The following is a 144,179-nucleotide window of genomic DNA, read 5'->3' on the forward strand; positions in this document are numbered from 1 at the left end:
CCATCTCCTCTCTCTCCACCTGTCCTAACCCACCTCCTCCTCCTTTGTCCTCTCCAATCAACTCTCACTACTGGGTGTGGGTCATCTAGAGATGATATCCATTGAATCAGGTGTCTCTAAAGATACCTCTCATACTCCCCTATCCTACCAAGATCCACCACATCCCTCCTCATCATCCAAATTGTGAATGATATGTATAAGAACTCACGTCTCGCCACCTCATAGGACATCATTGATCCCCAATCCCTCCTATCTTGATGTGTCTGAGAAAACTTAGTCATGCCCTAGGGCATCCCCTATAGTGATCTAAACTATCTCTGGACACAACCCACTAACTATCTCTCCAGGATATGTGGTGTCTGACCAATCAACCAGTGTGTCTGAAAGCAAAATCCTAACTCCATCTCATCATCCCATGCCTCACAATCCAAGTAAGGTCTCCATATAACCCCATCCAATGTGTTCAATATATATCTCCAATGCTCTAAATGTCCCAACCTAGGTTGAGACTGTATTGATGCATACAAGTGAACATACAGATTCCCCACACCTCTAAATCTTATATGAATGGGATGTATCACAACTATATGTTGCCAAGCCCATACATGTATCAAAATAACCCCTGCTGATAATGATGCAGTTCCTTGATACACCACTTGATGAAAACCATGATATAAGTGTGCTAATACACACACTCCCCAAGAAAATTGGGTCCCCTCCTCCAAAATCTACTACAATGTCTATCCCAATCACACAAGGAATCCTCGGGATGTCTTATCAGTGGTAATATACCCTTCCATTGTTCCTACTAGTACTATAGGTAATGGCTCATAAACCTCTACCATGAACTCCCAACTGATCTCATAGTCCTCTAGCTCCTCATCTCCAAAAATAGCTTGACACTACTCTAATGCCCCATGCTAATCATACTATACTAACTCTCTGCTAATCAGGAGTCTAAGGATCATGTATACATCCTCAAGTGACACACTCATCTCCCCTTTTTGAAAGATGAAAGGTATTGTCTCTTAATGCCATCTCTCTGCAAGCATCATCAATAAGCTAAGATTGGCTCTAATCACAAGCCAAAACATAGCATGATATAGTCTATATGCGGTAATCAATCCCAATCACTCTCAGTCAATTAAGGCCTCAAAAATTGTGTGTCTGGAAATCTCTATCTTGACATCAAAATATTTGCTAGGTCCTCCTACACAAATCAACAAAACATGACATTAGCTATCTTGGAAATCTTTGTTCTACATGTTCTAGCAAACAATTGATCCTATCACAAGTCTATCACATGATTATTAACAAATTTATCATTTGTCTGCACCTAATGGGGTTTCTAGCTAACATTGCTACACTGATACCTACATTGGTCACATCAAGTTTTTTTATCAGAATAATTGAACATGCTTCTATCCTATTGATTTGATCATTCTATATCTTATTCTTATCACTTTCAAGCCATTTCTACAACTAATAACAGATGTGCAACACTAATCAACGAATGCATAGTTCTGCTTAACATTTACACACATAAGATATTTGTGTCGCTACCCATAACCCTACCCATAACCAATGCACACAATCCATCAACAAATTCACATTCGTAACCAAGGTGCATAATCCCTAAACAATCATGCAACAACACCCTAAGCTTGCGCATACTTTGGTAAATGTGCAACATCCCTAAACCTATGCACAAAATCGATCAACATATGTGCACATTTCACATATGCAAGTATTTACACAATACATGCACATTTTAAGCTTACAAATATGCCCAAAAATCTACAAAGTGCAAACACGTAATATAGCTACACCTTTGTGTGCCACAATCGTGCCTCTGTCTTGCTAAAATCAGAAAAAATTATTTTTTTCCTAACTATCCTATAATCCTATCAAAACCTATCAATCTATCACAAATTATTGCTAGATCTATCAATTGCCTAAGAGGGATTGACTACCTACTAGCTCTCCATAGTTAATTGGTCACGGATATCTCTGGACTTGCTCAAATCAGTGCTCTACAATCAGGAATGATATCTTTTCTCTACTCACTCACCACCAATCTCCTATTGTCGAGTATGCAAATGATGACTCATCCACCTTGTATTTTTCCTATATATACCCATGGAACCTTTTGCTTGGGAGTGCTACCATACAACATTACTTTTCATTTTTTTCTATCACCTAGTCCATTGCTTTTCATTGCTTATCGAAACATTGCTCAAATTAACACCCTGATCAATCTTTTGAGGGAGCAGGGGCAATAAGGTCAAGCGCTAGCTATCGTTGAAACAATGTGTTATCCACACATTATTCCAAAGAGGGGGAAAATGTATACATTCAAAAAGTATCAAGTCAATTAGTCAAATATTTTAATATTTAATTAATAAAATTTCCTCTATTAACTTTAATAAATTATTTAATTTATTACATTAATTCACCTCTTTCTCAATTAGTTAAATATTTTAATATTTAGTTAATAAGTTGTCCTCTATTAACTTTAATAAATTATATAATTTATTAAGTTAATTCATCTTCTATAAATTAATTAAATATTGTTATATTTAATTAATATTATTCCTCTATTAGTATTATTAAATTATTTAATTTATTAAACTAATTCAATTACACTATTCTAAGTCTTCTAAATAATCTTATTAACTAATGTATTTAAATTTCTTAATTATCCACTCACCCAAATGACTGAGTCTTACACTCCACCTAATCAGTCCATGTCATGTGCCACCTCATAGTTGTACCAATAGTTAATTTTAATTAATTATTAAAAATCCTATTTATCCTCACCCATGTGTCCTATTTTATGGGGCAAAGAGGGGAGATGTGGCCTTGATTAACTCAACCTCTGAGGCACATGTCTTTGGGTGACTAAGTCTTCTCCCTTTTCTTCTACTAACTTGAAGTCAATCAATCCACCTCATGCATTCAATAGGGGCTTATGAGACGTGTCCATGGAGTCCTCTCTAAAGTTGGAGTCCTCTCAAGAGGTCTTGACAAGATGTCTACCAAGTGTCTTTGCTCTCCTTAACTTTTCTCTCACAACTCAACTAAAACCTTGATTTCCTCCATCTCTCCAACCAAGTCAATCTTATCCATCCATGTGTCCTTAATTATCTCTCCAACGTTAGCTATTGCCACCTAGGATAGGGTATGCCTAAGTCTATAAAAGGAACCTCTCTCTTGTCATTCTAGCATCTAGAATCATACTCAAATTTAGAATTTCAAATTAGCATCAGAAGAATTCTCAAGAAATTAGTTAGCAATTCCATAGATCCATTTACATCTCAATTCTCTCATCATCCATCTCCATCTTCATTTAGTCATTTTAGGATCATTCCATTTGATCTTACATTAAATTTTACAATCTCCAACACCTTGAAGCATCTTGAAGAAGAGAGATGATCACAATCAGAGGGCTCATGAAATTAAGAAACTCAAGACTAGGAGGACAATGGAGGCATGTTACAGCTAGTAAGGAAAGGTAAAAAGTCCATTTTGATTTTCAATCCTTCAATGTGTATGAATTCATTTTCTTAGATTTTTTGTTTACGCACGGTCACATAATTCTACATACAAGATGACATACTAGATGTTAACCCTCACATGGAAAAATTAATATATGGTAATGTACAAGGTAGCTCAAGGTTGATCGTTCAAAGATTATGGTATAAAAAAGAATCTTTTTATTTAGTGATGATGCCAATAATGTTGTAATGATATGATTGATATATGTTAGCTTTCTATATATTGTATAGATGCAAACTTACATGCTAGAGCAAAGCATAATAGTATATCAACATTTTTGTGAAGAGAAACTACAAGGATTGATCATATATTAGAGATATTAACACAATCAAGGTTTTGAATTAGTTTCAAAACTTGTAAATTTATGTATACATATTTGGGTGTGGGCTCAATTTGTATTTTGTATTGTAATAGCAACTCCTAATAGGGTTGAGGCTTCTAACAAGGACATATACACTATACAGATGTAATAGACTCCTAACAGGGTCAATATCTTTCACAAGATACTTTTGATTATTGAATCAACTTATGCATACCATCCCCACTAGGGTTTTCCCTTGGCTAGGGTTGCAGAAGGCCCCTATGATCATTCAGGCCCCTCGTCCTATATCTTTTTAGCTGTTTGCCAAATGAGGTCGCTATCTCATTAGTCGCTTGCTCACGTCGCTAGGGGCATCACCTACTGGCTTGAACGATCTTGAATGATGGTGAACCTTTACTATCATATGAACTATCTGGCCCCACCAGGCCTTGCTCTTCAGAACTATGCTCACTGATCAAACTATTGATGCCGGCCCATAGCCCATAGAATTTCTGGGCTAGGCAGACACCAATGAATGGGATGGGCTGGCCTAAAATTCTATGGGCCACCCTAGTTAATAAAATATGGTGTTATCAATTTATTTATGTTATGCATGGTTTTACTTTGTAGTTTATTGATTTATGTAAGTTTAACATTTGTGAATGATATCCATAGTTGGGCAGAAATTTGCTTAAAGTATAAAATTGATTCACCCCAAGTTATATTGAAAGTCTTTACTTTATAACAAAATAATCACCAAGAGTGTCTTTCATATCAAGATTAATAGAATCTAAAGTACAAACAAAATCATGATGCTGATCCATTTGTATATTATTAGTATGATTAAATTCCTCCAAAGGCTGGAGAATAAGTTGATCAAAGGAAGGAAATGATTGAGATGAAGAAGAAGTTTGAGAAGAAAGAGTGCAGGTATTGGCCTTATCTTGACTGTTTTGCGATGCTTACAATAATGCTTATTATGAATGGTTTTATGACACAATCTTGAAGGATTAGGATCAACTATCATCAGTTCTAAAGAGGGAATCTATGGGTTAAGGAATAGTAGGTAGGGGAATAGGTGTGGTAGGAAACAGGGTTATAGGATGATCAACCTTAGGAAGGCTAAGGTAAATAATATTTTCTACCTTATATTATTGATAAGATCAATAAAGATGATCAGGATGATTAGGTGGCTTATAAGAGAGAGATTTTGATGCAATTATGGTTAGGAGAGGTTATCTCTTGCATGGAAAAGAGCCATTAAATACCAAGATTAACCTTGAAATTGATCTAAGGAAGGAATCAAAACAAAGGTAGTATGTACAGCCTTATCAGAAAGGGTCATAGAAATATTGATAGAACCTTGAAGGTGGTAAAGAAAACCATGACAAGTTTGGATCCAAACATTAGATGTGTCATAGTTATCGTTATGAAACCCTTTATTAAAAAGATGCACTTCAATGATAACATTGGAGGATAGAGAGGGATGAATAAAAACACCATAGAAAGGGATATAAGAAACCTTAGAAGTAATATAAAGAGGGCCATTGTGTTCTTTATACATACTAGGATGATTAAAGGTGATAGGAAGTGAATTTCTAGGTTTGGGCAAAGGTAAAATCAAAGGTTGAGATTGAGACTCAACATGATTAGCTTCTTCTACCTTATCATTGTAACTGATTTAATAGTAATAAAAGAATAAGGTTTATTAATGATATTTGTTGAATATGAAGGCAAATGATCCATGTTTCTAATTAGGAGTTGCTATGGATTTATTTGTACTATTAACATCAAAATCAAGAAATATAACATTGGAATCAATAAGATCTTGAATAGCATTTTTCAAAGCATGAAACTTTTAATTATCACAAGGTTGGCGATGGGATTGATAAAAAGTACTTTGATCAAATGACTTAGGCATTGGTTTTCTAGTAGCAATAGGATGAATAGAAGAAAGTTTGAGAATGTTAGTATTAATCAACTTCGTCATTGCTACATGCAAGTGTTCAAATAAAGTAGTGTATTTATGATTAGCATGATACACAGAGGAAAAGTAGTCATAGCTTTAGATGTAGTAGCTAGTTGATCATCAATTGTGTTTATTAATTTTAATGTAGTTGACAGGCCTAGAGAACTTGATTTGATGAATGACAACATCACTCTTATAAAAAACAACAAGAATCATTGGAGTAGTGCTCTCAAGCTAGATTACTTCTAACTGATAATGGTGAAGCACTTCACAAAGATGTGAAAAGGAATAATATTCAATAAGGAGAATCTTATCACTAATGTCTTTTTGTAAATTACAAATAAAAATGCATTGAATACCATGATTAGACACATGATAAGCTATTTGATTGTACAAGTGTTTGAATCTACTAATAAAGTCACTAAGTTTTTTTATAATATTTTGATTACAATGCATCAAACCAATCAAAGAAATTTGAAGGCCAATATTGTTTTGAAATTCTTGTATAATAGTGTTGGCAAGTGTTTGAAAGGAATCAATAGAACAAGGTGGTAAATAGCAATATCATTGAAAATACTTGTCCCTATGAGTATGTGTGAAAAAATTGGCCACAAGCCTATAGTTGTGAGAAAAAAATACTCAATATAGTTTGGAAAGTCCTAACATGAATCATAGAATCCCCCTTACCATTATAAGTCTCAAAACGGGTTATCTCAACATGTTGTGAGATAACAACACAAAGGATGTCTACGGAAATGAGATTAACAATGTCACATGTAGGGATGTTGTATTTAGATTGAGTGAATTGAGAAATTTGTTGTTGCAAAGTGGTGATAGTCTTAACCAAGATATTAATGGTAGGATTAGAAGACACAATAGTAGGAATAGACATATTAGATGTGTTTTTAAAGTTGTAGGAAGCTGAACGAATATATAAAGATGTTGGTAGAGGATTAGAAGGAATAGGAAGAGGATTGGAATATGTGAAAGGAACAACATTGTATGAAGGTAATGAATAAGGTATGGCGGTAGCAGGGATACTTGGAATAGGTGAAGAGTTAGAAAGATCAACATTGGGAGGTTTAGAGATTTGTATAGAATCATCATGAGAGGTGATACACAAGTTGGAATGCTAGGAATAGAGGTGGGAATAGGAATGGAATGGTCAAAGGTTATGAAAGGAAGAGTGTATCCTAACTCTTGAGCACATTTTGTCAAAGGCCTAGCATAAGTGTTATTAAGGTGAGACATGCTATGCAAAATAGAAATGTTATTATCATCAAGAGTAATAAGCTTCTTAATAGCTTCAACAACATAAATAGTATTGAGATTTTGGTTCTCTTGCACAAGCCAAATTTCCAACTTATCAAACTCATGAGAGAGCTTATCAACTTGGGAAGGAGGAACTCTTGAGGCTTCACCTTCATCATGGGAAGAGTCATAAAACTTATTCTCCATGGGATCTTAAAGAAAGGTGTTGGTATCATCATGGGTCCTAGGGAGAAAAGATAAATCATGACCAAAAGAGCTCATGAGTCTATGACTTCCCCTAGTGGGAATGTCATAGGTTAGAATTAATGTAATAAAGAACATAAAATAGGAGACTACATAAAAAAACTTAAATAAGACCTAACCAAAATAAAAAGAGAGATCTAACCACAATATAGATAAATCTAACTAAAAAAACATGCAAAGAGTTATAATGCACCAAAATGAGATCAAGGGAGATAACTCCATTGTCAACAAGAAGAGATGTGTTGGGTTCACAACAAGAAGATTGAAATCTAACACAATCTACTCAAAAAATAAAGGGGACGAGGCACAATTTCACCCAATAAAAGGTAGGCACTTAATGCAAAAAGGGAGATCATGGGATCTAACTCCAATTTCAAAAAGGAAGAGATGCATCAGGTTCACCAAAATGTTTAGGTTAAAAATAGAGGCTAATGAATTCAAAAGTATAAACTATGTGAAATATATTCATTTACTAACCACTTCTACACTAACATTCAAAATACAAAAGAAAGAGGAGCTTCCAAACATAACTCCCAACTAAACCTGAACTACATCAAGGATAGATTTTTTGGAAATCTAATAGGGAAAGTATGATACTGAGAAAGGGGTTGAAACTTCTTCAAAATCAACTATGAAACATATTTGATATCACCACATAAAATCTCAATTAAACATTCATCTCATAGCAATGTAACCATTCACATCAACATAATATCAGATCTACCTTCTAACTACATAAATGAAAACTCATAAACACATAACACATTGACATATAGATTTGGTAATGCAGAAACCCTCCAAGGTGAAGGTAAAACTATGGTGGCTATGACATCCATAGAATTTTCACTATTGCAGCAATAAAGTTGTGCATGTTAAGGCTACAATGATTTGATCACTTATGATGATCCGCCTTGTGAAGGGTCTGCCCAGTTAAAGGTTAAAATACCTATTAGGTTCTACCTAGGTTAAAGGATTTTACATCACAATGAAGTGAGTACAATGCTAGGAGATTTATATAAGCTTGTTAAAGATACTTTATTAGGAGATTTAAACCCTAAAACACCTCTTCAAATATTCAGTACCTAATCCTTTAGTTAGAAATTTAATGCTTGATAACGTATCTCCTTAATGTAATATAATATCACCTTGCTATGATATATCTCCTCTATCTCTACTCAAAACTCTTCACTACACTGCTCGGTCTCTGCACTCTAATTCAGCTCCAAAAATTTGCATGCATTCAAAAATTTTAGACACACACATGCATCGAAATAGGTCATAGACCCTCCTTAAATATATGTTTATGTGAACCTTCTAGATCAAACCAATGATCTAGAATCAATTTTTTTTGTCATTTGGTCCTTGAATTTTTCTAATTGATGAATTCCCTTACCTGGGGATTAATAATATTCCTTTGAATGCGTAATCACTTCCTTGATTACCTCATCGATCTTCAAAATATGCTTCCAACTTGATAAATGGTTAACATAAAATTTAGTGTTCATCCCAAACAAATATGTTACTCAACACTTACATCACACTGATGCTTGACATAAGCTATTTCTTCATGTTGTCCCTTGACCTTAACTGTGCCCAACATAAACTGAATAACTCGACTTTTGTATTACTCAATGTCAACCAATATCCCTAACAAGCTCAATATTCATTAGAGTACTTGATGACCATTAGTTCACTCAATACTAACTATTTCTCAACACATGACTTAGAATATTTACAAGTCTTCACTCCTTAGCTTAGCCCATATAGAATGACTCTGTCACATTGAAAACCAAATAATCTTGCCTTATTAATGAATAAGTCTTTGACACTAATAGATAACATTAGCTTAGGGACTAACAATCTCCCACTTTGACATTAGTGGCAAAAACACTTCATCATGAACTTTCAAAATTGTTCAATACAAAATTGAAAACAAGTACTCCCCCTTAGAATATATTCCATACCTTTGCTCGATATACACCATATATGTTTTGACTTTGCACTCGACATACACATGTTCAAGACTACAAAACTTCAAAATTTAAAAACTTGCAAATTCCCTTACCTTCATACATCCCTTGCTTTCTTTTCCTTTCCTCTTTGTTTTTTTTCACTTATGTATTTTGAGGTGGAGATGTCAAACCAAACTTATCCAAAAAAGGGTTTGTGAATTTCCACAATGTTTTGCAAAGTATTATCCCAATTTGTCATTATAGATTCAATTTTCTAAATCTCTAGCTCTAGTTTTACTACAAGATCGACCAGACTGTCAACAAATGACAAATTTGGATCAACATGGACTAAATCATTTGCATTCTTTAAATGCAACTACATAACCTCAAGGTGAGGTATTATCATGGCTTGTATAGAGATCATTTTTGCTCTAATTCTAGTATACTCATTAGTTAATTATGTAAGCCTTATTTGTTGAACATTTATCTTGGATAATTGGGAAGGACTAGAACTTACACTTGATGATAGTGTATTTGCACTATATTGCAAGTCATTTTATAGTTGATCCATCCTCACTCTAATATCTTTTGTGTAATTTAAGCTATCACACAACTTTATAAAAATTATATTTATATTATTTGAAACTTGTTCCAAATTTTTCACACATTTAAACAACTTAACCTGTCTTACAACAATCTTTGTTGCTACTTTTTCCATAACTTTTTTTTCAAACTTCTTCTCTGACCATTGCATCAATTTCTCATTTGTATCAACACTAGGGTACTTATTTTCTCTACAATTTAAATCAATTGCTTAACAATAGGAGCATACTCATTCAAATTATCAATAACAAAATAATTAAGAAATATATCTCTTATATCATATAGCACCTATTTTTGTGCTTGTTTCTATTGGTGCTATCTTCTTAACTCGTCTCATTTTTCCTTCCGTGCAAATAGTTCACTCAAAAGTTTCATTTTCTCTTTAGTCAGTGTTGACTTATCCCAATCTAGTATAATAATATCCTCTTCAAGCATAATAGGCTTAACTTGAAATGAAATAGGGAACTATACTTTCTTCCTCATAGTCCTTTTACTTGGAGTGTTGGAGCTCAGTATCGATATTGGCAAGCTTTATGTTGGAAGCTCCAAACTTGGGGTTTGAACTATCGCATGTGTGCCCTTGGCACCTTGTTTCTTATCCTTGATAAATGTGAGTTCACCAGTTGAAATTGGATGCACCATCTCCTTTTCACCCTTAATTTTAGGTCTTGAGACATTTGGCCTCTCACTACCAGTAGTAGATTACTCTACTTGTTCTTTTTTTCTCTCTCACTCCTTCTTCTCCTCTTGATTTCCCTTGCTAGAAACATCTATCTGATCTCTTGCTTTATTTCCCAACCTAATCTACTTTTTAACAACAATAACAACCACATATTTTACCTCCCATGGCATTTGCAAATTTTTATCAACATCAAATATAGATGTTGTTGGAATGTCTAAATGGGAAGAGTGCTTCTGAGAGAGGGGGGTGAATCAGAAGTACTAGCCTATTATCATCTTTTACATCCTTAATAACATATAACTAAAATTAACATGCATGCATATAAACATTAAACAATCATGAGAAGAAAACATGCATCACCACATAACACTTGAGATTTTGGTGACCCAAAAACCCTCCAGGAATAAGAAGGTAAAAGTGGGGTGGGGATGATACCCACAAAATTACTGCAGCAATTGATTTCAACCACTTCTAATGGTTTTCCCTATTAAAGGCTACAAAACACTATTAAATGTGACCCTGTTAAAGGATTTCTACACCCTGTTAGGAGTGTGCCTTGTTAGAGGACTTAAGAACATTCAACTTAGAATGCCACCCTGTTAAAGGATTTACATAAGGCTGTTAAGCCCACCTAACTCAATAGGATTTCCAAATTCCTAATACAATTGTGAGAGAGTATTAGAATAATACACTTGATCTAATGTAATCTCTGATGCTGATCTCAGGTACTTGATATGCTCTTCTATCACTGATCTCTGCTAGATCTGATATGTTGATTGTGTTCCTTGTCTGTTCTGATCAACTAGATGTGTAAATGTTGTCCTTTCCACTAAATCTTTGACACCAATGTTCTACAACAACCTTAATAGGCTTTGCTTTTCCTCCTTCTTTCGACTCTCCTCACTTTTTTTCAATGGCGTCAAGACTCCCTTATAAAGATTAGTGGTTCGTTATGCATCCTTGATTCAAATGTTCTCGCTCAAACCCTTGAAATTCACCTATTGGTTGCATGCAGTCTCCAATTTTCTGATTGGCTGCATGAGGATTGCATAAGTGGTTGTGAGGATTTGATCTTATCCTTTTATCCTATCATGAGTCATGCATAACCATTTTACATCTTGGCTTGCAATTGCACAAACTTTCATGCATTGCTCGGCACATGAAGTAATATTGATGCTTGGCACCATCTATTCCAGATTGCTCGGCATCCACTGTGTTTCCTGCATTACTTGGCTCCTATAGAATCACTGTGTCACTCGGCACCTATAGTATTCCTATGTTACTCAGCACCTATTAACTTTGCAATGCAAGGCTCCTATTGGATCCTGAGTCACCAGCACATGTTGAATTCTATATAGCTAGGCATATACTATAACGTCTTCTGCTTGGCAGCAACTGTAATTTTCTCGGCACTATCTGTGACTCGACACATAAAGAAATTCTAGCTTGACTTCCATTGTGTACTCGACATGTATAGTGAAGATGGTTAAGTGTGTTAAAACTCATTTTTTAATCTTACTTATTTGATCAACAATCTCCCCCTTTGACATGAGTGTCAAAAACACTTAACTGATCATTCATGATCCAATCCTTATGTGTACATTCTTCACTTACAAAATTTAAAAAAGATATTGTGAACAACAATATACCTTATGACCCCCCCTAAGTTGATCATGCTTTGTCATGTCATGAAAATTGTGCCAATGTGCCTAATCTACTTTATTCTTTGACCTATTTCATGTTTCTAACCTATTCTTGACTTTTGAACCTGTTATCTCCTTATCTTCTGCTATATGCATTTCTCTTCCTTTAATATATCTCCCCCTTAGAATATTATCTCCTTCATTATCTCCCCCTTTTCTACACTTATGTCAAAGTGTTCTAAATAGTAATGCCATGCTTGGCCAAAAAAAAATTATTTACCTCAAGCAGTATTTTGAGAGTTGCATCCCAGTTATTCAATGCAATATCCAATGACTTGCGTTGGATTGCAAGCTTTGCTACTAGATCAACAAGTCCTTCATGTGTAGAAACATTTGGATCCTTCTTGAGGATTGTTTCAGCATACATTTGCTCATTATGTAATATCTCCAAGTGAGGAGTAATTGAGGCTTGAATTTGCATCAACTTTTCTTTAATAGTGGCCTCTTCTGTTGATAATGCAACTAATTCCCTCTGAGCGTGAAGTGTTTGAGAAAAATGCTTTTCACTCTGTGTAGGATTTGAGGGTAGTTGCATATTGGAGAGCTTAAGTTTGCTCTCAAGGTTCAAAATTTTATGATTTATTTCTTGTGTGAACCTGAAAAAATCATACAATTTGCTATAAAGGGAAAAGATATTCCCTAGTACAATCTTTACCTTATCCAATTTCTTGGCTAGGTCAACCTGTCCCAAAATAATATTATTAGCTATCTTTTGGTTGACCTTGCCACTATTCCATGAGTTTTACATTAGTATCATGGTCTTCATTATTCACTTGGTCAACTATATTAGATAGTTGCTCAAGGATTGTCCTACTTGAATCTGGAGGTTGTAGGCTGAATGCATCGATGAATATGTCTTTGATCTCATTCATTGCCTACTTGTATTTTAAGCCTCTCCTCATTGCCTCTTGCCTCCTTCTTTTGTCTAATGCACTCTTTATTTCATTGATATTTTCTTCAGTTAGAGTGCTTCAATCATAATAAGGTATTTGAATTTCTTCATCAAGCTCAGGAATACCATAATGAATGGTCCTGGATACCCTAGTAGAACTTGAGCTTGGTGTACTAACTTGTACGGTAAACATGTCAATACTCGGCTGTTGAAAAAATTTGGTAGGAGTACCTATTTTTGGCAATTCAACCAAAGTTTGTATTGCAGACTCCTCCTTATCCTATGTTTCTTCCTTATCCTATGTTTCTTCCTTATCCTCTTCTTGTACCATTGTTGCTGGGGGTGTAGTTGTTATTTGTACTATTGTACCTATGACTTCCCCTACTATTGCACTCGGCTCTTGATGAGCTTGCATGGCTATTATTGGTGGTGATGGAGGTGGTAGAAAGGTTTGAGTGATTTGAGGTGGTTCTTGTGGTGGCACCTCACCTTTCTTGATTTTATCTACTGACTTTTGGAGCTCATCAACACTGACCATTATGGGACTTGTACACAATTGTGCTTGAAGAGTTGTTTGGTCAAGGATCTTAGTGAGATCCTTTGTAGTTAATGGGTTGATGTTTTGACTTGTGGTGTCAATAACATCCTTAATCTTTATGATTTTTGCAGGTGTGATGGAAGAGTGAGGAGGGCTAGGAGGTTGTAGTTATGTGTCTTGCACACTTTGATCTTGCTACCCATTAGTACCCCTGTCTTCATCTTTTCCTTCCTCCTCTTCAACCTTTTTCTCTACTTATGTCTTCTCTTCTCTCCTCTTTCTTCTCTCTTCTGGCTTTGTAGTAGCTTCTTCTTTATACTCTTCTTCAAAGACATCTTCAGTTTTCTTATACAAATTCTTCCACAATCTTGTGGTTCTTTGTACAATTTCTTCAATTTTGTTTTGGAGAATGGAAAATGCCCTATACTTTGGTGTAAACCTAGTGTTATGCCTTTTGACTGCTTTAGTTACCTATTCCCTTGTCAAATCAAGCAGTAAGCTTGCTAGGGTTGATTCTCTCATCTCCTTGTCCATTTTTAGACAAAAATGCCATCTGTCTTCTACAATTTTAGACAATTCCTTTGGCAATTGCCCATCAAGTTCAAGAGGTGTATACTTGAACTGTGCCATTAATGCATAGACTGATTCTTCTATTCTATTTTGTTCCTCTTTGGTGAACTTATTGAAATCAATCTTTTTCATTTCACTTAAGTCTCCATTCCTAATCTTTTCACATAATATATCAACTAAAGACTTAGGAGGATGACTTACCTTTTCAGATTGATCTTCTTCATCAGTATCAGGTTGTGCTACATACCTTTTTCTCTTCCTTGGCTCTTCATGTGCCTTCTTGGCTATCTTCTTCTTCTTTGTAGCTTCCTCTTTGGCCTTTTGTGTAGAGGCCCTTGTTGTAGCTATGGTTGTTGGCTTCTTGGGTGTTGGCATAGAAGCTTTCTTTGGTGTAGGTTGAGAAGCAGGAGGCATCTTTGCCTTCCTTTTGATGGCCTTGCCTTTGATAGGTGCTTCCTTGGCTTCTTCTTCCTCAACACTCTCATCTTTGTCTTCACCTTGGCCTTGTGATGATTCAGGTGGCCCTTGTTTTGGCTCATCTTCTTCTTTCTCATCATCACCTTCTTCTTCTCCTTCACTAATCTTCTCTGCTTCACCTACTGCACTTGTTTCTTCAACACCAAATTTCTTCTTTATTTTCTTCACTATCTTGTCCTTCTTCTTGATTGTTCTGGTTGTTTTGAGTTTTGTAACAACTCTTGATCTGACAATGTCATATGTTCCAAATGCCTTTGCAATTTTATTCATCTCCTCTGCAAGTAGTGCTGTGATGGCTGCTGAAGCTTGGTCAACATCAAGCTCATATCCCAATAGTCTAAGCCATCTTACTCTTGGAAGGATTGCTTGGATATAAGTATAGTCAATATCAACAAGAAAGCATATGTCATTTACATGTTGATTTACCAATGAAACTGGTATCCTCATTCTCCTTTTCATTGAGCTTTTAAAATCATCAAATTATACAGTCATTTGATCATCAAAGCTATCTCCCATTTGTGCAATAAAATCATTTATTTGATCAACAATTGTTTTATTCTAACTCCAGTTGACTTTTCCAAATGAGGGGAATTCCTTTATCACATAAAAGAAATACAAACTAATACTGACCCAAATTTGCATTGTGCCCCCTTGCATTTTCGAATAGCTCCAAGATTTTCATTAATCTGTTGCAACATGAACTCTGCAAGGTCGTATGTATGATCCTTCTTTATCAATTTGTATGCAAGATCAATAGCTATACAAGGCACGCTATTTAATCTACTGGATTGATAAAATTTGTGTGATATGATCCTCACAACAAAATCTAATAGGGGGTCTTTTACTGTGTCAATTATCATTCCCCTGTTATTCCACTTTGCACCTGTATTCTTCTCTATTGTTTCCTTCTTATCACTTCTCAGTGTCTTGGGCCAATCTAGGGTTGGAAAACTTGTGACCCTATGAACCATTTTCTTAGTAATTTTAACTAGTCCTTGCTCTAACCAGAATGATCCATCATGGATTCTGCTAAGTATTATGCATATCCACTCAGTTTTGAATATGATTGGAAAAACTAGGACTTTAGTTAAACCCTTCTTCTCTATGATTGAAAATTCATCCTTTAATATACCGTTGTCACAAAGTTTTTTGAAGGCATTAAAGATTTCCAAGTCTCTTATGGCTCCTATTTTGTAGTTATAACACTTTCGCACATCCTAAATCATAACAACTTTTCCAGGGATGGCAGATAGGGCACCAACGGGATTGTTTTTATATGCAACTTTTGGGATTGGCCTAAATTCAAGTTGCTTAACCTCATTACTAACAAGCTGAATCTCATGGCTTTCCTTCCCTTTGGTGGACTTTGAACTAGATGTCATTATAAACCAAACTAGGGTTTAATGTTTAAAATAAATTTCTCAAACTGTACAACTTGGCACCTGAAGGAAATACCTAGTTAAATGCTTAAATTGCTTGGGTAGATGCTGAATCACTACAAATCGCTGGTTGAATGCTCAAAAATTGCTCAGTCATGCTTCTGGTAATCGCTCTTCGTTCGAATAGCTCAAAATGAATCGATTTTCACCTTTAAGCGATTCAAAAACCTTACATTTAATGCATTCTTGTACTTTCACCTATCACTCAGCTTCCAAAGGTTTTCAACTCGACATCCACTCCATTTTACTCAGCAGCTATTCTCACTCAGCATCTACTAACTTTGTTAATAACTTGGCAACCACTATAGTTTTTACTCGGCTTCCACTAAACTTCTTGACACGACATCCAAAGCAATTTTACTCGGCAACCAAAGACAGCTCGGCATTATCATTCAAGTTTTGTCTTAGCATCTTATCTCATGCAAATTTATACTTTGCAGTGCTTCATCATGGTTTAGGGTTGATGTATGATACTTCCTTATATGTATTAGCCCCATAGGCTCATCTTATGATTAGTTGGATGAGATATGATCACTTGACCCCTTGGGTGAAGTGACCCTTTCATTGGATGTACTTGGTTCATCTTTTTTTCGCCATGTCTTCTTCATGTATGTTCTGATGTGTTCCACATCAACCTTTTCTTTGCCCTTATTTACTTCAATCTTGGGTGCCTTGGCCTTTGTTGGACAATTCTTGCTAACATGTCCAGTTTTCAAGCAATTGAAGCAAGTAGTTTGGTTCAACCATCTTTTATAGTTACCCTTGAAGTGTGTTCTTATGTAGTTCTAGGGTATATGTCCATACTCTTGAAAATAGTGATAGCTTTACCTTGTATTGTAGTCCCAATTGTAATGGTGTCCATAGTTGTCCCTTCTTACATGTTGATTCAGTGTCCACATAGGCTTTGATATGTATTCAAAGGCTCTATGTCCATACTTCTTGCAATTATGGCAGTGTCCATCAAATCTTTGTGTCCTTGTGACTTTAGACCTGCAGTCTTGTGTCATGTGACCTTGCATGTTGCACTTGTGACAATAACCCTTGCTTTTGGGTCTATTTGGCTGATTGATCCTTCTACTCCTGCAAGCATTAGCAGTATGCCCCTTTTTATTACAGTAACGACAAGTGGGTTTACAATCCTTACCTTTGTCACTTCTTTGCTCAACACTCTTTGATGATTCACCAACTTCAGTGCTGGTGTATCCAAGTCTTGATGTGTCATGGGCTAATCTTGGGGATTTCAACAACTGTTCAAAGTACTTGATAGCTTCACTTAACTTGTTGAGATTCTCTGTTGTTTCTTTTTCTTTGTCCAATTCATTCTGTAGTTGTTCATTCTACATCCTCAAGGTAGAGATCTCAATATCTTTCATATTGAGTTCATGATGAAGGTTCATCAGTTGGGCAAGTGTATCCGTCTGCATGTTTGAGATCCTTGTTAGTTCAGTAGACTTTTCTTCAAGTCTATTTGCAAGATTTCTTTTGTCATCTTCAAGCATGACTCTGTCCTCAACTGCTCTTTTCTTTTGCTCAGTGATTTCACATAACATTATGGCCTGTGATTCATGTTCCATCTTGAGAGATCTTATCTCTTCTGCTTGAACTCTATTTTTCTCCATCAGTTCTGCTATTGCTGCATCAAACTCTTTGGAATCTCCTTTGGAAAATACTTGTGTGGTGTCAATCTCCTTGTAGTGAATATCATTTTCAGCCATAGTTATTTCCTTCCTTCTTTTCAAGGATTTTCTTAATTCCTCTCTAGCTTCCTCTACCTTGTGTAGAGCGAGATGCACATCAATCACCTGGTCCTCAATGATCTTCCCAAGTTTGAAAACTTCCATCTTCAGATCTTTTCCTCCAAGCTGTTATTCTTCTTCTTGAGAGAGCTTGGCTCTGATACCAATTGTTGGAATTTCTAAATGGGAAGAGTGCTTCTGAGAGGGGGGGGGGGGGGGGGGGATGAATCAAAAGTACTGGCCTGTTATCATCTTTTACATCCTTAATAACATATAACTCAAATTAACATGCATGCATATAAACATTAAACAATCATGAGAAGCAAACATGCATAACCACATAACACTTGAGATTTTGGTGACCCAAAAACCCTCCAGGAATAAGAAGGTAAAAGTGGGGTAGGGATGATACCCACAAAATTACTGCAGCAATTGATTTCAACCACTTCTGATGGTTTTCCCTATTAAAGGCTACAACACATTGTTAAATGTGACCCTGTTAAAGGATTTCTACACCCTGTTAGGATTGTGCCTTGTTAGAGGACTTAAGAACATTCAACTTAGAATGCCACCCTGTTAAAGGATTTACATAAGGCTATTAAGCCCATCTAACTCAATAGGATTTCCAAATTCCTAATACAATTGTGAGAGATTATTAGAATAATACACCTGATCTAATGCAATCTCTGATGTTGATCTCAGGTACTTGATATGCTCTTCTATCACTGATCTCTGCTAGATCTGATCTATTGATTGTGTTCCTTGTTTTGTTCTGATCAACTAGATGTGTAAATGTCGTCCTTTCCACTAAATCCTTAACACCAATGTTCTACAACAACCTTAACAGGCTCCGCTTTTCCTTCTTCTTTCAACTCTCCTCACTCTTGTTCAATGGTGTCAAGACTCCCTTATAAAGATTAGTGGTTCTTTATGCAGCCTTGATTCAAATGTTCCAGCTCAAACCCTTGAAATTCACCTATTGGTTGCATGCAGTCTCCAATTTTCTAGTTGGTTGCATGAGGATTGCATAGGTGGTTGTGAGGATTTGATCTTATCCTTTTATCCTATCATGAGTCATGCATAACCGTTTTACATCTTGGCTTGCGATTGCACAAACTTTCATGTTGATCCTGCATTGCTTGGCACATGAAGTAATACTGATGCTCGGCACCATCTATTCTGGATTGCTTGGCATCCACTGTGTTTCTTGCGTTACTCGACTTCTATAGAATTATTGTGTCACTCGACACCTATAGTATTCATGTGTTACTCAACACCTATTAACTTCGTAATGCTTGGTTCCTGTTGGATCCTGAGTAACTCGACACATGTTGAATTCTGTATAGCTAGGCATATACTGTAACGTGTTCTGCTTGACAACAATTGTAGTTTGCTCGGCACTATCTATGACTTGGCACATAAAGAAATTCTAGCTTGGCTTCCATTGTGTACTCAACATGTATAGCGAAGATGGTTAAGTGTGTTGACACTCATTTGTCAATCTTACTTATTTGATCAACAGATGTATCAATTAGACTGATTGTTAGCTGTTGAGTTTACTGTTGATCACCAATCTTCATATATTCTTTGATCTGCACAAACACTAGATTGGTTTCCATCAATTCATCTTTGATTGATTTAGGAGCTTGCTCCTTTTCTGGCTCGACAAACACAGTCCTCTCCAACTCTTGATAAGTAGTAGTCACATTTGGCAATGTATTGTCTTGAATTTCATCTTCAATGGTAACTACTTTTGTCTTCTTTTCACTCTTATGTGCCATCTTATGAATTGTCTCAACTAATTGCTTGATATCATCATAGATATCTTCCTTGTTGTTTGATTCAACTTCCCCTGCATCATTCTCTTCCTTATCTTCTTTCTCCTCATCTACAAGCAGGAGACCAAAAAAATTCTTCCATACTATTGTACTTTCCCATACAACCTCTTCAATTTTATATGCCCTTCTCTTTGGCACAAACTTCTTAGCATAGTCTTTCATGGCTATTGATATGTGATATTTTCCTATATGAGGCACAACTTGGGCTAATGTAGCCTCTCTCATTCATCTTTCACTAGTTAAGGCCCATTTATACTTTGTATCTATCTTATTATACAATTCTTTTGGTAATTCCTTGCCTAGCTCAATTGGTGTATACTTAAAATTCACCATCATGTCTATAACTACTTGTTCCACTTTTTCTCTATCAATCTTTTCTAAGGTATCATACTTAATATATTTAAAACCTGCTAATTCTACTGAACTTCTCAAAATTTCATATACCTTTTAAATATCTTGAGGCTCTTTCCTTGGTACAATTTGGAATTGACTCATTGACTCTTGTCCTTTCAACTTCATCTTCCTCGTCATTATTAGGTTTAACAACCAATTTTCTCCTTGGTTTCTTCTTTTGTTGGCCTTTCTCAGCCTCAGCCCCTGTTTCATTTTCTGTCCTCTTCTTAGGAGTTTTCCCCTTTAATTGGCCTTGTGATTTTCACAATTCCTTTGTACTGACTGGGCAATTGTAGGGCCCATTGCCTTGGATCTCTACCTAGTGATCCTTTGTGGTGTGGTAGTGGGCTTGATTGACACTTTATTCAAACTTCGCTTTACCTTAGCTTCAACCACAACAATTTATTTTCCCTTGGTTTCCTTAGACTTAGAAAAAACTAATTCTTTTCCTTTACCTTCTTCTTCATCGTCACCTTCATCATTGCTAAGATCTTCACCTTTTCTTTCAATAATCTATGGTGGCACCTCTCCAAGTTTACCTTCCAAATCTTGGATCATATTTTTTCTTTTTATGTCCATCTTAGGGACCTTTTATTGCATCATCATTTTTATTTTTTCTATTTTATATGTGCCAAAGGGTTCAATATTTTTCTCAATTTCTTCAACTAACAATGTTGTGATGGCAGTTGATACTTCATCAACATTTACCTTATGGTGTAGAGGTCTTAGCCATGCCACTCTAGGTATAATAGCCTGAACGTATGTATAATCCATATCAACAAGAAAACATATGTGATCATAGTATTTTTCCATAACCAACTTAGGGATTCTAAATTTGTTCTTCATTCTCTATTTGAAATCCTCAAAATAGCCATCCATTATGGTCTCAAAATTCTCACCTATATGATTAATGAACTTGTTTATTTACTTAATGATTGGTCTCATTTTGTCCCAAACTACATCTCCAATAGTAGGAAATAAATTTTATACATAGAAAGACATGCATATAATGAGAAAACCAAATTACAAGATGTATTATTTTCCTTCCTTATAACTCCTAGGTTCTCTACCAGTTGGATCAATTGCAACTCGGCTAGATCATAATTGTGGTCCTTCTTGACAAGTTTTTAGCCCATGTCAATAGCTACACATGGTACACTATTCAGTCGGCTCGACTGATAAAACTTGTGAGCAATTACCCAAACTGCAAACTCGATCACAAGGTCCTCAATAGTGTTGCTTGACATACCTTAGCCATTCTATTTTTCCTTCATGTTGCTTTCAATCACTTCCCTTGCTTGACATTGCACTGTCTTCACTGTATCCAAAATAGGGTATCCGGTAACATGATGAATAATGAACTTTGTGATTCTAACTAGTCCATTCTCTAACCATAATTTCATGTCATGTATTTAGCTCAACACAATGTTTATCCATTCAACTTTAAATACTTTTGGAATTGCTACGGAAAGAGTCAACCCATTCTTGCTATCATTTCTTAGTCTCCCATTGTCACATTACTTCTCATAAGCATTCCTTATCTCAAAGTCACATATCTCTCTGATCTTGCACATATAACATGATCTGACATCGTGTACCATGATCAGTCTAGGTGGAATTGTAGATAATTTCCCTAAAGAATCTCTTGTCAATGTGATATTTGAATATGCCTTGAACTTTAGTGGAGGGCATGCATTATTTCAAATAATCTATGCATTTCTATCCCTCAATACCTCCTTCTCACTAATAGATGTAGATGGCACCATTTTCATAATCTAGGGTTTCAAATTCAAACAACTTTACAACTCATCTCAAATAACAACCTTGCACAACTTACTCATTAAGCCAATGACACACACTTGAATCTCTTTACAACTTCACACAAATCTCTCTGCAAATTACCTAAATTCTTCACTTTGTAAACTCGAAAACCTAGTGAGTCAAAATGAACTTCAAAATCTACTAAATATGTTCAAATAGTCAAATTTAGTTTCTATTAAATACTTGGTATGATTATTAGGTGTACACTAGTTGCATAACATCTATCTCAACTTATGGTTGTTTATCATAGAAGAACAAGGGAAGATGGTAGGTGCTCTAAGTGTTTGAATTGGCTAGTTCTCTATTATGTGGGAAACTAGAAGGGGAGAATCTTGTGGGAGGTACTAACCCTGGTGGGATAAGAGATCGAAATGTGGAAAATTTGGCAAAATATGAAGGATTTACAAATGCTGGTACCACTAGATGTGGGGTTTGGGAACTCTCTTTGGATTCTTTTCCTGCAAATCACGTGCCTAGTTAGGAACTCGAGAATGAGAAGATTCCTTCAAAGAATGTGGAGGAGACTAAAGAGAGGAAAGTAGAAAGTTCATGTAAAGGGTTAGGAGATCAAAAGGCATGGTCTTCCTTATTTGGTAGGAAACCTGGTGAAAAATCATCTTTCCCTCCGGTTACATCAAAATCTTGTTGGGAGAAACGTGAGTTTCAAATCTTTATTTTGGATCCGAATGTTGATCTCTCTATCTCTTCTATGGAATTTACTCTTGTTGGAAAATTTATGGGGGCTAGACTAGATATAGACATGTTGAAAAATATGATAAAACAGAAATGGGTTATCCATGGTGAAGTTGATATAGCTCCTATGTTGAATGGATTCCTTTCATTTGTTTTTAACTACAAGGAAGATATGAATATGGTCCTTTGTGGAGGACCATGATTGTTTGGAAAAATTACTCTCACTATTAAAAAAATGGGAGCCAAACATGGATTTATCTGATGCCTTCTTCTTAACTACCCCAATTTGGGTTAGACTTCCTAGCCTCCCTTTGGAATTTTGGCATGAGGATACCTTTAAGGGAATAGCTGGTTCTTTTGGGGAACTAATTGCAGTGGATCATGCTATGGCTTTGAAGTCTAAACTTCAGAGTGCAAGATTATATGTGAAAGTGGAAAACTTGAATCACCTCCTTGAAAAGGTGGAACTAATTTCAAAACTTGGAAAAAGAATAGAAGAAATTATATATGAAGATCTTCCAAATACTTATTTTGCCTATAAAAAATAGGGTCATAGGGTGAAAATTTGTCCTAACAAAAGCAAGAACTATCCCAAGATTGATAAGGAGGATAAAAAGAAAGAAGAAAAAACCCAAAAGAAAGTTTGGAAACCTAAAGTTACTCTTGAAAAGGGTTTGAAGGATAATCTAAATCTAAAAAATCAAGAAACTGGTATGATGCCAAATTCTGCTTTGAAGGAAAACTTAAGTAGTGAAAATTAGGAGGTTAGGGTGTTGTTAGATTCTACCTCACCTGAGCAAAATAAAGAGAATATGGTTGACGTGACGAAACAAATAGTCATCTATAAGAAGAATGATACTAACTAGGAAGATCTAGTTGAGATGGAGGAAATAGAGGAGGGTGAAATTCTAGTGGATAGAAGTAGATCGATGGTGTTGGAGGAATCCAGAATATCCAGTCTATTGAAATCCATAATGTTGTTTCTAAGCCTCTTAAGACACCTTTGCACAAAGAAATTGTTCCCTTTCGGAATGATTTTGAAATTGAGGAGAGAAACTTGGAAGGGAAGGATTTGAAACAGAAATAGAGTCAAAGGAAAAAATATGGAAAGGAAAAGTAATATAGCTCCTAAAGGAGTAGAGACTCGCAGTAGTAAATTTGAGCAGCAATCTAAGGTGAAACCGAATGTTGGAACTCTGGAGAAATCTGGAAGGAAATCTTCTAGGAAAACTAGAGAAATAGAAAGTTTGTAGAATATTGTTGATGGAAGATAGGCAACTATTTTGGATTTTACCCACAAAAAAAAAACATGAAAATTATTACTTGGAATATAAGGGGATTGAACAACAACCATAAACTTGATGTTGTTAGGAATTTTGTTAGGGAGCACAAGCCAAATTTTCTTTTGCTGCAAGAAACAAAAATGGAGAAGGAGAGAGCTAAAAAAATTAAGTCTTTTAATGATTATTGTTTAAAGGCAAGTAGTTCAGAAGGAGCTTTAGGAGGTACTTTGATGTTATGGAAGAAATCCTACTACTCAGGAACTGTTTTGAATGATAGTAAACATTTCATGGTGGTTAAAATTACTAGCATTGACTAGAATAATGAATGGTATATTGTCAATATGTATGCACCAAATATTAAGAACTCTAGAAAAAACGTATGGGAAACTCTATCTAATATAAAGAGTGAAGACTACTTTGGTAGATGGATGTTCATGAGGGATTTTAATGTTCCTCTTTATGACCATGAAAAAAAGGCGGGTAATGTGACCCGGCTGGATGGGAGAATGGATCTAATGGATTTGATTAATAAGGAGGGTTTAATGGATCTAGATCTTCATGGTATAGAGTTTACTTGGAGTAATAAGAGGCCAGGTGATGATTGTATTTAGGCTCGATTAGATAGAGCTCTTATTTCTCTAGATTAGACCAAAGATTTTGGACAGTTTGAGAGTAAATTGGTTGAATGGTGGAATATAGATGTTGATGGAACTGCTCTTTTTAGAGTGGCTTCAAAATTAAGAAATGTCAAAAAGGAGGTTAAAATCTGGAATAAAAGATGTTTTGGTAATATTTTTGAGAGTAAATCAAGTATTAAGGAAGAGCTACAAAATATCCAGGGTAAGATACAGAAGGAAGTATACACTCTTGACCTTATTAGAGAAGAAAATGAGAAATTAGTGTAGTACCATGATATTGTTACTAAAGAGGAAATTTATTGGAGGCAAAGATCTAGAACGGTTTGGCTGAATGAAGGAGATAAGAATACCAAGTTTTTTCATCTTTCTACTTTGAAGCAAAGAGCTAAAACTCGTATCTCATATCTTAAGAAGGATAATTTGAAGATTACAGAGGAAAAAGACATTTCAGAAGAGATGGTCTCCTTTTTTTCCACTCTGATGACATCTGACTCTAATATTGATTCCAATCATCAAGAAGAACTTTTAAAGGTTATTCTATCTCTAATTACTAAGGAGAAAAATAAATTGTTAGGCACTATTCCCAAGGAAGAGGAAATTTTAAAGGCAGTATGTTCCTTAGGAGGGGATAAGTCTTCAAAAATGGATGGTTTTCCTATGTTCTTTTTTTAGAAGGCATGGAAACTGGTTGGAAAAGATGTATGTGATGTTGTTAAAGAATTATTTGGGGCTAAAAGAATGCTAAAGGAGATCAATTCCACCTTCCTTTGCCTTATTCCTAAAAATATTGGGGCTGATTCTCCAGACCAATTCAGGCCTATTAGTTTGTGTAATTCTTTCTATAAGATTGTCTCAAAAGTCCTCACTTCCAGGTTGCTTTTGGCACTTCTGTCTCTTATTACTGTTCAACAAAATGGTTTTGTCCCCGGTAGGCAAATTCTTAACTCTGTTATTGTTGCTCATGAGAATATACATTCTTTATCTTGTTCCAATAATCAGGGTTTTATCATGAAAATTGATATTGCAAAAGCCTATGATAGAGTGGAATGGGCTTTTCTCATAAAGATTTTATTGGCCTTTGGCTTTAGTTATAGGATAGTGAGGGCAATTTTCTAGTTGATTTCTACTACTTCAATTGTTGTTTCGATGAATGGGTGTTCCTTTGAATTCTTTAGCCCTTCTAGGGGTTTGAGACAGGAAGACCCTTTATCCGCTATTCTATTCACTATTATGACTGATTGTTTGGGGAGGTATATTGGAAAATTGGTTTCGCAAGGGGATATTAAAGGTTTGCAGCCTTCTTCTCAACCTCTTACTTGTTCTCATGGTCAATTTGTTGATGACACCATTTTCATGGGGAAAGCTGAAGTCAGGGAAGCCAGAAATATCAAAAAAGCCATTTGTGTATACTCTTTGCTTCAAATTAGTTGATTAATTGGAATAAGAGCTCTTTGTTTTTTATTAATACCCCAGTTTTAAGACAGAACAAAATTGCTAAAATTTTAGGGTGCTCAATAGGATCTTTTCCTTGTATTTACTTGGGTCTCCCTTTGGGACCTAGAGCTCTAGATTCTTTTTGGGAAGATCTCATTAAGAAGCTTAATAAGAAGCTTGTTGGATGGAAGGGTAACCTTTTGAGTTAAGCTAGCAAAATCACCCTCCTTAAAGCATGTCTCCAAAGCATCCCTACTTATGCTTTAAGTCTCTTTAGAATTCCAACAAAATTTGTAGATACTATTGATAAAATTCAAAGGAATTTTCTCTTGTCTAGCACTGAGGAAAGGAAGAGAATGGATCTGATAGCTTGGGATCAAATTTTTAAGCCTATTAGGGAAGGTGGTTTGGGAATCAGGTGAATGCAAAGTATGAATAGAGCTTTTCTAGCCAAACAGGGATTGAGAGTGTATCATGATGATAAGGAATGCAACACTATATGGAAACATAAGTATCTTTTTAATGCTCCTTCTTTATTTGATTTTTTTTCATCTCCTAATGTTCTTTTCCCTTCTGCTATTTGGGGGGCTGTACAGGGAACTAAGAACATCTCAAGTAAAGGATGTTCATGGGAAGTTGGGAATGGGCAAAAGGTCAAATTCTAGGAAGATGTTTGGATACTGGATTATCCTTTGATTGAGGAATTTGAGGATAGGACCCATATTGATAGATGTAAGCAATTGTATGGGACTCTTGTGGGACATTACTAGTATAATAACAGGTGGGTTAGCCTTGTTGATGTTAACTAGGATTTTCATAATATCCAGATTATGTTGAATGCCTTTTCTTTGTATCCCCTTAAGGAAGATAAGATGATATGGAGTGCTGATGTAAGTGAACATTTTAAAGTTTCCTTTGTATTCAAATTTGAGGAGAAAGGAAATTACCCTTTATAGACTAGAGCTTGGATAAAAGGTCTTATACCAAAAATAAATATCTTTTATTGGATCTTGCTTTAGAATAAAATTCTTACCTGAGTCAATTTGCAAAATAGAGGCATTAATGTGGTCAACAGGTGTAGTCTATGTAAAGAATGTTACGAAGATAGAGATCACTTGTTTTTAAACTGTACTTATAGTCAACAAGTATGGAGTTCTATTCTCAACTTATGGAACATCACTTGGGTCCACCAAAATAATATAGAACATTGTTTTAAGAGCTGGATTTACCCATATAAGGATAATGATGTTGGTTTCTTGTGGAAAATTGCTCTTCCCCTTCTCTGGTGGGGTATTTGGAAAGAAAGAAATAACAGAATCTTTAGAAACAAAGAAATGCCAGAGTGGGTGCTTGGCCAAAACATTGTCAGAGCAATAAAGGAAAACTTCAAGTCCCAAAGAAAGTATAAGGAAGATTTCCAAATTGAGAATCCAATGAATTCTAAAGGTTCTAATATGAAGAAAGATGATCCAAGATTGAATACTAAGTGGAAGGCTCCTCCTACGGGATGGATTAAGGGAATTTCGATGGTGTTGCTAAAGGAAACCCTTGCACAGGTAATATTATAGATGTTATTGCTATACCTATTTGTATTTCTAATAGCCATAAAGGTGAGGCTACTGTAGTTTTGTATACGATGAGGATAGCAGTGAAAACTGGTTTCCAGTACCTCTGGATGGAAGGAGAATCCTTGAACATTGTAAATATGCTTAATGGAAAAAGTTTGATCACATGGTCTATTGAAGCCAGTGTAATGGAAATTAAATCCTTAATGGATAAATTTGATAAAGTCTTTATATCTCATTCATTTCGTGAAGGAAATGTTGTGGTTGACTGGATTGCTAACTAGGCTATCCAATGAGAATGTAAGATGACATGGCATGATGAGCTAAGCAGGAGCATGGATTTAAAGGGTCTAATTAATTATGATAGAACTCACGTGATGGAGGGAAAGATTTGCTAAGATTAACAATTTAATGATAAATGGAAGTGGGGTTATGGAGGCCAGTGTTATTTTCTTGAGAAAGTACATAAATGTGATTATTATCCTGGCTTGGCACGTAAGTGTTTCAATGAGCGCCTTGGTTGTTTTAATGAATACCTTGGCTTTTCTTAATTCTTTACGTCTACCTATCTGCTCGACTTTGGGCTTTTGTAGAGAAACAAAGTTTTCAAAAATGGGTGAGGAACTGAGAAAATGGGAACCAAAGAACTGTAAAGCATGGAAGGCCAATGCCTTTGTTTGGAAGATTCTAGAGACGGGTAATGTCACTACTTACCTAGAGCACCTTCATGGCTATAAACCACATGTCATAGAGGCATTCTTCAAAAATTGGATTGAGGATAGGGTTTCCATGCATGGTGTAATAGTTCATTTGTTTGAAGATTTCATCACCAAGGTTATAGGGCTACCTAAGGAGGGCATAAAATTTAGTAAGGAAACCAGTATCTCCAATGCTACATTTAAGAAATTTCCAAAGACCAAAGAGGAGGAAAAGAATTTGGAGAAGAATGGTGACTTTTATGAGCTAGGTCAAATAAAAGTTATCTGGCAGGATGTTCTCTCTTGCATCCGCGAGTACTTCATTTTAGATGGTAGGGAAAAGTGTGTTCATAAATTTCATTTTGTGTTCTTGAATCATTTTTGGTATAAGGAGAGGATCTCATTTCCTTTTTATCTGAGATTTTCTTTGCTTCAAAGTCTTCAAGCCCATAGGAAAAAAGAGTCCTGTCTAATTTTACATGAAGGGCTAATCCTTTAATTGAGAGTTACTATAAGAACAAGGCTATTATATCTTCCCTTCCCTCTAAGAAAAAGAGGGTCTCTATTAGTGAAACCAACTCTAGGAAGAGTAAGGGAGAGGAAGGGGTTAGTGTGAGAAAGAGGAGTTTGAAGCAAGAAACACCTCAAAAAAATGCAAAGGAAATTACTGAGTCTGAGAATTTAGACAATAATGAGGATAAGAATATGGAGAATGAGGAGAATATGGATGTGGGAGACTTTAGTTCAAATTTGGAGGGTTACCTTAGTAGCAAGGGTGAGACTGGTAAGGATGAGGCTGAGGAAAGTAATGATAAAATATAGGGTCAGATAATGTTGGAGAAGAGGATAAAAACTAGAGTGAGCAAACCTCTGAGAGAGGGAGGAAAATTTGGAGGAAGAAATGGCAAAGGAAAAGGAGGACCTCACTGGTAAGGGTGTTATGAATGTAGAGGAAGATACAAGGAAGGAGAAGGATGAATCTACTCGTAAGGAAGAAAAGCAGAAGGAGAAGGATGAATCTATTGGTAAGGAAACAATGCTTTCTTTCCTTCATACTGCTAAGCTTAAGGCTGACTCCTCTCTCCAAGGCGACTCTTGGATGTACAATGAGTTAATGAATTTGAAAAGAAGAATGGGAAAGATGCAGCAGGACCAAGAAGCTGACCGAGCTAAGATCATTTAGCTGGAAGTTCAAGTTGGTAATATCCCAGATAAGCTAAAGGAATATGAACATAAACTTCATCTTTTGATAAAAGAGAGTGGAAACAAGATGGAGTAGGTCACTTCAAGCATTTGTGCAACTGCTACTAGCTTAGGGAAGAGAAATAATGAGGAAATCATGTATCCTGGCAAACCAAGCAAAAGAACAAGATAGAGTTCAAGAAAGAAGGTGGCTGAGGTAAACTAGGGGATCTGCTGCTGATACCATCCAAAGCACTGTAGAGGTGAGCAAAGAGGTGGTTAAAATGATCAAAGAGCTACAATAGTTACTAGTGGTGATTCTAGTAACCAGTCTCTATTCTGGTGGTGGTTCCAATAACTAGTCTCTAGTCTAGGTTTTTTAACTAGTTTTTTATCCTTTTGTTCAAACACTAGGTTCCAGGTCCTTGTAAAACCTGGTCTCATTATTTGGTCTTATTTTGTGGTTTCAGGTCCCTATAAAACCTAATTTTGTAACTATTATACTATAGGTTTCAGGTCCTTGTAAAACCTGGTTGTGCTTACTGAATTATCTTTTGCTTTTCTATTAAGGGTTTCGAGTCCCTTCAAAACTTGTTTTTACCTTAATCTAAAACAACTATCTTGACTTGCTCAATGAAACTCATCACACACATCCTTCAACTTCCCTCGATTAGTATCATGACTTAGTTCATACTACCATACAAATCTGACACTCAGTCTCTACCAAATCTTCAACTCAGTACAATAATTCATCTTAGCTCAAACATTAACATCAATCCTTATGCATCTTAAATCATGTTGATTTAGACTTTCATGCATGCAATATTAAGAACTAATGTATGATATAGTATTTTGAAACATAGTTATATACATACCTTATCATTTATTTTGAAGTAGGGGAATCACCTAATCTATTGGATTCAGTGATCACAACTTGTTCATTTGCACTATTGCCTTCATTTGACTTCTTTTCCATGTTTGATTCATTTAATTCCTTGCTTTTTCAATATTGACCTTTGCCTTTCCATTTTTTACCTCAAAATATGGTGCTGGTGGTTGATTTATACAGTCCTTGCTTAGATGACCGACCTTTTGACAATTGAAACATACTGGTCCAAAATTTATCCACTTACTAGATCTTCCTCTGAGATGTATCCTAACACAATTCATTGCAATGTGTTCATACTTTCCACAATATTGACAATTTACCCAAGTATTGTAATCCTAATTTATGGTATTACCTTGCTTAGGTGCTTTTCCTTGACCTTTAGGTGTCCAATGTTGGAAATGATTGAAATGATCATAAGATAAGTTGTTGGAATAATATATGGAACTGTAAAGAATGTCCTCAATCATTGTTTTGTCATTGATGTCAAACTTGCTACTTGCAAGAATGACAATTGCTTTAGTGATCCAAATACTATCAATTAGTTGATTGTCAAGGAGGAGGCAATTAATAAGATGTAACTAGAACACCTAGAGAAAGGTTGAAGTTATGATATTGTAATGAAGTACAAGGATTAGCTAAGCCATTGATGAAAAAGTGTATTTGATGACATACTATAAGATACAAAGAATGGGCACACTGAAACATATCAAAGATTTAAGGTTTTAGCTAAGTCTTTTGTAAAGCTCAAACTAAGTTCATTAGAGAGAAGGAGCCGAGCAAGCTAGTAAGAGCCAAGCAAATTCTTAGTTAATGCCGAGTAAACTTCAGATGCCGAGTAAACTTCAGATGCCGAGCAAGTTCAGATGTTGAGTGACACAGAGTTTATCAAGTGCCGAGTAGAACCAAGTGCCGAGCAGGTATAGGTTCCAAGTAACACAGAGGTGCCAAGCACTAGTAACTCAATAATGCCGAGTTGCTACATTATTTTGGAAATCGAAGATTCGCCAGATATAAGCCAACAAGGTTGTTATCTAGAAATTTGTGAATTAAAAGGAAGATAAGAATGATGAGTTGGTGGCACAGAACACCATGTAGAACATTTTTTTTAAAGAGGATACAACTGGCGAAGTTTCTAGAAGAGAACAAGATATGGGGTAGATACATTGTATCCTACCTAATCCATTTTGAAACCCTAAAATTGGAGAGGGACAATTGAGCGGAAAAGGCAAATCAGACTTCTATTTAAGAAGACATAAGTTAATAAAAAAAGAGAGAAATAGAGAGAGAGGTGGTCAAACATAAAAGCATGAAGTGCTGAAGAATGTGCTAAGGAGAAGAAAGCACAGGAACTCTATTTGAATAGACGACCGCAAGGATGATTACATTGGCAGAATGAGTAAGAAGACTCAAGGAGACGAAGCTTGAGAGAAAGACAAGCAGTCAGAGTTGAAGTAATTGAAGCCAAGCATAAGGATTGAACTGAATGTGTGATCTGAAATCTACAAAGTATGTTGTAAGTTATATCAGATCAAAAGACCATTATCGTTACTTTCTAGCAATTGTAATAGTAAGTTTAAATCCTATGGACTTAGGTTGGTTTAATAGCCATTAGATAAATCCTTTAACACGGTGACATTCCAAGTGAATGTTCTAAAGACCTTTAACCAGGCCCATTCCTAACAGTTTGGTGAAATCCTCTAACAAGGTCACATCTAACAGTGTGTTGTAAGCCTTTAACAGGGCAGAGTTTTAACAGGGCATCACTTCAGAAGAGTGAGAATCAAGTAGCGTGTTACTGGTGGTTTTTCCCAAATTGGGTTTCCACATAAATCATTATGTCATGTGTTGATCTTGGATGTTTGCATATTGATTTATTGTAATTTGCTTAAGTTTGGATGGATGAAAAATGTATGGATTCATTAAAAGTAGTAAAAAGGTATTAATAGGGCATTTGGACCTTGAATAACTGATTCACCCCCCCGCCCTTCTCAGTTATTCTAAAGAATTCTAACAATTGGTATCAGAGCCTGACTGTTGATTCAATTTAAAGAGACTACAAGCAGAAAAGATCAAAATGCCAAAGAGAGAAGTTTCCAAGCTCAACAAAGACAACTTTGTTGCATGGCAAAGTTTAATGAAGCTACATCTTGGATCCATAGGAGATTATGCCCAAAATTCAATTGTCACTGAACATGTAGATCCAACAGGTGCTCCTACTGCAAAAGACATGAAAAACAAGCAAGAACACAACCAGACAATGTTGGAAATTGCCTCTGCACTTAGCTATGCTGAATTTGATGATATCGAAGGATGTGACACTGCATTCAAAATGTGGAAAGCCTTATCAAACATCTATGGAGGAGATCAGAATGTACAAAGAGCAAAAAGAGAAAGTCTCAGAGGAAAGTTTGATGACATGAAAATGGAAGAAAATGAGAATGCTACTCAGTATGGTGCAAGAATAAAGGAAGTGGTAAGTGCAATAAGATGCTTGAGTGGTCAACTGGATGAAGATATTGTTAATAGTAAGTTCTTAAGAACCTTGCTTCCTATCTATGCTATTAGAGTATCAGCAATACAAGAGCTAAGATGTATACCAGGAAACAATCTAAGTTTTGAAGGTATAATAGGTAGACTCACTGCATTTGAGTTATCTAACTTTGACAACTACAAACTTGAAAATGTTGAATCTTCTTTTAAGGCCAAGTTATCACTGAAACATGCCGAACAGGTGAAATCAAAGAAAGGAAGATAAATGAAGTATGTATCCAGTGACAATAGCACTGATGAGGAAGATGTGGAACAATTGGAAGCATTGCTTGCTAGAAGATTTCACAGGGGCAAAGGAAAATTCAAAGGTAAGATGCCTATCATTTGTTTCAATTGCAATGAAGTAGGTCATATTGCTGCAAGGTGTCCATAGAAAAAGGATTCCAAGGAAGGCAACAAATACAAGAACAGAAGAGATGATGACAAGAAAGATTACAAAGAAAAAGGTAAGAAGTGTTATATTGTTGAAGAAAATTCTAATGATAATGATGATGAAGTTGTTTATGTAGCCATGAAGGACCAATCCGATGAAGAAGAGTCCACAACACTGGTAACATGTATAAACAAGAATGACAGATGGATCATAGACAGTGGATGCTCACATCACATGACATGAGACAAAAGTAAGTTTGTTAACTTTACTCAGTATGATGGAAATAGTGTTAGATTTGGTAATGATGCTCCATGTCAAATCAAAAGAAAAGGTTCCATTAAGCTCACAGAACAAATTTCATGTGAAAATGCATACTATGTTGAAGGATTAAATTACAATTTATTGAGTGTCTCATAGTTAGGCAATATAGGTTGCAAAGTGAAATTTGGAAACAAAACTGCAAAAATCTATGATACTGATGGTAAACTGATAGGAAAAGGAGATCAAACAAAGAGTAATTTGTTTTACCTTGATATGGATGATGTTTCTTGTTTATTTACAAAATTTGATGATGAATGGTTATGGCATAGAAGATTATGTCATGTCAACTTTAACAATCTAGTCCACATCAGTAAAATGAAGAAAGTCAGAGATCTACCAAAATTAAAGAAGCCTGATAATATCATGTGCAAACAATGTCAGCTAGGAAAGATGACAAAGTCAAGTTTCAAAAGCAAAAACTATACATCTAAGGAGATACTTGAGTTAGTTCACACTGACCTATGTGGTCCAATGGAAATACAAAGCTATAGAGGAGATAAATACATAATGCTATTTGTTGATGACTATTCCAGGATGATGACTGTTATGTTCTTAAAACAAAAATCTGATGCTTTTCAAATGTTTAAGTGGTATGTGGCTAGAGTTGAAAAAGAAACTGGAAAAAGCTTGAAATGCCTAAGATCATATAGAGGTGGTGAATTTACATCAAATGAATTCAAGATATTCTGTAATGACAAAGGAATCAAAAGACAAACGTCAGCTCCTAGAACTCCCCCACAGAATAGAATTGTTGAAAGAAGAAACAGATCTGTGATTGATTGTTCCAGAACATTAATGATGGAAAAGAATGTTGCTTTAAAATACTGGAGAGAAGCTGTAAGTGTAGCTGTCCATACACTAAACCGAGTACAAGTCAAGAAAGGTACAAATACAAAACCTTTTGAATTATGGTATGGTTACTCACCCAATGTAAAACATTTCAAAGTGTTTGGTTGCAAATGTTTTATCCTTAAAGATGCTAGAAATGGAAAATTTGATGCAAAAAGTGATGAAGGTATATTTCTTGGTTACTCCACTAGAAGTAAGGCATATAAGTGTTTGAATATTAACACTAACAAAATTGTGGAAAGTGCAAATATAAATTTTGATGAGCACACAGAAGTCCAAGCTGAAATACCAAAGAAAATGGAAGAGTACAAAACCTTTGTGTATTCTTATGAAGGAATGAATGTTGATGAGGATGATGTCAATCAAATTGAAAATCAACAACAAGTATCAGTTTCAGCCGAGTCACAATCGGTGAATGCCAAGTTGCATTCAGAAGCCGAGTTGCAGAATGAAGAAAATGCACAATCTAATTCTAAAGACAGTACACATGATGAAGAACAACCTGACAACGAAGTGCATAGTGATCCTGAATCTGAAAGATCAAATATGGAAACAAGGACAGAGCCAAGATTATCCAAATATGTAAAAAGACATCACCCTGTTGAATAGATAATCGGTGACAAAGATGCAAGACCAATGACAAGGAACAAACTAAGACATGAATCATGTCTGATCAACAAATCTGAACCGAAGACAGTATATGGTGCATTACAAGATGATGACTAGTATAAAGCTATGGAAGAAGAAATTGATCAAATAAGAAAAAACAAAACTTGGAGTTTGGTTCCCAGACCAACTGACAAGAATGTGATTGGCACCAAATGGGTATTCAGAAACAAACTAGATGAGAATGGTGAGATTACCAGAAACAAAGCTAGACTAGTATGTAAGGGTTATGCTCAAGAAGAAGGAATAGACTATGGAGAAACATTCACTCCTGTTGCTAGAATGGAAGGAGTAAGAACTTTACTTGCATATGCAGCCTACAAAGATTTTAAAGTCTATCAGATGGATGTAAAATCCACCTTCTTAAATGGTATACTAGAAGAAGAAGTCTACATTGAACAACCAAAAGGATTTGTTGATGAAAGCAATAGGGATATGGTGTGTAAGCTACATAAAGCACTCTATGGTTTGAAACAAGCACCTAGAGCATGGTATGAGAGACTTCACAAGTATCTAGTGCAAATTGGATTTGAAAGAACTGATGATAACAACAACATGTACATCAAAGTAGAAGAAGGTAAAGACATTATTGTATCTAAAATTTTTGTGGATGACATAGTGTTTGGTGGTAAGGAAGTACTTTGCAAAGGCTTTGCTGACAAAATGAAACATGAATTTGAGATGTCTATGTTTGGAGAAATCAAATTTTTTGTTGGATTGCAAGTACATCAACTCAAACATGGAATATTTGTTACACAATCAAAATACATCAAAGAAATTCTTAAAATGTTTGGATTGGAGGAATCCAAACCAATTAGCACACCAATGGCAACAGGAAATAAGCTGTCCAAAAATGATGAGTTAGCTGAAGTTAATCAAACAATGTACAGATCCATGATTGGAAAACTACAATATGTTGTACATAGTAGACCAGACATAGCATTAGCAGTTGGAATAGTGGCTAGGTTCTCTGCTAATCTTAAAGAAAATCATCTCATAGCAGTAAAAAGAATAATGAGATATCTCAAAGGAACTGATGACTTTGGTCTATACTACTAAAAGAATGGAAAATTTGAGCTCAATGCATATACAGATGCTGACTGGGGAGGAAACATTGATGATAGAAAAAGCACAAGTGGAGGTGCATTATTTCTAGGCAAAAGGCTGGTCACCTGGACTAGCAAGAAACAAACATGTACATCCCAGTCCACTGTAGAGTCAGAATATGTGACAGCTGCAGTCAATTGCACAAACATTGTATGGCTCACACATCTATTGAAAGGAATGAAAGAAGAAGTAACAAAACCTGTGATATTGTATTGTGATAATACAAGTGCTATAAACATATCCAAAAATTCAGTGATGCATGCAAAAACCAAGCATATTGCAATCAAGTATCATTATGTCAGAGAATTGGTAGAAGACAAACAAGTAAAGCTGGAATACATTCACACAAAGGAACAAACTGCAGATATCTTCACAAAACCATTGCCCAAGGATGCCTATGAATATCTTAGAGGCAAGTTGGGGGTCATACCCCTAACTCAATCAATTTAAGGCAATAAGGAAGCTGTCCTGCATCAACAGGAATAAATCATTGAAATATTAACAGGTTGATGCAAAGGATGACAGCAGGAGCAGAAACTCCAAATTAGTCACGAGCATGGTGACAGAAGGAGGAAAATCAACAAGAAGCCAAAGCTTATATTTTGCATGAAAAATATGCTACATCTTTGGCATTTATGTCAAAGAGGGAGAAATATGCAGAAAACTGATCAATACAAAGAAAGAGGGAGATATATATGAAAGAGGGAGATATATGAGATCAGTAGTAAAAATGCAGCAAGACAACGTATACAATCTTGGTGGTAACTAAGTTGATTAATTGATCAGTTTGGTTTGCCATCAATGCCAAAGAGGGAGATTGTTGGAAATGATTGAAATGATCATAAGATAAGTTGTTGGAATAATGTATGGAACTGGTAAAGAATGTCCTCAATCATTGTTTTTTCATTGATGTCAAACTTGCTACTTGCAGGAATGACAATTGCTTTAGTGATCCAAATACTATCAATTAGTTGATTGTCAAGGAGGAGGCGATTAATAAGATGTAACTAGAACACCTAGAGAAAGGTTGAAGTTATGATACTGTAATGAAGTACAAGGATCAGCTAAGCCATTGATGAAAAAGTGTATTTGATGACATACTATAAGATACAAAGAATGGGCACACTGAAACATACCAAAGATTTAAGGTTTTAGCTAAGTCTTTTGTAAAGCTCAAACTAAGTTCATTAGAGAGAAGGAGTCGAGCAAGCTAGTAAGAGTCGAGCAAATTCCTAGTTAATGCCGAGTAAACTTCAGATGCCAAGTATGTTGGAAATATTTAAGATATAATAGGTTACTGAGAGGGGGGGGGGGGGGGGGGGGTGAATCAGTAACAATAAACTTTTAAGTCAAATCAGAATAACCATATACAACATTCACTCATCTAGCCTGCTGCATAAAGAATTATTAAACATTTAAACCATATATGCACAGAGATTTGGTGACCCAGAAACCTTCCAAAATAGAAAGTAAAACTGGGGTGGGGATGATACCCACAAAGCTTCGTTACTGCAGTATGAAGTTGGTCGGTTAAGGCTTACAATGATCACTTATGGTGATCTACCCTGTTAGGAGCACAGAGGATTGCTAGATCCACCTTGTTAGAGGATTTACAAACATTCTTTACAAGTATGTACTCTATTAGGAGATTTGAATAAAGACGGTTAAGTCTACCTTGTTAAAGGATTTACAAGAATGATTCACCTGTTAGGATGAACCAACAGATCAACTTAAACTTGACTGGATTCTTTATTGTAGATCACCTTCTGTGATTGATGAAATCATTTATGCTCCTTGTAGACCTTGCTGAGTGTTCTTTATTGCTAATGAATTCACATATCATATCTTATGTCCCTCTTTGTGCAATATTCTATATCTTCCTTGTAGCTATGTTTTGAATGATATAATACATTACATATATATACCATTCCAATAATTATTCATGCAAGGTCGGCCAAACACAAGTAAACAAAATATAACTGAGTCGGCCAAATGGTAAAATAAACTTGGGTTCTTCAAACAGACTTGATGACCTTCTGATACGCGGTATCCACTACGTTACTCGGAATCGTCATGCACTCAGTAGAGGTAGGGGCTCAGTTCATACTAGTCATACAACGTTGCCTGGAACTCAGTAACTATTGGTGACTCGGTAGATATAGTGTCACTCGGTAGAAACTAACTTCTTCGTTAACCTCCTGAGGTCGGTTATCACTGAGTCCTTCCTCACTCGGTTAATACTAAGTGCATCTTCACTCCGTTAACACTAAGTGCATCTTCACTCTGTTAACACTAAGTGCATCTTCACTCGGTTAACACTAAGTCCTTCTTCACTCGGTTAGAACTGTGTCTTCAGTGCTCGATTTGAACTGTGTTGCCATCACTCAGTTTGAACTATATTACTCGGTGCTCAGTTAGAACTATGAGTGTTGTTACTAATGGAAAATAACTTTATGCCAACAGAGTAAACTTCAGATGCCGAGTGACACAGAGTTTATCAAGTGTCGAGCAGGCATAGGTGCCAAGTAACATAGAGGTGCCGAGCACCAGTAACTCAATAATGCTGAGCTGCTGCATTATTTTGGAAATCAAAGATTCGCCAGATCTAAGCCGACAAGGTTGTTATCTAGAAATTTGTGAATTAAAAGGAAGATAAGAATGATGAGTTGGTGGCACAGAACACCATGTAGAACATTTTTTTTAAAGAGGATACAACTGGCGAAGTTTCTAGAAGAGAACAAGATATGGGGTAGATACATTATATCCTACCTAATCCATTTTGAAACCCTAAAATTGGAGAGGGAGAATTGAGCGGCAAAGGCAAATCAGACTTCTATTTAAGAAGACATAAGTTAATAAAAAAAGAGAGAAACAGAGAGAGAGGTGGTCAAACATAAAAGAATGAAGTGCTGAAGAATGTGCTAAGGAGAAGAAAGCACGGGAACTCTATTTGAATAGATGACCACAAGGATGATTGCATTGGCAGAATGAGTAAGAAGACTCAAGGAGACGAAGCTTGAGAGAAAGACAAGCAGTCAGAGCTGAAGTGATTGAAGCCAAGCATAAGGATTGAACTGAATGTGTGATCTAAAATCTGCAAAGTATGTTGTAAGTTATATCAGATCAAAAGACCATTATCGTTACTTTCTAGCAATTGTAATAGTAAGTTTAAATCCTATGGACTTAGGTTGGTTTAATAGCCATTAGATAAATCCTTTAACACGGTGACATTCCAAGTGAATGTTCTAAAGACCTTTAACCAGGCCCATTCCTAACAGTTTGGTGAAATCCTCTAACAAGGTCACATTTAACAGTGTGTTGTAAGCCTTTAACAGGGCAGGCTTTTAACAGGGCATCACTTCAGAAGAGTGAGAATCAAGTAGCATGTTATTGGTGGTTTTTCCCAAATTGGGTTTCCACGTAAATCATTGTGTCATGTGTTGAACTTGGATGTTTGCATATTGATTTACTGTAATTTTCTTAAGTTTGGATGGATGAAAAATGTATGGATTCATTAAAAGTAGTAAAAAGGTATTAATAGGGCATTTGGACCTTGAATAACTAATTCACCCCCCCCCCCTCTCAGTTATTCTAAAGAATTCTAACATCCAATTGTTTTTTGCCTTGGATATGCAATTTTGTGACTTATGACCATACTTTTGACATGAATAACAATAACCTTTAAATCTAGAAGTAGTTAGTACTTTGTTAACCTTTGATCTACACTCATGTTCTTGATGGCCATGTTTGTTGCAAGTGACACAATAACCATTTAATTTAAGTTTAGGGTTTGACTTACCAATCTTGATCTTGTAAATATCTATTGTATGGCTTGGTTTTCCACGGTGATAACATGCAGACTTCTTGTTCTTTGGCTTTGTATTTGTATTCCTTTGTTCTCCTTGGTTTGATGATTCTCTTAGCTTGACACTTGATAAGAACTCGACATAGCCTAGTCCAGAGGTGTCATGAGGTCTCCTCGGTGCATTCATTTGTTCATTAAGAAACCTAACAACATCTTTAGGTTTGTTCAACCTCTCAACAAATTCCTTTTAGTTTTCAACTCATTCATCAATATGTCATTCTCATATTTCAGATTTGTAATCTCCAACTCTTTTCTTGCAATCTCATGATTTGCACTTAGTGATTGATTGAACATATCAAATTGATTGTGTGTTAGCTTCTATATTTCTTTAGTCCTTTCATCAAGTCTTGTAACCAACTGTCTCTTGTCTTCATCAACCAATGCCTTGTCATTTTCAACCTTTGCTTTATCTTCCTCAACCTTTTTCTTATGTTCAGTCACTTCACATAGCCTCACAACTTGAATTTCATGTTCTATTTTCAATGCTCTAACTTCCTCATTCAATTTAATTTTCCTCTCCAATAGATATGTTATTGTTGCATCAGATTAACTGAATCTTTCTTCATCAAATAGTTCTTCAACAACCTCTTCTTTGTATTGGATGTCATTTTGTTGAATTGTCATCTCCTTTCTTCTCTTCAAGGATTACCTTAATGTCTTTTTTGTAGCCTTGACTTGTTCATATGCAAGTTGAACATCAATCTTCTAGTTCTCGATGATCTTTCTCAGTTTGTAGGCTTCCATCTTCAAGATCTTTAATTCCCAAGTGGTTGGACTTTTGTCAAGAGAACACTATTCTCTTACCAATTGTTAGAAATCTAATAGGGAAAGTGTGATACTGAGAGGGGAGGGGGTGAATCAAGATCTATAAAATTTATTCAACATCAAACATGAAACATATTTGATATCACCACATAAACTCTCAATTAAACATTCATCTCATATCAATGTAACTATTTACATCAACATAATATCAAATCTACCTTCTAACTACATAAATATAAACTCATAAACACATAACGCATTAACACACAAATTTGGCAATGCATAAACCCTCCAAGTTGAAGATAAAAATGTGTTGGGGATGATACCCATTAAATCTTCACTATTGCAATAATAAAGTTGTGCTTGTTAAGGCTACAATGATTTGATCATTTATGATGATCTACCATGTGAAGGGTTTGTCCTGTTAAAGGCTAAAAGAACTACTAGGTTCTACCTTGGTAAAAGGATTTTACATCACAACGAAATGAGTGCTATGTTAGGAGATTTACATAAGCCTTTTAAAGCTACTTTAAAAAGATATTCAAACCCTCAAACACTTGTTGAAATGTTCAGTACTTGATCCTTCAGTTAGCACTTTAATGCTTAATAACATATCTCCTTTATGCAATATAATATCACCTTGCTATGATAGATACTCTCTGTCTTTGCTCAAAACTCTTCACTACACTACTCAGTATCTACACTTTGATTCACCTCCAAAACTTTGCATGCATTCAAAATCTTCACACACACGGCCATACATTCGTGCATCTAACTAGGTCATATACACTACTTAAATAGTTGTTTAGACGAACCTTCTAGATCTAAATCAATGATCTAGAATCAATCTTTTTTTCCATTTGGTCCTTGCATTTTTCTAATTGGTGGATTCCCTTACCTAGGGATTAATGATCTTCCTTTGAACGGGTAATTACTTCCTCGATCTTCAAAACATGCTTCCAACTTGATAAAAATGGTTAACATATGATTTAGTGCCATTCCAAATAAATATATTAAACTTTGTTACTGGACATTTACATCACATTGATGCTCAAAATAAACTATTTCTTCATGATGTCCCTCGACCTTAACTATGCTCGACATGAATTGAACAATTCGGCCTTTGTATCACTCAATTTTAATTGATATACTTGATAAACTCAGAATTCATTGGAGTTCTCGATGACCATTAGCTCACTCGACAATAACTACTGCTCGACACATGACTTAGAATATTTACAAGTCTTCCCTCCTTGGCTTGGTATAGGATAACTCAATCGTAGTGATGACCAAATAATCCAGCCTCGTCAATGACTAAGTGTTTGACACTAATAGACAATCGAATAATCCTGCCTTGTGAATGACTAAGTATTTGACACTAATAGACAACATGGCTTAGGGATTAACAAGATTGAGGTGCTAAATATGTCACCCCAATTAAGATATGGAAATAGGTTTAGACTAAAAAAGTGAAATTATTGATAAAGTACTCACCTCAAAATGTGCACGAGAATATGCCTTCTTGCTCCAAAAATGATGGATTTGAACATGTGACAAAACTTTTGATTGTAAATTCATGAACACCACAGAAAACCCCAAAAAATGTTATTTTTCTTTGGCCTCCAGAAAGATGTCGACCTAGTGGGATGGGCATGTTTCTAGGACATAGTGGCAAAGTCGACCCAACTTATTCAGAAATGTTTTGATGAGCAGTTTCCAAAATTGTGGTCACAATTCAACTATCCAACTCTTGTACATAATAAAAAGATGGTTTTTATTTTGGTTTGATGAGGACTTTCCTTGCTCAAGCCCTAAATCGAGGAATCCACCTTGAAATTAAAATGTAAAATATGTAAGGAAAGCAATGTAAATGTAAGTATTCACCTTGCTTATAGAAACCCTTGTTAATAAGGATATGCAATGTATGTGTGTTGTAGATGTTGAATTGGTAATGAAGGATTTAGAAAATCTCCACAAATGGAATGAATCTACTGAAACCACATCATGGAGCCATGTATGTAAATGTGCATAAATAAAGAAAATGATGAATCTCTTAGTATAGATCTCCTCCCTTGATGGCTAATAAAACACTAGATCTTGAAGAAGAAATGCTCACAAATGATCCTTGAACCTTTGAATGATTTGAATGCTAGTACTTTCGTGTGCAATTTCTATAATGGTTATGAATGTGAAAATGAGGTACTTAAGATGGCTTTATTTTATACTAGTTTTTAGGCACAAAAATAAAGCAAGATGATGGGGCCACGTAATTTTCTATTTTGTAACCCCAAGACATAATCGGCCCCAAGATTCAATATTTTAGGGGAACATGTCGACTCAAGTCAATCTATTCCAAGGTTGGCCCACAAGGAGCTAACCTTAAGGTCTCAGATACTGCATTGATGAAGATGGAAAATGTGTGACATAATAAAAGAAAGAGATGATTGACCACAAATGCATCCATGGTCTAGATAAGGTCAATAAAGGGTGGGAGCTAAAATGTCTTAAATTATGGGTGCTTCAATTTAAGGTGATACACCATAGTCAAATTGAGAAATGTTATTAGACAATGTAATAAGAATAAAGGTATATTTTGGATATAAATTTAAGCTAAATATTTTTTTGTTCATAATTTTTTGTTTTGATAATGAATCATACAAAGTGATTCAAAATGTTGACTCAGAAAAACTTACACATTTATTTTCCAGAAGAATTTCATGTACACTATTTAAAAAATAAAATAAAATAATTCAAAGTAAATGTCTCGGTAGGCAATGCTAGTTGCCCATGAAGCCTAATATAAATGGGAAACAAACTATTTTTTCCTAGTTGAGTTAATGTAAAGTCAATTCTAAACTCACCACACAAAAAAATTGCATCATCTCTTGCTACTCTCAAATTCACCTATGGTTATGGTAAAATTCATCATATCGATCAAACACTAGAAATTTGACAAGATGCGCTTGCTTTACGATTCCAAAAAGGACATATTTATTTACATGAACTCATAATCAACTTATATTCTCCAAGTGATGGTAATGGAAGATTCACAATCCTCAAATTTATTGTCAATCAAACAATTGAACTTATGCAAGTGAAGCTTTATGTAGAAAACAACACAAAATTTAAAGGCCATGATAGATAATGGCCCCAAAATAGTTTGATAAAGTTATTTCTTTTCTAGCATTGTATTTAATATTGCATTGTAGGTAAGTGGACAAAGAAATTTTCAAGATCGATGGAATCAGGGCATCATTTGTGTTCTAGCAAGTTTGTTCCCCTATGTAATTATTATAATTTAAGTCCAACTTCACAAGTTTTCTAGAATCATTATGTCATGTTCTTCTTCTCCTTATGTTCTATTGAGTTTTAATTATGGATCACAAAGTGTGATCCAAAACTTTGATAATGAAAAACTCTTACACAATCAAATCCAAAATCTATTATACAATAGTTTATATTATTAAAAAGTTGTGGTTCAATTGATTGAATACAAACAATTTAAATGCTATCATGCCCTTTAATTGCACCATCTACCAAGATCAAGACCCTTAAAAATAAAACAAGAGCTCTGTGGGAGCAAGAGTCCCTGCCTATTGAGATAAAGAAGAAGAAATAAATTATTTGATTGATTGATTTAAGCAATAATAAAGTCAAACCACAACAATGAAATGGGAAGAAAATCACTTCACACTAGCAACTTTTTTTGGTAATTCTAGTTTTTTTAGTACAATTTAAAAATAATTGTATAATATTAAACTAAATTCTATAATTATAAGCATTTGCTCATGTTTCTTTAACTATAGAACAGATCTATTTTTAAAAAAAGGCAAGGACTCTAGTTTAGTTTTCTTGTTTTCTTTTTGTTCTTTTATAATATATATATATATATATATATATATATATATATATATATATATATATATATATATATATATATATATATATATATATATATATATATATATATATGTCTTAAAATCGACTTCTCATTATTAGTACTTGTTGGTAGGTTAAGTACTATTGTGATATATTTTAAATGTTACGCTTTAATTAGTGATTAAATTTTTGAGTTTCTACACTCAAAATTAATCGATTTTAACTTTTGTTATCAAACTAATATGTTGCATGATCATAGATGCAAGATTTTTAACTTAAATTTTTTTAGAAAATATATTTCTAAGATTTGATAGGGTAAATTCATTTAGCTCTTATATGGGTCGGGCTTGATGGATTGTAGATTTTTATTAAGATGACTATGATTCATCTTTAATATTTTTTTGAATGTAAGTGGATTGGTTTATATTTTAATATTTTAATATTGTATTTTTCATAATATAATTTTTAATATTTAATTAAAAATACTAAAACAATGATATTTCTTATATTATATAATCATTTAAAAAATATTATTATATTATAAAAATATTATGATTTATTTATAATATAATAGTATCAAATGATATACATGCAATTATATATATATATATATATATATATATATATATATATATATATATATATATATATATATATATATATATATATATATATATATATATATATCATTAGAGAAACTATAAATATATAATATTTTTATTAATTAAAATATTTTGTAAATTATAACAAATTTATTAAATTAAAACTATATCTATATAAAAACTAAAGGCAAGTACCAAGCCACTATGTGGCACTTGTTTCTTTTGTTTGTTATGTTGTCTATTTTGAACATAATTTTTTAGTTCATTCTTTTGATTTTCTCTTATATTTCTTTCTTTTAGTACATTTTAATTGTTTTGTTTTTTGTTTTTCTAAATAAATATGTTTTTGTGAAAATTTCATTATTTATTTCTTTGTAGAGCTATAGCCCCTTCTTATTGTTTAAGGAAAAAACACTTAGATAATGTATTTCGCCACGGATTGTAATAGAAATGTTGTATCAAAATTTTTGCTATGGTCAAAACTATGCCCTTTGTTATGGTCATCCATGTTGTGTTATTCATCATCAACGCTATTTGTGGGGATATTTTGAATTGTTAATAGTATAAATTATTTTAGTGAAAAGTAAGGACTATATTTTTCATTTAATTTAAATAAATTTATAATGTCCTCTCTCCTACAACAAATAGAGTTATGGAGTTAAAACTCTAAAGTTAATGGAACAATACATGTACCTCTTTAGTTTAATAAAAGGACTTAGGGACATCAAGAACGAATTTTAAAAATTAATCTTTCCAAATCTTAGAATCTTAAATTATTATTTTTATTGCACAAATTAATAGAAATGGATTAGAATAAATTTAATTTTAAATATTGATAATGAAATTTGTTTTTAAAAAAGTAATGACATGTTATATTAGTATATATTAACCAAATATGATTTTAAATACATAATTATTAGCTTATTTAATGATTTTAAATACATGATTATTGGCTTATTTTAAAGGATCTTTTTGAGACTTCAATTTTATTTAGTATTGACATGGAATGATATTTGATTATATAGATTGAAATCTTATATTTAAGTAGGCGACCACAACTTATTTCTATAAGCAAGATTTTCTTACTAATATTTATAGATTTCTTATCGTCTATACATATGCTCTCTATCATTTATCCTCCCTGTGAGAATAAGTTTTATATATTTCATCTAATTAATGGGGAATTAAAGGTAAAATACTAAATTTCTACCTACAGAAACAAAAATTATAAATTTTGGTCTATTCAAAGCTTTCGTCTATGGAGTCAGTGCATCGATTAGGGGTTTCCAGGTTTCCTGGCATCTGGTATGAAGGCGTTTCACAATCAAAAAGCCATCCAGATCGATTCTCGCTCTTCCGAGTGCCAAGTGTAGTGCATGTGGCAGCTGATCCTTAATAAGAAGTAAGAATTTGGAGGGAGCCACCCCCACCCACAACTTTACTTCAAATCATTTATTGATAGCGCATCTATGAACCCTGTCAAATCCCCTGTTCTGCCAAGATTGCGATTGGAGGCTGTACATCATGTTACAACTGGCGATTATGAAGGCAGATTGGGGAGTAATGAAGTGTGGGAGCTCAGTTGATGGAGAACACCATTTTCGAAGGGAAAGCAATTTTAATCAGTAGTATCTATTTGGCTTTGGGGAGAAGACCAAATGGCCGCATGGACATGAGATGAGTTGAGTTTAATTTGTCTGAAAATTTGCAATTGCTTATGTGAGCTCTTACAAGAGTTTTTAGTTGAATTGGGCAAAGGGAATCCAACTATGCGCGATGCAAAATAGAACAAACTTTTAAGCTAGCAATAATTCCAGGAATACATTAGAGACACGTGTTTGTCCTATCGCTTTTATTGGGAAGAACTTACGGAGAAGTGGAGAGGTGGAGAGTTGACAATCAAGAAGTTTCTCAAGGAAAAACATTCTTATTTTATTGTTTTAATTTTTGTATTTTTTCATAGGAAAAAATGATTAAACCCCAGCTAAGTGGGAAGTGGTCAATAGGGAAAAGAGAAAAAATAGTTAGAAATATATCTAAAAAAAAGAGAGAATATAAACAGGAACTAATAAATAAAAAACAAGTCTTCATAATAAACTACTAAAACAACCTCAAATCATTATAAAACCTTTAAAACAAAATCTACGTTTAATTTGTAAGGGACCTTAAGGATACATAAATCATAAATTATACGCCAAAAATATGTTCTCTATCGTACACACTTTTATGAAGGCCATATTTAAATCTTAGGCAAGCCACTTTATCAATATCCAACATTACTTAATTTCGGAGTGATTTCCCTTCGCTAGTTAGGATCCTTTATAAAGAAGAAATATGTTTTAAATCCCCAAATGAGACAAGTACAAACGAATATTCTACGAATACAAACTACCAAAAAGCAAAAGTCTAAGAATAATTTATGGGTTAAGTTCTTGAGATTCCAAATGGATAAGCTTATCATACGCTTATAGAAAATTTAATATCAAACACCTCTATCATAAAATTTCTTGGAATGAAATTTAGTAAATTTTCTTATAATGTATATTTTATTTAGATTTTTATTACGTAATCTTAATTATTAAGTTCTTTTTAAAAATTTATATTTGATTTGGAGATAAGATGGTTAGGTTATCTTTTAAAATTATTTATTTCTTAATTATATAAATATATTTCTTAGAACTAGTTGAAATGATTTGAGGCTATAGATACTTTATTATAATTTAAAAAAAAATATTATATATATATATAAAACAATATAATCATAATAGACAATAAATTTTTCTTTTCATGATATACATCTATCTCTATTATATTTACAAATAAAAATATTTTCATTCTTATCATTAATTCTATAATTACCAAACATACATTCCAAATATAATTTCTTATATGATAATTTAAAAATTTCTTACTATTTTATTCTTCTACACCATTTATGTAATAACATTAAAATTTAGTATTGTTTTTTATTTTTATATAGTGTACCCAAGACAACCCACAACAAAAGCCACCACTGAAATGATTTAAGAAACCACCTCTTCGACTTAAAGAATGACTGAAAGACCACCATTTTAATTTTTTATATACAATTATCCAAATTTTTTTACCACTATTTTAAATTTATCAAATTAAATATATCCAAAATAAATATCTTGCCAGTCAATGTCAGTTGTCCCTGAAGGGAAGCCTGACACACGTGGGAAGCGAACTAGTTCACTCTAGTTGAGTTAACAAGTGGTTAATTATAAAATCACCGCGTAAAAACACGCTGGAGAGAGTCAAATGTATTACTCTCAAATTCGCCTGTGGTTATGGTAAAATCCATCATATCGACCAAACGACAGTACGCGTTTGCTTTGCGATTCCAACAAGGACAGATTTGTTTAGATGAAGTAGTCATCTGCTTCAATCGATGGTATTGGCGGAGCCACATTCCTCCGACTTATTGCTGATCGAACGATTGAAGTTAAGGAAGAGAAGGTTTAGGCAGAAAAAACACACAAATTTTAATGGCCACGACGGATATGTGGAAAAAAAGAACCCGGAACACATCGACGAAGTATTTTCTTTTCCAGTGTTAGATTTGCTGATGCGTTGCAGGTGATTGGACAAAAAAAGTTGCAAGATCGATGAAATGAGGGCATTTTTTGTGTTCTGGTATGTTTTCTGGCTCTGGAATCATTTTAGATGAAGTCTTGTGCGTATTTCATAATCTTGTTTGTATTACCAGTGCTTAATGTGCCATTCGTTATTTCTGGTTTAAAACTGACGAGACTGTAGTTTCATTTTTAGTAACACACCTTCTCACCATTTATTCTTTTTGGGTGGATACCTCGTATACCCTAGAATTAAAGATAGATCGACCATTGAGTTTTGTGGGCTTGGGTTACTATAATCAAATGCATCCTCTTACCATTTGTTTTCTGGATACCTCATTTTCCCTAAATTTAGACATAGATCGTTGTGTGAGTTTTGTGGAGATGAAGTTATATGTTTCGGCTTTTTATTTACTCCTTTAGAGTTGTTTTGATCGTATTCCTATTGCGCTAGTGATTCTTCCCACATGGTTTTAAAACATACAGTTTTTTTTTTTGGCTTATTCTTTGCCTATACCAATCAGTTTTTCCAATGGTGGTTGAGTCATGTAACTAAATTATCAATCAGCTTTTTCAATAGTGGTTGAATCACAAAATGAAATTGTCAATCAGCTTTTCCAATGGTGGTTGAAGCACAAAATGAAATTATCAACCAGTTTTCCAATACTTGTTGATGCAAAATAACTTTCAGTTCATTGATACCTCGTAACAGAAAAAGAAAAACTGGCGAAGGCTGCAAGGTTTGATTATATCTGTGCATAAAGGTTAAATCGAGTAAAACTGGCTATTGTCCACTGTTGAATGCGAAATGTTTTATAGAATACCGCCTACTAATTAGCATCCTAAGAAAACTGTAAGATCAATTGTTCCCGCGATAATTAGCTTTTCGATTATAATGATATGATAGGATTTAATTTTATGGTTTCTTGTAATGTAGATTAAGTTTCTATTCATTTTTTCATACTATTTAGTATTTAGTACTTATAGTTTATTTCCTAAGGCTGTTTACTCGTTTTTAGTTATTTTTACCCTAATGCCTTTCTTTCTTTAATAGAGAGAAAATCACACGAAGAATGTGTCAGAGGAAACCAATATCCATTTCAAATTGTACTGTGTCAAATTGCTTTGTCTATGCTTTCCACTGGGTGCAAGAGGTTACTAGAGGACTTCAAACTGGATTCTCTATAATCTTTCTCTATTTATTTGACTGAAGAAGAATGAAGTTATTGTTTATGTTCTTGTAATTTGTGCAATCATTTTTCCAGTATCCTGTGGCAAGGGGCTATAACTTGAATTTCACGGGCTGTGGAATAAATTCCTGTGATTATTGTTTCTAAGAAGGAAGATGTAAACTGGATCTGGGCAAAGTTTAAGTTAAAATTCATACTGAAAATCCTGAATTAAAATTGATTGCTTTGAGCAGATCATGTGAAGAAACATTAAAGAGTGGGAGATGGAAGAAATGTAATAAGCCTACTAGCTTATATGCCTTAGAGTGAGTTTTTTTCCAGTAATCATTAGAAACTATAACTTATAAGCATTAGGTTTTTATTTTCCCAGTATCCCCTTATGTGCAATAGGTTTTGTCGTGTACTCAGAGATTGATGTTAAGAAATTTAAACCACAGGGATTGCTACAATGAAGTAACCGTTAAGGCTATTATTACTAATTAAGAACCCGCAATCTTTATTAATTATGTGATGAAGTTTTCATTTTCTCTTTTTTTATACTCACTTTCTCACGACAGGTTATTACAGACAAGAAGTTAATGAGAAGTTTTTGTGCTTTATTTTCCAATATTGATTGTTATGTCTGAGCAGTTGAATGTGAAGAAATTTTCAAAGATTTAGAAACCACTGTGATGAAAAATTCCATAAATTGTTTTGTATTGAGTTTTGTTCTCTGTAATGATAGCAAATCTACTAATAGGTTTTTGTTTTTGTCTCTGTATTGATGTCCCCAAGATCAAAATCTTAAAGTTGAACTTAAGATGGAGTGGCCTGTAACCTTCTGATACCCATTGTTGAGTCAGAGCAGTTGAAAATATCTCAAGACAATGAGATTATGATGATGAAATTTCAAATAAGCTATCGTTTATGTCCTCATGAATTTTGGAGTTGGAAATTGTGATAGTTAGGTTTTCATTTTTGTGCTGTGTACTTTTTGCTTTATTCATTTTCCTTATATGTAAGATCATCTAGTTAACAGGTTTTCTTTACATTTTTTTTTCCAATTCCGATTCTTAAAGTTGAGCTGATAATGCTACGTTACTGGATTTGCGTGTCCGGGCTGCAGACTGGATCTGAGTCTGAATTCGTGAACCGGTACGTACTTATTACGATAATAGATAGTTTCTATTATCTCTGTTTTGTATCTAATGGTTATCCATTGCAATCTTCTGTAAATATTAGAATGTTTCTAATATTTATTTTTCTGTTTCTAGAATAGAATGTTTCTATTCTTTACGATTGTTTCTTAATGAAACATCGTTTAGTCTCTTGTATAAATTGATCTCTTGATCACTGTTAATAACAAGCAAATATTTTTCAATTACTTCATAATAACGTGCCTAGGGTTTGGATTTGACCTTGTGCGTTCGTCCAAACAAACCCACACGATCAACTCCAAACCTTGCACGCATCCGGATGAACCCACATGATAGGACCTTGTGCAATTCCGGTACATACCATGCGGACCCAGGAGAATCCGACAAATCTACATGGACCCAAAAGAATCCAACTCCCGAGGAGAGTTTGGCGTGAATTTGTATGGAGCCCCAGGGACCCACATGCCAAACTTGGAACAAGTATACACGAATCCATTATATAATGCATATATATATAAACATACATGAATCCATACAAATCATGATGGGGAAAAAATCACGAATCCACAAATTGGATTCTCAAACACAAACCTGTCCTCGAATAGATCACTTAGAGAGATAGGCTATTATTCATGTTACAAAAAGTTTTGTGGCTCATAAGCTTTACATATAATAAGGTTTCATTTTGTCTTTATCACAAATATTCTCCCGTCATAGATATTTAAAATTGGCCAATATGAAGAATTTCTAAAATAAAGTACTCCTATATGTAATATTAAGATAGTTTTATTGGGTTTTGCGCACCTGTTCAAGAGTAGAAAATTGGGAATAATATTGAAAAGTGGAAAGAGGATAGGTGCCACTTGGATTTTTGGTCCCCTCGTGTTGTAGGGACTTTTAAATTTAATTTTGGAGCTCTGAGGGGGTATACGGGTATAGCTGTAGACAGATCATAATGCACAAAGAAAGATAATCATAATGCACAAAGAAAGATATACTAGGGGGGTCATTATTTTTGGGTATTTGCACTAACAGTGGGGTGCAATGGGAAGCTCTTTAGCAATAGTACGAGAGGTAAGGAGCAAAACATAAAGAATATGATAGTGGAGAGTATTCTATCAATGTGATAAGTGCTTTGCACAAGGAAATGAGTTTGAGCTAGAGATTGAATAAAACATAGAAGAGGTGCAACTTATGAATTAAAAATTTCATTTCAAACCAATTTGAACTTTGCAAAAGAAAACTTAAGTGTATAGCTGACTTTTTGGCCAATGAAGGTTGAGTAAGTGTTGCTTATGCCAATTTATAATTATAATTTAAATAATTAGAGCAACCTGGCTTCCTTTACATTTCAAACTCCCCTGCAATCAACAGATAATAAATAGGGGCTTGCTGGGGTTGTTAAGTCAGCATTGAGTTGTATGTGATAATGAGTTATGCCCTTCACCCAGCACATATTGGATGGTGGCATATTGAGAAGATGATAATATGATTGGGAGGCTTATTGTGCATTAAAGAGCCCTACATGTTGGTAGCATACGGAGGTCAGGTGTTTTTTTGACATTCAGCAACACGTGCTCGGTTCCTTAGACAGTGGTGGTGCTTTGGAGGCCTCATATTGTATGCAAGTCTGTGTGTTTAATTTCAAATGGCAGAGCAACAATGTTAAGGTCATGGGCAGTCATATTCATAGCTATTTGTGAAGCTATTACTGGAAGGCATGAGCAGCGGATGTTCTCTGGCAAGGATACTGTGGAGTTCATGGTAAGTTCTTGGAGTTGAGAAATGAAATCTATCTTCTGCAAATGTTGTGTTGAAATGTAGACTAGATATTTGGGGGATCACATGTGCATCAGCATAGAGGAAGGTTTGAAATTGGAAGCGATTATATATGCCACACTTATGTTGTCTCTATCTACATTATTTGAGCTTTTGATGCAAAATGTACAACGTGAGTTAGCTTCTTTCTTTGGCAGGCCTTTGACTATAATGGGTGTATATTAGGATGCTTCCAGGGTGGAAGTGATGTTGAAAACAAGAAATATGTTGAATGTGTCATTTGCATTATGGGGACTTTATATTTGCCATTTGTTTTTCTATTGCAGTTCTTGCTTTCGTTGTATGGGTTCGGTGTAGGATCTTTTGGTGTATGTAACTGTCATCTAGCTGGCTATGGTGATTGGTTTTTTGAGGGTGCAGGCTTATTGGTGCCTTTACAGCATTCTGATGTTTGGCCTAGCTAAATTTTTATACTTTTATATTCTTAACAGTGGGCCCTTATAGATGCCTGGGCTTTGTGGTAGTTATGAATCTAAATTATAGGCTTAGGTTTTAATTACTGCTGTTTTTGGCTATGCGGAATAAATTTTTGTATAGCATGAAGTCTGAAATGTGAACAAACATCCAAAACATTGTGGAATGCAGTGATGGAATAAGTCCTTTTCCATGTTTTAGTGAATTCTGTGCTTGTATTTACAATTCCAACAAGGACAGATTTGTTTAGACGAAGTAGTCATCTGCTTCAATCGATGGTATTGGCAAAGCCACATTCCTCCAACTTATTGCTGATCGAACGATTGAAGTTAAGGAAGTGGAGGTTTAGGCAGAAAAAACACACAAACTTTAATGGCCATGATGGATATGTGGAAAAAAAGAACCCGGAACACATTGACGGAGTATTTCCTTTTCCAGTGTTAAATTTGCTGATGCGTTGCAGGTGATTGGATAAAGAAAGTTGCAAGATCGATGAAATTAGGGCATCTTTTGTGTTCTGGTATGTTTTCTGGCTATGGAAGCATTGTAAATGAAGTCTTCTTGTGCGTATTTCATGAGTCTTGTTTGTAGTTCCAGTGCTTAATGTGTCATTTGTAATTTCTGGTTTAAAACAGACGAGACTGTAGTTTTATTTTTAGTAACACACGGTCTCACCATTTCTTCTTTCTGGTTGGATCCCTTGTATACGCTAAAATTAAAGATAGATTGATCATTGAGTTTTGTGGGCTTAGCTTACTATAATCTAATGCATCCTCTCACCATTTGTTTTCTGGATACCTCATTTCCCCTAAATTTAAATATAGATCGTTGTGTGCGTTTTGTGAAGATGAAATTATATTTTGGCTTTTTATTTACTCCTATAGATATGTTTTGATCGTATTCCTATTGCGCTAGTGATTCTTCCCACATGGTTTTAAAATATACGGTGTTTTTTTCTGCTTATTCTTTCCCTATACCAACCAGTTTTTCCAATGGTGGTTGAGTCATAAAACTAAATTATCAATCAGATTTTTCAATAGTGGTTGAATCACAAAATGAAATTGTCAATCAGCTTTTCCAATAGTGGTTGAAGCACAAAATGAAATTATCAACCAGTTTTCCAATACTTGTTGAGGCAAAATAACTTTCAGTTCTTTAATACCTTGTAACAGAAAAAGATAACCTGGCAAAGGCTTGCAAGGTTTGATTATATCTCTGCATAAAGGTTAAATCGAGTAAAACTGGCTATTGTCTACTGTTGAATGCAATTTTTTTAAAGATTACCGATCACTAATTAGCATCCTAAGAAAACTTTAAGATCAATTGTTCCCACTATAATTAGTTTTTTGATTATAATGATATGATAGGATTTAATTTTATGGTTTCTTGTAATGTAGATTAAGTTTCTATTCATTTTTCCATACTATTTAGTATTTAGTACTTATAGTTTATTTCCTAAGGCTGTTTACTCATTTTTTAGTTATTCTGACCGTAATGCCTTTCTTTCTTTAATAGAGAGAAAAATCACACGAAGAATGTGTCAGAGGCAACCAATATCCATTGCAAATTGTACTGTGTCAAATTGCTTTATCTGTGTTTTCCACTGGGTGCAAGAGGTTACTAGAGGACTTCAAACTGGATTCTCTATAATTTTTCTCTATTTATTTGACTGAAGAAGAATGAAGTTATTGTTTATGATCTTGTAATTTGTGCAATTATTTTTCCAGTATCCTGTGGCAAGGGGCTATAACTTGAATTTTACTGGCTGTGGAATACATTCCCGTGTTGATTGTTTCTAAGAAGAAAGATGTAAACTAGATCTGGGCAAAGTTTAAGTTAAACTTCATACTGAAAATCCTGAATTAAAATTGATAGCTTTGAGCAGATCATGTGAAGAAACATTAAATAGTGGGAGGTAGAAGAAATGTAATAAGCCATTACTAGCTTATTTGTCTTCTAGTGAGTTTTTTCCCAGTAATCATTAGAAACTATAAGCATTAGGTTTTCATTTTCCTAGTATCCCCTTATGTGCAATAAGTTTTGTCATGTATTCAGAGATTGATGTATTCAAACCACAGGGATTGCTACAGTGAAGTAACCATTAAGGCTACTATTACTAATTAAGAACTTGCAATCTCTATAAATAATGTGACGAAGATTTCATTTTCTCATGACAGGTTATTACAGACAAGAAGATAATGAGAAGTTTCTGTGCTTTATTTGCCAATATCAATTCTTATGTCTGAGCAGTTGAATCTGAAGAAATTTTCAAAGATTTAGAAACCACTGTGATGAAATATTCAATAAATTGTTTTGTAGTGAGTTTTGTGCGCTGTAATGATTAGAAATTCTATTAATAGGTTTTTGTTTTTGTCTCTGTATTCATGTCCCCAAGATCAAAATTTTAAAGTTGAACTTAAGATGAAGCAGCCTGTAACCTTCTGATACCCATTGTTGAGTCAGAGCAGTTGAAAATATCTTAAGACAATGAGATTACGATGATGAAATTTCAAATAAGTTATCGTTTATGTCCTTGTGAATTTTGGAGTTGGAAATTGTAATAGTTATGAATTTAACAAGTTAGGTTTTCATTTTTGTGCTGTGTACTTGTTGCTTTATTCATTTTCCTTATATGTAAGGTCATCTAGTTAACACGTTTTCTTTACATTTATTTTCCAATTCTGATACTTAAAGTTGAGCTGATAATGCTATGTTACTGGATTTGCATGTCCGGCCTGCAGACCAGATCCGACTTTGGATTTGTGAACCGGTACGTACTGGATGTGCATAGGGGCTAGATTTGACCCTGTGGGTTTGTCCGGACGAACCCACATGATCAAATCCCGACCTTGTGCGCATCCAGATGAACCCACGGGATCAAATGCGGACCTTGCATAAATCTAGTACATACCCATGCGTGTTTATTGTACAAGGTAAAAGGTTACTTATTGCATGTAGTATAGCAAGATACAACATAGAACAAATACTTTATTCATACACACAATATGCACTCCAATGCTTACAATATGATTCAGATGATTACAATGATTCTGATGATGATCCAAATTCCGTTCCGGATGGTGTACATACACTTTCCCGAAGGGGTGACTCAACTGTCATGCGCTTGTTCGGATACTATTCTACCTGTCGGCTACAATATAGAATCTACTGAAAAGAAGAAGTAAAGTTGTCTTTGGACGAAAATACAACAAAACTCAAAAATGAACAACTAATTACATCAATGTATAGATACTAAGTAGAGAGATGCGTGCCTGACGTAGTGGCCGTCCTCGCCCTCAGTTCGTTTAGCTTCTCCTGTAGTTTGTAGACTTGCTCCTTTCGAACTTTCAATTCCGCTTCCGCCTCCATTTGAAGCTCTAAAGCTGACTGCATCATCTCAGCTCTTTCTCCTTCTCATTTGCTACTCCCTCCTCTGCTGCTAATTGTTCCTTCTCTGTTGCCAATTTCTGTAGCTAACTCTGTCTGTCTAACAAGGCTGCCCTCTCAAATTCCCAGGCTGCCCTCTCTGTGGCTAGCCTGGCAGCTAACTCCTCTCGAGCCCTCTCAGCTGTTACCTGGTTTGCTTGGCTCCTTCGAAGGGTGTAATACGCATCTATAACAAGATAGATCTTTTTTTGTCACATCACATTCACATTCCTTCCGTGCCTGTACCAAACTAGTCTCCAAAAACACGTTGCATCTGTAGGCTTTGCTAACACAATTCTGTCTCCCTAGCCAATCTGACCTTGATAGCCACCCATGTCACCTTCTTTGCTTCCCACTCTGGGTACATTGAGCCACGTGTTGCTCTATAGCCTCCAACTGGATGGTCAGCTCCTCCCGAGCTCTCTATGGATCCACCAAGACAGCCTCACCTCCAACACCTACTTCGAGTGCCTCAAAGCGTAGCATCCCTCTCGAAAGGCTTGCTCTAGTGCTCTCTCCACCTCTGGCACATAGACACTCCATGCTTGCAGTAGCTCCAGGTCTCATCAAATGGTCACACTTCCCACGATTGATAACTGAACTGACTGGGGGTCTAGGGGGCAACTCCCCCAGTGAGGTTGAGGGGCAGCGCCCCCGCTGGGTCCTGGGGCAGAGCCGAGGCGGGGTCGAGGGGCAGTGCCCTTGTCGCCAAGACCAAATTAGCACTCTCAAACCCACACAGAAGTCCATGGAATACACCATTTTTGTGATATTCTTCCTATCTCATATTCTTTTTGGCAACTGCTTATGTTTTCTTCACTACTTGTTTATGTCTTTCCTTTTGGCATCATACGTTATTCATTGTGAATTGTTTTGATTTGTTGTCTTTTTCTTTAGAACCTCTCTTATCACCCTTCTTCTGTGTCTGTACGGTGGTCGTCTTGTGATGTTTCAAATGTTAACTTTTTTGTGTGAGTAGTACGGCAATCCTTCCAGTCTGTACTGCAGTCCTTCCTTCCAGTCCGTACAGTAGTCATCCCAGTCTGTACGGTATTTTAGTGTACTAGCCGTACGATTTCTACTCATATGTTGGCCGTACAGTGGATCACCTGTGATCTCCTACTGCCTCGTACAAGACTGTATGGTCCACTATATTCCCTTTGTGCTCCTTAAGTTCGTACGACCCGTATTTTTGTGTCCCATTTGTCCGTACGATCGTACGACTATAAAAATTTATACCTCACGCTTCTTGTGTGGCTATACGGTGTTCTTGATTTACTCTTGCTTGGTCGTACGGTGACGTCTTTGCCTTAATCATGCTGCCTCATTGCTGTACGACACTTCCCTCCAATTTCCGGTGGCCGTACGGTGTTTGTTACTCTTATTGTATTCTCCAAGTCTGTACAGTACCCCTTGTACTGGATGGCCGTATGGTATGCCTTTCCTTTTGCTACCTTTTGAGTGCCATATGGTGTCTTTGCACTGTCTCCCTTATTATGTATTCTGTACGGGCCATACAATGTTTTTTTTTCCCTCTGCTCTCAGGTGGCCGTATGGTCCTCTTCTTCTTTGCCGTGCAATGGTTTCTTCCATACTCTTTTAGCAATTTATCCCCTCGGCCGTACGGCTCTGTTTGATGGTAACTGTACTTCCTTTTATGGTAACCCCCTCGGTGTCTGTTGGTAATCTGCTGAAGCTTCTGTCTGTGTTCCACCTATTGTGCTAAAATTAAAACTTCCTGTGCTGTGCGTATTTCATCCTTATCTTTTATCTTATTTCTATCCTTGTTAAGTAGATTCGGCATTAATCTTCATAACACTTCCTTCGTTTTAGGTTCGACTGGCAACAGTGCCAAATGTTTACCGTATAGGGTAAGAGGTTACTTATTGCATGTAGTATAGCAAGATATAACACAAAACAGATACTTTATTCATATACGCAATATGCACTCCAACGCTTACAATATGATTCAGATGATTACAATGATGATCCAAAGTCTCATCTGAACAGTGTACATATAATTTCCTGAAGGGGTGACTCAACTGTCATGCGCTCGGTCGGATACTATTCTACCTAACGGCTACAATATAGAATCTACTGGCAACAATGCGGACCTAGGAGAATCTGACAAATCTACATGCACTCGGGAGAATCCAATACCCGAGAGAGTCTAGCATGAATTTGCATGGAGCCCCAGGGACCCGTAGACCATTCTTGGAATAATTACACACGAATCCATATATATATATATATATATAAACACACATGAAAATATACAAATCATAATGGGGAAAAAAATCACGAATCCGCCAGTCGGATTCTTGAACCCAAATCCGTCCTCGAATTTGAATCAGCAACTTAGGATGAATGTGAAGAAAGAGAACACTTAGAGAGATAGGCTATTATTCATGTTACAAAAAGTTTTGTGGTTTGTCAACTTTACAAATAATAAGGTTTCATTTGTCTTTATCATAAATATTTTCCCATCATAGTTATTTAAAATTGGCCAATATGAAGAATTACTAAAATAAATTATTCCTGTATGTCATATTAAGATAGTATTGGGTTTTGTGCACCTGTTCAAGAGTAAAAAATTGGGAAAAATATTGAAAAGTGGAAAGAGGATAGGTGCCACTTGGATTTTTGGTCCCCTCGTCTTGTAGGGACTTTTAAATTTAATTTTGGAGCTTTGAGGGGGTATACGGGTACAGCTGCAGACGGACTAATTATTCATAATGCACAAATAGAGATATGCTAGGGGGCTCATTATTTTTGGGTATTTGCGCTAACAATGGGGTGCAATGGGAAGCTCTTTAGCAATATTACGCGAGGCAAGGAGCAAAACATAAAGAATATGATAGTGGAGGGCATTCTATGAATGTGATAAGTGCTTTACTCAAGGAAATGAGTTTGAGCTAGAAATTGAATAAAACATAGAAGAGGTGCAACTTATGCATCAAAAATTTCATTTCGAACCACTTTGAACTTTGCAAGAGAAAACTTAAGTGTATAGCTGACTTTTTGGCCAATGAAGGTTGAGTAAGTGCTGCTTATGGCAATGTATAATTATAATTCAAATACTTGAAGCAACCTGGTTTCCTTTTTATTTCAATCTCCCCTGCAATCAACAGATAATTAATAGGTGCTTGCTGGGGTTGTTTAGTCAGCATTGAGTCGTATGTGATAACGAGTTATGCCCTTCACCTAGCACATATTGGATGGTGGCATATTGAGGAGATGATAATATGATTGGGAGGCTTATTGTGCATTTAAGAGCCCTACATGTTGGTGGCATATGGAGGTCAGGTGTTTTTTCGACATTCAGCAACACGTGCTCGGTTCCTTAGACAGTGGTGATAAGTGCTTTGGAGGCCTCATATTGTATGCATGTCTTTTTGTTTAATTTCCAATGGCAGAGCAACAATATTAAGGTCATGGGCAGTCATATTCATAGCTATTTGTGAAGCTATTACTGGAAGGCATGTGCAGCAGATGTTCTCTGGCAAGGATACTATGGAGTTCATGGTAAGTTCTCGGAGTTGAGAAATGAAATCTATCTTCTGTGAATGTTGTGTTGAAATGTAGACTAGATATTTGGGGGATCACATATGAATCACCATAGAGGAAGGCTTGAAATTGGAAGCAACTATATATGCCACACTTCTGTTGTCTCTATCTACATTATTTGAGGATTTGATGCAAAATGTACAATGTGAGTTGGCTTCTTTCTTTAGCAGGCCTTTGACTATAACGCGTGTATATTAGGATGCTTCCAGGGTGGAAGTGGTGTTGAAAACAAGAAATATGTTGAATGTGTCATTTGCATTATGGGGACTTTATATTTGCCATTTGTTTTTCTATTGCAGTTCTTGCTTTTGTCTTATTCATCGTATGGGTTTGGTGTAGGATCTTTTGGTGTATGTAACTGTTATCTAGCTGGCTATGGTGATTGGTTTTTTGAGGGTGCAGGCTTATTGGTGCCTTTATAGCATTCTGATGTTTGGCCTCACTAAATTTTTATAGTTTTATATTCTTAACAGTGAGCCCTTATAGATGCCAGGGCTTTGTGGTAGTTATGAATCTAAATTATAGGCTTAGGTTTATAATTACTGCTGTTTTTGGCTATGTAGAATAAATGTTTATGTAGCATGAAGTATGAAATGTGAACAAACTTCCAAAACATTGTGGAATGCAGTGATGGAATAAGTCCTTTTCCATGTTTTAGTGAACTCTCTGTGCTTGTATTTAAAAATATTAGGCATCATCTTTTAATTTTAGTGGGTGTGGCTTTATTGAATATATTTTTGTATTCTTTTGTCTAATGCCATGCAGAGAATATATGATTTTACTGGTGGGGCAGAAGGTCAAGGAAAAAATATAATGAAGCTGTACCAAGTTTAAGAGAGAATTAAAATAGAGCTTTTCATGGTTGATGCCTTTTGCATTCAAATGCAAAGAAAGTTTCCACAATTCTAAAAATGAAATAAACCATTTTAAAAAATTGTTTGAATTTGCCTCTTTTCCAGTTATCCTTTTGCTGGGGCAACTGGTATTTAGCAAGGTCGAACTTCGTTAATGCAAGTTAAAAATCAACTTTTCAAAATTGTGTACAAAATTCATTATCCACAGGATGCTATGTAGTTCACAGCTTCTGAATGTGCACAGATGACAAAAACAATTCCAACGCTAAAATGTTGTTGAATCTAATGGGATTAAAAACTTGCCTTTGAATAATCTGCTTTGACCTTGTGAATTTTATAATTTTTTTTCGTTTAGTCATATAATCGTCTCTTTGACGTAATAGGATTAAAACTGATATTTCTATCACAGACTCTTCTATTGTGAAAATACATGATAGTTGGGAATATTGGACAGACTCATCTATTAATATTGAAACTCATCTTCAATAAGTTTGTTCTGTCAGGCTATTATAGGACACACTTTACATAGGTTTTGGGAACAAACAATACCACTAGCTGGCATTCATGTTTCCAAGTGCATTCCTATGAATGCAAATTTTTCTTTTAAAACCCATTCTTCCCATTGTAGGTGCACCCCTCATAATAGCAATCAATTGTTTAAAAAGTGAACCTTATTCTGTTTTATAATGTGCACACTTTATAATTTAAATTAGTCTTCAGAAAAAATTAGATTGTCTTCTTTGTATAGTTGTGCACTTTGTTGTGCAAACTTGTTCTTTGAAAAGTCGCCCTTTTTTGATCTATACAGGCACAAACCTCATAGCACATTATAGACTTTTGAAAACTTGTTTTATCCATTTTGCCTTTATCAGGTGTGGTTAGTTCCAAATGTTCAAATAATAACATTGATAGAGCATTCATTTTACACATTAGAGGAACCTTAATACATAATATCAAACTTGAATTGAGACGTCAAATGAGAGCCAACAAACAAGTTAACAAAATGTTATTCTTTTCATTGTCAATAAGCACATGCATCATATGAAAATTACAAAAAAATGAATTTGGTAGCACACTGATGCTGTAATGTTCCCACTTTAGCAGTTGTCCAGTTGTGTGACTGTTAGCCTTTTTTTATATTTTATTTATCCCACATTGCTTGTGTAAAGTGGTCGACCCTATGAAGTAGGAATAAAAGGAGAGCTTGTAGTTATTGTTAGGCACAATGGAATATGAGAAGAACATGGATGTGTGAGTCACAGATCTGTTCTTGGCATTAGAGGACGTCTATCCTCTCTTGTGACATTCTAGACGTCATTCCTTTGGGGTTTGGCCTTTGGAATTCATTGCTATCAACTTCATTAACAGGCAGCTTGGGCGCATTTCCAGCTACAGGCAGATTGGGTGTAATTAGTGAGTTGAAGAGTTTGTTATGTATTTGATTTTATGATGCTGGAGTAAATAGTGAGCTTGCTTTGTATTTAATTTTATTAGTTTGAAAACTAATATTATTTCAGCAGTAGTTCAATCTTCAATTTGTATAAATTCCTTCTTGTTCATGTTATGTGGTTTCAAAATCTATGCAAAAAATATTAAAATCTTTATTAGCAGTTGGTTTAGTTCTTGGGCATTTCCAAGGTGCCCATTACAGTGGTATCAGAGCTATAAGTCCTGCCATCCTGTGGAGGTCTTATAGGGAATTTGGGACAGTTGGATAGAGGGAAAAGTGTTCGACAAAATGTTGAAACACTAAAATCAGAAATTAAAAGGGCTAAGCATTTATGTTTGAGCATGCGACAGGGGCTTTATAATTTCCACAATACCAAAGCAAGACAAAGTAGGAGTTCAGACTTGTAGAGCGAATAGTCTAGTTCATCCATGTAGAGGGACATACAATCCAATCATACAGACATAGAGGAAATATTTTTTGAACAAGACAACAGTAAGGGTGACCGAGATGACAGGGATACTGGACTAGGCGGAGGCAGGAATACTAGTCCAGATCAGGAGGAGGTAATGTTCAGACAGTTACTAGGTACATTAGAGGAGGGGCAGCGTATGCAACAGGAGCAGAATAGACGAATGGATATGATGTTGTAGCTTATGGCTAGACAGATGGGCATCAATATTAATCCTGGTGATGTCAACAATGGAAACAATAACAATGGAGGAAACGACAACAATAGGGGCAATAATAATGGAGGCCAAAGCAACAACGACGGTCTTGAGAATAACATTAACGGTAATAATGGACATGGCAACAATGGGAATGAGGTTGATAACTTTAGTCATGTTGCACACCCAACTCGAACAGCGAGCTCAAGACCTCTTCTACCCCCCTTCCCACTGAGAGATCCAATTCAACCAGTTAATCAACCACAGATTATCGAGTTACAGGATCAGTTCAGTAGGGATTGGAAGGCTATTGGACCGGAGTTTCAAGCGGATATTTCCTTCAAAGATTATATGGAGTTGAGGATGAGACATGCCCAAATCAGGAGGGAGAAATCAAAACTTTGAGCTGAGAAAGAAAGTTGGGAAACTTTCTTTACCTTATTATGATGCGTCAGGGAAGATGACCGCATGAGCTCGGGTGTCGAAGGTAGATACATACTTGCAACTGAATCCTATGCCTAAGGAGGAGGCTATAAAGTATGCAGCTATTCACTTGGATGGACCGACGCATCAGTGGTGGCACCATGGCATGGTAACCTTGGGGCATTATCAGATCACATCTTACGAGGAGTTCACTGAGAAGCTCATAGAGAGATTTGATACAAGGGATCCCAAGTTACAGTTTAAGGAGTTGGCACAACTCAACCAGTGGGGATCAGTTGAGATGTATATCAGTGAATTTCAGAGGTTAGCTGTGTTGGTCATAGATATTTCAGAGAGGAGATTAGTAGTGTTGTTTATGGATGGACTTTCAGATCCCTTGAGGGGTTGGGTCAAGGGGCATCTGTGTTGGTCATAGATATTTCAGAGAGGAGATTAGTAGTGTTGTTTATGGATGGACTTTCAGATCCCTTGAGGTGTTGGGTCAAGGGGCATGACCCAGCTACATTACAGGAGGCTACTAAGAAGGCTCGTGACTTAGCACCTTCTTCTTTTAGGAGCAAATTTGAGCATAGGGATTCATATATGAAAAAGGACAAGGAGAAGGATAAAAAATCTTTTCACAAGATGCTTTGCCAAAAAGGGATAATAAGTTGGATAATGAGAAGAAGCTATATTTCATTGCAGAGAGCCTTGGGACTTATCTCATACGTGTTCTCTCAAGGCTAAGGCAAATCAAATGGAGTATTTCTCAACAGAGGAGTCATAGTCAGAGAGGGAGGATCAACACTTTGATTTAGATGAGGATAGCACTACAGAGGAGAGCAACATTCCTGAGGATGAAAAGTCATTGGCACGATTAACGGGAGCGCAGAAGGCAATCACATTTAAGGTTCGGGGTACTATCCAGGGGCAGAAAGTAATCTCACTCATTGACATTGGGGCGACACATAATTTCATAGATGCACAATTGGTAGCCAAGAGAGGTTTACAGACCGAGGAGCACGTCGGATTTAGAGTCATGGTAGCTAATGGTGACAAATTATTATGCACTCGGAAGGTACCTAATCTTCACATCAGGTTTGGAGATGACTATGAGTTGGAGGATGAGTTCTATGTAGTAGACATGGGAGACTATAATGTCATCCTCGACATGACATGGATGGCCTCGCTAGTTGAGTTCACACTCAACCTAGCAAAATTGGAGATGAGGTTTCAGCATGAGGGGAGGACTGTTGTACTTAGAGGACTTTCAGATGAGAGTTGCAGAGTAGTCTCCTTGAGGAGAATGTAGAGACTTTTTTGGCATAATGACATAGATTGGGCAGCAGAATGTTTCACTATGCCAGCTTCACGGGAACCATATGTGAAGAGTCATCCACCAGATATCTAGGAGATACTTGATAGGCACACTAAGGTATTTGGCAAGATTCTGCATGGGGTTCCTCTTGACAGGGGGATAGAGCATGTTATTGAGCACGAAGAGGGAGCCAAACCAGTTATGATTACTCCCTATCGTCATCCTAAGAAACACAAGGATGAGATAGAGAAGGCAGTTAAGGAGTTGTTGGAGATGGGGCATATCAGGCCTAGTAAGAGCCCCTTTGCTTCAGTAGTAGTATTGGTAAAAAAGAAGGATGGGACGATGCACATGTGCATCGATTATAGGGCATTAAATAAGAAGACCATTAAGAATAGATATCCCATCTTGCGAATAGATGAGCTACATGATGCATGCTTTTTTACGAAGATTGATTTACGGTCAGGGTATCATCAAATTAGGGTGAGAGTGAAGGATATTGAGAAGACAACCTTTCGGTGTCACTATGGCCACTTCGAGTTTTTGGTTATGCCATTTGGTCTAACCATTGCCCATGCTACATTCCAGAGTTGCATGAATTAGGTATTTAGGGGGTAGCTTAGGAGATTTGTCTTGATTTTCTTTGATGACATTTTGGTCTTCAATAAGACTGGGGAGGAGCATTTACAACGTCTTGAGATGGTGTTTTCCATTTCGGAGAAAGAGTCACCATATGCCAAGGAATCTAAGTGCGAGTTTGGGTTGACTGAGTTATTATACCTTGGGCATATCATCAGCATAGATGGAGTTTGAGTAGATTCCAAAAAGATTAGAGGTATTGTTGATTGGCCTACTCCTACGAACTTGACACAACTTAAGGGGTTCTTTGGTCTTTGCGGGTTTTATAGGAGATTTGTTAAGGGATTTTCAGGGACCGCTGCACCCTTGACAAACCTTACTAGGAAAGGAGCCTTCATATGGATAGGGGAAGCTCAAACATGCTTCAATCATTGCAAGAAGGTGATGTCATAATGTCAAGTATTAACTCTACCTGACGTGACGAAGCCATTTGAGCTTCATTGTGATGCGTCAAGTGATGGGATTGGGGCAATCTTGATGCAGGAGAAGCATCCCATTGCTTTTGAGAGTAGGAAGCTCTGTGGAGTGGAGAGGAGCTATTCCATCTATGATCGGGAGATTTTGGCTATTATGCATGCATTGGCCAAGTTTCAGCCCTACTTAGTTGGGGGAAGTTTGTTATCAAGATTGATCACAACCAAATCCACTTTTAAACTCTCTCAAATTGTCAACCTTTTTACAGGGGTAGACACAAATTTGTCTTTGAATAGATGTACCTTCAACTAGGCGTGTGCTTCATAATGGTGATGATTAACTTGTTTTAAAACCTCACCCTTCCTACTTGTAGGGTGTAACTCAATAAATGTATGGGGACCAATTTATCATCCTTTATGGTTTTGTTGGTAAACATCTCTATTCTTCTTTGATTATGACTCTTGAATGCCCAATTAGGAACAATATCTGATTACAAACAGTTGAAAAGCCACTTATGAGTAGACTGGCTTTTCTTTGAATTGATAGGTACAACTCCCTATGGTAGATTTGCAACGAATTATGTTTTGTTTCTAAAACTAAAATGGGGGGTATGGTCTTGATCTGAGAACAGAAGAGGTAAACCAAGCCAGACCTAAACAAAATCTTAGGCAAAAAGGATTTCTGAAGAATTGATTAAGTTTATGAACCCACACATCTTATGAACTCATAAAGCTTAATAGGATGTTTATTAATACTGAACTTAGTTAATGTGGATCTGAACTACAATTAGTTTAAAGGGAAAAATGCTTGAAGGATCCCTCTTTGAACATGCAGTGACACTACATATCACATTTGTTCACTGCTTTGAAATAGAGGAGTGAACTCTGTTCTTTCCTTGCTTCAATCTAGACAAAAGAGAAAGCATAAAACTATAACTAATAGAAATGGAACAAAAAATAATTGATATCAAAATACCATTCAATTGTCTCTGCAACATCAAGTACTTTACACTAAAAATTTGCCGACCTTTTATTAATCTTTCAATTTCATACATATAGGATTTTGAGATGACTGTTTCATCTTCTCAAAAATGACAAATGGCAAGACACCAGTTTGTCAAATTACAATAATTACATAAGAAAGCAAAAAGGGGGCAAAATGTGAATCACTTCGACTTCTTCCCCTTTTCTGCTTTTGCTCTATAGGCCTTAACGACAATTATGATTGGGATTAGTTCTTCATGCTTAGGCACGTGTATGTTGGTGTATCTCAAGAGCCATTTGGAATGTTCCCTGGCCAACTCCTTCCCAACATTCAATTGATTTGGTAGCTCCTTCGTGGCCACGTGTATGCATCCGCTGAGTGTCTGAAGTTCTGCAACTCTGTTTTGACTATTGGAAGACACACCAGACATACTATCCAAGAATTTGGAGAAGTTCTCCTTCATGACATTTATCCCAATGAGTGCTTTTCCTTGGCCACTAGTTTATGAGTTTGTATGTAGCCCCTTCATGAGTTCAAATCCTTTGTCTTGGGTTTTCTTGACTTTATCTTCTGTTTCCTCAATTCCTTTCTCCGCTAATAGGATCATTTCTGTCTTGAATTGCATACTTTGAAGCCACTCGAACAAAGTTTCATCTCCCTTTGGCAAGATTTTTGCTTCAACAACTTCCTTTGCCTTCATCTGAATGATCATCTTCAGAAGAGAGACACAATCATCACACTTCGTCCTTTCTCCAGCTAGAGTATTGCTATTTGATAAGATGTTATCCTTCACTGTTTCCAATCTTAGGATAACATTACCAATTTGTTCTATAATAGCGGCTCCTAATTTGAGCTTCCCAATCCATTCCTTACCAATTTGGTCAAAGTGCCTATCTTCCTGAAGTTGAGAGATGAGGGCCTGAACCTCAACAGCAGTAGGATTTTTGGTTACTGATACTTTGGAGATAGTTGCCAATGAAGTAACCAACTATCTGATGAACCTGTTCAATTCTTCTATCTCAGCCTTCATTCTAGTCTTTGACAACTTCATACTTTCTAATTGTCCCTCAATCACCTCGTTGGTTGACTTCCACAAGCCAACCTTGGTATCATGCTTGGCTTCTCCAAGGTCCATCGAATGTAGAGTAAAATCATCATCAGTCATAACTTCAATCCTTCCTCCTTTGTTGGGCTTGGCTATCTCCATTGTCAGGTGCCCAGTTTTTGGAACTTGCCCAAGTATAGACAAAGTTTTCTGCTTCTTTACCTTGGTTAATGTAGATCCAGAATGAATTGCAAGGGATACTGTGTCTTTGGTAGGAGCGCTTTCATCTTTCCTTTTCCTCTTTCTTTCCAGAGTATCCTCCAACCAAGAATAAGTGGCTATCACTTTGGAGGCCGTCCCAAGTGATTCTATACTAAACATCTTCTTCTTAGCTGGAGTGATTGTCACCGCAGTTGAAGAGAAGGGATTCTTCGGATCTTGAGAAATGAGCTTTGGCTTTTATCTACCTCTGGAGTTTTCTTCATTGCCTCATTAGACTCAATAGATTCACTACTACTGCTCTTTCCATCTCCTAAATCTACTATCTGTATTGGGGAGCCACTTGGCTGCATAAGTGTAACACTTGCTGGCAGAACGGGGCTATGATGGAGAGAGGGGACTGGAGTAACATGGTGAGAAGGAACCAGAGAAACATGAGGAGATGGAACTGGTGTGACATGAGGGAATGGAATTGGAGTGGTAGCACTATCCTTTGGCTCCTCCGTCTTCTTCTTCAGCACCAGTTTGGGTTCCAATAACTGGGAGAGAGCCGTCATGACAAGTCTTAACTATGGGGATGCTCTTGTCTGGAGGTTGATCACCTCCTCCCAAAGGTTGAGCTAGTCCTTGAGTGGTAGCTATTGTTACGCTTGGTGTAGCACTCTGGGAGGAAGAAGGCATTGTAGCTGCTGGAGAAGCTTGGGCGGTTGTACCTTTACTCTGGCTTCTTTTGGTTGCCCATTCAACCCACTTCCCAGTTCTTTTGATGATTCGAGCTATCATAATATCTAAATCTTCCTCAGCATCTTCATAAGGCTTCGAACTGATGGGAGTGCTCCTTATCTTAGTTAAATATGTATTGCTATACATATTTTGTCCATTGTCCTCCAATCCTTCAACATTGAAATTGATACCATATGTTTTAATTTGCTCCACTGTGAGCCTGGCGAAAGCACGATCTCGGCTTTCAAATTCATCTTTACAATCTGCCCAATAATCTTCAACAGTGGTAATGTGTTTGATCACACTCCCAATCTGCAACACATCCCTCGCATATCCATTCGGATCAAACATAGGTCTCACGACCTCATACGCCTCCAATTTGTATTTCATCTCGAACACTTTGAGCATATTCTTTGCATTAGAGCGGGACTCGCAACTGTAAGCTCCAACTTTCATACAGAATTCATATCCTTTCTTCTTCAAGCTTCAGCTTAGCACATTTACCTAGATCGCTTGCCTCACGATCTCTATTAGCACGATCATGTTGCTTGGGTACCTGGGCAACTTCAAGGGAAATCCATCAAAAGTTGCAAGATGCAAATATGAGAAAGATGAGAACTAGATAAAATAGTTCCCGAATTGACTAATAGTCGCTGTTGCCTCCAGGCTGAATCTCCTCTTCGAGCATCCTTGGAGTTCCTTGCAAATTCTCATTGTAAACGCGTCATTAACTTTGACATATTCCACATAACTGTTTTGCAATTGCAAACTTGGATAGAACTCATAACATTTCACATTAGGAAAGTTTTCTATTCTTAGAAGGCCCGACCACAACTGTAGAGATGCTAGCATATAAATCAGAAAGGAAGACATATAAAAAGTGTTGTAAAACTTCGTGGCACTGAGAGCTCTGGACAAATTCTCACTTACCCAATGGGCCCAATCAATATACTGTGTATTTGAACAAATAACTTGTACTAGAAAGAAATACTGTTCAACAAAATTTAGATCCTCTACCTCACCTTTCAATTTGTACAGGAGAACCAGAATGTCTACAATCTCAGGCTTGAGATCAGTACCAAATGGAGTTTTAGGACCTTACTCTTGGTGCCCTACGGCTTTTGGAACCAGGATCGCATAATTTCTTTCCTCCAAACTATCTTCTTCGCGGAGAACTTAGAGACTGCTCCTCCTATTGTCAATTCCAAAAACTCCTCTCGTTTTGGGACTCGGAGGCAATTCACCATAGTTTGCCTATCAATGGAGATTAGTGTTGTATGATTAGGTAGCAGAATTTGTCTGGTATCCAGATTGTAGTGATTTATGCATTCATAATCAATTCTGGAGCTTGGACTGCCACCGGGAAACCAACTGCCTCCACTAGTACACTTCCTCGGAGCTTCTTGGTTATAGGATGAATCGGCTCCGACCTTAGCCTCCTTTGGAAATCTTGCATATCATAAAAGCGGAGTGAAGTATCTGTGAAGTTTTGCAATGTGGACTTGATCCCGTTTAGCCCATCAAACCCCACAAATGTGGTTGCCATTCTATTTTAGAATGAAGTAAATTGAAACTGTGAATTTAGATGATGCACAGGGAATTGAATTCGCAAACACAAAGTATTTGAAAGTGTTGTGCAATTTAACAGCATAACAATTCAAGAAAAGCAGTAGTTTGAAAAACTGTCATGTTTCCCTCTATAAAGGAATCCTAATTCATTTGTTAATCTTCAGGATCCGCACCACACGAATGAATTAAAGGATAAATCCATTGAATCAGTAAATGCGGGAGCTTCTAACGGACATTTCGGTGTCTTTTCACTGTTTCTGTTGGCCCAATAGTAACTTTCCTTTCTTTCATACTTACCTTCCCGTTTTCCATTTAGTTTCGGAGAATTAAGAACAGAGTACTCCGTAAGGAAATATCTGCCTAGCTGGATTTTGCTCAATATACCTTTCCAATAGTGGTTAGATTGTTTCCATTATCATCTTAAGATGTCTTGTGTGTAATTCGTGAGCCCAATCTTCTTACAAAGTTGATTTCTTTATGAATGTGGAAAATCGTCTTCATGGGTTGAAAACCCGCTGAGGAGAAGACGATTTTCGTTTTTCTGCTCAGGCTTTATTTACACTTTATCTTTTGAGTTAACATTTCCTCTGGGTTTGGGAAATTTTGAAAGGACTACGAAAGTCGAGGGGGGCCCACTTCCTTGTCTCTTTCCTTCACAATTGCCTTTGGCAGAAAATAGACTTCATGGGTCAAAAGCCTGCCGAGGAGAAGTCATTTTTGGGTTTTCCACTTAAGATGATTTTGAGCATCATGATGAATCCCAAATGTTTACCAAGGTAGAAAACTGTAATGAAAATAGGAATTTTCCATAAAACAACTCATTATCTTCTTACCTCAATGTGTAAGCCTCATTTGTTAATCTTTGCGGGAAATCACCTTCATGGGTTGAAAACCCGCTAAGGAGAAGGCGATGCTCAATTTTTTGCAAACTTCATTCTTTCACAGGAAAAACATGATAAGCCACAAACAAGTCCAGCTTTGTGAATACCTTTGTAGATTGCAAGAATCCCCATTGAATTAGGTACTAAGCTACCCATAGACTCACGACATCAAGGAAAACCCACCTGGCCATAAAATGTGGGAGAAGGGAAAGATGGAAAATTCGATGGAGACTCTTTTCACCTAAGGGGAAAAACTAGACCCAGACATACCTAGACCAAACTAAGACACAAAAATTTCCACTTTTGCAAAATGGATACAGGGTGAAAAGTGGGGCAATAGGTTCCCATCTTTAGGTATGTACTGAGAATAAATGTTTCATGTATGTTGTTGGTAAAATAATTGTTAACATATGATTAGTCTGTTCGAAGGGGTAGGCAGTTGGGTAGCGGGTTGGTCATGATGGTTCGTCGCAACCCTCCAACACCTTACATTATATATACTTGTATTTGAGGATCATTTGTATGAAGTAATGTTATTGATGTGAGTCCAAAATATATGAATGTAAATATTTTCTGAAGTTAATAAAGAGGTTGACAAATTTTGTGAACATCATTGTTGTGTTAGTTTTTATATTACTTTCTATTACCACATATTTGATAGTGTTAAAACTTTACCCGTAGCGCTAAACATTTGGTGTCATTGCCTTTAAAGAATCAGGGAATGATAGAGTGGTACATGGTGAAGGACACATAATGGGACAACCCATCAACAAAGGGAGTAGTCGTGGCGAAGACGATGCATTTTAGGAGTTGTTTGTAGGAGAACAAGCATCGACGTCTGACTTTACTCATTGTTGCAAGCATCCATCCAAATTCACGTGAGGAGAGAGGCTTTAGAGGAACAAGTACCTGAGAGTGTAGTGTGGCACTCTCTCTGAGTAAGCTTGACGGTAGATTGGTTGATGAGTAGGCTTCCTTGACTGTTGGCATAAACATTCCTCGTGTTGCAGATGAAAGATCGGCTGATGATTAGGCTTCCTTGTTGTTGGCACAAACATTCCTTGTGTTGCAGAACTTACGAGAGGAAGTTAACTGAGAAAACAGACACTGACAAATCATGTGATGGTTCGAGGATAATAGGCGAAAGGAGATGAAGGACAAGGACAAAACCAAAAGATGACAAGGGAACCCTTTGGAGAGAAGGAATTAATGCCAAACTTGTTGAACAAAGATAAAAATAGAAAAGAATACATAAACGAGTACGAGGGTATTCAAAGGGCCAGGAGACGTGGAATTTGGTTTCAAAGAAGGGTACCGCATGAAAGGGGACGAAGTAGATAGTGGAGAAATAAATCACGAAAGATTATCAGAAGACACCAGAAATATGTTGGGGAACCTCACTCTCACACAGAGCAAGGAGGTAAGCAGACGTCGAAGGGAAGAAGAGTCCGAGAATAGTGGTGCGAGTGATACTGGTGCAACATGAGTGTTAGAGGCACTCATGGTCACAGTAGCCAAAGCAATGTTTCAGCTCGAACACATCTAGCTTGTTGACTCACACTACACCAACAGTAATAAATTTGGCGCTATGTTCAAAAAGTAGAAATTACCAAAATTCACGGGAGACAAGGAAGACCTCGTACGCCATTGCAAAATCTATGAAACCATTTAGTTTGCCAATGGGGTGACAAACTGAGATGAGTGGACAAAGTAGTTTCCAGCCACGTTGAGGGGAGTGGCGATTAACTGGTACTCAGATGTGGACTAAACCAAGGTGGCCACATGGGTAGAATTGAAGAAATAATTTTAGATAGAGTTTGGACTGCTATGGCATGGTAATGAAATTGTGGCTGAAATTTATGGTACCAAATAGCCTAAGGATGAAACCGTCAGGGTATACAGTTAGAGGTTGAAGGACTTGTTGGGAAAGATGGACAGTCAACCAATCAATGGTTTGAAAAAGCAATGCCTCATTGAAGGACTAAAGCCCCCATTGAAAAAGAAAAAGAAAATTGTGCCCCTATCATCGTATGCCAAGGTGTATAATTGGGCAATGGATGGCAAAGAAGAAGCAACACAAGTTGTCATCAGATGATGATGATTCCTCAACAGCACAACATCAATAACGAATCTAGTAAGAAGGTGCAAGCCCTTCCAAAAGACATGCTGAGGATGATGCGAGAGTTCAAATCGTGAAGACTGACACAAGTAGAAGTGAGGATGTAGATCTCTGGTATATGGAGTGTAAGGGGGACAACCACATGAAGCAAGCATCCCCGAAAAAGAATTTCTATGAGATCTACTAGATTATGGGTTATTCTACTAAGGAATGCTCATATAATATGAAGACACAGGTACAAGTATTGTTTACCTAGGAGACCTCTACATCCACAACAATAACAATAGCTAGATCTGCATCCAATATGGTGCCAAGGGGAGGCCAATAATCCGATGTCGCATTTGTAGCCAATGTGGACATTTTGTTCGCGACTGCCCAAGGGAAAAAATACCTTGTGTAGACTAGGAGACCATGAGGATGCAAGTTGTCTAAAGTTTGGTGTCAACTTGCTGAATATTGAATAGGTGAGCACAAAAGAGGAGATACTGTCAGTCAAAATCGTATAGGCGAAGAAGGCCACATACCTCGATCCCCGTATAGAGAAGTAGAGAATATGGGATGCCAAGGTCAACATACAAAGAGAGATACTAGCCAAGAAGAGAGAGACACACGAAATGACAAGTACCTCACTAGGGACAGAGGCCAAACAAAACATTTTACATCAGATGATTTAGATTGAGGTACCAGTCAAACTAAAAGACCTCTTGGAGACAATATCTCAGCTATGTACGACCCTCCTGAAAACTTCAATGGTTGTAATCGCATGACACCATATATAGATCGCATAGAAGAGTCCATCCACCCTTCCACAAATCCATTGTTGCTGGCTGTCAACATTGGGAGACACTCGACAGTAGTAGAAATGGGTATTCTTGGCACCATTATGTCAAACACCATTTTATATGGAGGGTCTTGTATCAATGTGCTTTTGGAGGAGACATGAAAAGAAACTGGGGAAACCTACACTATGGCCACCAACCTTTCAACTCATGTGTGTGGACCAACACGACATCAAGCTGATTGAGATGCTAATGGGGCAAAGAGTAATGATTGGTACTTAACCGTCCGTACTCAACTTTGTAGTAATTCCACTGAAGAGGGGGATTTGACACTATCCTCGAGAGGGGATGGTTGGTGGTGAATAAGGTAAACCATAATTGGAAACATAATACTTTATCCATGGAGAAGGGTGGAAGAAAGTTTACCATCGACCTCAAGACACAGATTGTAAGCGAGGACTTGGCATTCTCATCAGAATTGAAATTCGAAGGAGGAAGAATGGAGGGTAGAGATGAAGGGAAGCGACAAATGGAACTTAATGAGGAATGTATTTTGGAGTTGGAGGGTTGCTCAGAGGATGACCTTCACTCAATGAAATGACCTCTTCCATTGGCAAATGGAAGATTATGAACTGTTCCATTGTAATATGCTTCAGGTGGATGAAGGGGCAGAGAAGGACTTGTTCCCTCCAACATTCAGAGAATACACTGATGGGGAGGTCTAGGTGAATGAGGTATTTTGCACATCAATACGACATGGCAAAACAAATTTGGTATGAGAAACCTTCATTGAAGGTCATTGAGTTCGGTGATGAAGCTAATCCAAAGAACATCCTTGTGGGTATATGATTGGAACCCTATTTTGAAAGCGGTAGTGTTCAAGATCTTCAAGGAGTACAAAGATGTATTTGCTTGGACATACAATGATTTAAAAGTACCTCTAGAATTGTGTGCGCATTGCATTCCGTTGGTACTTGGCACTTATTGGTACAAAAGAGACTGTACAAGATGAATAACAATTATACCACACAGGTGAATGATGAGGTCAAACGGATGTTGGACATTGACATTATTTTCAAAATGTTGAAGATTGAGCGGGGAGGAGGAGATGAAGAAGGATAAGGGGAAGCAAGAGATGGAGGAGGAGGAGAAGAAGAAGGAGGAAAATAAATTGAAGGAGAAGAAGGAGAGGAGGAGGAGAATAGGAAGAGGAGAAGATGAAGAAAAAGTAGCATTGACAGTTGATTCTACTTTGGTGAGTTAGTTGAGATCATATCGATGCAATATATCTTCATAATAGTGTAATCCTTCAATTAGACAAAGGTGAAAAAAAGAGAGAATGCGCATTCCTATTTATTGTTTAACTTTTTTGGCTCAAATAATATAATACTAAACATATTTTGCTATCAGCTTAAAACATTGCACCTCTTTTGGGTGCAACTGCTAGTTTTATGGGATAGCTAGGGGACAGTTTTCCAAGTTTCTTGGACGTCACCATTTCCAAAACTGGTCAAATTATTCCCGAAACGCATCACTTGGTAACTAAGACTTTTATGTCCATGAGGCCAAGAACCTATTGGAGAGCATACTCTGCTGTTTTAGTGAATGACAAGTGTCAACATTCTGTCATTTAATTAAATAACGAGCTCTCCCATTCTCTCCCATTTAGTTCAACACGTTGGCAATTTTTTTGTCACTCTAGGTCCTGTTTCTTTTAAGCTGATGATATGTTAAGAAAATAAGACAAGTTATAATGCAATTGTGTCAAACAGACCACATCAACCATCAAACCAGGCACCTTTCAAACCAGGCACAAAAGGTGCCTAAAGAATCAAGGATAAAAAAGGAACAAAATATTCTGACCTGTGCATCAGTACAGATAAGCATGTTATGTCCTAGTCAAAACACAAACTATGATAGAATAGTTTCTGCATAAATATTTTTTACCAACTTTTCTGGGTGTTACTTTCCCCATAGGACATCCTAAGGTACCAACAGAATGAGAAACTGCCAATGTGCTGTCATCTTTGTTATATTACTATTCAGTTTCTGGATTTGATTGTGTGAATGATTTTTATTATCAATGTTTCAGATCACACTGCGTGATCCATCATCAGGATGTTCGTGCAAATGAAGATGTATCATGTAGTGTGATCCGAAACGTTGATAATAAAAATCATTCACACAATCAAATCCAGAAACTGAATAGTAATACTAATGAATTGTGGAAATCTGATAGCTCTAATCTTTGTTATAGTTCTGATTCTGAATCTGCGTGTCTGCAGGGATCTCCGGACTAATTGTCTAATCATTGTCATCTTCAAAGAACCATTCATATTGTGAATTTTTATATATTTCTTTTGAAATTCAGAGAATTTTTCATCTGGCTTCCTCACATCATGAGGCCAAAATTCTGCAAACTTGATCTCAGATTTGTGAATAGTAGCCAAGCCTTCATCAAGCATTTTCATGAGCCTTTCCTTTGGAATCCCATTGTTTTTGTAACTTGTGAAAGAATTCGTATACAGATGAGCCTTTGGGAAGACTCTGCAAGATGTATCCTTTTGACATATAAAACATAACAGTTTCTCCTTATCCATAAAAACCAGAGTGTCAATAGAAAATGGCAACAACAAAAAAGGTCCTTTGTTCAATCCATTTGCAAAGCTAAGTAAAATCTCATGTCAAGAGAAGTTATCTCAAATATCCCATTCCAAAATGTTCCCCGGAAAACAAAAACCCAAATACCATAGTAGCCGGAAATTCTGTTGTCCCTTCTTGGACACATGTATTTCTGAATCCAATTCGGAAACATATCTGATACAACCCAGATACACATCAGATATTTTACTTCTGTGTGCCCAAAAGAACTTGATTTTCTAACTATACCAAATACCATGTGGTTTATTTTATTAAGAAATTTGAAGTAAATCTTCCTAATTTTAATTAAAAGAAACTTCATTAATTCAATTATAAACAAAACCTACACTAAATGGGGAAGACAAATGAAATGTTATTCTATTTCTCTGACCCATTTTTTGGGTTGTCTTCCTATGCAACTCTATAATTTTTGTATATTGTAGTGTTAACTTATAATTATTTGTGTGGTATTAATGTGTCTATGTTGCTTTTGAAGTAATAAATATCTCCTCTAATAACTTACAAAATTGTGTTAAATATATGTGTAAGTTTTTTATTGATGTTGTATCCAGCTGTATCCTTATTGGGGGTATTAAAATATGGCCATATCAGTCTCCAATACCGTATCTGTATTTGTATCTGTATCTGTGTCCACACAACTTTGCCAAATACCTTTTGCATAACTACATTCGAAGAAAACATACTGACATGTTCTGAACATTAAAAATATTGCATGTAGTTACAAGCAACCCTAATTTGGGCAGAGAAGAAATGACAACATTCATTTCAATAATGAGTAGCTATTTGGAACATTATTTTTAGGCTCAATATATTTGCATCAACAATTTAAAATATTTTTTTGCCCTTTGCTTCTCGTTAAGAGTTTTGACATGGGTGAGTACCTCTTTGGAAGTAGTTAACAAACGATATAGCTTGGTAGCATTAATGTCATAGAATGAAGAACTATCTGCCCGTTGAAGGTTCTCAATAAACTAGGAGTTAAAATACAAAGTCACAGGATAGTTTACTTCAAACAGAGCTTTGTTCAATACAGAAAACATTCTTATTTGGGTATTAGGTGGAGAATGTTGATTTTTGATGCTGTTTCATCTTAATATGCCTATTATAAAAAAATTGACCTAAACCCAGAAATGCCTTTATTGAAGAGGCATTCTTTCCTGTACTTCTTTGTACTATCATTACCTTTGATTAGTATATTTGCCTCAATTGGGTAACGATCAGGCAGTGAAGGGTAAAACTTTCACACAGTTAAAGTTTGCTATGCTGTCAAAACCAAAAATGTTTTTTTTTTCATATTGAATTCGTCTAATTTCTCTGTGACTGTTTTTCTGATTAATCATAATGCACTAAGTGAGTCAGATGCTCTTGCGATATTCAATTTGTTATTGTCAAGGGGGTCAAGTTAAACATTCTTTTGCTTTTGTCCATTTCCTTCACAATTCATCAGGGTGCCACCTAACTGGTGTTCTTTTTGGTTAACCATGGTAAAATCCCCACCAACAATCCAGGGCATATGTGATAGTGAGGACGGTGGCCCTTTCCATCAATTCTTTCTCTATAATCATTGGCAGCATGTGGTAAGGAGATTGCACATTCTTGTCTTTCTTTTTCATTTTTTCAATGATAACCCAGAACCTTTTTTTGCAAGGTGAGCAACCAAAAGATTTCACTAAGGGGAACCACTTAATGCCAACAAGAATGGAAGTACCTCTTGTACCCCTCACATGCTTGGAAGCATAGAAAGCCAATTCCTTATATACAAATTTCAACAGTGTCAGGTTGAATCCCAGTTGCTTCTTTTTGTTGCAGCAACGAGAAGTCCATATTAGTATTCTTGTTGCAGAAAAACCTTGCCAAGTATTTTTCTATTTGGGAACTCATGTCCCCAGATATTCTAACTTCTGCATATGACAATCATTTTGGAATTGGAGGAGAGTTAGAAATCCTGACTACTTATTTGTTTCCCTTTTTTCTCCTCATTGCCTTGAATTTTCTAGAGTAGTATTCTGCTCTTGCAAATCCTTTTTGCAAATCTAACCCTAGGTTGTTTGGACCTATGGGGGAGATGGGGATCTTAGAAGCTTGCACAATGTTTTCAGCCAAGATTTTATCTAAAACTAAATTTATTTGCATCTTTTTGGTATAGATGGTTTCAGTAGGACAGATTTTTTAGCATAACAACATCCTAAGACTTTTGTTTTGTCAAAATCCAAGCAGTTGAAATTTTGGCTCAATTTGGTTAGGGCACACAAATTGAGGCAAAAAATGGGCAATGTGGAACAAAATGACTATTACCATTGCACTGAGAAGGGCTGCAATCTCCAAAAATGGCTGTCCAAATGTTGAAATCTGAGATCGACAAGTTTGTTGATGATTTTTTGAAAGGCATGTTTTTCTGTGTAAGTATGGTTTTGTACACATCTGTATCATTGGATGTACTGCACCAACATGTACAACACAACATCGCTGGTATAAATTTGGCAGCACCCCCAAAAATAGTAGGTTTGAACCATATTTGGCACCTCTTCTAAATTTAGTAGTCTCTTATGAAAATTTCAGTAAGTTTTTTTCAGTGTGAAAATCTTTTCCTGACAAGTAGAACATACCAAGAATATTGTATTGAAATCAGCATGAAGTCATGTGGACATGTCAGCGGTACGGACTGTATCATCAAGTCGCTTTCAAGCCTATTGATTGTTTTTAAACCTACCTTATGTTTTTGGTCATACCATGAGCATACAAACTTGAAATTGTGCAGACGAGATATCATTGGAAAGCTGGTTTTGGCACAGACCCAATTTTGTAGCTTTATCTTTATTATCAGATTTAGCACTATTTTTTTGTGCCATGTCTTCAAAGTTAGTCTTTGCGTTTGCGCTTTCAGGGCTCTAATTTGCTCATACGGATTCCATTTTTCAAAAACTGCATATCTTTAGAAAGTTGGCTCTGTGCTCTATCCAAATCTACAACTGGCTTTTTCAGATTGTTCAACTTGAACATTTTGTTCATTTTTTTTTTTTTTTTTGTGTTTTTACCATTTGCTAAATTGCATAGACGTTTTAGCACCTAGAATGGATCTTTTTACATGGGATGGCTTCACTCGGGTTGGTCTACATGTATTGCTAGGGCATTTTAAGCATCTTTTACATACATTTTTCTATTTGTAGATGCATTGAGATAAATTTCCACTTGTGTTTTTTGTTTGGGGATTTTTCACATTCAGGTGTGCCATATTTTGTACGTGCATTGTATTATAAAGTGCGATGGGGGGTTGTTTAGTGCCTTTTTGTTTTGTTATCACACCTTTGTCTAGAGAGTGTCCCTTGATGACAACTTTGAATTCTAAAGATTTTGTCCCATGTGTGTGTGCATTGGATGCATACCCATTTTTCAGTTGTATGCACACTCTTGTGCATATTATAAATCTCCTTTGTGCGCTACTTGTTGACACGATTTTATGTGGAATGCATCTCTCTTTTCAACATTATGGAGGGGTTTCTATTGTTGGCATTAACACTTCCTCAATTTTGCCTAGTCGCGAGCTACGTGTTTAGGATGTGTTCCTATGTACTAGTTGAATGCAGTGGTTGTAATTCGATGAGATGGAGCTTTTACCATATAGATACTTCTGCATTCCAATTTGTGGAGGTGAATTATCCTCAGTTGATTAGCTATTTAGATTATTGGCACTTGTATTTTTGACTAGTGTTCACTCTTGCATGGTTGAGTAGTGTTGTTGGGGTCATGTAGATTCATGTGCCATTTGAATCTACGATTGAAATATGTTTTGCCTTTGTTTACCATCTTTTCATTGTTTGAGTAGTGTCGTTGGGGATATTCATGTAGATTGCAGATTGTCATCTTCTTTTGATCCCAATCATCAACTTTTTAGTGGAGGTTCTTCATACAGTATTATAGCAGTTATCATTTGACAATTGTCTACAACTTTTCTGTGCTTCAAGGATGCTTTTCATGTTCCTAGTCTTTTGAGACATTTTCGTGAGGCTTCTTGTTTCTTCCTTTTGCAGTTCATGTTTCTTTTGTGCAGTGCATCTCTTGTTTTTGGAGAGCAGTTTTCTTTTACTTGCTTTTTCTCCTTTTCGCCTTTTTGAGAGACTTTCATTGTACATGGGTACCTAATAAGGCCTCTTGTTGCCGGTGTAGGAGTTGATTAAACAACCACATAAGCCAATGAACATCTACAAACAAAACACCTATAAAAAGGACCAAGCAAAGAAGTAATGCTATATAATAATCCTAAAATTCTATATTGATTGCACAAATAATAAATTGAGATTGGGTTTACAATGAGTGTACGGTGTTTTTATAGAAAGAAAGAGTTCTAAAAATATCCAAAAACTAGTTACTAAAAATAGAAATTCAAAGCCATGATACGCAAAGTAGAAGTGTATGATATGCACAAGGTGAAATCTAGAGCTTGACTTAACTAGATTCACCTAAATTTAGGCTCAACTAAAAGCTGGAGCATGAATGTGAAAACATGTGCTCAATAATGCCTGAGAATATTCTTGAGAACATACACAATTAATTAATGCAACACTTGCAAATGTGCCTAATGCAACTAATATGCATGATTTAACACCTCCCCTTAAGTGAAACTTACGGAGACAAAAGAGTTCTAAGCATGGAATTCATGAAGGAGTCTTGAGAACAAAAACTTGATTAGTTATTCTTTTACAAAGCAATGCAACTCACACCAACTAGGTCTCTCTTAATAGAGAAAAGGAGAAAAACTACTTGGGAATAAACCCCTCCAAAAGTGAAAGATGCAATAAAAACAAAAAAAAGGTACTACATGTGACTAAGATGAATGAATGAAGGTATTTTATTGATCTCCACGAGACAAAACAAGCTAATAGGCCACACATCAGAAACCTAAACTATTTTGATGTCCATTTCAATGTCAGCCCTCCTGCTATGAATTTTTATTAGGAAGCCAGTGATTTAGTGCATTCTTACTTTGTCAAACAATTGATATATACAACCTTCCTCCAAGTTGTTCTCATATTGTTCACAAATATCCTGGTATGCAACACATCGAAAATAAAGTGCCATTTCTGTTTCAACACATCATTTACTGCAGAAAATGCACATTCTTCCTTCCCAAACCTGGTTGGGAACCGTCCATCTACCCGTCTTGCATTGTGAATGATGAGATCCATTTCTTAATTGTGCCACTAGCAATCTAGCTTTACCTTTGATTGTCACCTGTAATTAGTCTTTATCCTCATGGCCCTGAGTGGGATTGAACTCTCTCAGAATTTTTTTTGGGCACATTTGCTTTGTTCACATGGCAGCCCTGAATTTTTGCAGCACATATTTTTATCTCTTTATTGGTGTTGGGACAGTTTTGTATGTCAATGTCCCATTTATTTAACCATGCTTTGTTCTGCCCCATACACGTCTTCTTTCTGTAGACTAATCTCTTGTCCACCACTAACTTGGGCCAACGATGTTTATCCATATTTTTCATTTTTAAAAAATTGTTTAACAAACAGATAACCACCGAAGCTTCCATTGGATACATACCTGCTTCAGCCAAAAGAATCTCATATGGAATTGTTAATTTGACTTCAAGGCTAGTAGTAATAAGATGTTTCTTTTATTCTTTCAATTTGTTTCCACTTGTGATTAGAAAGACTACCCCCTTCACACCCCTCCCCTCCCCTCCAAACCTCACAGCCATATAGCATAGTTGGAGTAACCAACAAGCCAAAAAGAGTCTTCTTGGTTTTCCAATCCCATAGTTCTGCTTGTCTACACTTGTTTTGAAGCAAGAAAGTAGCTCTCCATCCCCCTTGTATCTGTTTAACTCTACATGTTTCCAACTGAGCCTATTGTGAAAGTCGATTCCTAAGTATTTATATTCCTCCACAATCTTAAGCATATTTCCTTAAAAGAGGAAATTAACTTGCTGTTTCTTCCTCTTTAAAGAGAAAATCGTGATCTTAGTCTTGTTTGTGTTCACCTGCATCCCAACTTAGTGAATAGAAACTCTCTAATGCCCACAAATGTTCTCTCAGATCTTTGGCTGATTGTGCGATTAGAATGAGATTATTTGCACAACGATGTAGCTTCACCCCATACCGAGCAAGTTTGATGCCCATTCCTACAGTTTGTTTAGCCACTCTTCAAGCTTATCAATATACAAGCCAAATAGGCTGGGTGAGAGAGAACAGCCCTATTTTACCTCAATATCACTGCCAGAACATTCTGACATGCCTTTTTTTGTCACGCATCTCACTCTCACTTGCTCATAGAGTCTATGTACAACTGCTCTAAGCTCATTCAAAATCTTGAGTTCCCACATTATTTTCCAAAGCTTGTCTCTAGGAACTGTGTCAAATGCTTTTTTGAAATCTACACAGCAGCAGAAGGCCTGTCTGCCTTGAAGATCCCAAACTCCAGGTGCCCCCCAAGAATTGAATCAGTCACATACATGCAATAAATATCACCCTCCGACAAGAGAGAGAAAACGAGGATAAGAATCCCCCCAATGAAGATGTAGGTCCCGTGCCAGTGATGAATGCCTGAAGGCAAAATTTGGTCAACTGCCTGCAAATGATGTTCCTCCACTTAGGAAGAAGCAAATTCATTGGAGATAGGAGTAGCCACTTCCATAAATTGGAAGAAATGGGAGTCCAAATCCAAATTGTATGCGCCTCTAGAAACGTCTCAAGTTATACTATGTCCATGGTAGATGATGCCACAAACCAATTATGCCCAATCAATGTAAGAAGGTGACACATTAAATCTTTGCAAAAGTTAATGAAGAACAAGATGCATGAGCGATAAAGAGAAGTTGACAACACTGATGTGGCTGTCAGCAAGAGAAGATGAATAACATCCAAATAATCCTCCAGATCTGCAACATGAGACTCAAAAAACAAGGATGATATGTTTGCAAGATACGAATCCTAGGTAGCTCTGTCTAGAGGAATAAGGTCTTGCTGGACTGAATCAATGGGGGCTGCGCATGAGCCAATGCCAATCTGATTAGGAACAACATAAGATGAAGATGATTGACATGGGATCTCAATGTGAGGAGTAGGAACATGAAGATATGCCTTTAATCGACCGGAACATGCAAGGCCTCTGACACACTCAAACTCCTCTGTAGTATCATCATCAAAGGCTATGAAATCTGCACGTGCAAGGGGAAGAAGACAATTTTCTGTAGGATCCCTAGGGAATGGATAGATATAAGGGTCTACATGCATCTCCCAAAGTTTGAGTCCAAAGTGCATGAGGACACCCAAGGTCTAATGTAGTACACATAGAACCAATCACGTCTAAAACATGGTCTGTGAGATTACCCCTAAAACCAATCAACACTAGAACCAATCACATCTAAAACATGGTCTGTGAGATTACCCCAAGCTGATTTACCTCCTGAAGATGCTGGTTTACATAGGAGTCCATACAAATATGGCAACATATCTAGCCAACTAAGATGTGCCAGGATGCCTTGCCCCCAAATGAATAACAAAAGGATGAATAAAAAAATCCTTGATACCTCCTCAAATGAATTTATTAGGCCCTAAGAATCTCAGATTATGTAGATCATATCAAATGTAATCCTCTCCATCAAACAGAGAATATGACTGCAGATCTGTTTAGTGGACTCTGGGAGCTTTCCAACGATATGCGGAAGTTGAAAAATGGACTCTAGATATGCAAGACATGGCCTTGGAAGTGCAAAAATGAACTATGTTTTTTGGAGGCTTGTACGGAAAATTGATTAAGAATCTCAAAAATCTGAAATATTGGAAATATGCACGCTAGCATCAGCTTTCTAATGATATATGATTTGCCCAATCTCAAGTTCATGTGGCCACGTTATGGCCAAAAAACCAACATTTGCTCCTTATGGTCAAAGAGGGTCAACCTGGTCAACAACCCCTGCAAGGATAAATTTGACTACCTTAACCCATTGTGGAAAATTTTGAGAATTTTCCTAGTTACTGATAAAAAGATTCCTCATTCACAAGGGAAAATATGACAAAATATTCTTGTGGTGGTTGGAATATGCTTGTGGAATCATTGGACAGTCTTCTCTAAATTTTGGGGTTCGTTAAAATTAGTAGAGTGCTGCTAAAGATAGGGAAATCGTCAAAGCTGGCTGGCGCTGCAAGCCAAATTTGAGTACATGCAGGACATACAAACTTGTGTCTGCAGGCTATACATGCCTGTATAAAGAAAAAAAAATACACCCACTAGAATTTGTTTTTAAAAAGCTTTCAAAATATTTTTTATGAATATATTTGAAAGTTTAATAAATCCAACCTGATGTTTTGACAGCACCTGCATATATTTTTTATTATATTTTTGTGGACACTTATGTATGCCCCCCATATTTTGATGCAAAGAGCTCTCTAGAGGAATAAGGTCATACTGGACTGAATCAATGGGGGCTACGCATGAGCCAATGCCAATTTGATTAGGAACGACTCAAGATGAAGATGATTGACGTGAGATTTCAATGCAAGGAGTAGGAACATGAAGATATGCCTTTGATACACCGGAACATGCAAGACCTCTGATACACTCAAACTCCTCTCTAGTATCATCATCAAAGGGTATGAAATCTGCACGTGCAAGGATAAGAAGACAATTTGCTGTAGATGGTCTACATGCATCTTCCAAAGTTGAGTCCAAAGTGCATGAGGACACACAATGTCCGATATAGTACACAGTGTCATAATCAACACTAGAATCAATCACATCTAAAACATGGTCTGTGAGATTACCCCAAGCTGATTTACCTCCTGAAGATGCTGGTTCAGATAGGAGTCCATACAAATATGGCAACATATCTAGCCAACTAAGATGTGTTAGGATGCCTTGCCCCCAAATGAATAACAAAAGGATGAGCAAAAATTCCCATGATACCTCCTCAAATGAACTTAGTGTACCCTAAGAATCTCAGATTATGTAGATCATATGAATATAATCCTCTCCAACAAACACATAATATGACTGCAGATCTGTATAGTGGGCTCTGGGAGCTTTCCATTGATATGTGGAAGTTGAAAAATGGAGTCCAGATATGCAAGACATGGCCTCAGAAGTGCAAAATGAATCATGTCTTTGGAGGCTCATAAGGAAAATGGATTAAGAGTTTCAAAAATCAGAAATGTTGGAAAGATGCCCGCTGGCATCAGCTTTCCAATGATATATGATTTACCTAATTTCGAGTTTGTGTGGCCACATTATGGCCAAAAAATCAACAGTTGCTCCTTACAGCAAAGAGGGTCAACCTTGTCATCAAATTTATCTAGTCAACAAATCCTGCAAGGATAAATTTGAAGACCTTCAATCTGTCATGGAAAATCAAGTTGCTGAGATAAAGATTCCTCATTCACAAGGAAAAATACACCAAAAGCTTCTCTGTGGTAGTCGGAATATACTTGCGGAATCATTGGAAAGTCTTCTCTAAATTTTGGTGTTCGCTAAAATTAGTCAAGTGCTGCTAAAGATAGGGAAATCGCCAAAGCTGTCAAGCACTGCAAGTCAATTTGAGTACATGCAGGACATACAAACTTGCGTCTGCAGGCTGTACGGACTTTCGTTTGCAGGCTGTACATGCCTGTAAAAAGAAAAAACACATTTTTATTGAAAAAATACACCCACTAGAATTTGTTTTCTAAAAACTTTGAAAATAATTTGTATGAAAATATTTGAAAGTTTGATAAACCCAGCGTGATTTTTTGACAGAACCTGCATATATTTTTTATTATTTTTTTGAGGACACTGATGTATGCCCTCAATATTTTGATGCAAAGAGCTGTATAGTTGCCTTGTTTTTCGTGCAGCCCAAAAATTTGCCCAAAATTGACAATGTTGACGACTGTCAAGTTTTATATGGATTGATGGGTTTTTGGGTGTTCTAAGCTCAACTATGATGTCTGTTTTGCACCAAACTGCTTAGATTTTTCAGCTACCCTCGGATTTTGCCTTGATGTTTGTGCCTTCAGCCAAATTGACCTGATTTTTCAGTTGCTCTGATTTTGACAAAATGATAGTGGATCTTAAGATTTTTCACACAATGACAACGTCCATTTGACCCCAATGTGCATTGAAAATTCACTTGAGTTTGGATCCCTCAAGCATGTAGACATAAATTTGATAAATCTAAAGCTCTGATATCTTGTAGAAGTTGATGGAACAACCATAGAAGTCAAGGGTCATTTGCAAGCAAAATACATATCTCACAAAGAGACCAAGCAAAGATAATTTATAACAACCATAGAATTTTGTATTGATTTCACAAATAATGAATTGAGATTGGTATTGGGATTTGGGGTACATTACAATGAATTAATGACTTGCTTTAATATAAAACAAGAGTGCTAAAATATCCAAAAGCTAGTTTACTAAAAATAGCAAACTAAAGCTAAGATATGCAAACTAGAGCCTAGCTAAACCAGATTGATCTAAATTTAGGCTCAACTAAATGAACTTTCGCTATAGCGTGAATGTGCAAACATGTGCTCAATTATGCATGATAATATGCATAATAATATTCTTGAGCATGTACACAATTAGTTAAAGCAACATATGCAAATGCATCTAATACAATTATACAACTGATATGCTCTTTTAACAATTGGGACCTATTCATGCATTTCTTGCTTGGAGCTCTGTTTCTCCCTAAGTTTCACTTATGGGGGGTTGTTAGAGCATGCATATTTGTTGCATTACCTATATTTGGATATGTTGCATAATTAATTTTTGCATATGCTCAAGAATATTTTCGTACATAGTTTTATGCAAAATTGAGTACATGTTTGCACATACATGCCTAGTTTAAGTTTACTTAGTTGAGCTTAATTTAGTCTAGTTCAGTTTATTGGGCACCAATTTACCTTTTCAGCTCTAGTTTGCATATCATAACGTTTTTAGCTATTCTCTATATTTTAGAGACATGCTTCTTGAGAAATGCAGCAATTATATTTAATTGCCTAGCTTGTGGGACATGTTCTTATTTTGCTGTTTGATCTTGGAGGTGTTTGTGTTGCAAATATTGACATGGCTTCATAACCTCAACATAGTATCAAAGCACCATAGCTTCAACACTTATAATGTTTTTAATGACATAATCAGGTTTATAAGCACCGAGAATGTGTTTCAAGCATGAGACAAGTCTGCCTGGATTTAGATAGATGGTAGTTAAGTGCCAAAGCAATCTGAAAAGGTTGATTTTGTCATTTAGATGCAAATTTAGCTTATACAGGTGCGCCTGGCTGTTAAGAATTACCTTTAAGTGTCAGAGGCTGTTGAATTGTGCTCTCTATGTTTGAAGTGACAGAGATTGCACTTTGACACACCTGAAAGCTCAGGTAAGAGTAGTTTGAAGATTCGCCTAGTACTTGTAAAACTATGCAAACTCTTGAGTCTCTGAACTGACTGAGCCGAGTAGACCAGACTCTTGTGCCAAGTCCAGCCGAGTTGTGGAGAATACTCAGAGGAGTCCTGCTTCAAGATTCTCTAAACTTCAGGCTCAGACTCTTGATTCTTGAACTTAGACTCTTCTATCTGATGCTTGGGCATAACATCCACACTTTTTAAAGTGAAATTTCATCTTTCATTAGTCATTTTTTGATCTTATTCACTCATTTGACCTAGTGAAGCCTCAATAAAGCAAGAAGATGATTTGAGAATATAATTTTTAAGGATTCAGAGTTGATTGAATTATCAAACAAAAGGAACAAAATTGGATGCAATGAAGGAAGACAAAGTCACTTTGAAAAAACAATCTATCATCATTTTGATATTGATGTACTTTCTAGTTCAAGTTTTGAAAATTTAAGTACACTAGAAGGGGAAAGACGAAGATGTAAACGGGATTTGGTTGTTTTCTTTCTTCGACATATCATCATATGTAAAACAGTTATAAAAATGCAGTTATTCGTTAATTTTTATAATGTTTATAATATTATAGTGCATTGCTCGACTTTGAAACTATGAAATTGCAAATTTAGAGAGTTTATGATGTATAATGTTTGAATTATGAGAAATTGATAGTCAAATTAGACTTCCATGTCCTTGAAATGCTGAGCTCTGAGTAGAAGTAAACAATTTGGGCTGCTGAGATGAGTTGAAGTCCAAGTTTTTGGACTATGGTTTTAAGTGATCAAATCAGTTTGTAAGCGCACCTAGAAGGTAAAGTGCAAGGTTAAGTGATGATAGTGACTACCAGGCACACCAACAAGGTAAAGGACTTTTAGCGGCAGATGCACATAAAATAAGCACCTAGTAGACATGGACAGCTCTTTTAAATGACATCATCATAAAAAAAAGTGTTTTGAGTGTCGTGGCATGATGAGGCTAGAATGGATTAAGCGTGTGGAGCTATTTGGATGACAGATGCGAAAAAACAGCACTAAGTATGGTGGATGAAGATCTAAGTGACATGAATAGCAAAATTAGTCCTGAACAGTTTAGAGCATGGTTATCACTAATCTATTCGGTTTCTAGCTTGCGATGGTGGATAAACCAGTGGTTATAATCCTCTATAGCAACAGTTTTTCAACTATGCATGGTGGCAGTTTTCATACTGCAGATTTCAAAGGCCTTAAGATTCATAGACATGGATTCATACCTGGTTTTCATGTGTACGGTTTAACTTGAAGGTGAAACACCTTGGGGTTCCCATATAAGTTGATTTAACCCTTTTTTTTTTTTAACCTTCGACAATGGTTTTCTAGCAAGTAGATGGATCATGACAGTTAATAAATCACTATTTTTTATCACAACACTATTAATAACAAATAATAAATTTATAAAAAAGAAAAAACAGAAATAGTTCACAAAGGCCTGGAAATTTACCAAGGTTAAGGGCACTCCCTGGGTTTCAATCTTTTCATGCTTGGTGATTGAATTTTATGTTTATTTTTTGTTCCTCTATATATTGAATTATTTTTTAAAAATTTCTCTTTCGATGTTTTTAATGCTATTTAAAATCCAGGGGTTCTTGGATAATTGACGCATCTTGTGTTCCTTTTCCTCTGATTTGGATGCAAAAAGCAAAACATATAAATATTAGCAAATTTGTTTTTTTTATAATAATCATAAATTATTGAATGCTAACACAAGTTCAATGTTTCAGTGTAACATATTTGATTTTTTTTTCAAAAATTGGAAACCCAAAATATCAAATGATAAGTTCAGATCTATATTCCGTTTTTGACAGTCTACTTATCGAAATGGATGCCCTAGGGTTTGAATTTTTCTATTTTCTTGGTTTGTTTCGTTCTGGCAACTGCAGCAGCAGCACATAACAGGCTTTTCAGTCAGTTTGGTGTTTAACTTTTTGGGTCACCGTACAAATGCACACAAATGAATGGTGTTCTTTCAAGGAATGGAAATTGAACAACACCAGAAATGGAAAATATCTTGGTAAATTTGGTTTTCAATCGTTTGATCATTTGTACTTGTGGCCTAGGTCATACTTTGCCCTTTGTTTCGATCAGAAGTGCATCAAAACCTGACTCCACTTGACATTTAGTTGATTATTTAGTTTATTTAGTCTCTACTTAAATTTAGAAATAAAAGACATCTGGTACTTTTCATTTTAACTAGACAAACTCAGAGTTCATGATTGTCTGGCCTTGTTGAATTTGAGTTAAAATTAGCTTGGAACAAAGTGGTGATTCACAGCATGCCGTGATTGAAACTAAAAATAACATTCAAATTCAACAGTGTAATCCGAGGAGGGATCTCCTATTATGTGCTGATTTATGATGCAGTGTAAATAGGAGGCACATAAAGATAGTAAAAAATGGAATATTTGCATGAGTTGGATATTAGCCAGATCATGATATTATCATAACATTTTTACAATTTGACATTAAACATTCAACTTAAATTCTAGATTGAAGAATCAAATATGAGCATCAATAGTCGATGGTCTCTGCTATGTACATGTATCAACTAGGTAGAAATGTGGTCAATATGTAATATCTACATACTAAACATAGAATTATAATATAGTAGTACTAAGTAGATGCCCAAGTAGATTAAATGGTGTGATGTGATATCTGTCTATCTATCTATATTAAGGGATGCTCATGATGGGTCCTTTCCTTTATGGAACAACAGATAACATCTATTTTTAGTAACTGATGACAACCGATAGTAACTAATGACCTTTAATCAGATATATAACATAGAGAAAGACAATGAAAACATTTATTTGTTTCTATGTTATAATAACTTAATGGTTACCATGTCACAGTACTGATTTGCAGCTTATATTGACTACACAAATTAAGATAGCTATTGTATTCTAATGCTATACTGCTTGACCCATGGTTTGGAGGATCCTCTTTTCTCATGTTGGTCTCAAGTGCATTGATCATTTTCATTTACTTTTCTTTCCTTGGTAATAATTTTTTAATTTTATTTAAGATAAAGTAACATTACATTTTGCAGTAAAAATCTAGCTTAACCAGCTCGAACCTCCATCAACTGTTTCTTGAGCAAAAAGCACCCCAACCACCATGAGACCTTTTATGGTCATTACAGTAAGATTTTACTATTTAGAACTAGTTCTACGACATCAAAATTGGCATCCAACTGTGCCACCCTAACAAAATTTACAGGCCAACATTTTTAACAAAAAGATGTTTAACCACCATTACTTAAAAAGAAATTAACCCTACACATGGAGAACCAGGCAGCAATGGGGAAATTGGAGTCCACTTCCTCGATGTAAGATGCATTCTAGGGCTTGTTTCTTCCTTCAGTGTGCTCCCGGAGCCATTCATTCAGCTTGGCCTCTGTGCACTTAGCTCTATCATTGCCACCCATCTCTTTACGCTTCTTAAGCCGCTTTTGCAACTTGGCATCATCCTCCGCAGTCCAGCCTGAAGCCCGTTTAATCTCTTCTATTTCCGTGTCCAATAAGTGGATCATTACCACCATTTTTAAAGCCAGCCATCCCTTGTGTGGCTCCCTAAACCTGTGATTTCTGTCTCTTTCCTCAAATTTCCACACGAAGGGAGTGTACTTGGTACCTTCAATTTTCTCCAGACCAGTCTGCTCATCCCCCAAATTAATTCCCAGCCCTGGAATAGATTTCTCCAGGATTTCGTCCATTCCTCCAAGTGGTTCTTTTGGTACAATGGTCTTCATTATCAGCTTGATAATGTTCTTATCTTCTCCAAGTTGCAGAGCCCACACCATTATCATTGAGAAAATGTCTGTGTTTGTTTGATGACGATTCTGCACCTGATGAAACATGTCACCTAGAAGAATCATAACACTCTGAGAGGTTTTTGTCTTCAAAATTAACAAGTTTATCAATCCTCTTCTTTGTCATTTGTCCATGGTAGGGATTCTGTTGCTTGGGGCAAGTGAGAGCAGATGCATTTCCATCATTCACAATCACTCCAGAGCACACCTTCCGAATAACTAAAAAACTGCGAATGAAAAGTCCCATTGCCATGTTTAAAAGCTTAAAATTCGACCTCTCTCCACAATAAATGCCCTGTCCATCAATGGTTATTTGGCACTCGTTCCTTTAACCAAAACATGAACCCATTTGATGTTTTTCTTGTTGCTTGCGGACTAAGGGAGAATAATATTTATTGCACTTGATTGCCTTCATCCATCCCTAAGTGTTGGAAATCTACATGGACGATTTCATGCAACTTGAAGGTCAATGCCCAATTTGATAGCTTATCAGCCTCTTTGTTGCCTTGTCTGCGGACATATGTAATTTTGAACTCATCTAGAGGTGTCAATTCTTCAGTTATTAGGTCTATGCAGTTCTGCAAATGCCAAGCATGTATGTCGCCTTTCATTGTTGCATTTACAATAATTTGTGAACCCCCTTCTACATGAAGTTTTCTGACACCTAACCTTTCGGCTGCCCTTACTGTCAGCAGAGCCGCCTTCGACTCAGCAACATTATTTGTTCCTTCTAGCAATCTTTTTCCCCACATGCTATTAGATTACCATTCCAGTCTGGAATGATGAATCCTGCTCCTGATGGTCCAGGGTTGCCTTTCAAAGCACCATCAAAGTTATATTTCCAGCAACCTTCACTATGTTTTTCCCATTCAGCATCACACAACATTCACATCTGATGTATTTACCCATCCAAGCCCATTCATGGGCCAAATTCTCATTTACTTCTTTTGATCATTTGTGGAAATTAGAATTAATTGTCTGCAAATCACTTAAGATTATTTGTAGACATTATTGTATCTTTCTGAACCTTCAATTTTTTGCAGTGCTGGTGTTGCTAAAAAGTGTCCAAGCTGTCATGCATTTCCAGAAAGTTTAGCCATTATAATCCTTTGTTTCAGTGGTTTTGTAATGTTGGACTTACTTTTATGGTTTAAGAAAATGGGACGTGAAACACAGTTCAGTTGTGGTTTTCAAGAGGATTTTCTTGCATATAGATGATTTTCTCTGCTTTACTCAAAATTTGATAGCTGAATTTTGAACTTATTGGACAGGGTGGGCTCTTTGCTGAAGTGGTTCAGATGGAGGAAATAGTTAATAGAGTAGACATTTTTGTTTGTGATGGTTTTGAGCTGCTTATAGGCTGGCTATGAATCTTCTTGCTGTGCTTGTGGGAGATGGCCATGACCTTTACAGGGCAAGTTTTTCTCCATCCTTGAGACATTGAGATGGATGAGAAAGTGGAAAGAGCAGCAGAAAACACCAATGTTTCAAGGCAGGTTGGTTCTAGACTTCACCATGTAACAAATGAGGCGTTTTTACCATCAAGTCATGGAATAGCATATGAGCCGACTTTCATTCCTCCAAATCTGAGACCCTTGATCTTTGGTAAAGGAAATGGAGGAGTGCGTGTTGCAAATTATTCAGTGCAAACTGGTGAGGAATTTGCTCTGCAATTTGCACAAGAAGCATCAAGAATCCAGAGACGAGTAGAATTGGAACAAGTACCACTTTCAAAAGCAAATGCTCTTGAATCCAACAATTATGTTTATGAGGATTTGACAGGTATTCTTGGTATTGGGCGAGTTGATTCTGGAACTAATTCTGAGATTTCTATACTAGGAGCAGACAGAGGCAACTTAAGTGGTTATGGGAGCCATTGCAAGCCGTTATATAATGACTCTTTACAAGGAATACAAACTTCTCAGTCTGGCAGTGATGGTGGGTATCACTTGGATGATGGATCCTTTCCTTCCACTCAGCAAACTGGACTTAATCACCCATCTTGCTCTACGCACCAATCTTACCATTCAGGCCTATCCACTGATTCTTCCCAAGGAAAGGTCAAGTTCATGTGTAGTTTTGGGGGAAAAATTCTGCCCAGGCCTAGTGATGGGAGGCTTAGATATGTGGGTGGTGAAACACGTATTATAACTGTGAGTAAGGATGTTGGCTATGAGGAACTTATGCAAAAAATTATTGATGTTTATGGTCAAGCTCTTGTTCTGAAGTATCAGTTGCCAGGTGAGGATCTTGATGCTTTGGTGTCTGTCTCTTCTGATGAGGATCTTGAAAATATGATGGAAGAGTATTACAAATTGGATAATAAGGATGGGTCTTCACGACTGCGGATCTTTCTTTTCACTGGATCCGATAATGAACTTACTCATTTTGATGTAATAGCTGATTTGAGGCATTCTAAGCAGCAATATGTTGATGCAGTCAATGGTATCATGGATATGAGCACAAGAAAACATTCAGACAGTATGGTGAGTTTTTCATCACAGCATCTGGATAATTTGATTGGATTAGATGTTGCAGAGAACTGGAACACTGGTAGAAGAGCTCAAGAAGACATGGATTCATTACGGCCTCAATATTTAAAAGATGGTCAGAAGATTGTAAATTTTCCAAATGTTGTGCCATTGTCTTCCAAGCCACTAGTATCTCATTCTGCTTTAGCAATCAAATCACTTGCATTCTCAGCTCCATTCTCTTCTCTGCCCATGCATGTCACAGTCAAACAATCTGCAGTAGCAGAAACTCCTATGCACTTTATCCAAGCGCCGATAAATTTGCAGCCACACTCGGTAGTTATGCCATCAGAGGGTATCCATGATATAGATTATGGAAGACCCATATCCTCCTCTGCTGCGTTTCAGCCTGACTTCCAGTATACAGATACAGAGTCTAAAACACTCCAAGATTCAGCTGGCAATCAGAACAATGATTTTCTGCTTCCAAGCCACTCTGATTCGATGTACAAAGGTGATGGCCGATTCACTGATACTAAGGTTGCCCAGCCCATATTGGATCTCAGGTCAGATGAGCTTCAATCCGTGGATCTTCAACGAACCACTCAATACCGACCTCCAGTACATCAACCTGTGTGGCCTCGTTTTGTTACAGAACAATATAGCTACACACCAACAGATTATGTTCCACAGGTAAATTCTGGTGGTGTGTATTTGCAACACTGTGTTCAACAGCGTACAATGCAGAATACTCAGTCTGGAAACCATGGTACAGCTGCTCTCAAACTTGCCAATCCGGTACACTTAACCCATGATGATGAGGTTGAAGCTCTTCAAAATTCCAGTTTGAACAACGACCCTGGTCTCAATACCTTGAATCAGGTGGCATCATCTCTAAACCAAGGTGGAGGAGTCCAGTCAATTGCACAGGGGGAGCAAACTCACAATACTTTACATGTTGATCAACAATACATTAGCACAAGGGTGCTACAAGATGACAATCAGTTCAATGGAGATTTCTGCCCTACAGCATCTGCTAATTCTAGCGAGAACTTGCATGCACAAGCTGTTTATCAGCAGAGTTTGCCTTCTAATCTGTCTCATCCAGATGAGCATTTCACTCATCAGCAGACACTGTCTCAGGAAGTTGTCACAAATTTAAATGAACGGTTTATTCGTCCACAGGCATTACCTCATGTTCTTTCTGATAATGTGCTACAAACACATGCCACGAAGTCAGTCCATATCGCGAGCGAACGGGTTCCTATTTATCAAGGTCATCATTCAGATAGTTTAATAGGAACGGGACATTCTCATGTCGGACCAAGAACTACTCAAGAAAGCTTGTTATCATTCCTAGATCAAGGCGTTGTGGGTGATGCAGAAAGTAAAGTTCATCAGGATGAGCGAATTTCACCAACCTATCCTGGATGGCGACAAGGTAAAGCTTCACACAGTAGTGGAGAGAGTTTGAAAGAACAACATTTGTTTCATTCTAATTTCAGTGAAAGCTTAGATGAGAGTGATAAAGTTATTGACCAAAAGACATTGGAAAAGGATGATAAAATGCCCGCTGCTAGGAGGACAAGAACTGATCAATTTGATTCCAGTAACAAAGAGCAGATTTCCCAATTGTCAGGGGTTGACCATGCCAAACCAGCTGCAAGCTATGGTGTGGCAAAACCACCAGAGGACATAAGCTCTCTTGTGTCCGTTGGTTTGGATACTTCTTATGAAGCTTTTCAAAAAACAGAGAGTCCTGAAACTTTAGTGCCCACATCATATCAACTTAAGGTGCCTATTACCACAGGACCGGTTGGAGCAACCTGCATTGTTACTGAAGCCATGCAAACATCACAGTTGTCTGAAAGGATAAACCACTCTGTATTGCCTAGGCCTGGATCTAGTGCTCAGGAAGCAAAAATATCTATTCCTCTTGAAGAACACACTGCTCATCATCACATTGGAAATGCTCATCTTCAACTGCCTACTGTTGATCAAAGGATCAATAATGAAAGATTGACAGAGACTGGTTCTAATCCTTTCTTTACTACAACTGGAGTTGAAGCTTGTGTTCCTTCAAGCATTTCTGGGATGTGGTGGGATGGGATGAGATCAGAAAGAGACTACACAAAAGTTGAGGCATCCAGATATACCTGTGAGCCAAAAGGGAATTCAATAGATGAATTAGCTAATGATAAATTTCCTTCAACAGTTAATGATATGGGCAGGCCTCAATACCATCCTGCACAATTTTTGGGGAAGAGTCTGATTGATGATGATTATGGGCACTTGTATCCAGTTTCAGGTATTCTTTCAAATGCTAGATTTATTGATGAGCTTCCAGGTTCTAGTTCTATGCATGTGCCTGTTAGCTCTGAAGATGGAATTTACCAGAAAACAGTTCCTTTGAACAACAATATTAGTAAAGGTTTATTCCACCAGGCAACAGCTGACCAAGCAGGAAGTGATGAGATTAATGAGAGCTACTCTAATGATTTTAAATCCGATTTCGATGCTATGGGAGTTGCTTTGGACCATGTTAACCTAAATGAAAAATTAGACATGGAAAGAAAAGGAGAGTTGCTCAATTTTTCAGAGATGACAGATACACTAAATTCAAACTTTCCTCCTATATTAAATCTGTCTGATAGCAAATGGGGTGCTGTAAGTGAGGATGTTAGAGTCGATGACAATATTTTACTTGAAAAAACGGTTGAAGTAGCAGATGAGGATTCCACAATAATTGAGGGTTCCATATTAGATCATGATTCAGATAATGATGTATGTCATTTACAATTCTGAACTTATTTTGAATCCTTTAGACATCAGTAGATTGTAGAATAATGTGTACTATGCTAACATATGCTTTGTGTGAGTAGGAAGCTAGAATTGAAGATTTAGACAAGGATGAAGCTGCCAGTGATGCAGTTATCGCTGAATTTGAAGCTATAGCACATGGATTGCAGGTTAGAGATATATCACGTTCTTATTATCCTAAATTATTGTGTTTCCAAGTTAGAAAAATGTTTTGTATTGGATTGTTCTAGAGGCTTTTTGTTTATGCAACTCCTTGAGCAGATTATAAAGAATGCTGACCTTGAAGAACTGCGAGAACTTGGGTCTGGCACTTTTGGGACAGTTTACCACGGAAAATGGAGGGGATCTGATGTTGCAATTAAACGAATAAAAAACAGCTGTTTTATGGGAAGGCCATCAGAGCAAGAGCGCATGGTGAGAATACCTAATCTATAATTGCTTTGTTTAATGTTGAATTTTTTTTAAAAATTCTTTTCAGCAATCATTGCATTTTCTTTATAAAGTCTATATCCTGTGAAGTGCATGGTGGTGAACTAAATATGACTGGTATAATGACTTTAGAGAGCTGATTTTTGGCGGGAAGCTTTGATGCTTGCACAAATGCATCATCCAAATGTTGTTGCCTTCTATGGTGTTGTCCCAGATGGCCCTGGAGGAACTCTGGCAACTGTGACAGAATACATGGTAAATGGCTCACTTAAACAAGTCCTTCAAAGGAAAGATAGGTATGGTTTCTGCCATTGATTTTGATTTTCTTTTACCATCCTTTCTATTGGATGCTGGCTTTATTTTTTATTGTAGACTTCATTACCAATTTTTTAACCAATAGAAGGCAAGAGAATATGATATGGAATGTTGCTGCCACGAAAAGAGCAGCTAATGTTACGAATATTGGAAAATGTAATGTTACTTGCAGGTCCATTGATCGGAGAAAGCGGTTGTCAATTGCAATGGACGCAGCTTTTGGAATGGAATATTTGCATAGCAAGAATATTGTGCACTTTGACTTGAAATGTGAGAATTTGTTGGTCAACATGCGAGACCCTCAGCGTCCTATCTGCAAGGTACAATTTTTCTCTTTCACAATATTTGTTTATATTTAGTGGTTCATCTCTTCTTTGGTACTTCTGAAACTTTTTCCGGCACCTGAATCATTACAACATTGTTTTCGTTCTCCTCCCATCCTTTTTGACCAATATGGACTGTGGGCAAATAAAGATTTGAATAAAGCTGAACTTTAAATGGCTTATTTTCAGGTTGGGGATTTAGGCCTGTCCAAAATTAAACATCAAACCTTAGTTTCTGGTGGTGTGCGTGGAACCCTCCCATGGATGGCTCCAGAGTTATTAAATGGAAGTAGCGACATGGTTTCTGAGAAGGTTAAATAGAAGAAATTTTTTCGTTTTTTCTCAAGTGTCTTTTTAACTAAAAAATAGTGAATAGTAAATACTGCTGTGTCGAACCATTGGCTTCAGTTCTAAGTTCCTTGTAGTTGCTTGCTTTATTTGCTTCAGGTTGATGTGTTTTCATTTGGAATAGTAATGTGGGAGCTCCTCACAGGCGACGAACCATATGCTAACATGCATTATGGAGCAATCATTGGTATGCTCTTTACATAGGAAAAACATGTTACAGTGTCCTGGAATTTGTAATCTTTGAGTCTTGTAGATGGTTGGTAAAGATGGGCAATGCTACCAGTAAATCTCATATTGAGTTTTTGGAACCTCTTCTCAAGCTTGAATATACAAAACTGCGCAGGAGGTATAGTGAACAATACATTGCGTCCACATGTACCAAACTGGTGTGATCCTGCTTGGAGAACTTTAATGGAGCAGTGCTGGTCAGCGGACCCTAACGGAAGACCGTCATTTACAGAAATAGCAAACCGATTACGCACAATGTCATTTCATTCAAGGGGTCATGGTCACCATCCTCATGCTCATCATGGTTAGAGAAAAGCGAATTGAAGATTTCTGCACTTTATTTTAGGCAAGGTTTGGGACTGATGCATACATGATGTTAACATTTTTAAATTGTTTATAATTTATTAACTATGAGGGGCTTAAAATTCCATGAGATATTACGAAAGTCCCTTCAGATTTACTTGTATGTTAGCTGTGAACACCCTATTGGGGAGGGGGTGGGGATGGTTTCAATAACAACAATTTGAATGTAGTATATGTCTAATATGTCTTTGCTGAAGGGAATAAGTGCCCTGCTGCATATTGCAATATGTAAAAATGGCACTTCATGCTGTTTGCATCCAAGGCCAGGGGTTATAAGAAATATTGTATCAAATTAATGTAAAAGAATGCTGTTTTCCAATGTGGAGGAATAGAGGGCATTTCAACCCTGCAATTTTACAATGTGGGCGTCCCTCATATTTCTATTTGTTAGATTGAATTACATCTGTACTGTTTTTAAAGTTTTGGTGTATTGAATTTGATAATCGCAAAGGTCAATATTTGAACAAATTCGCAGAATAGTCATAATAGCTAAATTGTAGAATGGCTCATTAAAAATGGAAGTTAGATACATTTTAAATCATGGAAAATCATCTTTCACCATCCATTCCCTTGGTTTTTATTATTGAATAGGTGTTCATGTCTATGATAATGCCCGTTTGTTTGCAGTAGACAAGTTATGAATGCCATTCTTCTAAAATCTATGGGATTATAAGAATATGGACAGGCTTAAACTTTATTGGGAGGGTATGAAAAATTCAACATGAGGTTCAGGATGTATATTGCATATTTCAAAAAGAGGGCACACTAATTAATGTTCATTTTTCTGTATCATGAAAAGCTAGAAATCCTACCCAATTTGTGATTCACAATTTAGTAGTGTAGATTTTAGAATGTTTCTTATGTCTCTGTTTAGGGTAATTGCCAATAATTGCTTGATTAATAGTTACTGTGAATTATCTAAGGGATCCAACTAAGCGATGAACTGACATGAACATTAGTCGCTTATCAATATTTTACAATTTTTTTGGGTGTTGTAAGGAGTAGTTATTTACATTAAGCGACAAACCTACCCGAGGTAAGTTTTGGACTCGGGTTAACAAATTAGACATTGATTGGACCAAATGCATCTGCTATAAGAATCAAAAGCAATGTTGTAAGACATGGACCGGCATAAGATTTGAAATTAGAATCTTGCACTTCAGGGCTTTGTCTTTGTCAAGCATGGATCAAACTCTGATGATCTCTTTTGAGGATCATAATTTTTTAGAATTTGATGCAATATTTAAAGGCGTGGACTAGGTTCCTTGCAAGTCTGAGGCTTGTAAAATCGTAGCTTTGGAAATCTTTCATATTTATCCCGCAATTTGTGGTTCAAAGCTCGCAGGAGAGTCCAGTGACATACAAAAGGCTTTATACCATAGTAGTGAAAATCTTTAGTGAGATTGACTTGACGAATCAAAAGATATTTTTTGCAGGAAATGCCCGTGATGCACAAAAGACTATATACTACAGTAGCAAAAACCTTTCACTAGACTGAAAGGGCAAACCAAAAGATAATTTTTCCCCAGCTAATCAGGTGTTTAGCTGAAAAAAAACCAGGAAATTTAGATTTCTCAAAAAGTCATAAATGGAGATATTTTGTTTTTGAATGTCATTTCAAGTTGTGACGAAATTGCAAACTTTGGATAAAAAGGCAAATAGTGAGTTCACCTTTTATAGTGCATTGGGATTTGTGTTCAACTGTGGAACAAAAAGCGATATGATCTATATCGGATTGCCAAACCTGACGAGTGTGTATGTCCAAAATTCTAAACCAATGGTCTTCCTAGGACTGTCACACAATTCAAATCAAAGCAGGAAACTAGACTTATCAACGAAGAAAAAGAAGCTAAGAATGCCAAGAAAAGGAATAAGCATAAGCAAATAAGCATCAGACATTACGCTTGTCAAATCTCTCCATTGTTCTTCAATCTCCTTCGAAAATTGAAGTAGTAATGACCTTCAAATCTGCAAGCATCGTATTGGATTGATAAAAGAAGGAAGCATGAAGTATGGTTAAAGAGAAAAGAAAGGGATGGATTCAAATTTAGAAAGAGAGTAATAAATAATTAAAATTATATATTTTGTAAGCAAGACATGGGTTATCAGATACCTACTCATCTTTTAAACTGAAAGGGGAATGTGGATGGAAAAATAAATGTTATTTAATTTTCTAGCAAATGCATGACTAAAAGAAAATTGATTCATTATATGTTAAAAAAGGAATAAATGTAATTGATTTATTCAATCATTCAACTATAGTTGATTTATTTTACAAGAACCTATATCTCATGAATAGATGGGTTCTTGTGAACCACTAGTGAAACATAGGTCAATGAGTTTGACTAAAAAATTACACAATGGAATCTTGATAGCAATATCACAATTTGGCTTGCTTTGGAAAATATCTTCTATTTATCAATTGACGAGCTTAAGGGGCTTTCTAATGAATGGTTCATGAAGTAGACCACTCACTGAAGGTTTTCCAGATGAGGTTGCAAGCAAAGTGAGCTTAATCATAGAGGAAAATTCATAGTTAAGCACGTGTGAGCCGGAGTATTATTGTGATAGGTGACCTCAAAAGTCTCAGTGCTTCATGTCTGTGACTATCACCTAGATGCAATGAGTGCTTAGTGCTCCACTCATTCTCATTTGAGATGGGTTCTTGTGAACCACTACTCATGAAACATAGTCAGTATGCAGTTAAATCTTCATAGCACTATAACAATTTTGATTTGTGGTGGAAAATATCTTCTACATATCAATTGACGAGTTTAAGGGTCTTTGGAATAAGATTGAAGCTTTCACAAATGGGTTTACAAGCAAAGTAGGCTTAACCATGGAGGAAACTTGGCAGTTAAATGGACTTGAGATGGAGTAGTACTAGGATCAGTGACTTTTCGAGAAGTACTAGTGCTTCAACTTTCTAAGCATTACCTAAATGCAATGAGTGCTAAATGTTCTATTCATTCTCATGAGAGATGAGTTCTTATGAACCACTACTAACTTAAAAACTACACAGTTAAATCCTAATAGTAATATCATAACGAGTTAGAGTAGGTTAAATAGGGTAACTTAGGAAGGATTAGGGAAGTTTAAGCTTGATAAGAAAGGATTTAGGTAGGAATAGGACGAAGTCAAATAGGATTATGAAGATTAGGATTGACTTGGATGCCTGTTGGACTATAGGATGCTTTAGATTGTTTGACGTCGAGAAAATTAAAAGTCCCAACCTAGGAGTTGATACCACAACTGATAGAGTTGAAGTGTCTTGCATTGTAGGCAATTGCACTATGGCATGTGGAACAAATAATCGTCATTTGAGGCAATTTGGGCATGCTCACACCATTAGTTGAGAGATATCATAGAGAGATTAGCAATCTCCACTTTTGACAAGTGGGATGACGACTTGTAATAGTTTATACATGTCCTGATACACAGGCACCACTAACATAGGGTTAACAAGTATGGGGCACACATTTGAGGGTTATGTCGATGTAGTTAAGATAGAGTTTGATCTTTAGTTAGTCATTGGGTATTACTAGCCATATTTACTGGTGGTTTGTCATATCATTGGTGGGATTTTATTGCCAATGAGGAAGCTGCAAGAGTTCTCAATCGAATGGGGAGAGGTTAGAGGACGTTATCTAATATGAGATAATGTATGCATAGGGACCATGCATTATGGCACACTTTTACAAGGACATGCACAAGGTAGTGCATTGTAGGTTCACTACCATGATAATAAGGGTGACATTACTCTATGTATGAGCATGGACACATAGGAGGGATAGAGGGCATCCCTCATATTTGCCTCTGAGTTATACACCTTAACTTTTTGCACATGAACATCACCTCCATACACTTCCATCAATGTATCCCACATTTCTTTTGCATTGTCCATATCCTTGATATCAACATATTCAACATCAGATATAACACTTGCAATCTCTATCATCATAGAGTTCTGTAGCAACATTTATCTTCTTTCTTTAGTAGTTAGGGTTCTAGTAGGTGCGACACACTTGGTGGTAAGGTGATCCAATGCTTTCTCTCCAAGACTTGACAAATGTAGCCTCATTTTGCTTACCCATGTCTTGAGATTGTCCTTTTGTGAACTTAGGTGCCTCCTTCCTATACATCTTCAAGATGATCTTCATTGTTATGATTTTCAAATTAGGGAGCCAAAGCTCTGATACCAATTGTTAATATAGGTCAAATTACTGGGGTGGGGGGCGGGGGGGGGGGGGGGGGGGGGGTGGTGAATCAATAATCACCAAATTAATTAAATATTTTCAAGTTCACTAATCCCATCTTTACCTCTTCAATATTTAATCAACGCAATAAGTAAAATCTACTTTCAACAATTTGCAACTATAAAATAATAATCACAAAGTATAGACACCAAATTTATCTTGTGGAAATTCAATTTGGGTAAAAATCACGGTGTGAGATGATACCCACATATTTTGTACTCTTCTGGAATATGCATTGTAAGGAGCTTGCTCGATTAAGGGTTACAATTTTTTTTTGTTAGGTGCTACCCAATTAAGGGATTTACCTATAGGGCTGTTAAAGTCTTTGCCCTGCTAGGAACAACTTGGTTAGAGGATTTTGAACACTTTTGAATGACATTTGGTTAAAGGGATTTTACAATATGGACTTATTGGGATCCACCCAATTAAGGGATTTTATTGTTTTGATTCAGTAAAAACAAGTTTTGAAAGGACCCAAAACTTTTTACAAAGGACAATAAAGATATATCAATGATGATCTTAATACAATTGTGGAAAACTACCCGACAAAACAAAGGGACACACCAAAGTTCCCAACAAGAGGGCAAACAACCCAAAAAGCCACAAACCATCAATATTTACATTTTGGTCCAGTCTTTTGCGAAAGTAAAGACATATCAAAAGAAGGAATGGAGGATTTTATTGTTACAATGGTTAGAAAGTAACCAAAAGAAAATGATATGTAATTTGCACTATCTTTGCATGATCATATCTAATTAATCACAAAAAGTCTTCAACATATCCAATTAACGTAAAGGGATTTTATTGTTAAAATGGTTAGAAAGTAACCAAAAGAAAATGATATGTAATTTGCACTATCTTTGCATGATCATATCCAATTAATCACAAAAAGTCTTCAGCATAACATATACTCTCCTTTGGCTTGATCGCACTTCATTACAGTACTTTCTCTGTGATCCCAATTTTCTCCAATTCAACAATTAGGGATTAGTTCTTTTATTATTTTTCCCTCAAATATAACTTCCTTCCATTTCCTTAACAAACCCTAGATCCAATGATCCAAGTTAAGTTTGATAAGAAAATATACATCTAACCATCCATACAATATTTTCCTCTAATTGCGTTGGCTCACAATTGAGACTCTCCTTGGAAATTGATCCATCTCATAAGTCATTTTGAGCAAAACAATTTTTTTTTAATAATCCTCCTTAAATGTATTACCTCAATTAATTTGTTGTCAAATCTTTTGCATAAATCACGTAACTATCTTCCTACTCTTTGAAATTCATCATCGATCCCTAAAAATAAATTGAATTTCATGATTGCTCCACAACCATTGATAACCTGTTCAAGTTTATGTGTTCAACCTATTCTTGTTTACCTGTTCATCCTTTCTACCTATTTGTTCTGATTCACATGTTTGTTCCTATTTATCTATTTGTTCATGTTTACTTGCCAACATCACTTTTAAATCACCAAACTACCTTTAACTATGATCATTATATGGTGCTATCTTAGATATATCATCTTGGCACCATTACCAATAATATCCTATGATCAATCCAAGTAATATTTCACCAATCTAAAATAACATTCAAATCAATCAATTGTGAGTCACTAATTGCTGTAACAATTACCTCATTTGATCTCATCAACCATAACTTAATTCTTCACATTAATTGGTGCTATCACAAATATAGCATCATGACACATCCTTCATGTATGACAGCAACACTTAATTCATGTTGCAACTTATCTTTTAGTCCATGTATATCTTGGTAACATGTAAAAAACATCTAGTCAATAGTCGACATCAATGACAACCAATAACTAATTTACCTATCATCAAATATGTACCAATTCATCATTAACTCATCATGTCTACAATCTCTTCATCATTTACATCATCAATCTATCTGTTAATTAGTTATGCCAACAATTCCCCCCTTTGGCATTGATGAAAATACTTCTCATTGTCAAACATACATTGATGACAACACTTCTCATTGTGGCAACACTTTGTAACACTTACATCAATGTTTCCACTTCTTTCTAAGCTTTCCTTGTTATCTGTACATGATCTCTTTTTGACAATTGGAGAAACACTCAATCTTTCCACCAATACACATGAAGTACTTCTCCCCATTTCATACATTCTTCCCCTTTGTAAAATTCATTAGTAACTTATCTCTTTATCTTCTCTTTTGATAATTATCCATACTTAATCTCTCCCCATTTGATAGTAGTTCCAAAGGTAGCAATTTATTTTTTCCAAATATCTGCGTCTCTTGTCTTCACCTCAATAGTTCATTTCTCTATTTCTTTTCCTCCTTTTCTCTTCCTTCTTTATCTCACTCTACTTTGACTCATGTCAACAATCCATTCATCTATAAGCTTACTTTTTCTTTGTAGCATCTCTTCCCTTTGATTTTTGTCTTCCTATTACACAATCTCTCTTCTAACAAATCTCAAATTATGCTTGTTGTAGCTTGCATGTCATTTCCTCATCACTACATTACAACATCATACTAAGACTTTAAACTTTCGAAGACTTATCCCACGATGGAGTAGTCCACCTCTACATCAATTCATAAATATGACATTTTGATTAACTTATATGAACTTATGCAATCAACATCTTCCTTCAATTAATTGTGGATAGGGGAATGACCCCTAATCTATCTCTGAGATATTTAAAGCTATCCTTTGGTAGTGACTTGGTAAATATGTCAACAAAGTTTTCTTTACCAGGAACATACTCAAGCCTTACCTCTTTATCCTGTACTTGTTCTCTTAGAAAATGACACTCTATTGCTATAATTAATAACAACTAGTTCTGTAACCTTTCATGAATCCTTTTGAGAATTTATTTTATCCATATCACTCACTGACAATTAATAGAACCAACAACATATTTTGCCTATGTAGCAGATTGTAAAATGTAATTTTTCTTTTTGGTTGTCCATGATACTAATCTTTCACCAAGAAAAACTTCTCCACTACTTATTCTTTTTCCATCATCAACATTACCAACACAATCAACCTCATGAAAGACATTTAAATTCAAATTTTCATCTTTACCAAACCATAGGCCATAATCTTTCGTCCCTTTGAGATATCTAAAAATCCTTTTCACAACAACCATACGTGATTATCTATCAACTAATCAGTTATGCCAACAATGTGTGGGTTCGTCTCCTTGATCTCCCCCTACATTTTTTGTAGATTTTTTTTTTTTTTTTAGACCATTGGAAACTCTATCGGCCATTTCTTGAAGATGTATGAGGTTATGACTTTTTTGGCCCACTCTATGTTTTGTTTCATTTTGAGTTACATGGATATATCTCCACCACTGCCAAGGAATGTGGTGCTCATGTTTGGGCATAGGTTTTGGACTCAATCATTGGATTATGAGTACCTCCCCTTTCGGTGTCAGAGTTGCTTGTCTACTGGACATCTGATTTTAGACTATTCACTTTTGCATCGTAAAGTTGTTGCCACTTGGTGGAATTATGCAAATGATGATCACTTGATTGTCCAAGTTTCTAATTCTACTTCTGAGGACTCCTCACAAACCAACAACGCGGATGAATCTCCTATAGAAAATCTAAGTAATGCAAAAATCTCTCTTATGCTCTTGCTACAAATATGGGTGATGATATTGTTGAAAGTTATAGCTGCAATAGTGATCTATATTGCTAGAAAATAAATTTATGATATTTCTATATAAGCAAGTGAGCATGATTTGACATGTGCTAGGTGTCTCTTCCTAAGTATATGACATTTTATTATAGAAAGAGACGTGGAACTGTTGAAATAAATCAACAAAGAGAGAGTCATAGTTTGAGTTCTAATAGGAGTCTGTAAAGAACTGGTGATCTATTCATAATTCTAGTTTGCTGGACCAACAATTCTAGTTTGTTATCAATAAGGCTTAGTTTGTTGTCAATTAGTCACAACCAAATGTAGAGTTTGTTTTCGGTTTTATAGGAGAGTAGTTGGTTGTAATTTGTGTATAAATATGCATTACTTATGCTATTTTCAATAGACAAAATCAGTGAGCTCTTCATTTGCTTTGTTTTATACTTTGTATTCTTGTTGTTCTATTTTCTAATTTGGTATCAGAACTTAGGAATGTTGTAATGCCCTATTGTGTTGTCTCCTGCTTAGTGCAGCCTTTGTTGATAGTTTTGTACAAGTAGTTCATAAAAAAAGAGGTCTAATCCAACCTTCTAGAAGTGGAACAACTGTGAAATTGCCATGTTTCAGTTGATTTGCTTGTTCAAATTACTTTAGAATAATTGGTTGGGCGGGGGGGTTGGATGTATAAATAAAACTTTTCACAATTCAATGAACCCATAAAACATTCATAACCATGCATGCATCCATTGTGTATTTACTAAAACTCAATTTGCAGAAGTGTAAAGCATGAGACACAACACATTCATCAACACACTTGACATAATGATTTACATGGAAACCTAATTTGGCAAAAACCACCAGTAACATGCTACTCCTTTTTCACTCTTCTGAAGTGATGCCTTGTGAAAGGCCAACCCTATTAAAGGTTACAATACACGCTGTTAAATGTGACCCAGTTAAAGGATTTCAATCACCCTGTTAGAAGTGAGCCTTATTAGAGGACTTTAGGCCATTCACTTGGAATTCCACCTAGTTAAAAGATTATCTAATGGCTGTTAGGTCAACCTTACTCCAAAGGATCTACCCTAGACCAATACAATTGTTAGAGAGTAACACTAGAGCTTTGATCTGATACAACTTACAACTTCTCTTGTATATTATAGATCTCTGTTTAGTCCTCAATTCTGCTTGGCTTTCATACTTTGTAGCTCTGACAACTTGTTCACCCTTCAAACATTCATCTCCTTAAGCCTTCTTGCTTAACATGCCATTGCAAACTTTTCTCTTGGGTCACTTGATGAAGCAAAACCCTTAATTCCTTCTCCTCCGTAGGTTCTCACACATGACACCAAACCTCTTTTGCTTCATGACCAAACATTCCTATAAATAGGAAATTAGAATATTTTCTTGTTCATTATCCATCGTTCAAATTAGGGTTTTAGATGGATTAGGTAGGATACAATGTATCTACCCCATATCTTGTCTTTTCTAGAAAATGCTCCTAGAATCCATTTGAATTCACCTAAAAATGGTTTAAATCAAATTCTGTGCCACTAGCTCATCAACCTTATCTTTCTCCTAATTTACAAGTTTCAAGAAAACAAACTTGTCGATTAGATTCGGTGAATCTTCAATCTTTATCATAATGTAGTAGCTCGACATTATCAATCTTTTGATGCTCGACACATACGGCATTGCTCGACATCAATTGTAAAATCACTCAACATCAACTAAAGTTTACTGGTGCTCGACATCAGCTAAACTTTACTCAACATCAATTATTTTTCTTGACATCCACTAGAATTTTTTTTTACTCGGGTCCAACTGACTTTCTGCTCGGCTTGCATTGACTTTGCTCGGCACTTACTATCCACTCGGTCGAGCTTGGCAGGCAAAATTTGTTTAACTTATTCTTCTAAACTTACTAAGTGTAGCCAACCATTTTGTAACCTTAAGTAGACCATCAATACATTATGTCATCACTATCTTAACTGATCCTTGTACTTTATTACATAATCATAACTCAACCTTTCCTCTAGGTGCTTTTGTTACATCTTATTGATCAAATCCTCCTCATCAATCAACTAAGTGATGGTACTTGAATCCTATAAGCAATTGTCTTACCAGCATATAGCAGGTTTAACATCAGTGACAAAATAATGATTGAAAAACATAATCTTCTTCAACAATTTCCCTCTTAACAATCTCTTTTTCAATCAGATTTCAACAATCTCCCTCTTTGGCATTGATGGCAAACCATACTGATCAATCAAGTTAATCAAATGATGATCATCTCGCTCAACCAATCTGACTAGGTTAAAAAAGTAAGGCAATACCAAAGAGAAAATTTGTATTCCTTCCTCTATGAACAACTTTCATCTTTTGATTAAGTTACAAAACTCTTTCTTATAACTCCCTCTGAGTTCCTGCTTGTATCTCCTTCTTACTAGGTAGATTAGGATTTCTCCCTCTTTCTTTTATACTAGATTGATCAAAAAAGTATCTCCCTTTGATGATGATCTTTCTAGCTCCCTGGTTAATGTCTCCCTCTTTGATCAATAGATCAATTTAGGACTTTCTCCCTCTTATCTCTTACACTTGATCAATAAAACTCTTCTTCTAATGATAACCAGTTTAATGTACTTTCTTCCTCTTTGACAACAATGCCAAAGACGTATACCAAAAATTTTTCATCTTAAAGAAAGCAGATATAAGCATTTGTAGTTTCTTCAATTTCTCCCTCTATCACCTTGCTCGTGATTGATTTGAATTTTCAGCTCTATGATTATTAGGCAACTCCTAAAGTAAGATCTTCTGCATCAACTTGTAACATTTGACAATCAACTTGTTTGATGCAGGACAATCCTCTTATTTCTTAGATAGCCTTTGGTAGGGGTATCACCCCTAATCAACCTCTTAGATACTCATAAGCATCCTTAGGTAATGCTTTTGTGAAAATATCAACAATTTTCTCCTTTGAGTTAACATATTCCATCTTCACCTCTTTGTCTCAAACTAATTCTCTTACATAATGATACTTGATTGCAATGTGCTTTGTCTTTGTGTGCATCACTAGATTCTTTGATATATTGATAACACTTGTATTATGACAATAAGTATCACTAGTTCTGTGATTTCTTCCTTCATTCCTTTGAGTAGCTGTTTGATCCATACAATGTTTGTGCAGTTTATAGCAACATCAACAATTGTGAAGTACAACTCTGTTCCTTACTTGTCCATGTAACTAGTCTCTTGCCTAAGAAAAATGCTCCTCCACTGGTGCTCTTTTAGTCATTAATGTTTCTAGCCCAGTCAACATTAGTGTAGGCTCTTAAGTCAAACCTTTGATTCTTCTTGTAGTATAGACCAAACTCTTCTGTTCCTTTCAAATATCTCATTATCATCTTCACAACCATTAAGTGATTCTCCCTGGGATTAGAAAAGAATCTTGCAACTATCCCTATAGATAATGCAATATCTAGTTTGTTATGTACTACATATTGCAATTTTCTAATTATAGACTTGTACAATGTTTGATTCACCTCAACTGAATCATCATTCTTTGACAACTTGTGTCCTGTCACCATAGGTGTACTTACTAGTTTGGAATCCTCTAATCAAAATGTCTTTAATATCTCTTTGACATACTTTGACTGAGTGATGTATATACCATACTTCATTTGATATACTTGCAATCCCACAAAAAAATGATTTCTCCAAACATAGACATTTCAAATTCTTGCTTCATCTGATTTGCAATGCCCTTACATAAAGCATCTTGTCCTCCAAATATGATATTATCAACAAATATTTTAGATAGAAAAATACATTTGCCTTCTTCTTTCTTTATGTACAAATTATTCTTATCATCAGTCCTTTCAAATCCAATCTTCACAAGATAAGTATGAAGTCACTCATACCATGCTCTTGGTGCTTACTTTAATTCATATAGAGCTTTGTGCAGTCTACATACCATGTTCTTATTGTTATCATTAACAAATCCTCCTGGCTATTCTATGTAGACTTCCTCTTGTAGTATGCCATTCAGAAATGTAGATTTAACATCCATTTGATAAACTTTGAAACCTTTGTATGCAACATAAGCAAGTAGAGTTAGTTGTAGGAGGTGAAAACACATCAGTGTAAATTCTGTGGTCGTGCCTGCTGGTCATGCCCTCGCTATGGCCGCTAGATGGCTCTACCCTTGCTATGGCCACTGGGCAGCTCTCATTGCTTAAGACCTAAACAATTTGATGCTCGTTGGTTGGCTCTTGCCACCATCTGTGGCTGCTGGTTAGCTTGTTGATTTTGTTCGGTGTGTTAGTTTCCTTTTGGACACTGCTGTAGCTGGTTGGCTCACCTTTGACATGGCTCTAGTTTGTGTTCCAGCTGATCCCTATTGGTTGCTGGGTCTCCAGTTTGTGATCTTGCTACTCACTGCTAGTTGCCGATGCTCTCTTATTCGTGTGTTGCTGGTCCAGGGTGTGGGAGTGGTGCCATTATGCCTTTTGCCATTGTTCTAGCTAGATCTGGGTCGATGCATTCAGGGGATAGGGTTGTCTCTTATGCCGACATGGCTGCATTTGAGGTGGGTCTTCATGGTGCTGTTAGAGTTGCTCATTTCGGGCCTTCTCGTCCCCGTGAAGTCTCCCCTATAAGTGTATCAAACCCTATAAGGGTTCCTTTAGACCCAGATATAGTCCTTGATATTTTCAATATGACAGAAGAGCTCTCTACCTTTGCTGCAATTTTTTGCTTTCGAGGTTTTTGGCCCTCTCTTGCCAATATTCATGCTTGGATCGCTAAGCATTGGGAACCAATTTTAGAGTGGGATGTCCACATCTTTCCGATGGCTAAAGGATTTTTCATAGTAAAGTTTAAAACTATTAAAGATAGGAAGACTATTTTGTGTGATAAAAAATTTTCATGGGAGGACAGATTTCCTCTTATGGCCAAACCATGGCATATGGATTTCGATCTGCTTACTGAATCCTTTAATAGGGTTCCTATTTGGGTCTAGATTCTAAACCTCTCGATGCATCTCTGGCTAGATTCTATTTATGAAGCTATTGGGGATGCCATCGGTGATTTTTTATATTTGGATTCAAACACTTCAGATATTCTCCATTCGTGGTGTGCACAAATTCTTGTAGAGATGGATATTTCAAAGGGCCTCCTTGAGAAGGTTTTTTTGGTTTCTCCAAGGAGCACTTGGACCCAAATATTGGATTATGAAGGTATCCCTTTTAACTGTAGAAAATGTCATATGACAGGTCACATTGCTACTCACTGTGCTGCTGTGAAGAAGACTAAATCAAGGCGATCACCTTCCTGGTGGTCAAGGGTCTCTTCTGAACACTATATGGTGGTTAAGTCCATAGATGTGCCTCAGGACCTAGTGGATGACTCTGCAGATGTTTCCCCTGTTGATGATTTTTCGGTTATGAAGTTAGCGGAGGATGTCTGGACTCCTGGTCAGGACCCTGTTCTTTATCCTGCCCTTGACCTTGTGCTAGATGTTCCTCCCAACCCTGTTGGGGGCCAAGGCCCTATACTCTCTCCTGCTCCTAGTCCTGTGTCAGACACTTCTCCTAGTCCTGTGGGGGGCTAGCTGCCTAAGGGCTCTTCTAGGGAGATTGTTGTTGCTTCTGATTCCCCTGGACTCCATTGTTCAATTTCTTCTGGGGATTGGCTTATTGAGGCAACTAAAGTTGAGGATGGTTGGATTGCGGTAAAAAGAAAGAAAACTAAGCCATTAGCTCCTCCTTTAGAAATGAAACTTCGATCGTGCAAGGGAGGCTCAAAATCTACGAGAAAATGGTGAGCTCCATTGTAGTATTTGGCTCTCATTTGTCTTCTAGCTAGTTTTTCAATTTTGGCTAGTGATAGGCTTTTTGTCACCTTGGTTACCCTTTGTTTGGGGGGTGACCAGTTTTGTTTTTGTTTGCTATTTTGTTGCTTCTGCACTTATTAAAAATATTTAGACTTGTACAGGGTTTTAGGCACCCTTCAAAACCTATTTTCCTTAATAAAAAACATAAGAAAGTAGAATTCTTACTCCTTCCACTCTTGCAACAGGAGAAAATGTCTCCCCATACTCAATTCCTTCTTCTTGTGCATATCCCTTGCAAACCGATCTTGCTTTGTTTCTTGTGACTTGACCATTCTCATCTAACTTGTTTTTGAATACCCACTTGGTGCCAATCACATTCTTGTCTTTTGGTCTGGGAACTAGACTCCATGTTTTGTTCTTCTCTATCTGTTCAAACTCTTCTTCCATGGCTTTGTACCAAACATCATCTTCCAATGCATCTTTTACTGATTTGGGCTCCTTTATGCTTAACAAACATGATTCACTTCTCAATTTGTTTCTTGTCATTAGCCTAGCATTTTTATCTCCAATGATTTGATCAATAGTAATGAGGCATATTAATGTCTCAAATTTGATATAGTCATTATATAGTTTGAACTTACTCTTTGAGCCATGCGAAAAACATTTCCAAAATATATGTTTAAATGTCTTGTGAACTTATGTTGAATGCAGCCAAAACCTATTAAACCTATGGATAATGGATATGACATACCTTGCTTAATATTATATATGAAGTGTATTATTTCATATAAATATTTTAAGCTATGTTTTAATATTTGAATGAGAGTAGAAATTTTGTTGTATGTGCTCCCATGTTTCTAATTTTTAGGAAATGGAGAAGTGGCGGTGAGCACCGTATTAAAGAAGGAGTAATGAAGACCGGTCATAGCATGAGAAGCGTGGGTTAGTTCTGGGTGATAAGCTGCGTCTATGAGAGGAGTCATTTTAGGAAGTCTAACTTGTTACATTATCTACAGACCATTATTCTGTTGCTCAATTAGTGTTCTAAAAGTCATGGTTGACATCTTGCCCTTTTTCTACTGATGATGTTTGCTCACGAGTTTTTATATTATGTTTATAATAAGTTCCAAATCCTCTATATATATGGAGAGTTAGAGTTAGTTGGGGGATTTAGGAAATTATGAAGTTGTTTTCTCTGTTCTCTATGCATCATTTAGTCATGCAACAAAAGAAGAATTATAATGAGAAAGTGATTTTGGATTACCTGTTGTGTTCTTAGTTAGTTGAAGCCCACCAAGGGGGCCCACTTGGGAGGTGGAATAGATTTAGTAGAGTAGATTCTTTTCTTGCAATTTCTAGTTTAAGATAGATTAATTGTATTAGTCCTGCAACATAGTTACCGTGAAAGTTCCTGCAACACTTGTGGAAAACTGTCATAGTGGATGTTTGAACTGTTGACTAGTTTAGAATTTCCTTTTCTATAGTTTCTATAGTTCTTTGTTGATAATCTAAGTATGTTAACTATTTTGTATCAATAGTATAGATTCCTTTCATGCATTTTACTTTCATACAACATAGGTGTTAAGACTCAAAGGAACTTGGTGCAAACCCATTTCAAGTCCTACATCCTTGGGTTGACAATTCAAATGTATTTTCATAGTGGAATAGATAGTTCTCAAAATGGATATAGTACCCTTGTTAGAGGAACAGTGGTGTGATTATCTTGATCTATTATTGAAACCTACATTTTTGGTGCCATTGCCAGAGATGGTGCCAAACTAGGAACCTTCATGACTCCTTTGTTTCTAGATTAGTGTGTTAGTTAGAAGCCACAAGATTGAGTGCTTGATTCACAAGTCACCAATTCAATTGCATGCATCGAAGAGGAAGACCACGAGATGAATATGAGAGATTTCTTCCATAGGAGACTGCTAATATGAATGATGAAATTGAAGAAGAAGCTGAGTTGCCTTTTTTAGATGTAAGCCCTATTTTTCCTACAAAATCATCCTTAAGGGCAGAACCTTTAGATACAAGTGGCCTTCAACCTTTTGCTAAAATCTTGGCTAGTTTTCTTGATAGTATTGCTCCAAATCCACCAGTTTTTAACAATCTAGTGCCCAATATCCCTTTTTAGCAGCAACCTCATAATGAAATACCTCTAGTAATGGCACAACCTACTTTTCCATTTCCTCTCCCAAGCCTTGTAACCAATGCTAATCTCAAAAATATACCTTCAAATGCTCTTCCAAAGTTTTATGGCCTCACAATTGAAGATCTTGATACTTTCTTGTTCGAGTTTGACATACTTTGCCATAGCTTTGACTAAAAAACTGATGCCCATAAGCTCAAATTATTTCAGTAACACTAAAAGAGTCAACTTTACGATGGTTCATGGGTTTAGGAGCCAATGCAGCAGGTACTTGGGATGAAATGCAAACTCTATTTCTAGACAAATACAAAGAGTATTGCAAAGAAAATGATTCAAGAGGAGATGATATTTTTAGAATATCACAAAAGGAGGAAGAAACATTGGAAGACTATGTTTCATGTTTCTTGTATAAACTACAGAAGAACCCTCAACATGTGTTGTCCAAGGATTCACAAAAGCTAGTCTTTTTGAGAGGTGTGAATGATAGTTGTCTAGAAGCATTAGACTTGATGGTTGGAGGAGATGTGTATCAATCTTCTTGGGATGATCTCAAGAAATTTTTTCTTAATTACTCAAAGTCAACCATGAAGAAAGGAAAAGGACATGAGACTACAACTACTAAAGGATCAGTCAGGGTATTTCAAAGCTCGAGATATCTAATCTACACTCATATTTCAAGCAGGACATTATAAATGATGTCACTACACATCTCGACACAATGACTGCAAAGAAGAAACATGCAGAAGCTGAGGTACAATTAGCTGAGTACTATCCACATTGCTGGAAGCAGAAGAAAGATTGCCAATGCAAACTGGTCGCTAGCATGGAAAACCAACATCTTCCAACAGAGTACATCAAGATAGATGGAGGTGATGAGCAAGTATTCTTTGTTGCTCAATGTTGGCCATGGGCCCAACATCAAGGTATGCCTCAGGACCCTTTGCAAAATTCAAATCTATATGGTAATAAATGGAAAAATTGTAATACCCAAGATCCTCCACAATATAGTCAACCTAATTGGAATAATGCTTGGAAAAATAATCTACAACAACCTCAATGGCCTCAGAATTCTCAACCTTCTTGGCCAAACCAACAAAATAATCAATGGCAGAACCAACACAACCAAATGGCAACCACCCCAAGGGAATTGGCAGTCTACAAATCAATGGAGAAGACCTCAATAGTGGCCTAACCAAAATATTGGTAATCCACAATTACAATCTCTAGTCCAAAAACTTGCACTAATGCCACCACTTGCAAGTCCTAGACCTCAAAAGTAGACCCAGTTGCCTGCACAACCTTAGCCAAATCTAAATAACCATTAGTCAAAACAAACCATGTACTTTTCTGATGCTCATCAATATCCTGCTTACGCTCTGAATGTCGCAAATATACATTTGAGATCTGGCACAACCATACCAGCGCCTAAACCACCTCTTATAATTGAAATACTAGATACTCCTACAACATCAAAACTCCTAGTTTCTAAAGAGGTTGACCCAACTATTGTCATTATTTCAGCTCAAGCCCAGCCAATAGTTGAACCTCCTTTTCCAAAGAAGCTTGTACAAAGTAAACTTGTACAAATAAAGTACCAATCTTTTGATATTATTGATCAGTTAAAGAACATGCATGTCCAAATACCCCTATTCCAAGCTATTAAAGATGTTCGTATCTATGGCAAAGCCATTAGAGAATCCTGCCTGAAGAAGCATGGAAGAAAGAAAAAGGACCCAACTACAGTCCATGTTGTAGGACAAATGGTTGAAATCATGTTAGGAAAATTGATCATTCCTAAATATTCTGATGTAGTTAGTCTAGTTGTGAATGTGATTATAAATGGTCAGTCTATTAAAAATGCTTTAATTGATCTTTATACCACTATAAATATCATGACCAAAGATACTATGAAGAAGTTGAAAATAGAAGGATTAAGGGCTACTCCAAAAATTATGTAACTTGTAGATAGTTCTATTGTCACTCCTGATGGGATGATAGAAAACATAGTTGTAACCTTAAACTCTTTAGAGTACCCTACAGATTTCATGATTCTGTCTCCCAAAGTCAATTTATCTGGTTACCTTGTCATTCTAGGACAACCATGGTTAGCTATAGTTGATGCAAATATAAGTTGTGGGTGAGGGAATATGACCATACCTAATGGTCAAGCAACAAAGAAATTTGATTTATATCCTCCAGCACCACCACAACCAGATTTAAGCACATATGTCTGGCTAGATTTAAGGGATGAAGAAGAAGAGTCAAACTCTATAACACGACTTATGATATTGCATAGAAAATCTTTCTTAAAGCTATAGGAAGATGATTCAGTAATTAAGAGTATTCTTACTAACACTTGTGTGGTAGAAAAAGATGTATTTGATAGTTCCATGTTGGAATTAACCACATATGAGGAATGTAATGAGAATTGTATTATGCTCAAAGAACCAAACATTATTCATCAACTCTTACCATGTGAATTAGATACAAGTACAATCTCTAAAGCTGCTATAATTGAGTCTACTACTACAGTTGAGTTGTCAAAAGGTCATAATCTCCACGTCAATCCCAAATTATCTTCCACATAGATGAAACAGTTAATAGAGCGACTTCAAAAACATGAAAAGGCTTTTTCTTGGGACTATGGGGATATGAAAGTGTTGAGTCCTACATTATGTACTCATAGAATATACATCAATGAAGGGTGCTTGCCACTCTGTCAACTCCAAAGAAGGATTAATCTAGCCCTTAGAGAAATAGTTAAAATTGAATAGCAAAAATTGCTTGATGTTGGTTTTATTTATACTATATTTGATAGTGGATGGGTGTCACCCCTGGTCATAGTACCTAAAAAGGAAAGGAAATGGTAGATTTGTGTAGATTACAGAGAATTGAATAAGACAACCAAAAAGGATCACTTTCCTTTACCATTCATAGATCAAGTTTTGGATACTTTGGCTGAAAACAAGTATTTTTCTTTTCTAGATGGGTATAATGGTTATAATCAAATAAGTATTTCTCCTGAAGACCAAGACAAAACCACATTTACATGCCCATGGGGTACTTTTGCATTTTTTTTTTGCCATTTAGCCTGTGTAATGCTCCTGTAACATTCCAACGAGTTGTCATCAATATTTTTGCTGATATATCACATGATTGTATAGAAATATATATGGATGATTTCATGACATTTGGAGCCACCTTTGAAGAAGCCATGATGAATCTTGTAAATTTTCTTATCCGATGTAAATATCATAACCTAGCACTTAATAGTGAAAAATGTTTCATGCTCATGCAGGAAGGAGTGGTACTTGGTCATTTCATATCAGCTACAGGAATTCAAGTGGATCCAACTAAGATAGAGGTAACTCTAACACTGCCCATACCTACAAAACCAAAATATGTAAGATCTTTTTAAGGTCATGCTAGATATTATAAGCATTTCATAAAAGACTTCAACAAAATAGCTAGTCCTTTGTACACATGTTGACTAAGGAAGTTGAATTTATTTGGACACCCGAATGTAATGAAGCCTTCTTGTAGCTTATGAAACTTCTCACCATGGCACCGGTTATACAAGGACCAAATTGGTCAATTCCATTTCACATTCCTACTAATGCATCAGACTATGCTATAGGAGCTATATTAGGACAAAAGCCTGCTAATCTTGAGAATTCCATCTACGTTATTAGTAAAAGCCTTCATGGACCTAAGATGAATTACATAGTAACAAAAAAAGAACTTTTAGCTTTAGTTTATGCATTGAACAAATTCAGACATTATGTGACTAGATATCCTATTTTTTTTCATACTGATCACTTCGCTATAAGATATTTAATGAACAAACCAGCTATCATTGGTAGATTGGCAAGATGGCTCTTATTGTTACAAGAATTTGATATTACTATTATTGATAAGCTAGGCAAATCCAACATAGTTGCAGATTATTTGTCTAGATTGACCATTGCTGATGAAGATCCAACTCTAATTGAAGACACCTTTCCAAATGAGCACTTGTTCCATATAGCAATCCATAAACCACGGTATGAAAACATTGCAAATTATCTAGCTGCAAATAGACTGCTCCATACTTCTCTTATAAAGAAAAGAGAAAGCTAGCAAAGAAAAGTTTTCAATATTCTTGGATAGATAACAATCTCTTCTATGTAGGACCAGATCAAGTCATGAGGAGGTGTGTTAGGGAAGATGAGATATATGATATATTGCATGCTTGTCATGATGAACCATGTGGAGGCTATTTTGCGGGGAAAAGAACAACACTAAAGATACTTACAACGAGATATAATTGGCCAAACCTACATAAGGATGCAATGACATATACAACAAATTGTGACAAATGCCAAAGAATTGGCCGACCAACCAAAACTGATGAGATGCTACTCACTCTATAGGTTGTGGTCACACCTTTTGATAAGTGGGGCATGGACTTCATAGGTCCAATTGACCCACCATCAAGTGGCAGAGCCTACATCTTAGTATGTATGGATTATGCAACTAAATGGGTGGAAGTTAGAGCAACGAAAAAATTCCAGAGATGAGAAAGTAGCTAAGTTCCTATATGAAGAAATATTCACCCATTATGGAGTGCCCAGAGAAATTATCACACATCAAGGAGCTCAGTTTACATCAAATTTGATCATTGAGGTTATGAAGGAGTACAACATACAACACCGTAAATCCAGTCCTTATCACCCTCAAGAAAATGGGCAAGAAGAGGTTACCAATAGAGAACTTGAAGCCATTCTGACAAAAATAGTACACATACTCAAGAAGGATTGGACAAGAAGATTAATTGAAGCTGTTTGGGCATATCCGACCACATGGAAGACAACAACTGGATTCACTCCATTTGATCTTGTCTATGATAAAGCATCAATGTTGCCCATTGAATTTGAACACAAGATACTACACACTGCTTTAGAATTGAATATCAATCTTTCTGCAACACAACAAGAGAGACTCCTCCACTTGAATTCACTGGATGAAATATAAAAGAGAGCTTTAGAAAGAACATAAATTATTCAACAATAGTGAAAGCAGTGGCATGATGCACATATTAGGAATAAAATATTCCAAGCAGGAGATTGGACCCTCCTTTATGATTCTCATTTCAAAGAGAATCCAAGGAAATTGCAAACTCGATGGTTAGGGCCTTATGAAATTCAACATGTATTTGACAATGGTGTAGTGCAACTAACAACCATTGATCCTATTCAGTTTAAGTTACTTGTAAATGGCCATAGGTTGCATCTCTATCATAAGCCATGGACTAAAGCACAGTTCCTATAGCAATTCCAACCAACTAGTGCACTAGCTCTTTTGAACACAATTCCTACAGTAGAAGATGAAAATCTTCTTCTTACAGCCATGCAATGATAGAATTTTAGGACCTTCATAATAAAACCTCATTTAAATATGAGGCCCCCTTCTTCCATTCACTTTTCTCTTTCTACATATCAACCCATCTCATTTCTTTATCTGCCATCCACCCACATTCCACGTCACCCACTTTCTATTTTTCTTGCTTTTAATAAACAAAATTGTCAACACTTTCTGCAATAATTAGCCTTTGCTACCTCATCAACTTGCATGCGGATGTACAATCTCAAATTTGCAAATATAACACTTTCTTTTACTCTTTATTCATTTTCAAAATATAGGTTTCGATATTTATATCTAATACTACATTCTATATATCATATAAGCCTTAAACCAGTTTCTCCTTCCCATGTCAAAATTTTTAAAGTGAGGACACCTGTCAAATTTTAGTGGGTAGTCGAGAAAGTGTAGTAATTTCAAAATGTCACCTCCATGTTATCCTAGTCATGTCTACATTAAAAGATGTACTTTAGCGGTAGTCTGATAGTTTTCATTTCATTAATTTTAAAAATCTTTCTGTATCTGCCATACCTTTTATTGCAATTTTTGGGAAAAGATCTCCTGTACTTGGCATGATTGAAAGGACTAAGAGCTATTATGAGAACATTTGTAATTAAAGCCTCAATGTAATCCATCATTAATGTATCATTATTCTACATTCTGAAAACAAAGGGGTCTTGATTATGAGAAGTGGTAACAACATATGATATTTTTACGATATTTTTAAAATTAGTTTTGAAGCTCAGAGAAAAAGAAAATTTGCAGAGGTAAGAGAGGAAATTTTTTGTTGTATTAGCAAGAGTGGAAGCCAAACATTTTGAAGATGGGAGGATAGCTAAAGAGGTATGAGCCATTCATTCGTAATATTTTACTAGCAGACATTGAAGCAATTCGGTGATTCCATGCTTGTGGATGGCTTGGTTATTTCTTACAATTAATAGAATTTAATGAGGAATTGGCAATGGAGTTCATGATGACATTTTATGAAGGAGAAGCTAGATCTTCAAGGGCACAGTTCACTCAGCAAGGTGACCCTCAACTAGACATCACAAAACAAGGATGTAAGAAACTTTATATTCCACCTCCATATCCAGAGCTAGCAACCCACATTATCAGATATTTAACCTATGAAGGTAGGTTTTCAAACTTACATGCTCATCATTTTAAATTTCTTAGTTGCATAAGGCATAACATGCAAGTTAATATTCCCAACTTTCTTTAAAATATGTTGTGTATAAGTGCTGAGGAAACCCAAAAAGGAAAGCCAAATTTTGTTTCCCATCATGCGCTCATTAAACTTCTAGTTGAAAGAACTCTTAGGGATTCTTCCCCTATTTCATGGGAAATTTTTTTTGAATCCAAGACCTTACAACCACAAGTTAACCTTGTTCCTCAAAACTTAGAAAATGAGGAAGAGATCACAGAGCCAATTCAAAATCCAGCTGAGAAGGAAAAAGAACCCTCTCTTGATAAGTTTGCTAAGCCTAATTTAGATGATGATATGCCAAGCTCTTCTAGGGGTAAAGGCAAGTGTAAGGTTAGCCCTAACCTTGAAAAGGAAGTGCAGAATCCCTCTATTAAGGTAACAAAAAGGAAGAGGTATGTTCCTACAACAACTAATCCCACAACATCTATTCCATTCACACCTAAGCCAAAATGGACCCGCAAAGTGGTGAAAGTTGAAGAAGTTCCTGTATAAAGAATTCCTTGTATGCAAGGTTGAGTATCTCTAGCCTCTATTGAAAAACCAAATGCCCTAATTTCAGAGTCTCAAACTAAGTCAGTAGTTGAAAATGTCCCAAATGATTCTCTTGTGCAATTAGAGCCCCAAAACGTAGAAAGACATGAAACTGAGTTTGTCAAGGAGACATCGCAAGAGAATCAAGAATGTGCAAATCAAATCCTACTACTGTTCTAAAAAAAGCACCTAGCAATGAGCAACCTGTTGTGCCATTAGTTCTTGAATATTCCAATGTCTCCCTTATACCTTATAAAGCTTCCTGGGACACCCAACATTTCCAACAAGTTGTCAGAGAACAAAAGATGAAATCTAAAACTCAAGAATTTTTGTCATCAACAATTCAGTCAATATTGTTTGGTCTATACAATCATTTTATTTTTCAGAAAGCCTTGTGTAAGCAAGAGAGAGATTAGATGCAAAAGGTAGTATTTTATAGAGACAAAGAAATTGAATCATTAAAGGAGCAACTAGAAAAGTAGAAGCATCAAATGAATAAGGCTTTGAAGCTAGTTGATTAGGCTATAGCCTATAGACCACCCCCAAGGGTATATGCTATGTGTTTGAAAGAACAATTTCTGTTATTCTAGTTGATGATGATAATGAGAAATATTGATTGTGAATTTAAAAATGCTTGATATTTTTATAATGCGTATTAAACTTTTCCCTCATGGAAAAAGGACTTGTTGTGTGAGCTCTATTTACATAATTTCATAATTCCACAAGAAACAGAGTGGAATCCCTTGCTCTACATAGGGGATGTTCACTTAAGAGCTCTAATGTCATTGATACACAATGAAACAAATTATGATAGAGAGTTGGATACTTATAGAGACCTTGAAAAATTTGAGCCACTGCCACTCTGGGCTAAATCCCATAAGCCTTATGAGCTCTTGAGAGATTGGTTCAAATTAATTTGTGGAAGGCCAAAACTGGAAATCAGAGAGAAAGTGTTTGAAGAAAGGGAAAAAGTTTACAGAGAGTATCAGACACTTCCTAATTTTACACAACAAGGAGCAATCATAGGGCTCAGAAATAGATGGAGTCAACTACTAGAACCTTTCAGGAAGACTGAACCACACAACCCTATTAATTTCAAGGCAATAGTGAATAAAGTGGCTAAATACATGCAATTGGGAAGGCAAATAAGGAAAGAATTTTGGATGCCACTAACCTTCAAACCTCCTACCCTTCTCTAGCCCCTGTATGAAAGAAATGCTACTAGGTTAGATCCATTACTTGAAGAACACTTGGGTGAGCATTGGAGATGATCCAGATGATATTTCTACACTTTCAGAAGTGGGAAATAGGGGAAGACAATAGTGGGAGATTTCAGCACAATGGCAAAGAAGTACAATGCTCGAGGACAAGCATTTGCATAGTGGAGGGTAGATGATAAGGCATATTAATGTCTCAAATTTGATATAGTTTTTATATAGTCTGAACTTACTCTTTGAGCCATGTGAAAAACATTTCCAAAATATCTGTTTAAATGTCTTGTGAACTTATGCTGAATGTAGCCAGAACCTATTAAACCTATGGATAGTGGATATGTCATACCTTGCTTAATATTATATATAAAGTGTAGTATTTCATATAAATATTTTAAGCTATTTTTTAATATTTGAATGAGAGTAGAAATCTTGTTGTATGTGTTCGCATGTTTCTGATTTTTAGGAAATGGAGAAGTGGTGCAAAGAGTGGTGAGCACCATATTAAAGAAGGAGTAGTGAAGACCGGTCATAGCATGAGAAGTGCGGGTCAGTTTTGGGTGATAAGCCATATCTGTGGAAGGAGTCATTTCAAGAAGCTTGAATTGTTACATTATTTGTGGACCGTTATTTTGTTGCTCAATTAATGCTCTAAAAGTCATGGTTGACATCCTGCCCTTTTTCTACTGATGATGTTTGCTCACGAGTTTTTATGTTATGTTTATAATAAGTTCCAAATCCTCTCTATATATGGAGAGTTAGAGTTAGTTGGGAGATTCAAGAAATTTTGAAGTTGTTTTCTCTATTCTCTATGAATTGTTCAATCATGTAACAAAAGAAGAATTATAATCAAAAATTGATTTTGGATTACCTATTGTGTTCTTAGTTAGTTGAAGCCAACCAAGGGGACCCACTTGGGAGGTGGAATAGATTTGGGTAGAGTAGATTCTATTCTTGCAATTTCCTATTTAAGATAGATTTATTGTATTAGTCGTACTACATAGTTACTGTGAAGGTTCCTGCAACACTTGTGGAAAACTATCATAGTGGATGTTTGAACTATTGACTAGTTTATAATTTCCTTTTCTGTAGTTTCTACAGCTCTCTTTTGATAATCTAAGTATGTTTACTATTCTGTATTAGTAGTATAGATTCCTTTCATGCATTTTACTTTCCTACAACATAGGTGTTAAGACTCAAAGGAACTTGGTGCACATACTATGCTGAATCATTTCAAGTCTTACATCCTTGGGTTGACAATTCAAATGTATTTTCATAGTGGAATAGATAGTTCTCAAAATGGATATAGTACCCTTGTTAGAGGAATAGTGGTGTGATTATCTTGATCTATTATGGAAACCTGCAAGTAGGATGATATCTTTTGACATATTTAGACAATCTTGGCTCAACTCTTATTTCTACATTTTGTCTTTCAGATTCATAGTCACTGTGTACATCTCTGTCAGGTATCTCAACATCTCTTTAATGTGTACTAATCTCAGAATCAAAATGTGCATCTTCTTCATTTTCCAATGCAGCATCTGAATGTAACTTGGTTTCTGAATGCAATTCGACATTCACAAGGTGTGATTTGACAGTTACTGATACTTGCTATTGATTCGTAACTTGATTTTCAACATCTTCTTCAGCAGGTATTCCTTCATAAAAGTATACAAATGATTTGTATTCTTCTAGTTCTTTCATAGGCTCAGCCACATGTACTTCTGTAAATTCATCAAAATTTACATTTGCACTTTCCACTATTTTGTTAGTGTTAGTATTTAAACACTTGTAAGCTTTACTTCTTGCGGAGTATCCAAAGAATATACCTTCTTCACTTTTTACATCAGACTTTCCATTCCTTACATATTTAAGAATGTAACACTTACTTCCAAATACTTTAAAGTATATTATGTTGGGTGGATATCCATACCATAGTTCAAAAGGTGTTGAATGAGTACCTTTCTTGATTTGCACATGGTTCAAGGTATAAAAAATAGTACTTACAACTTCTCTCTAGTATTTTAGAGAAAAATTATTTTCCATCATAAGTATTTTGGCACAGTCCATTATAGACCTATTTCTCCTTTCAACAATCCCATTTTGTGGAGGGGTCTTGGGTGCATATGTCTATCTTTTGATTCCTCTGTCATTATAGAACATCTTAAACTCATTTGAAGTGAATTCTCATCCTCTATCTAATCTCAAGAATTTTAGACTCTTACTTGTCTCCTTCTCAACTCTTATCAAATAGCACTTAAACATTTGAAAAAATCAGATTTCTATTTTAGAAACATGACTGTCATCATTCTAGAGAAATCATCAACAAATAACATTATATACTTATCTCCTTTGTAGCTTTGCACTTCAATTGGTCCACATAAGTTAGTATGAATGATCTCTAGTATTCCTTTGGAGGTATAAGCTTTACTCTTGATGCTTAATTTTGTCATTTTGCCTAGCTAACATTGTTTGCATACTACATTATTAGGTTTCTTCAACTTAGGAAATCCTCTAACTTTATTCATGTTATTGATATTAACCATGTTATCAAAATTAACATGACATAATCTCTTGTGCCAAAGCCATACATCATCAAATTTTGCAACAAAACAAGTAGCATCCTCTATATCTAGATAGAACATATTACTTCTAGTTTGATCACCTTTTCCAATCAATTTCCCATTTGTGTCATATATCTTGGTAGTTTTGTTTCCAAACTCAACCTTGCATCCCGAATTATTCAATTGTGACACACTTAACAAGTTATAATTTAGTCCTTCAACATAGTAAGCATTGTCACATGAAATCTTGTCTATGAGTTTGATAGAGCCTTTTCCTTTTATCAAACATGGTGCATCATTACCAAATCTTACACTATTTCCATCATAACAAGTTAAGCTAATGAACTTACTTTCGTCTCCAATCATGCGATGTGAGCATCCACTATCAATGATCCATCTATCATTTTTGTTTACACAAGTCACAAGTGCAGTTGCCTCATCTTCATTAGATTTGTCCTTCATTGCAACATATACCACTTCATCATCATTTTCATCAGAATCATCCTTGCCTCCTTCTTCAAAAATGTAGCATGACTTCTTTCCTTTGTCTTTGTAATCTCTATTGTCATCTTCTCTTCTGTTTTTATACTTTTTCCTTCTCTGTAGTTCTTCTTGTGTGTACATCTTGCAATAATATGACCAACTTCATTGCAATTGAAACAAATGATGAGTAACTTACCTTTGAACATGCCTTTACCTCTATGAAATCTTCATGCTAGTAGTACTTCCAATTGTTCAACATCTTCCTCATATGTATCACTGTCACTAGATATATACTTTATCTTTCTTTTCTTCTTCCTCTTCTTCTACTTCACCTCATCAAAATCCTTCAATTACAACTTCTTTGAATGTAGATTCAAGACTCTTAGGTTTGTAATTATCAAAGTTAGATAGCTCAAAAGTAATGAGTCTACCTACCAATCCTTCAAGGGTTAGATCATTTCCTAGAATACATCTCAACTCTTGAATTGCAGAAACTCTAATAGCATAAATAGATAGTAATGTTCTCAAGACTTTACTTAACACAATATCATCATTGTTAGAAATGCTTTAGAATATCTAGGGGACAAGAGGGGTGTTGAATCAGTTATTCAAGGTCCAAAAGTCTAGATAAAACTTATTCACTAAGGATAGTGAGCCCAATTAAACTAATTACACATCAAGCTAAAATTTCTACTTAGCAAGTTACTAAAAATCAACATGCAAGAATAAGACATGAAAAATCAACACATAACACAATGATTTACGTGGAAACCCAATTTGGGAAAAACCACCAGTAACATGATACAATTCTCACTCTTCTAAAGTGATGCCTTGTTAAAGGCTATAACACACTATTAAATGTGACCTGGTTAAAGGATTTCAACCACCTTGTTAGAAGTGGGCTTGGTTAGAGGACTTTAGAACATTTACTTAGAATGCCACCCTATTAAAGGATTTACAAATGGATGTTAAACCAACCTGAGTCCATAGGATTTTACCCTAACTGAAAAAATTATTATAGAGTAACAACAAGGGCTTTTGACCTAATACAACTCACAACTTAACTTGTAGATTTTAGATCTCAGTTCAACACTCAAATTTGCCTGGCTTTTAGTCTTTGTAGCTCTTACAACTTTCCCTGCTTTCAAGCTATGTCTCCTTGAGTCTCCATGCTTGATGTACTAGTGCAATCTCCTATATGGACACTTATCTAAGTAGAGTCTCTGTGCTCTGTTCCTTCCACTCGATGCCTTCTCCTTGACACTCTTCAACAACTTCACAACCTGGCAACTCAACGGCTTAACTTCTTGGCCTGTGACTCCTTAAATAGAAGTGTGGAATACTTTTCCCACTCTTAATCTTCCTGATTTTAATTTTAGATCAAATGTATTAGGTAGAATTCAATGAATCTACCCCATATCTTGTTCCTTCTAGAAACATCATGAATAATCCTCCTAAATTCACCCAAAAAATGGTTTACCTAAAATTTTGTGCTACCAACTCATCATCCTTATCCTCCATCTGGTTGACAAAATTCAAGGTAACAAACTTGTTGGCTCAGATTTGGTAAATCTTTGACTCTTCAAATAATGTAGCAGCTCGACACTATTGAAATTCTAATGCTCAACACATACTATGTTACTTGGCACCAGCTACATTTTATTGATGCTTGACACTTATTGTGGACTCACTCGGAATCAACTAATTTTTTTTGATGCTCGACATATATTACATGCTTAGCACTTAAAGTTGCTCGACTCCTTCAATTTTACTTGGCACACACTAGATTTTGCATTTTCTTGACACTTACTGATAATCTGCTCGACATGAACTACCTTGCTTGGCACCCACTAATGAACATAGTCAAGCTTTGTAGACAACTTTGTTACAACTTATTCTTCCAGAGTTTCTAAGTGTAGCCAACTTCTGTATCTTCAAGTTTATTATCAATAAATAATTTTACCATTATCTTAACTAATCCTTGTACTTCATTGCAAAACCATAACTCAACCTTTCCCTTAGGTGCTTTTGTTACATCTTATTGATTAAATCCTCTTTATCAATCAACTAAGTGATAGTACTTAGATCTTATAAGCAATTGTCATTCTAGAAAATAGTAGGTTTGACATCAGTGACAAAAAAATGATTGAAAATATTCTTTATCAACAATCTCCCTCTTTGCAAACAATCTTCCTTCTTAAATAGTGATCTTTTCAATCAGATGTCAACAATCTCCCTCTTTGGCATTGATGGAAAACCAAACTGATCAACCAATTTATCAAAATTCTAACTAGGTTAAAATAGTAAGTCAAATGTCAAAAATAAATTTTTTACCATTGCTATTTTCATCAGCTTTCATATCTCCCTCTTTGCTGATACATTGTCTTCTCTTGTAGTTCTACTCCCTTGTTGAGTTGTCGTTATGCATGATGCTAAACGACAAGAATTATTGCAAAATCCTCTCTTGACAAGCTGATTTTTTGAATCAACTCCAAGGTTCCAGGTTGATCTTGTGACCTAATAGAATCCATTTAGTTGAAGATAAATATGATTGTTCACAAGGAGGCCTTTGCTAGTTCATTTTGATTTCGGATAAGATAAAGAATCTGCACAATGCTTCAAAATAACACACAAAAGAACTATGTTTTTGTATTTTTATGTTTTTATGAATGCAATCTAACAATGCAACTAGTATGAATTCCTATTCTAATAGGGGGGTTAGAAAAGTAGATAACAAAACTTGAAAGAAAATAACATAAAATTAAAATTTCTAATGGACATAAGCTATGGAAAATGACATGTCTGCGAGTTAAACTTTCAAAGAAATTGATAGATAACCAATGAAAGAAGGAGCAATGCTTCCTTGATTCCATTGATGCAATCATTGGTGAGAAACTTAGTGATCGTATGATGTTTCACCCTTCATCAAATTGCAAGGCCACAAAAAGTGCACTTGTGTGAGACAAAAAGTTATGCAGGCACAATTTGATGATTTCTTCTTAAGCTAGTTATATTAGTGGAATTTGTCTAAACCATAAGAAACACCAGAACTAATGAATCACACAACCAGAAACAAAGCAATAAATCTTTGGCTCAATCATAATCCCATTAACATCAATTCACAAAAAATATGACACATTCAAGAAAGAATTACTACACTCCAAATGTGAGCACAAAAGCATAATTTTATTGCAGAATAACAGGGGCCCCAATTACATATTACAATGGACTATTTATAAGAAATCATCTCCTTAATTTGTGTTGAGAGTGAGAGATATCTTCATGTAATAAAATGGTTTTAATTTAATAAAACAAACTAATTATATACAAACTAACAATCTAACTGGTGCTAAGCATGACTCCATCCATTTTTATTCATTAATTGGATGCATGAGCCTTTACATGTTAAAAAATAAAGAATTATGAGAGAAGAAAGAATGAGAAATCTTAGTGTCAAAGTGGAAGTGTTTGGAAATACTAAAAAATGGAAGTTAATCCTTCACTAGGCATTTGTCGGAGTCAAACTACCATCAGAATGCATTTTCGATGCATGGAAAGCTCTATTTTTGGAACTGGAAATTAATTGTCGGTAGAGCTTTTGAAAATGTGCACCTACAGATTTGCAGAGCTGCAAACTTGCGCACCTATGGACCTATGGACCTGTGGAGCTATACACCTCAAAATGGTCCAAAATCTCAAAATTTTACTGAGTGTCAAAATTGAAATTCTAACATCTAGGTTTTGTTCCCCTTCATTCCAAAGCTATGTTTGGATGTTTGGCCTTTAATTTCTCTATAATCGCAGTGATTTTTTTCACATTAGTAAATCTAGAGCTTCATATTTGTCCTTGACCTTCTATTTGTAATTGTCTACCTCAATTTGAGTGTCAGCAAAATCCCTGAGTTTGGTATCCAATTCTAACAATGCTTCTTCTATTCTAAAAGCCTACCAGATATCTTCATCATTAGCAACTTCCACAAAAATATTCTTAAAACTCTCCACTACTGCCTCTATAGGCAACAACTTCTCTTGTTACTCATCTTAAAAAATATCTAAACATGCATCGTTGTAATGCCTCTCTACTTCCAAAATTCACTTGTAGACTTGGTCCTTGAGCTGGTGGATCTTCGCATGTAATGTTTTCATTACTTTATTGCTATCCGCAATTTTCTCTATCCAATCGTCAATCAAATCTAATTCCTATTCCATGCTCCTAAAATCTTCCTTGATCCCCATTCACCATCAATTGAGCTGTATCTAGTGTTAGCCTCCCAAGCATGACCTCTTTAATTTGATAGTCTTGAGGACTAAGGCTTTCTTCATCTATATCTTTAGGAAGGACGACCACTTGAGAAAACAAGTCCTAGTCCCATGTATTGTTGACAAATTCCAATGAACTTGCCTCATGTAATGAAGACTCAAGCTTGCTCAAAATTTCAGCAATCTCAAAAATGTCTTCCTCATCAGCATAGAATTGAGGTTTGGTGCTCCTCATTATTTCTTTTCAGAGCCATCTTGGGATGCGCTCAACTAAAGACCTACCTCTCAAGGATGAAGGAGTATGTTCTACTACCTCCTTTCCCTTATCACTCCTCCTCAGAGTACTTTCCCTTTGTGAGGGCTCTTCTTCTGAGGCTTCTATTTTAGTAGACCCTACAGCTTTCACCTCAGTGTCTTGGGAAGTTGGTCAAGAATATTCTACAATTTGTCCTTCCTTCGACACTTCATCAGTCACCATTTGTTGTGGTTTCTCCTCTCATGAAGGTTCCTTGTGAACCTATTTTTCTTCTGAAATTTGAGGCAAAGGAGTAATCGAGCCTTTATCTACCACTGTGACTTGTGGTGGAGAAGGGGAAAAAGATTGGGACCCTGTGAATCTAGTGGTATTCGTGTCCAGTCTTCTTGTTAGGGTTCACATGTATGGGTATCCCTTATCTTATCCCCAACCAGCTCTATCCCCAAGGGCATAAAATCAAAATCTGACACTTTGAAAATGTCATCGCCCTCTTCACTCTACTTATCCACCCACTATTGTAATTCATCTTCCAAAGAAGAGACTTCTGAGGGTCCAACTTGGGTGGATGGTGATGTCACCGTGGTAATCCTCCTTTCTTGCTCTGTGGGTCTAGCTAACCGAGTTCTTCTCTGTAGGGGAATTTGTTCCTCTTCTTGTCCCCCCTCTTCTCCCTCTAGAATGGTTTCAGGGATAGATGGGAAAGGCACCATTCTTTTAGTCACCCTTTACCTCTTCTTCATTCAGATCTTAATCCTTTTCTATTTCATAGAAGCAGAAGGGGATGCTGGATCTTCTTGTGGAGGAGGAATAAAAGCTTGCTGACTCTCTCCCTCTTCTAATTGGTTGGGCACAAAGGGAGGCAATTGAGGTTCATTGTAGACTTGAGAAATTCCAATATCCTCAGACCCTTGTACACTTTCTTCCTACTACTAGGGAGGTGCTTGCACTTCAACTTCTCCTGTTTCAACCCTTCGAGGAGAGTTCCTTTTTCTCTTGTTCTTTCCTTTCATTTTTGGAGGGTGATAGTATCCAACCGAGCAGTCAAGTTGGTATACTATTTTTGGCTTGATGGGAGATCGGGCCACAAAGGTAGGAATTGTAACTTTCTTCCCTCTACCTTTCTCTAGATGGGGTTGTGTGTGAAATATCATAGTATCAAGTATTGGATCAAGTTGGAAAGGTTTCTTGATCCAATCCTTTGTCATTCTGATTACATGCCTTGCCCAATGATTTACATCATTGACCTCCTCCCTATCAACTGTAGTATTCATGATTGGTCTCTCTCTCTATTTTTGTATGAGTTGAATAGGGGGTCTAATAGTTCCTCAGAATCTTGCTGCCTTATTTCCTCTGGAATGCTTAGTTTGAGAGCCTTCTCTACCAAATACAAAGTCATCCTACAATAGTCCCTAATACAAACATCGTAGCCATTTGTTACATTCATCTAGTGATCTTCAATGGATTCCTCATGATGGAATTCTCTACCAGCCAGACTCTCAACTTTCTCAATATTATCAAAATAGGGCTAGGGAGAATTGTATTCATCTAAGGGATAATGTTCCCACTCCCACCCAAATGATAAAATATCTTGCTTATGTTTCACCTGGTATGGTCCTATGACCAAGGGCCAGGTCCAACATGGTCTCCATTTCTTCCTAACCCTATCATAGGTAGACTCAATCTGCCGTGCAATCTCCAGTAAAACTAGTTTATGACTTGGATATCTAGGGAGTTTCTTAGGGTTGATAGAGGCACCAACTACCCATAGATATGTGAATTTCTTAAACTAGATGTAATAGGCCCCAAGAGATATTATCTATGCTATTGCATCATCATATAACCTCTTTGCATAGTCTCCCTCTATGAATTAGATGATTGCAAATATGAATGCATCATTGACGATTCTATATTCCTTGCTTTGTGTCAAGAGTTTCTTCCTCACTAGTTGAGGGTAGAAGATGTATGACCAGGCATTGAGATCCTGCATGTTGCCTCTTTTGTACAATTTGAGGTAATTTGTGGCCCTTGATACTAGCAGATATACCATGTAAGATGTTATATAGAACTTCTTCTTGTCTTTGACTGACCCCAATTGCTCACACAAGGTTTCACTTAATATGGTGGCCCAGTCCAGTGGCATCTTTGTCATCTTGATAGTCTGAATAAAGTTTACCATAAAGACACTCAAATTTCTTGCTATTGGTAGATCCATGACTCTACTTAGAAGAATGAAAGAATAGCCAATATCTTCCTTCATGTATCCCCTAGTCATATCCACCTTTCCTATTATCCTCCCTAGAGGAGTCCTTTCAATAAGATAGGATGATTGAATGATGTCCATTGCCTCTTTTAGGTGTGCTTTATACCACCTTTCTACTACTTCATAGGAGAAAATGATGAATTGATCTGCCCTTGGGAGATGGAAGACCCTTTCAATGTTGTTGGGTTGGAGGTCAAGAACCACTTCTCCTGTTACACTCTTCACCACTTTGTCATCGAGAAAAAAGTGTTGTATCAATGTCGTGATTAACTCTGCTAATTGTATTGATGTTGGGTGCGAAGCCGTGCTTACCAACCCCAATCAAATCAATGTGGATACTAGAGTTGATCTCTCCATGGGCTTGTTACATATTCTAAAGAACTCTCCCAAGCCGATATGTCCCAAATCAGTATCCTTAATTTCTACATAGTCATTCTAGAATCTAGATTTGGATGGGACCCCTTGGAATTTGAAGACCATGAGTTTAGGTGCCATCTTCTAATCAGATGTGGATGCCATTATACCTGCACAAAGAAAAGATGTTTATTAGTTCAAAATAATGAAAACCTAAAAATTAAAAAATACAAAAGAAAACATTCAATTCCCCTTCGATTATTTATCAATAAAAAATAAAAATAAGGTACACATCGTGCACTAGACCAAGTGCGCCGTGCGCACCTCATTTTTTTGCGCTTTGCAATTTTTTAAGGTTTTTAAGTTTTTAAGTTTTGAAAACATTTTAAATTTTTTTTCAACATTTGGATGAATGGAGGCGAGACAACAAACACAGTGTGCGGTGTGTGACATGCGATAAGTGTGGCTTGGTGAGGTACGTGTAGTACTGGGTGTGCATGTGGTGGTGAAGTAGTGTGGTGTGTGAGGGAGCATAGTTCATGTTTTGTAGTGCACAAGTAGGTGGCACAATGTGCACAAAGGTGAGGCATGCACAGTGAAAAGTGGGCACACATGGTGTAAAGTGGACGTGTGCGGTGTAGATGGGGTGTTGTGCACATGGGTGTGTGCCGTGCTAGAGTGTGTGGTGTGTAGCGATGTGAACAACTATATGGTGCACGAGGGATGAAACAACGATGGTGCACGAGGCATGGGGCACACACAACATGGGTATGCATGGCGTGGAAGTGTATGGTGCATAGTGGTAGGTACAACAATATGGTGCACATTTTTTCATGTATTATATGTTTGCCACATTTTGTGTCATTTCTTGGATTTGATATTTTGGTGAACATCCCTTGCATTCCTTTTTTAGAACTTTTATAAACTCTCATGCCAAACAATGATCTTAGAAACCCTTCGAGAAGACCCCTCCTATTTGAACCAATTAGAGTTTGGATCATCCCTTGCTGTCTTCAACCTTAATTTGACAACACCTAAAATGATTGATTCTTAAGTCTGCAAAGTTTTGAGAGCTCATTGGTTCAGAACCCTAAACTTAAGATTGAAAGTCCCCCTATTTCCACAAGCAATGTCCATTGTTCAGTTGGTATAACACACACAAGCGTCCAAATGTTTTGACAAAGAAATACCTCTTCCTAAAATTGGAACCAAAGAGTGGTTAGTGAAATATCTCAAGATAAAATCTCAAGTGTACCTTATCCCTTGGGACTAACACAACTTAGAAAGTAAACACGCAACTGAAATCAAACACATAACTGAAAACAAAACATACTTGCAAAAAACAAATACACTTGTGGAAATAAAACCTAACTAAGTGCAGAAATAATACCTAACTAATTTTGTTTTTGTTTTTTTTGGTTATTTTAGGCCTCAAAATAATGTTTCAAAAATTTCCCATTTACTGGTAAGGGAAGAAATTCCCCTTCATAAGGAATTGAGCCTAAAAGTGTTTTCTTTGAGGATTTCTGCGATCTGATAAGGACCGATCCATAAGCACTAAAACTTGGTATGGCTACCTGATTTTTCTTTCACCTTATCCCAAAGTAGAACAAGATCAAAAATCCTAAAGGATTTTATCATGGCTCTCTTGTCAAACCACCTCTTCGTGATAGCTTGATGTGCAACTATCCATTATTTTTCCATCTCTAAAAGATTCATCAATCTAATTTGTACTTTGTCAACATCTTCAGCGTATCCACTCATGAACTTCAAAACAAGAATTTTGAGGTTGAGCAGAAATACTAGTTCTTGTCCATAGACAAGAAAATATGAAGAAGTCCCCAAATCATTTTTGACCCTTACTCAATCTATCCATAGGGCATATTTTGGTTGTGTATGCCAATCTCTAGGGTTCTCCTTCAACAATTGCCTTGTTACTATGATAAAGTTCTTGTTCGTAGTTTTTGCTACTCTATTTCCTTATAGATAGTAATTTGAACAAAATTTAATGATAACTTTATTCTCAAATGCCCATTGAGTCAAAAATATTGATGCGAAAGAATATCCATTATCACAACAAAGGTGAATGGTATCCCAAATCTAGTAACAATGTGTTTGTCCAAGAAATCTATCACTACTTTGCAATGCAATTTCTATAAGTTTCTACTTATGTCCATCTTGTACAATAATTAGTGGCCGTAAGAATGTAGGTGTGTCTAGTCGATGATGGTGGGTTAACTGGACCAATGAAATCCATCCCCCACTTTGCGAAAGGGTGTACCTCGTATACATGTTGTAACAATATTGTCGAGTGTCTTTCTCTATTAGCACTTGTTTGATAGATGTGACAAGAGAACACATGCTCAAAAGTGTCCTTGAATAATGTGGGCCAAAAATAACTTGACCTCAAGATCATATGAGCTGTCGCTTCCACTTAACCATACCCTGTACCATACTTGTCGTGAAATTATTCTAGGACTTCTTTTGCTTCTTCACATCCTAGGCATTTTAAGTAAATCCCTTCATAGTTCCTTTTGTACAACTTGTTGTCTTGCAACATATAAGACTCATACTTCATTTTAAGTCCTCTATGTTGTAAACTATTCATCCAGTTGGGGCATCGATTCTGTAGGAGATAGTAAACAATATCCTAGTACTAGACATCTGTCACTACACTTTGGCCGATATCAACTTGAGATACTATCATTTTCTTCTGATCTTTGTCACCTATTTCTTTCTCAAATTCAAATTTCTTCTCATCATCAATCTAGTTATCAACTATCATTCTTGATAATCCTTGACCTCTAACTAATTTCATTGGTTGGATCTCTAGGTTGAACTCTTGAAGTATTGCCATCCATTTACCTCGCCTTTCCCCAAGTTAATTTTGCATCAACAATGTTTTTACCACTAGGTTAGGTATGATAGCATACACCTTACTCCTTAATATGTAATGGTAGAACTTCTTTACCACTTTAACTAGGGCAAAAGAGTATTTGTCAAGGTTAGACTAATTCAACTCAACATTTCTCAGTGGGCAACTTATAAAAACAATGGGTCTTTCATCTTCCTTCTCCTTCTTTTGGGTCAAGATCCCTGCACATGAATGCTCTAAAGCAAAGGAATATATTTTAAAGGGAAGGTTGTGTTGGGTGATGCGACGCACTCCCCTACCCATAGGTGGTTAATTATGTGGTGTTCCATGTTCACTAACAGTCATGGCTTTTGGTGCAATGGCAAATGGGCCCTACAATTGGTATCAGAGCCTGGTTTTGGCCTGGTCATGGGTTCAAATCTCCTCGGTGCCTTCCTGACCCACGTAAGCACCTGGTATGCATGTTGAGGGGGAGATTTTTGGGTGATGAGACATGCTCCCCTGCCCACAGGTGGTTAATTATGTGGTGTTCCATGTTCACTAATACTCATGGCTTTTGGTGCAACGACAAATGGGCCCTATAGGTTGTAATCAGGACTTACCAATACCAGAGCCATGGAAATGGCTACCTTAATATCCTTGAATGATTTCTCTACTTCAGGGACCCATTCCATTTTAGCTCCCTTTTTGAGAAAATTATTGAGAGGACACACAATTTCTATGAATCCACTTATGAATTTTTGAACAAAATTTATCTTCCCAAAGAAAGACTTGAGTTCCTTCTGATTGTTTGGGGGTGATAACTTCAAAATGGCTTCAACTCTATTAGGATCTATGGAGATGCCAACTTTGGAAATAATCTAGGAACTTTCCTTTAGTGACCCCAAATGAACACTTCTTGGGATTGAGAGATATGTCATGTATAAGACACCTATTGAACACCTGTCTCAGGTTAGCAATGTGAATAGTTCAATCTTTTGAAAAGAAAGTCAAGTCATCCATATAGATAACTATACATTTAATAATCAATCCCTTAAACACTTCATCCATGGCTTGTTGAAATGTAGCTCCTGCACTAATCAATCCAAATGACATTCTCCTATAGGCAAAGGTTCCCCATTTGGTAATAAAGGTAGTCTTTAATCTATCTTCCTCTTCCACCATTACTTGATTGTAACTAGAATATTCATCCAAGAAGGACATCATTTTAGAACCATTCACAATTTGTAATACTTTGTCCAGCAAGGGAAATTGGTAATTGTCCTTTTGAGAGGCTAAGTTCAAATTGCAAAAATCCACACAAAGTTGAATCTCTCCAGTCTTCTTTTGTATAGGAACTAAATTAGCCACCCATGTAGAGTGGTGCATAAGGAAGATAATCTTTGCATCTAATAATTTCTTGAATTCCTTCATTATCAGAGGCTCAAGGATGGGATTGACAGGTCTTTGCCTTTTTCGAAAAGGTTTGGCATTGGGTTTGAGTGGAATATCATGCATAATAATTTGAGGATCATACGTCTTCAGGTCTTCATATCTCCAAGAAATGATATCCTAATATTTTGTGAGCAATTTGAGCTTGTCTTCTTATAAATTGCATGCTTTCCAAATTCTTACCATCTTATGATCATCTTCCATTCCTAAATTTTATGAATCACATTTGTTGGTCCCCTTTTCTTCAAAAATTCTTTTGTTGAGTGTTGATTCATCATGATTAAATATGCATTCTAATTCAACCATTCCTTTTGGAATAGTATTAGTTTTCAGGTTCAAGATTCCATCTTTTTCTTGAATTGCAGTATCCTCAGGTCCATCATCTAGGGTCTCATCTATTTCTTGTCCCTTAAAGTGACCACTACACATAATAAATTCTAGTATATGTCGATCATCCTGAAAAACTTGGAAGTTCATGATATTGTCAAGAATAGATGAAGCAACAACCAATTCAACTGAAAGTCATTTCAACTTTGTCCCTTCAACTAGCTATAATGCACTTGCTAAAATAGCAAGGGCGTCAGCTACCATGTTCTTCCTCCTTGGAATAGACTTTATGTTCAAAGCTTCAAAGTCATCTAATAGATCCCATACCCTTTTCCTATAGGCAAGCAACCTCTTATTTTTACAAGAATACAATGATTTTACTTGTTGGATAACCAATTGAGAATCTCCTTTGACAATGAGAGCTCTAACCCCCTTTTTGAGTGCAAAAAGAAGTCCTCTAATCAATGCTTCATATTTTGCAACATTATTAGTGCATCTAAACTATAATCAATATGTGGCGTAAAAATATTTACCTTTTGGACCAACTAGCTCAATACCTGCACTAACTGTTGATTTGCATTTGGAATTGTGAAAGTGAAGTGTCCAAATTGAGCTTTCCTTGGGTTTTCTAGCCTTGTGCTTATTTGTTCTCAATTTCTCTTTTCTTTGAGCTTTAAAGAATTTTTTCTTAGGAACCCATTGTAATTTTGTAGGAGGCAATCTTAATGACTATCCATTGTGAATTCCAAATAGAGGGGGTGCATGTTTTTCTTCTTTGTCTTGAATTTCCCCTATCAGTTCTTGAATTTCTTCCACTTTAGACAAAGGATGAATGACCACTGAAGTCCATCCTTGGCCCTTTATGTACCATCTTCTCCTTTGTACTTTGATTGTTCTAGGTGGAGGAGAAGAAAAACCTCCACCATCTGAAGAGGTATCACTATATGATGCATTCAAATCTTCAATTTACCCTTCAATCTCTTCAATAACATTAGATGTATTTGTAAGACTTTGGTTTTTTGTAAGTTCATTTTGTGGGTCATTGACTTTCTTTACTTTGACCATTTGTGTCAATACCTTAGTGACTGCTTCTTAACATTATGAAAATTCAAACTTTGAATGGCTAACTTTGTGCAATCAACAAAATCTCGAAAGGAGGAGAATATTGGGATCAACTTCTTCTCCTAGACATTGTATATTAGCCATCATATGGTATATTAATTGTGTTACAACCTCATCTTTTGGGGCTAAAATCATGGGGTCCATATCTTGATCATTTGGTTTCCTAGTCAGCATTGTATTAAAAGCCATCACATTGTAGGAGCCTAAATCCATTTTTAAGAAGGCTACCTCATTAGGAGTGTTATAATCGATGATCATCTTTGCTAACTTGGGCTACACATCTATCTTGATTTGATTGTTCAGACCTTTCCTTGGTAACCAAATTTGAGTGAAATTTGTGGAAAACCATCCCCTTAGTAACTTTGTCCATTCTCTATTGAGGAGTAATCCGTACGTATTTGGGATAACAACCACATGTATATGAATGATGTCTTGAATTCAAGGGTTGAATATCAACTATATCTACATGTCCTTCAATACACCTATGACTTTTACCTCTATTTTGTCCAACTGTATCACTATCTGATTGGTAGGTTGAGGGGTGACCCCTAGCTTTTGTACTATGGATAATGGCATGACATTTCACGAAGCTCTTGAATCAATAAGGAAATTGTGAAGATTCTTACTATATATTCTAATACTAAGCAAAAATGGGGGCACCTCTACCTTATCTTTAAACATAGTGGGCAATGCCTTCACAATGTTAACTTGTTGCGACACCATCTTTTGAGGGGTAGTACTCGCATTGTGGGAAGTTTTTGTATGGTCTAGGGTCTTCATGAGCACCTCTCGTTGTTGTGGATAGTTTTGCAACATGGAAAACATGGACATATTGACCTTTATTTATTTCAAGTCCTCCACTACATTGTATCTTTTAGTAGACCAAGCAAGATTTTTCAATATCGTTGGTACATTCAATTGATTTTTCTTTTGTTGTCCTCTAGATGGTGGTTCAACCAGTATTAGATTGGTTCTCACCCTTGGATCAAGAGGAGTTGGTTGTAGAGTCAAAGGAATTCCATCTATTAGAGGTTCCTTTCTACTTCTCAAGTTGTACGTATTCTGATTGTCACTGTGAAAGGAAAACATCTCTTCATGTTAAAGGTTAGGTTCTTGGTTGAATGGATATGAGAACTCTTCATCAACTGACTACTCTACTTGTGGCTTTTGCATGGGGTTATAGGATTCCAAAAGTGTAGCATTAAATTTCATGGGAGGAGCATTATCATTTACTTGTGAGCCTTGATTCATTTCTTGATTTCCATTACAGTACGAACCATTGTTATTAGGAGCATTGTGACCGTTGTCATACTGATTGATATCTGTATATTGAATGTTGTTGTTGCTGTTGTCTGTAGGAATAATTCCATTATTTGGATGGGTGTTCCACAATCGGTTCTATCTTTGAAAGCCATTATTTTGATAAGGAGGAATGAAGTTGTTCCCTCCATTATTATTTCCTGCAATGTTGTTGTTTCCATTAAAGTTTTAGTTGTAGTTTTGGCCATAATTGTTGTTGTAAGGACCAACATTGTTTCTTTGGAAATTTTTGTTCTATCCTTGTGACAACCTAAGTCAGGTCATTTCGTTGTTCATTTGTGACATATTCTTTTTCATTTGACCAAATTTAGAGATAAAGTTATTCTCTTCTTTAGCAAGGACTACTACCTTTTGCTCGAAGAAGGTAGTTTTCAAAGGTTCATACTTTGGATATGTCAAAGTGTGGTTCTGTAGAGCAGGTGCCTATTGTAATGGAACTGGATTCATCGATATGAATTGACTAGGCATGGTGGGTACTCCAACTGGGTATGTTGGCATTGCCATGATAGCTTGAGCTAAAAGCATCAATCCTCCTCCATTAGGATTAGCTTTCTTAATAAAGCTTGTTGCTTCTATGAAGACCTTTTCCAATGTGTCGATATCTTCTGTAGGAAACCTTCTTAGAAAGATAGCAGTAAGAGCATCCATAGCATTTAGATAAATCTAAATAATCTCTTCAACTGGTATAGTGTATGGTGTTTCCAACCTGCGATACACCATGTGAAATTGATGATTGAAGCATGAAACTGTCTCAGTTGGATCCCTTTTAATCGATATGGATTGTTGATGTATCACCACTGGGTTGACAAAAGTTTTTAACTATTCTAGCAAATTTTTTTCGAAGGTGTCCCAATCTCTGATACATCCAGGTGGCAAATTGACATACTATTTGTAGGTAATTTCCCCCAAAGGTAGGGGACTAAATGAAGGACCACATCCTTATTGGCAATCTACTTTTGGTTGTAAATTTATTCGAACACTTTAATGTGGTCTTTAGCAGTTCATGTTTCTCTGTAAATGAACCTTATGCAATTTTTTTTGGGATTCTTAGGGAAGTCATGGAGTGCAGCTCTCAAGTTTATTGGTGAGTCAAAAAAGTTTGCAAAAAAGGCCATCAGAGGATTTGGTGGACCTAAGGGTGGTTGTGGTGGAGGTGGAACTATTGGAGTATGTGGCAGTCCACCAGGTGGTTGGAGTGGAGGTGGAGTCGAAGAAGATGATGAAAGTGTTTGAATTCGAGGTACTCCCTTATCATTGCGTGGTTTGAAGAAATGGGTAAGCTCAAGAAACTTGTGTGCTCTTGTTAAAGATCTTAATGCTCATTGAAATGTGAATTCTAGATTGGAACCCTCCAGTTTGCACCAACTCTAAAAAAAACACACCTCTGCAGAAGTACACTTTCTCACAAATTAGGTGCACTCAAGAGTTTTGCGCATCTACGCACCTATGTAGTTGCAGACCTATAGACCTATGGACCTGTGCACCTACATACCTACGCACCTGAATTTCTCAAAAACTCAATTTTTTTTTGAACTTGTGGCAAATGTAGAATTTTACAAAAAGTGCAAAATTTTGAAACTTTGGCAAATTTTCCTTCCTGTTCTAAGAATCAAAAGTATGACCCTCCTTCTAGTGCCACTTTTGTTGAGCTGTCGTTATGCATGATGCTAAATGGTAGGAATTCTTGTGAACTCCTCTCTTGAAAAGATGATTTTGTGAATCAACTCCAAGGTTCCAGGTTGGTCTTGCAACCTACTAGAATTTGTTCAGTTGAAGATAAATATGATTTTTCACAAGGAGGCCTTTGCTGGTTCCTTTTGATTTCAAATAAGATGAAGAATCTACACACTGCTTCAAAATAACACACAAAATAACTATGTTTTTGTATTTTTATGTTTGTATGAATGCAATCTAACAATGCAACTAGTATGAATTCCTATTCTAGTAGTAGAGTTAGGAAAGAAAATAACATGAAATTGAAATTCCTAATCTTCATAAGCTATAGAAAATGACACATCTGTGAGTTAAACTTTCAAATAAATTAGTAGATAACCAATGAAAGAAGGAGCAATGCTTCCTTGGTTCCACTAATGCAATTGTCAATGAGAAACTTAGTGATCATATTATGTTTCACCCTTCATCAAATCACAAGGCCACGAAAAGTGCACTCATGCGAGACAAAAAGTTATGCAGGTACAATTTGATGATTTCTTCTCAAGCTAGTTACATGAGCAAAATTCATCAAAACCATAAAAAACACTAGAAATAATGAATTACACAACTAGAAACAAAGCAATAAACCTTTGGCTCAATCATAATCCCATGAACATCAATTCACAAAAAATATGACACATTCAAGCAAGAATTACTACACTCCAAATGCAAGCACCAAAAGCATAATTTTATTGCAAAATAATAGCGGCCCTAATTACATATTACAATGGAGTATTTATAAGAAATCATCTCCTCAATTTGTGTTGAGATTGAGAGATATTTTCATGCAATAAAATACTTTTAATTTAATAAAACAAACTAATTATATACAAACTAACAATCTAACTGGTGCTAAGCAGGACTCCATCCATTTTTATTCATTAATTGGATGCATGAGCCTTTACATGTTAAAAAAAAAAGAATTATGAGAGAAGAAAGAATAATAAAGCTTAGAGTTGAAGTGGAAGTGTCTTGAATCACTAAAAAATGGAAGTTGATCCTTCACTAGGCATTTGTCAGAGTCAAACTACTGTCAAAATGCATTTCTGATGCATGGAAAGCTCTATTTTTGGAACTGGCAATTAGCTGTCGATGGAACTTTTGGAAATGCACACCTATAGACCTACAGAGCTACGGACTTGCACACTTGGGGACCTGTAGACCTGGGCACCTCAAAATGATCCAAAATCTCAAAATTTTACTTAGTGT

The 144,179-nt window shown here is 36.1% G+C and overlaps 1 protein-coding gene across 3 annotated transcripts; it reads left to right on the top strand.

Annotated features, from left to right (window-relative positions):
* Positions 1-48,620: 48,620 nt before the first annotated feature.
* On the top strand, positions 48,621-100,133 carry LOC149528036 (RAF-like serine/threonine-protein kinase 20). Of its 3 annotated transcripts, none has more exons than XM_089808530.1 (10): positions 48,688-49,003; positions 50,366-50,437; positions 93,748-97,731; positions 97,830-97,916; positions 98,029-98,181; positions 98,329-98,492; positions 98,684-98,831; positions 99,024-99,146; positions 99,282-99,369; positions 99,526-100,133. In XM_089808530.1, exons 3-10 carry the CDS (start codon positions 93,922-93,924, stop codon positions 99,717-99,719), a joined length of 4,767 nt encoding a protein of 1,588 aa, XP_089664656.1. In that variant the 5' UTR covers positions 48,688-49,003; positions 50,366-50,437; positions 93,748-93,921; the 3' UTR covers positions 99,720-100,133. The 3 variants fall into 3 exon arrangements, with proteins under 3 accessions (XP_089664654.1, XP_089664656.1, XP_089664655.1); XM_089808529.1 differs by lacking the exon at positions 50,366-50,437 and adding an exon at positions 51,191-51,266; XM_089808528.1 differs by lacking the exon at positions 50,366-50,437 and having other exon boundaries at positions 48,621-49,003.
* Positions 100,134-144,179: the final 44,046 nt, after the last annotated feature.

The sequence above is a fragment of the Cupressus sempervirens genome, chromosome 11 (genome assembly GCF_028749045.1).
Source record: "Cupressus sempervirens isolate cs-2001-9-10 chromosome 11, ASM2874904v1, whole genome shotgun sequence".
Lineage (NCBI taxonomy): Eukaryota > Viridiplantae > Streptophyta > Pinopsida > Cupressales > Cupressaceae > Cupressus > Cupressus sempervirens.

Coding starts and splice junctions, on each gene's coding strand:
- LOC149528036 (XM_089808528.1), top strand. CDS start 93,922: ATGGATGAGAAAGTGGAAAGAGCAGCAGAAAACACCAATGTTTCAAGG. Junction 97,732..97,829: donor ATCATGATTCAGATAATGAT/GTATGTCATTTA, acceptor TTGTGTGAGTAG/GAAGCTAGAATTGAAGATTT. Junction 99,370..99,525: donor GCATTATGGAGCAATCATTG/GTATGCTCTTTA, acceptor AAAACTGCGCAG/GAGGTATAGTGAACAATACA.